This window comes from Cloeon dipterum, chromosome 1 (assembly GCF_949628265.1).
Source record: "Cloeon dipterum chromosome 1, ieCloDipt1.1, whole genome shotgun sequence".
Classification (NCBI taxonomy): domain Eukaryota; kingdom Metazoa; phylum Arthropoda; class Insecta; order Ephemeroptera; family Baetidae; genus Cloeon; species Cloeon dipterum.
The window spans coordinates 28,915,895-29,058,124 of record NC_088786.1 but is presented as its reverse complement, the minus strand read 5'-3'; the positions used below and the strand labels follow the sequence as shown (position 1 = coordinate 29,058,124).

General features: G+C 39.0%; 10 protein-coding genes and 2 long non-coding RNA genes across 24 annotated transcripts; 5 read left to right on the top strand and 7 right to left on the bottom strand.

The window, feature by feature from the left end:
• Positions 1–344: 344 nt before the first annotated feature.
• On the bottom strand, positions 345–27,283 carry LOC135944351 (homeotic protein distal-less-like). The gene is made up of 3 exons (XM_065491218.1): positions 26,386–27,283; positions 25,062–25,246; positions 345–1,274 (listed from the first exon to the last, which is right to left on the bottom strand). Exons 1-3 carry the CDS (start codon positions 26,789–26,791, stop codon positions 804–806), a joined length of 1,062 nt encoding a protein of 353 aa, XP_065347290.1. The 5' UTR covers positions 26,792–27,283; the 3' UTR covers positions 345–803.
• Positions 27,284–49,942: 22,659 nt separating this feature from the next.
• On the bottom strand, positions 49,943–55,858 carry LOC135936488 (uncharacterized). Its single transcript, XM_065479321.1, has 7 exons — positions 55,073–55,858; positions 54,661–54,878; positions 54,237–54,511; positions 53,931–54,079; positions 53,576–53,869; positions 53,014–53,136; positions 49,943–52,956 (listed from the first exon to the last, which is right to left on the bottom strand). The coding sequence occupies exons 1-7, from the start codon at positions 55,715–55,717 to the stop codon at positions 52,900–52,902; spliced, it is 1,761 nt and encodes a 586-aa protein (XP_065335393.1). The 5' UTR covers positions 55,718–55,858; the 3' UTR covers positions 49,943–52,899.
• Positions 55,859–56,577: 719 nt separating this feature from the next.
• On the bottom strand, positions 56,578–58,949 carry RabX1 (RAS oncogene family member RabX1). Its single transcript, XM_065479331.1, has 5 exons — positions 58,741–58,949; positions 58,520–58,647; positions 58,326–58,458; positions 57,434–57,589; positions 56,578–57,366 (listed from the first exon to the last, which is right to left on the bottom strand). Exons 1-5 carry the CDS (start codon positions 58,781–58,783, stop codon positions 57,179–57,181), a joined length of 648 nt encoding a protein of 215 aa, XP_065335403.1. The 5' UTR covers positions 58,784–58,949; the 3' UTR covers positions 56,578–57,178.
• Positions 58,950–63,574: 4,625 nt separating this feature from the next.
• Positions 63,575–90,562, top strand: atos (atossa). Of its 4 annotated transcripts, XM_065493969.1 has the most exons (13): positions 63,576–63,763; positions 66,649–66,876; positions 84,219–84,424; positions 84,944–85,137; positions 85,515–85,758; positions 85,922–86,070; positions 86,184–86,371; positions 86,426–86,574; positions 86,702–87,187; positions 87,356–87,537; positions 87,607–87,931; positions 88,141–88,379; positions 88,496–90,562. In XM_065493969.1, the coding sequence occupies exons 2-13, from the start codon at positions 66,783–66,785 to the stop codon at positions 88,674–88,676; spliced, it is 2,637 nt and encodes an 878-aa protein (XP_065350041.1). In that variant the 5' UTR covers positions 63,576–63,763; positions 66,649–66,782; the 3' UTR covers positions 88,677–90,562. The 4 variants fall into 4 exon arrangements, with proteins under 4 accessions (XP_065350212.1, XP_065350041.1, XP_065349962.1 ...); XM_065494140.1 differs by having other exon boundaries at positions 63,575–63,763; positions 86,184–86,574; XM_065493890.1 differs by lacking the exons at positions 63,576–63,763; positions 66,649–66,876 and adding an exon at positions 75,634–75,697 and having other exon boundaries at positions 86,184–86,574.
• A 980-nt stretch (positions 90,563–91,542) lies between these two features.
• On the top strand, positions 91,543–102,760 carry Pdk (pyruvate dehydrogenase kinase). The gene is made up of 7 exons (XM_065496293.1): positions 91,543–91,831; positions 99,957–100,164; positions 100,226–100,410; positions 100,593–100,763; positions 100,820–100,995; positions 101,135–101,359; positions 101,672–102,760. Exons 1-7 carry the CDS (start codon positions 91,732–91,734, stop codon positions 101,825–101,827), a joined length of 1,221 nt encoding a protein of 406 aa, XP_065352365.1. The 5' UTR covers positions 91,543–91,731; the 3' UTR covers positions 101,828–102,760.
• Positions 102,761–102,882: 122 nt separating this feature from the next.
• On the bottom strand, positions 102,883–103,988 carry LOC135948403 (biogenesis of lysosome-related organelles complex 1 subunit 6-like). Its single transcript, XM_065497632.1, has 5 exons — positions 103,829–103,988; positions 103,532–103,636; positions 103,377–103,464; positions 103,210–103,296; positions 102,883–103,137 (listed from the first exon to the last, which is right to left on the bottom strand). The coding sequence occupies exons 1-5, from the start codon at positions 103,882–103,884 to the stop codon at positions 103,024–103,026; spliced, it is 450 nt and encodes a 149-aa protein (XP_065353704.1). The 5' UTR covers positions 103,885–103,988; the 3' UTR covers positions 102,883–103,023.
• A 182-nt stretch (positions 103,989–104,170) lies between these two features.
• Positions 104,171–105,030, top strand: HemK2 (HemK methyltransferase 2). The gene is made up of 2 exons (XM_065497631.1): positions 104,171–104,195; positions 104,360–105,030. The coding sequence occupies exon 2, from the start codon at positions 104,362–104,364 to the stop codon at positions 104,983–104,985; it is 624 nt and encodes a 207-aa protein (XP_065353703.1). The 5' UTR covers positions 104,171–104,195; positions 104,360–104,361; the 3' UTR covers positions 104,986–105,030.
• A 133-nt stretch (positions 105,031–105,163) lies between these two features.
• LOC135948413 (uncharacterized) lies at positions 105,164–107,416 on the bottom strand. 3 transcript variants are annotated; one of them, XM_065497652.1, is made up of 3 exons: positions 107,317–107,416; positions 106,820–106,926; positions 105,164–106,473 (listed from the first exon to the last, which is right to left on the bottom strand). In XM_065497652.1, exon 3 carries the CDS (start codon positions 106,457–106,459, stop codon positions 105,515–105,517), a length of 945 nt encoding a protein of 314 aa, XP_065353724.1. In that variant the 5' UTR covers positions 106,460–106,473; positions 106,820–106,926; positions 107,317–107,416; the 3' UTR covers positions 105,164–105,514. The 3 variants fall into 3 exon arrangements, with proteins under 3 accessions (XP_065353724.1, XP_065353725.1, XP_065353723.1); XM_065497653.1 differs by having other exon boundaries at positions 106,820–106,913; XM_065497651.1 differs by lacking the exon at positions 106,820–106,926 and having other exon boundaries at positions 107,317–107,410.
• A 124-nt stretch (positions 107,417–107,540) lies between these two features.
• On the top strand, positions 107,541–114,049 carry LOC135948411 (uncharacterized). 7 transcript variants are annotated; one of them, XR_010575808.1, is made up of 11 exons: positions 107,542–107,895; positions 107,950–108,064; positions 108,127–108,297; positions 108,355–108,709; positions 108,764–108,975; positions 109,039–109,188; positions 109,757–110,700; positions 110,874–110,955; positions 111,087–112,657; positions 112,721–112,866; positions 113,144–114,049. It is a non-coding gene; the product is annotated as an uncharacterized LOC135948411 (long non-coding RNA). The 7 variants fall into 7 exon arrangements; XR_010575810.1 differs by having other exon boundaries at positions 107,543–107,895; positions 109,757–109,909; positions 110,612–110,700; positions 110,874–112,657; XR_010575807.1 differs by having other exon boundaries at positions 107,546–107,895; positions 110,874–111,234; positions 112,513–112,657.
• LOC135948412 (uncharacterized) lies at positions 113,918–115,833 on the bottom strand. Its single transcript, XR_010575813.1, has 3 exons — positions 115,528–115,833; positions 115,308–115,465; positions 113,918–115,211 (listed from the first exon to the last, which is right to left on the bottom strand). It is a non-coding gene; the product is annotated as an uncharacterized LOC135948412 (long non-coding RNA).
• Positions 115,834–115,985: 152 nt separating this feature from the next.
• On the top strand, positions 115,986–121,802 carry LOC135936895 (DDB1- and CUL4-associated factor 8-like). Of its 2 annotated transcripts, none has more exons than XM_065479904.1 (9): positions 115,986–116,110; positions 116,608–117,191; positions 118,180–118,438; positions 118,577–118,812; positions 118,865–119,030; positions 119,170–119,335; positions 119,449–119,579; positions 119,629–119,865; positions 120,588–121,802. In XM_065479904.1, the coding sequence occupies exons 2-9, from the start codon at positions 116,644–116,646 to the stop codon at positions 120,756–120,758; spliced, it is 1,914 nt and encodes a 637-aa protein (XP_065335976.1). In that variant the 5' UTR covers positions 115,986–116,110; positions 116,608–116,643; the 3' UTR covers positions 120,759–121,802. The 2 variants fall into 2 exon arrangements, with proteins under 2 accessions (XP_065335976.1, XP_065335984.1); XM_065479912.1 differs by lacking the exon at positions 120,588–121,802 and adding an exon at positions 120,429–120,458.
• Positions 121,796–123,178, bottom strand: LOC135936912 (BOS complex subunit TMEM147). Its single transcript, XM_065479923.1, has 4 exons — positions 122,984–123,178; positions 122,723–122,864; positions 122,307–122,528; positions 121,796–122,174 (listed from the first exon to the last, which is right to left on the bottom strand). Exons 1-4 carry the CDS (start codon positions 123,058–123,060, stop codon positions 121,923–121,925), a joined length of 693 nt encoding a protein of 230 aa, XP_065335995.1. The 5' UTR covers positions 123,061–123,178; the 3' UTR covers positions 121,796–121,922.
• Positions 123,179–142,230: the final 19,052 nt, after the last annotated feature.

Genomic DNA, 142,230 nt, shown 5'->3' with positions numbered 1-142,230 from the left:
AACGTTCGATGGAGCAGTCCAAAAAATTGTTTAGACCCTTTTTTGTTGGAAAATCTAAAGAAGCGTTATTTGAACCAATTTATACAATTTTTTGGCAACAATTAATATGATGTCACTACTTGGTAGATCATATAGCTTAAGAAAGTTTGATAGTTCATTATTTAATCTCCATAATTTTATTTACTCTGATACAGAGATAACTTTGATTACATCATCATTTGCCATCTGATGGAATCCATTAAAAATCTTCATCTTGCATAACAAATATTAATAAGATCCGTTTAAAACACAAGCCGTGGAAAAAATAATTACTACCTGGGTGAATTCAAAATAAAATTAAGTCGTTCTCTTATGAAATCCGATGAAGTTTATATATTATACTTTTTATACAGGAAAAACATATAGAACACCTCGATTTTAGACAGTATTTATACAATTACATTGGGACAAGTGTGTTGTTTTAAAATTACCAAAACTCTCTCGTCAATATAATTCATAGAATCAATTCAAAAATGCGTTCTCGCTGCTTTGCGTCTGCAACTGATAATAATATTAGTACGTAACAACTTTCGCGCGTAATTGTCGATATCTCTTTCATGCGCAGCTGCATTCACACACATACGTTTGCATTCGGGCAGTCGAACAGCAGTTTTTTACGTCTCGAAAATACACGTGCAACCACTCTCTCGCACGGTCTTTGCCCCGTCGCACACGAAAAATAAGTCCGGACGCATTTTCACGTGGTTGTACTGTACATCTACACACCGATGACACTGAAACACCGACTGTCTGTTCGCCGCCGCTTACGTCAGCAGGCCCTGGTTCATCGAGTTGGCGTCCGGGGTCTGGTACCACGAGTACTGCGGCATGTACGCGACGGCGGCCGCGGCCGCTGCGGCCGCCTGCGCGGCCGCCGACGAGGCGGGCGTGATGTGGTGGTGGTGGTGGTGCTTGTTCATGTCCCACGAGTTGGGCCCCGCCGGTGAGATGACGCTGTTGATGGGCGGCGACGACGACATCATTAATGGCGGCGGCTGCGGCGACATGTCGCTGCCCGGCGTCGACGACGGCGACGGCGGACTGCCGTGCCCGCCGATCTGCCCGCCGTAGCTGCCCACGCTGTTCGGCGCTCCGGGACTGATGCTGTCGTGGCCGCCGTGGTGGCCGCCCGGCCCAGGGCTCATCGACAACGGCGGCGCCCCGCCACCGCCCTGCTGCGCTGCCTTCATCATCTTCTTGTACTTGCTGCGTCGGTTTTGGAACCAAATTTTCACCTGGAATCACACCAAGGTATCTAATTTTAACGATTGCAATTTAAATTTTACATATAAATTTGTTATTTTAAGAGTCGGTGCAACAAAGCAGATGAGAATTAATAAAATTTTATAATTATTTAACTGCAGTTATTGGAAGCTGCCCCGTTTTTTTCACTCCCAATTAGTACAGTTTCAAATTTGACACCGACAATGAGATTGCACGCTTTGTGTTTTAATGTCAAGATGCATCACGCGAAATATTACAGGGTATAATGTAAAACGCGATTGCAACAACTGTTATTTGAAACAATTTTGCGCAAAGAGACTGCGTTGAAAGTTCAAACCAAACTTGAACTCATTTTATAAAAGAGTTGCTGGAATTTATTCATCTCTCAACCCATCTGTATGACCCTCTTTTTGATGAAGACTTGACTGAACGATGAATTTACTCAACACAGGACGATGAAATTAAAGAGAATCTTGAATTTACAACCTAATTTTGTAATAATAATATTTTTCAAACAATATATAATAAATAAATGGAAACTGCACCTGCCTAATTAACTGTCCTGCCAAAAAGAGTAGAGAGTAACGAGAAATCTGTATCACCCTAATCATCCTTTGTAACAACAATACTTCAGATCATTAGCTAGGTTAATTTTCCATAATCTGTTCTGGCTAGCGAAAGAAAATTTCCACTTGATCAAATGACAGTCTATAAATCGAGCCAAATCCCATCGATTTGTTTTCGCCGAATTGTGCCAACTGCAATAATTGAAATCGCTCGCAGACACAAAAGGCAAATTGAAGTAACAGAGTGCGATGCATGGATGGGAGGCAGGCGCAGATAGTCTGAAAGCGTCTCTTTAATCTCCACATGCGGTCCCCTAGCATAACACGATAATTACAGGAGCGCACACGGGGTTGCTGCTGCTGCATGGCCGCTGGCGGGGCCAAGTCACGTGGCGCTCCACAATGGACGTGTGTAATTTATTCCTTTGAGTTTCTGCGACTGTGTGTCTGTCTGCCGCCCGCCGATCGCGCAATTGATGCATTTGCACACTTGGCTGCCCGCGTGTGCACTCGAATTCTACGCTAACCGATGCAGCAACAATGTTTCAGATGGGCCGCAAATTGACGAATCGTGTGTTCAATTTGAGAAAATGAGTTGATGTTTTTTTTAAATTTATCATCACATGAGTTGGCCGCATTATCTTTTCTATAAAATGTTGGGATCTTTCTAAACTACGAATAATAAATAATCTACCATGCATAGCAAACTGCAGTTTTGTCAGATTAAAAAAAGTTTGAAAGAATGGCATAGTTGAACATGTCCCCCAACAATTGAAGTTTGTGTATGTTTGGTGCCGCAGGATACAACTTGACGTTTATGTTGGGGTACGTATAAGTGTACTTGCACACTGATAGCGTTAAAAGGCGCGTAATTACAAGCCATTTGTTAAAATGTAATTACTCAATTCTTAAAAGTGAATCACGAACCGGTGATTTATCAAAACATGCAGGTAATTATTCGGCAATTTTTCAACGCTGAAACGACGATCCCAACTGAATTCAGCACTTGCAGAACAAACAAGCGTGCCCTGTTTAACCTCGCGCCACAAAGATGATGTATTATGCCTTGTGCACTTTTCACAAACTTTCAATTATTGTTCAATCATGATGTGTGGTTCAAGCACTTTTTAAATTGGGCATTTGACTGCTAAACTTCTCTGTGGATTTTCAGGCTATTTTCAGCTTTTTCTTGCTTTTGAGATTTTGCATGATTTTCAACCACGTACCACTGACTGACAATTTGGGCCTTATATTGATGTGTTTTATAATTTATAATATGTCGCAACTTTCTGCAGTGTGCTGGTGTCGCAAACGCAGGCATAAAGTTTTTAATTGTTGGCCTAGAGTGAGACACACTGTCCCTCTCGCCGCATATAATAATTTTACAAGCGTCTTTACAACAACCACGCCGATGCAACTCGCTGCAGCAACCCCCGGAGGCAATTCCACAGAAACTCGTTGTTTTTATATCTATACACAGACAGGCAGACACTTGCATGCTGCATCGACCTGGATTTTTCCGTTTTTACTGCGCTCGGCATAAAAATATTTCCGTGCATTTTTTTCGAAATGCGTTCGTTCGTTCGTTCGCCGCACTTTTATCCCTGTTGCTGCTGCTGCTCTCTCTCTAAACCATAAACGCGAGAGTGTCAGCGCGGATTTCCACAACTTTTATAACTGTTCCCTGCACCGACCGACCACGCCGTAATATCGGCGAGTGTTGGTGTGAGAGCCGGTGAATATGCCATCATGCGCCTGTTTTGCTGCTCTTTTATGAACGCTAATGCGTTTTATTTCCATGTTTATTTTGATGACCAAACAGATTTGCTGCTGGACACACAGGCATTGTGCACCGCGGAACACGAAACTTTTGTGCTGAATGGCCGCGGCAGGACCATCAGCGCAGCCTCCGCTTAAAATCCCATTCGGAACGGGAAAACAGGTGATGTGCTCACAACAGCAAGACACAAATTTGTGTGCTTGTACACGTGGAGCAGAGTGAGTGATGATGACTATCTGACTTATATTAGGTGATAGTAATGGTATTTGGTTACTTTGTATCTGTGTGCTGCTCGTCCGCGTTTACATATGCACACATAATGCAAAGGGTTATCTGCAGAGTCATCTTGTCCGGCTCTCGCAACATAGAGAAAATATTTTTCTATAACAACGCCGCAGCCAGCGTCCATAATACACACACACGCGGTGGTTTTATATTCGTATTCAGACATGCCTGATGCCCTATACACACCGCGCGCGGTGTATGTCTTTATTGTGTTTTTATTTCATGCATGTACACACACTTTCCTGTTTTCATTATGCAACAAAGGTTGCGCGCGCGTTTGCTCAAACAATCGCCGCGCTGGAAAGTCAACTATGCATGTGGTTTGAAAAAAAAAACGCAAAAATTACTGAATTTATTGCCTGTTTATCAGGCTTGTAATATTGCTGATAACATTTTTCCCCCGCGATGCTTCTGAATAATTACTTTTTTGACGGTATTGCAATTAAAGAGTTCCTATTTGAGGAAGTGGCTTTTATTGCACCAAAAAACAAAGAATTCCCGGAATCTGCCGTGGCAGGAAACTAACTTTTCCAAAATGTTTTCTGAAAAAGACACGACGGGTATTAATCTCAGTGTCAGTATCCCGTAAATTCCTATTCCGAAACGAAAAAAATCCGAATTTCCATTTGACTGCCCACATATGCATGCGCGCATTCTCGGAATTTCACATGGCGTGCGGCAATAAAACGCATACATGCATAAACATGAGAGCAAGCAAAGCCAACCAAACGTTCTATAAAAATTATCACATATTTATTCATAATAAACAACCCAAAAGCTCAGTTTGTGAGGAAAAAACACGCGGAACAATTTGTCAGTCCAATTTTGATACCGCGTCGGCCGGTTGATCAATTAGCGGACAACAAGATAAGCGCGCTAATTAAAATTACAATATAATAGAGCAAAGCAGCGAGGTTGCCCGCCAGCAGCAGACCTGAAATGATACACGAAAAGCGCGAGGTGGGGGAGGCGCAATATACACCACACACACATCCCGCGCGGCGCTGGATTTGTGTGTTTTTCATTTGAACCTTGACACAGTTTTATGGCTCGGTGTAATCAAGAGTAAGTAGCTGAGAGGATTCCACCCAAGCTACTTGATAAACTCTTTGGGCTTTGGGTAGAACCAAAACAAAGGCGCGTGTTAAACGCCTCCGAAGAGTCAATTGATTTTGATTCCCTGTCAGACACTACCAGTCATTGTTGAAAATAACAACAAATTAACAGCTAATTTGAAAAGCACATTTTATGTCTATTCTCCCATGCTTATTTTTGGTAAAAAAATATGTACTTGATTGTAATAGCAAAAAAATTGTTAAATTAAGATAGCGATTAAAAAAACGGCCTGTAGGAAACTAGAAAAAAACTTTGAGCGAGTGGATGGCTATTTTTAAGGATCTTCCCTGATTATAGATTAGATATTTTAATTAACAAACTTTAATTAAGAGTTAATTTAACTTGCAATAGTGATTGTTGTTAATATATTTTTTTGCACAAAATATTTTTTAGTCCCCAGATCTATTTATTATCTGTATTCTGCTTTCATGATTTAATTACCAGCCCTCTTGCTATCATCATAAAATCAAATGTACCTTCTTTTTGCGAATTTATATTTAAAACACTTTTATTCTCTGGCAAAGGCTCGAGCACACACACACACGCGCAGTCGGCTGTGAGTCATGTGTATATATATAAAATATATTATTTTATAAACTGTAGTGCGCAAGAGAGAATGAGAGAGTATGCATGTGTATGATAAAGGGCATTGTGTTTTGTTTTGTCAAACCCCCGAAGCGGAGTTCCGGGGTACTACTCTTCACTCAGTTGCGAGGAGGCGAGTCAGTCAGCAGGAAGAAAGAGACACGACGCCAGACACCTTGTAAACACTTCGGGACCCAATTGCTTTTTATTATTCACGAAGCCTCTTTCGCTTCAAATTTAGGAAAAAGGTGAAATAAAATGCGCTGGTTTGTAGAAATTTTGAGTACCAAGCTTAGTGTCCTGCTTTTCATATAGCAACCGAAACTGATAAAAAACGTACGTCCGCTACGTAGCACCGCATGTTCCCAGAACTCGTTCGAAAACGAACATTTTATCAATTACAAAGTGGTGCAATAAAATTTAATCAAACGAGAACAAGAGAGTGAGGCCGTGAAACAAACAGCCAGAAAGGAAGTAGAAAAAATGAGAGAGGCAGGTATATATACATTGTAACTCCTGCACCGCCCGAAGGTCGAGCCGACTTTATAAAAATTTCGTGTGCTTTTCGTCTGGCTGCGAGGTTCATCAAGCGGGAGCTCGACACCCCCTTGAGACCCCACACTCGTTGGTCTCGGCACTGACCCAGGGGCATTCACCGAAAAACAAAACAACATCTCGCTCGCGTTTTTTGTGTTTCAACTAGCTGCTGGTACTGAAGAGAGAGAGGGAGGGAGAGAGAGAGAAAGAGAGGAGAGCAGCGCAGTAATTAAAATTATTGGTGTTACTAACAACTACAAAGCGCACCGACCAGTTATGACGCAACAGTGCAATAAAACGGGCCCAGAACACACACAGCCGCGTGAAGTAGGTTCTCAGAATATCAGGCCGGCCTGGGCTGCTGCTGCCGCCGAGTCCGCGACTCAGATAAAGGTGTTCTGCCGGACAGGTGTGTCTCGCTCGAGGACTGGCTCCGCCGGCGAGACACGCACGACGGCCGCTTTTTGCAAGGCAACCCCCTCCGCCGCCCCCAACTCCAAATAATTGTAGGCTGGACCGTGAAAAATAATTGTATTATATTAGAAAATTTTTATTTGATTGTTAGAAATCAATTCCTCTAATATTATTGTAAAAAAATGAGCCAAATGTAAATTTAACAATTCACAAGACATGAACTTTGCTTTTATTTTTTAACATACTATGCTTTTGAATCGTATTTAGTAATTAAAAACTTCAAAAATTAACCATAAAAATTTTGACTATTAAATCTGTTGTGGAAAATAGTCTGGCTGTAGAATTGTACTTCTTTAGAGTAATCCGCAAAGTGTTTTTATAATTAATCCATAAATACATTATTTATTTTCATTGTGCTACAATGATTACAATTCAGAATATATTCTATTACTTTTCTGTTTTTTTCCAAATACATATCTCATGTCAAACTCCACATCACCATATCTCTTGGGTATACACACACTTTATCCCTCCACATGCAGTAGTAATTGAGTTTTCTAATATTTCACTCTCACTCGACATCTCATATTCGATGCAAGTGCGTGTTATATTATGAACGAGAGTGTTAAGTGAATCCAGCCATTCACACTCTGCTTTTACGTTCCGCTAATGTTCATAAATCACTTGGTTAATGTTTCAAAATCAACGCGCACGCTGCCCATGATCGCGGGCCGCTATTTCCACTCTGCTATGCGGCTGGAAAGGCATTAAAATCACTATTAATCCCTCGCGTCTCATGTGTTTATGCGCGTTTGTTAAAATTCCACTCAGCACATCGGCCGCCAACAAGTTTGTGTCCGCGTATAAGAAAGTTTTTGCCGTTGCATGACTAAGCGTCTGAGTGAACGCCAGAATCTATAATAAATAATAAAATCACGCGCTGCATTAGGGCGAATATGACGCCTCGCCGCCGAGGTGTAATTTACAACCGCCGGCCGATTAAATAATTAATAATCGGCCAATAAATCACGCCGAGCACTTGCAGTTTTTACTGCCGACTGACCGACCGACCGACCGACACCAGCCATTCGAACGGTGCTGGGTGACCTCATGAGCTGCGCACGAACCGCCAGCAGATTTTAATTTGCCGTGTCAATGAACACGAAAACAACAAACTCACGATGAAATGGAAATTTCTCTTCAAAATATGCAACCTGCACAGCAATTACGCATTTTGATTGCATAAATTTCAAAAATTTCATTTCTAGTCATATTCATGTTTGCGAATTTTGCTAAACCTCTCTTGAAATCTCTGAAATATATTTAAACCCAATTTATCATATTTTTATGAGGAAATCATTATAATTATAATGTATGTTGATGAAATACATTTCTTCAATCTAATTGTAATGACTTTCTGGTTACGACCAATCTCAGAATTGATTTACTATCATCGAAGACCTCATATTTATATTTTATGAGCAGTTAACATTTGAAAAATATATAATTTAAAAGAAGAATGATAAAATAAGCTACAACGTTGAAAAAACTGCAATGCAGGTATGTAGAAGATTTTGTTAAGCCGTTATTTAATATAATAAAATAGCCTGATTATTTGTTTTTCATAACATTGTTTGAAATATCCAATCACATCATATAGGCAACAAAAAGTAAACAAACGAACATATCCCAACAATCAGATAATTTCTTTATTCTATCTCGGTTTTCGGCTATTCTTCTTATTTCTGCGCAATTTTTGCTGGGTTCGTTGAATTCTTCCAATTTTGTATTAATCTTAACTATATATCTACCAGAGAAAAATGGGGAGCTTCAGACAAGGGTTTTTTTCTAAATGGTCTTACTTGAAATAACAAACTTTTACACGCAAAAAGTCGGCAGCAATGAAATCTGAGCCAATAAATGCATATCCAAGTCGTTTGGCTTAACTTTATGCTTTTATTATAACCCTTTTTTGATCTTGAATTCAATAATATCACATCCTTCAACCGGCTTTCTGTGTCGGTTGTTTAAAATGTTCTATAGCAGGAAATAAACGTATTCACGTTTCGCGTGTGTCAGCGGGCCAAACAGATGCCTCCGTTTTGTCTCTGGATTTCCTCCCGAGCGAGGTGATTTGCATAAAACAAGACGACGCCGAGCGGGCAGGCAGGCCTGCTGGCTGGCTGACACGAGGGGCCGGTTCGTACACAGTAAAGTTCTTTTTCTCTGCTCCTTCGGTTCATAAAAGCGGCCCTCACACTCTTTCAGTGGGCGTGTTCAATTTTGACACATGACATTTTTCAAAGGCACATGTATGCAGCACAATGTCGATTGCGAACGCAGATGCTGGACTAAAAGCACCGCCTAATGTGTTTGCAATGCAAATTTCGCCACTTTCGAAAAGGCTGCGCCGCCGACCTTGTCGCGGAAATCAAAATAAAACAACATCCGCGCGCTGGGGTTTCTTTCTTAATTAGTTCTTATCGCAAAGCTGGTCGTTTTGATATGGATGGAATCCGAATTTCTGTTGCAGAGGCTGAATTTTTATCAGCGGAATGCAACCATCACACGCTTTACTTTTGGCAGAAAAAGTTCGACTGTGTTTTGTTTCATATAAAATAACTACCGAAGTTTGGAGTTTTTTTTTGCTAAGAAATTTTATAGAAGGGTAGAGATTATTGTTATATTTATAAACAAAAAAGACAAATGTCTAATTATTGAAGGACATTTTTGCTTGGCCATCTATAAGACTAATAAAATTAACTAATTAAATTAGCCGGTTTAAATCCTTCACCACTATATTGTTTTACTTGGTACCGTATCTGATGTTTCTGTCTTTTCCTTGATAGCAGTGTTGCTGTTGCTCGTGTTTCCAGTTTTCATCAATTCATATAATTATCCGAGCGAGATAGGGAAACTAATTCCGGCCAAGAAGCTCTCACTGTCGGTCGGGAACTTGCATGCGGTGGAGTCACGGAAAAAGAGGAAATGCTGCATGCATGCGTGGAGCCTTTTACCACGGCGCAATGTGTGTATTGCGGCGGCGTTGAGCTGCGTTCTAGGTAGGCGGTGATTAAAAGGAAAAGGCGAAATGCCGGGAATCCTGCGCCGCTTCGCAGCACCTCTCAAAATTCCTCCATATTTGGGAAAAGGAGGAAATTCTGAGAATTAGATCGCACGCAAATGACACACAGACAAGGTCTTTTCGAAATTTTCATACGTCAAAGTTTGGCAGAGATTTTCCAGACGAGTGAGTGCTTCTTCAGAAACGCGCCGGTTTTATGGCGGGTAATAATAATTGAGATCAAGGCCCTGATGATGACAATAGATGATGGAATACACACACACACACATATTCTGCGGCGCGGGCAGGATAATAAGGCAACATCCTGACGTGCATGCATTCAAAGTTTCTCTCTAAAGTCCCACCAGAGAGACCTTGCTCCTCGAGTACGGCTGCATTAAACAATGCAATAAAAATGTATAAACGTGCGTATATAATATACCTCTATGTGAGTGTGCTGTGCTTAAAAAACGAGCGATGACCAGATAAAACGTTCAAATGAGTGCTGCAGAAGCTTTTTGTCATTTTTGCTCTGCTAACTTTGTGTGTTCAGGAGTATATATATGTACTAAGTATAAGTAAATAGATTTTTATAAAATTTGATTATGTTCCTTGTTTCATTTTTAAAACAATTTTAGCACAAGTAGCTTATAATTTATTGAATAGAGATCAAGAAAGGTCTATATCTATTTGCTATTCAGTAATTTGCTGACTTTAAGAAACATCCTACTGGATTTGGTGTGGTTACTTGGCGTTAAAGTGAACGAGTACAGAAAAAAATTTTTTTACCTCTGCCCTTAAGAGTAAATTAGGAAAGAGAATTTTACTCGGGCTGCCTTTTAAATTTCTAAAAAAGTCAGCTCCAAAGATTGTGTGCTAATCAAGCGTATTTGAGCAGCACAGTCTCCCTATTGAAAATCAGGATTAATTTCATCAGAAGGGAAATTTTCCCCAATTCACACCTCGTTGGATAGATCGCAACGATAGGAATCGAAATCAAGCGAAAACGTCACTGACAAAGCGTTTATTTTTCGAGAAATTTAGGCAAATCTGAAAGTTAACTGTTTACTGGTCCCAATTTGATTGTTTTAGATTGTTGAGATAATTTTTTGACCAACAATTTGACCAAAATCTAATTGCAGTCAACAATACAAATTAATTTAATTTTTTGCCTGCTTCAATCCACTCGCAGTTGTAAACTATCAATAACATGAAAAATCAAACGGAGAAGGAGAAATGAAACAAGAAGCAGGTATGGCAGTATATTTCAGCACAGCTTGCACGTTTTTCTCTCACGTGTGTTACAAAGTTTGCGCTCGTGTAATTCATAGCAAGTAATGTGTAATTGCTTCTGATAGCCACACATTATCTCGCGGACTGTGTAAAATGTGACGTCACAACAGACGACATGTAATTACAGCTTAGTACATATACGCTTAAACTCCTCGGGAAAGAGGTTTTTCACAGGTGCATTCTAGAAACGGAAAATTGTATTCCCAAACGCTAGATGCAAAAGCGAAGGCGCCGGAAATCACTGGGAGCTTTAATGCTTATCTGCCGTCAAATTAATACGAATTTTACTACGCGCCGGCAGTAAAAGCAGTGTTAACACTTGCGAATTTTACAATGTGCATGAGTGTGTATGCTACGTGCTATTGTGTTTCGGTTCGCGCGGCCACAGAGAACTCTGCAACATTAGGTGGAATTATGTGCGGCCGGCGCGCGTACAACATTAATTTCATTCCGCCGACTCACTTAATGCTTTTTAACATAATATAAAAAGTGCTGAGCCTAAATCATCTTTTATTGCGTTTTGTTCGCCATAAAGTGGCTTTATGATTTGAAACTTGTCTTGCTAGGCACAGAAACGAAGGGAGTTTTATAGCTGAAACGATTCATAGGTGAAAATTTAAGCAAGTGCCGAATAGTTATTTTGTGTTTTCTATTAGCAAATCTAAATAAAACTCGCTTTAAAAACAACCTGCGCCATAAACTTCTTTTTCTCTAGTGAAAATTTCCGAATAATAATTTCCTCTTCATTTCATAAGGAAAGAGCAGGTATCTATCATTTAAAATCTCCTGCAAGCTCTTTCATGCTGCTGAGCTTTCCCAGGTTGAACGTGTTACAAAATCGATCAGTCTGCTTATGCAACCTGCCCGACGGTGAGCCCACAAAAGCTGATAAATCACAAATTCAGTTGCTGCAACGCGCAGACAGCATCTCCCAGACAGAACAAAGCAGACTACCTCTATACGCCGATAATTTTCCGAAACGCGAATACCGCGGCAGCCAATCACTCCGTCAGAAAGCACGAGAGCAAAGAGAGAGTCATGCATGTGCTCAATGATGGTATCAACCGGAGGCCATCTACGATCCCGAAGACCACACACCAAATTGCCGGATTTCTCCGTGGTGGAGGCTGGCTACCGTGTGCTCACTCGCTGCTGGTCCAATAAATCATGTATAGGTCACTCTTTTCGCCCGGTGCCAAAAATACAGAAAGCGCCCGCGGCCTAAACATGACACACAACGGTTTTCCTCGTGGCCGCGGGCGAAACTCATCTCAAAAGATATTTTTTCTCTCTCACTCACTCCGCGGCTCGCCAACATCCTGATATGATACTACTTTTTACTGCCGAATTAAAAGTGGTCCACCGGGCGCGCTCTGCTTGCAACAGGTGTTTAATATTCCTAAACACGCTGCGGTGCGTATGCGAAAAGATTTTTTGAACTGCTGCCGGCGAGCAAAAATTAGCACCTTTCCGAACCGATTTCGGTCGGTATGGAAATTACCGTCTTCTTGCTCAATGCGAGCCGCTGCTTTCCTCGCTCCGCTGATTAATTAGCATTAATGCGGCAAAAAAAATTGGGCAAACCAATAAATCCGAATGTTGTGACTATAGTTGTTCCAGTGCACGTGCAAATAGTCGTTTAAAGCCATACCTGTCGACTGCTTTAATGCCACTTTTGACAAGCATATTAATTGGCGGATGATTTGTTGCTCTCTATTTGCTTGAGTGTTAACTGGGTACAATTTTCTTTTGATAATTTATTACTATGCTATGTTGGTTATGTAAAAATCAATTCAATAATAAAACAATTATATCAACTGCGGCTCAGTGCGGCGTGATATTACATTGTAATGGACCGTTTTAGCTTTAATTTATGCTACAGTACTATTCTCCATTTCTTGCTTTTAAAATTTCGTATTTGATGTATTTATTGTATTGAGTATTGCAAGAATAAACAATAATAAAAAATATTAACGTTTATCAAACAACCAAAAGGAATTAATAATTAAATTTTCCATGATGGAATGGTATAACAGTTAAATAATTTGAAACTGTTCAATTATTTTACATTTTGGTTAATTTAAATAAAAACGTAATAAATACACAGCGTTCTCCGATTTGAGAATTAATTCAGTAAGCTACCTTATCCACTTTGAGGATCCTCTTTTTGCCGAGGTGGCGGAGCGAGCTAATATAAAAATGCTAATCGGCGCGCATGACGAATTATTCAAAAGAGAGCGCATTTGCCTCGCGCCGACTTGGGAGCTAGCTAGCTACTGTTCGAATCCGTCAGCGCGCGAGTGTGCATTTCATGACCATGAATACATATTTTTATTATTCCATACTCTTTATTACACGGCGCGGGTGACCTTGCGGCAGCGAGAGGAAGAAGCGGAGAAAACGAGTTTTCTGCCAAGAAATTAGAAGTACACATAAATCAAGAAAATGAGAGAAAATATCGTGGAACTCGTGGAAAAACTTAGAAGCAATCAAGAAACCTTTTTAATTATTTCCCTTCACTCAGTGTATTCCGTTAACTGCTCTGTATTTTTTTTGCAACTGAACAGCAGTAACATATTGATTGCTATTTTGCAACATGCAATGATTATTAGAATTTTATTCGATAAAAGTTTCAAGAGTTAAATTTTTAGAAGAGATAGATGGAATTTTTTCACATCCCCCGCTGCTGGCGCAGCAGCTTCTCGTGCATAAATAAATTTATATAGTGGCATGGCTGCACGGTCGGTTGAGCTTTTGACGGGCGGCAAAGGAACCCGGCTCCGACTGCCGCTCACCTATTTCCTGGCATACAATAAAATTTACAATTTTCCTACACATTCCCCTTATGTTTTATTAGCAACACCCTGCTGTTGTCCCCCTTGGCCAGCCGCCGCGATATGAAATATGACACTGCGCTTCATAAACAATTGTTGGCCGATCCACCCCCGACCAAACGAGGAGACAAGTGCATCCTCTTTTCGCGGTTGTTGCTCCTTTGTTGCCGTTTTGTATAAATCGTGGCGGTTGCGTTTTGTTTCGTTCACTCGTTCGTGCGCATGTGGATGGTAAAAAGGAACTGACTGCTGGCTGTTTCTTGATGGTGTTACACAATGTGCTGCTGCGTCGGCCAGACACAAAGGTGCGCATGAGAAAAGTCAGTCAGCTTGAAAGTTTGTTATCCCTATTGTGTGTGTGAGGTGGAAACGCGTACGAGAAATAGCCACGCACAACGGACGCGAATCGTCACCACTTGTATATTTATATTGTATCGATTAATGTTTGATAATGTCTGAAACCATTAAAACAATTCCAATGAACCACCATGAGTATTTTTTTAAATTATGTAATTTCTTAAAATTTGGCTCCTGGGCAAAATGGTTTGTTTAGACTTTGCTGTTGGTTTTAAGTTTCTAGTGATGCAAATTACACGAGATTCATATTAGCAATCTAACCTTTTGAAGCTAAAATAGGAGCGTGACTTATCATTCCCGATCTGAATATTTCTGCATTTTAAACGCTCTTGGCTTCCCAACTTTGAAAACTATATACGGAAAGCATTAAACACTAAATCAACATCATTCTGCAGCGAGTTGCATTGCCAGAGATAAAAACTCTTCGCACAAAGTGGAACAAATTAGCAGCATGTCGAGTGTCAAAAAAGTGATTTAGTGCCACGGCCGGATGGAATCCCATTTCAGTGCGTCGCATCTCGAAAATGAAACAAAAGGGCGCGTTAGTGCGAGTGTGAGTGTCCACATCCACATTCGAGCGAGTGCATAACAAAACGTGCGCGCTTATTATTTCCTGTCTGCCGGCCGCTTGTAAATCAGCTCTATTTGCCGATAATTAGCGTCTAATTACCGGTTGCCGCGCGCGGTCGAAGGGTGAAAGGCTACACTCGACGGATTATTTTTCAACCCTCTATCATGAGATCAAGTGCACGTGCGCGCAGATGCGAACGCCTATAAATAATAATAAGGGGTTGTTGCCGGGGCGCGAATCATTATTTCCATCCACGGCGTGCAATATGACTGTGCTGCGTTGAGTTTGCTCTCACTCTCACCCCCTGGGAAAGAGAAAGCATTATTTGCGACTATGAACGGCGCTAAACGAATTTGCTCCATTTCCCGTCCAACAAAAATAATTCCTTTCGCTGGGCATTCACTTCCTGTCAGCCCGAGACTTAGATTTTTTATCAATCACTATTTTTTTTAAATTTAACCGGGAAAACTGTATTTCAAATGTCAGCGTTTCAGACATATATCGATTAAAAGTATATTAGTAATTTATTCAGCCTAATTTATATGGAAGTTCAATTAGGGTCCAATCTAAAGTATTTAAAAAGGTGGTAATTGACAGATGAAAATATACTAAAAAAATAATCTAATTCTTACGCAGCCATCCTAAAAAAATATCAAATAAAAAATTTAAAACCAAAGTTCCCTATTTAATTTGTAATTAATCGAGTATGTATTCAAATTCATGTAAAATATTATCACTTAACTAAAACAACTTAATTTACAGCGACACATGTTCAATTGCATTAAGTCCCTCCTTTAAAAATTTATTTCTTAATTGTGCCATTTGCGAAGGAGTAAAATATAATGTGCATTGTTCTGCTCACTCGGCATCAACATGTCAAGGTGCACCACCGGAGCTAGTGAGAAAATGTGTTTAATTGTTGATTTTTTTCTTTGGCTGCAGCTGCAAATCCAGCTTTCCAAAGCACGTTAATTACACCAGAAATCAATTCTGCGTCTCTTTGTCGCACTGCAACCTCTCTCAATAACATTATTTGACCGCGTGGAAATTTCAACTCCAGTCTGTTTGATTATAAAAGCGGCTTGAGTGAAATTCACAAACACGAAACGCCCGCTTTGTCTGAACGCAGGGTTTTTATACTCTTAAACTAATTATTGTAAGACCAGTCTTTCTCCGCGTTTTTTACTCTCTCGCGTCGGCATGAAAGAGGCGGCGGCGTTGATTTCCTGTTACAAATACGTCCATCAAATCAAACACCTTTTCGAGCGTGATGCATTTTAATTTGCTTGGTTTTAATTGGCTAATTACGCTGGCGCAAATAGATTTTCACGAATTTCTTAGAAAATGATTGGTCTGCAGATTAAATGCTTTAAATGAATATATGCAAAAATTTTACAACTTGCTGTTTCATTTAATTAGTTTTTTTACGACCAACTTCTCTTGAAAAGTTCATCAACACTATATTTACTATCGGGAGGCGCTTCTGAGTAAACGGCGGCTTTTCTGCGGGCATCAACAAAACGTTCCATTGCTAATTGCGGCATTCTTCTACGAATCATTACCAGATTTCGAATAGCGCACGCCGAGAAATTGTCCCCTTTGAAAGATTTTGTCTAAAAAGTGAGGCACGATGAGCAGCAGGCGCGCTTTTCCAGCTCTTTTCGTCACTCCGTGAAGAATTACAACCTGTCTTAATGCATAATTTATAACGAGCGTCGCATAAATTCATATCCAAGCGCACAAAAAGGTTCGGAATGGAAGTGTAGCACAAGTCAATTATAATGGAAATGAGCGTATCTGCTGCATTGGCATTATGATTTTCTCGGAGCCGCGCAGCCGTGATCTCGAATTTCAAGGCGGCGACAGCTTACGGCTCAATCACCTGTCGAAACGTGCTAATTAGCGACAAATCGCTCGCGTTGCTTTAAATGAACCACACGAATTGGCCGCAAACGCTTGGGAAATCGCTCACAATAGCAAACGCGCGCGCGGCGCAGGCTGGGTGCAGCGAAAGGCCGAGAGTGAGATGACTCAAGGCTAGCCACTAACTTTTTACAATGCGCCGCGCATGCATGTTCTCTGCGGCTGAGAGCGAGAGAGCCGCTCGATCGCTTGGTACACAAATATATGAGAAATCAAACGATTGGTTCACCATTTCGCAGCGGCGGTCATAACTCATATCTTTGCGCTGACTATGAGAGTTTCAAGCGAACGCAACACACGCGGCCGCAGCGTTGCCCAAGCCGGACGCAATCGAAATAGTTCGCTCTCTCGGCAGCAGAAGCCATTTTCCTTAATTTTATTCAAGTGTTATGCAGTACAGTCTGTATATACTGACAATGAGGCACGTGGTTAAAGCAGTAGTAAATATTAACATTGTTTTAATCATATAGTGGCTAAATACATTACCTATGTATATTTTTCTTTTAATTTAAAAAAAAAAATCATATCATTTTTTGGAGATATGAACTTAATTTAAATAAAGATAATTAGCTCAGAGCATTTGTCTGTCTGTTCAGCCAGAGCCAACGGGCCAGTTGACAAATAAAACTATACCAACAATGACGACAGTCGATTGTGCCTGGTCAGTGTAAATGGTCCCCTTTTTTGTACAGCTCCCGTGTCAATAAAGGCCAATTTGAGCGAATAACATAATTTATCAAATTACCGTCTTTACTCGAGAGGGAGTGTCAGCGGCAGTCAGCTGTTGCCCATTTGGCGGGAAATTGAATAACCCTCTTTTGCTCTTGTAATAACAGTTGTTGTTGATCGAGGTGCAGAGCAGAGAAGCAGAGCAGAGCAAACAGCGCCCGCATATCGAGCGCAGCGCACACGCCACCCGTCCGTCAGTCAATCGTTGAGAGATCGTCCGCCGATAATTGCACATTTGTGCAGATTAGCGCCTCCGTTAACCATAAATAAGCAAGCGCCGGTGATACAATAAATATTATTCTGCTCCCTTGAACGCACTTGTTATTATCTTGTTAACAGCATACTCCAGATCCCATCAGCTCTTGAGAACAGATTTTTCACTTGCTAAGTAAGTGATGCATCATTTTTCACGTTGATTTACGAGAAATAGATTGAAAAATTTGTCGGCCGCGCGCGGAGAGGAAGCGTTCAGTATGCGCGCGCGGACTGGATAAACACATGTTATGGAATTAATACACGATAATTAAATTATAATTATAATAATCGCCACATTCTCTCGCGCCTCGTAATATCGTCATCACCCGGGCAGCAACAATCCAAACAGCACCCAACATATATCATGTGGAGAAATGAGTTTTGCCCCGCGAGACGAAGGCTGGCGGCGCGTCCGAGTGAAAAAGAAATACCAACTCGCCTCTCTCAAAGATTTTTCTTGCTCGTTTTTAATTTTTCATTATCTTAAACAACAATATATGAACGCCCTTAGAGCCTGCTTGTGTGTGTGTGTGTGTGTGTGTGTCTCGTCGTCTTCCTTGGTGCGCGTGATCAGACCCGCCTCTCTGAGCCCACAAGGCTAGCGCGGCTCCAAATCATTTTCTGGGAGATAAATTTCGCCCAAGACGCCGCTGCGACACGCGCATCCTTTTTACGCGGAAAGTGGTTATTCGCAGGAAATATCTTTTGCCGAGCCAAGAGCGAAATGGCCCTTGTGTGTATACCTTTTCTCAAGAGATAAATCTTATTTTGATTTGATGCTGATCAATGGCTCGCGGAATATTGCATTTCCATACTGGACAAAGCGCGCGCATGTAACAATGGGACGGCTATTTGCCATTGCAAGATGGATAACATTGTTCTCCAAATTAGTGCCAGCTCGTGACTTAACTGCATCATTTAATTTGTGTACGCGCGTATATTGTTTCTTTTGGCAGGCTGGCAAAATTATTGCGAAACGCCAAAATTACTCAATCAAAATATTTGCCGCTGATCTCTTTATTTGTGCGTTGGTGGTCAAATTTTCCCAATAAGAAGTTTCCTTTAAATGCAAATTTTGATTGGGGGTCCAGTTTCAGTACATGAATTTACAAAAGCCATTCAATAGCAATAATGCTCTTCTCTATACGAAAATTGAATGTAAAACATAATGTTCTAAAAATTTGAATTAAACGTTTTTGGTCAATTTATATTGCTTATTTTTGCGAATTATTAGCTATAATTAAAATTACGTCATCCCCGAAAAATTGTCAACATATATTTGGGTTATAAAAAGCATTTTCGCGACTTTATCGAGCGGCTGCTTCGCTGCCTTGCTCGTATATAATTAATTCTGACGAGACTACGACAGACACGCCTACGTCACAAGAGAACGGATATCATATGGCAACCCGCCCATGTGACATTGTTTTTTTGCCAGTGTTGCAAAAGTGCAGGGGAAGAACATAAAAGAGTGCGTGCATCCCAATTTTCGTGCACGCAGCAGTCGATTGCTTCAGCAGAGAAGGTTATTTTTCGAGAGAGGAGTGGCCTTGCGCATGCATTCGATTTCCAGCTGCATTTCAAAAAGCAAGCAAGCATGTCTCGCGTGAAATTTGGCCGAGCACTGCGAGCCGTGTGAGAAATTTCACTCTCTTCAACCTGCCTGTCGCAAACGCCAATCTTTCCACGATCACGATATTATTTTATACACATATATATACCGAGAATGTGTATAGCAGTCGCATTGAGATGTGTGCGTTGCGTTTCGTTCGCCTGCCTTTCAACGCTGGATTTTGTGAAGTGGCTCGCAAGGGGTGTTCTCGGAATATGCTGGGTATTTATCTCGCTGCGGGTTTCCAGTTCTCAAAGTATCAAAGTGAGAATGTTTTAGCTTTGTGATAATTTGTTTCGTTTACCTAAAAAATTAATTTTCTAGCTAAATTAAACGTAAAATTTGATTGCTATAAATATACACAATGTTAAGAATATTCGTTTGTCAAACAGCGCACAAGAAAGGTAGTTGGTTAATTAAAAGAGAAAAAATAATTTAAAATTATATTTTCAGCAAAAAAAGATACTGAAATACCCCTATTGTCGCATTGCATTATTGCGATTTTCACACATGAAAGAAAGCCCGTCAGCTGATTTCCGTTTGATAAATTCGCTTCAGGAGACAGTCAAGGACATTGATAGCGGGGCCGGCGCGACTTTTCGACTTTTATCAGCTATGTGTGCACTTGCAACATTGTTCACGGAATTCGCAAAAATCAGTGGGCCACGTGCATTTGCTTATTTTATTGTTGTGTGGGTATACCTGTGTCGCTAGAGCGACGACATCGCTGGAAACGATTTCCAGGAACCAGTCTATATATTGTTTTGTACCGAAAAACAGCACCAGCTTTTCTCTTTACAATCAATACAAAAGCCGGCTGGCAGATGCATGCTATTGATAACACCGCAGCTACTATTCTGGTGTTAGCCGGCCAATCAGCTGAAATTCATTCACCGTGTGCCTGATCCACATGTGGAAAATTGAATTCGCCCGGCGCGCTGGCTTTATTGCGCGCTTCAAGGCTGTGCCTGTTCTGCCTTATCGCAGCGAGAAACACGGGTTTTAACCCCAAATATCAAGATTGGGTATGCAACCTGCTTAGCAGAGGCGCACAGCGCGTTGCTCGTTTTAACCACTTGTTATTCTAAATGTTCAAAATATTCACCCACTTGAGAATCTGAAGTCTCGCTGAAATAAATAATAATAAATTAAATCCACATTATTCACGATTGCAATCAATAAATGCCAATTGATAATGCAAATAATTTCAAACTAAATTAATTTTGATGCCAGCAAAAAAAATATCTATATGACTTCCAAGTGATAAAAACCTTAATTTTGCTTTCCCTTGTTTCAAACCATCTGCTCAACGGCACTTTCAGTCCAACGGAAGGCAAAAATTCACATGAATCGCGACGGAAATTTTTCCCACCCCTTTTGGCATTGCCATACCATCGGGCCGGGGGACCCCTGCGAGTCGCGGCGCGTGCACGTCAGTGTGTAATTTGTAAGACAAAACATTTCGTAAAAAGGCTGTTTGCTCTGCGGTCTGGGGGTGCGATTTCGTGTCATTGCGTTTTCAATAACGCGTGTTTACGTGCCGAGAGGAGGAGTCGGCGGCATAAATTTCTTCTTTTCCACAGTGCAAACGGCGCCGGGCAAATGATGCAATAATTTTTCCCGGCCTTTTCTTGTGTGCCGCGCTGCTCCCCCATGCGAGAGAGAGCCAACACGCAGCACCCAGCCGACACTGGCCCTGCGTGCTGGTGTTTGTGTGTTTTCTGATGACACGCGAGGCCCGACTGAAGGGACCCGCGGGTCCCAACACAAAACACAGCAAATGTGTTTTAATATGCATGTACTACTCTATCATGTTGTTTGCTTTATCAACAATTGTATAATATTCTGCTGCGTACAATAAATTTTTATCATCTCGCGCGCTGCATGTACACACTCTTCGTGCATTAGAAAAGTGAATGACACACACACAAGTTTTATTGAATAATGAAGTGAACATGGGTGGTTCGCTCCTATAGTTTTTCGGCCGGAAACTCTGTGCGTTTTATCATTTTTTTATGTTTTACATTCGAGGAGGGTATTTTAGCCTCAAGGTGCACCAGTTGGAGTGTTGATAATGTGTTCGCGAGGTGCCGTGAAAGTTATTTTTTCCATTCCATTCAGGTGCCCTTAATAATTTATCGACATTTATTCTGGTTATTTTTAAACTGCAAGGCTAAAGGGTCACGGCCGAAATTTTTCTTGAATACTCCCCAGAACAAAAGTTGGCAGCTGCAGTGTAATTGCTATGCAATACTGCTGGTATCGCGTGCTGCCAAACACCGAAAATTAAGCTTCCTCTCTAGCGCAAAATTATCTGAAAGGTGAATGAATGAAGTACCTTCATCTCTCTCTCTTATGGCTCCGTAAATTATTTTCCAGCCCATATTGCACATTTTCAGTTTCATTCATTCATTCCGGTTAGGCCGTGTAGCGGGTTCATTTATGTAATTGTCGAGCAATTACGGCCAAATTATTCTTATCCGATTTTTCCACCGCGTCTTAATTAATGCTTGTCAAATTAATCAAGCATCATTGTGATGTTGCCGCCGGTAATTAGGAGCACAAGTGTGAACCAAAACGCTTCTTAATGCGAGCAGTGTTGTTCTGCCGTGAATCTGATGATTATAATTAGTATTTGTTTCAAATTAATTGTGTGTCGGGCCAATGTCCGGCGCGTGTTTTGTGTTCAGCTTCGTCTCGAGTGCATGTATAAATTATTCCTGGCGCGCGGCAATTAAGTGCGGACTGCGGAGCGTTTTACGTTTTTAGGCTGTGCGGTCGCTCGCATTTTAATTGTGCACTCGGGCAAGCGTGTCTTGCACAATTATGGCGCGCATTTGTTGCCACAGGTCAGGCATTTTCGGCGCATGTTTTCCAGACTTTGGTTTTCCGCGCCTATGAAAAAATTGACTTCTCAGGACTCTTCCAACATTTATCCAGTTCCAGAAATTGCCGTCAGCAGCCATTTTTGATCACACTCCGCTGTGTTTTCCTTTTGTCATAGCTGAGATATGACTAATATCAACTTCTAGGAAGACAGGAACAAAATTGTTAAGGCGGTGAGGCACTGCTTTTCGACGATTTCCCTTTTCTTCCTTTTTTAATAAGCGGTGCAGGCGGACGTACACCCCTTGTTTCTATAATTTCTCATTTCACTCCAAATAAGGTGGAGAATACTGCAGTGTGTAATATTGAATAATCGAACTTCCCAATCGAGAATAAGAAGGCGGCGGGCCATCATTTTTTCACCACCCAAATATTTCTTTATTGAAGACACATTATTCACCTCATAAATTACATAAATCTCTGAGCCCCGTCAAAACGGCGCGCCGGCGGATTATTTTCATGCGCACAGGCTTTTATTATTATCAATAACTCGAATCAAAATTGCTGTCGGACCTCCTTACGGCTTCCAATCCTTGCCTCAATGCGGCCCAGAGAATGAGATATGGCCGCTGCTTCGCCTCTCCGTGAGCCGGGTGTGTACGCTTTTTATATATAAAGAGAGACGCGCGGCTGAATGTGCTATATACAAATCTCGCTTCATCGAACCACGCTCAGCAGACTTTATAAAATTTAATAACAGTCATTGTGGCTTGAAAACTGTAATCAAACAGAAGTTCTAGTGGACACACTTAATTTACAAGGCTTTAACAGGTCTGATCTTGGCGTGATTTCAGCTTTGGAAATGTTCAGCGGAGAACTCTATCCCCTTTTGTTTAAATCTGAATTATAAAACGTAATTTTAAACAAGCAGGATTCTGAAACGAATAAAGTGAAAATTAAATGGGCTGTTGCAGCGCGGGATAGATATCGGAAGAGCAATTTTTATAGCTATACAAATGCACTCTGAATACCACGGATGCCCGGACAGATCGGTATAATATATATGTGCATATTGCGCGAACCTTGAAAAATTACAGATAACGAACACGGCAGTTAGCTAATTTCACAAAATGTTCGCACCCTCCCATTTCCTAATGAATAAACACAATGAAGAGTTATTTCCGAATAAGGTTTTGAATGATTTAATCATTTCTCATATTGGCTTTTTGTTGCTCTCGCATGCCTTATTGCTAGTATATCAAATATTTATTTTGAAACAATGGTTAGATTTTCCTCCAACCTTTTATCAATGAAATTTATCTTTAAAAACTATATTGATGTCAAATTTGTACCAAACAACAAAGCATTTAAAAAAATAGCAGCGATGTCTGCCTGTCCAAGCAACGTGCTTCAATAATAAAAGTCTCATCCCGTTCTTCTGCATCAGAGGAGTCCATTGTCAAACTCCAGTCTTTTTCAACCTCTCCTTTTCCACGGCGAATCCGTGATCTTTTTTGTGCGAGTGAGAGGAGCGCTCCCGAGAGAAAGATGGCAAGTTAGACGCGGGGCAGCTCTCTCGTTTTATTTTCTACACGAGCGTGCAGCAGCTCAGCGATATAGAAAAATGCTATCGGAGGCCAATTTTTGATTTCACGCGCAGTGGAGTGCAAGAGACTACAGTAGCTCAATCGGTTGCTATGGTTACTCGGCAGACTCCGCTCTAACAATGGGCCAAGAAAACACAGAGACCATCGACGGCAGGAAAGCAGCACCACCATCATTTCTTTCTCACGAACCACGTCACTTTTCAGCACTTTTTGTATCGCTCAATGCAATGGCGCTGGCTGGCTGGCTTGCCGACTCCAGCGCGCGGCTCCGCTCCACACACAATCCCACTATAAATATCTCGTCTCTTTTAGCTCCAGCAAAATATATCTCCACATTTCAACGTGAATGGACAAAAATCAATGCGAAAAAGACTGAAATTGCAACAGCTGAATTATTTTAATTTGTAATACTTGTGCTAAAATGACAACGTTTTTTCTAAATAACAAAAAAGGCGCTCGTGGCCCAACAGACGAATCTGTCTAAATTTGACCAAAATATTTTAAAATACGCATTCCACATGCTGTAACGCAGGCAGAATTTTTTGACCATCTCTGAGCTTTGGAATTTTTATCTTTTTTTTCAGCCGGCCGCCAAAGAAACAAATTTAAAAATCTTAAAGTATATCCAGCAAACCCAATTTTTTCGAATCAAAAAACTTGCTCGCTATAAAAATGCCAAGCATTTTTATTTTTACTATTGATTTTGCGAATAAAATCAATGAGGAAAATCGAGGCGCGCGTCTCACGTTTCTGTTCCAATTTTCATAACATGATAAATTGCTATTTGGACAAAGTGCAGCCGAGAGAGTCAATTATCAAACAAGCTGTTAATCGCGCGCGGTGGTAGTTCTATAGTTGCTCGCTTAATTGGGAAACAAACTAATTGGCTTTTCATACCCTCGCTGCACGGCAGAAACAGAACGCTTTTGCGCCGTCCAATATACCGTGTAACAAGCTCGTGCAAAGCGCAGGGGAGTTTTATGTGGAGCGCAGTATTATGTTCAAAGCCGCTCTTGCAAAGCGGATTTCCAGCATGGATGGGGTGCTAGTGACGATATTTGGTTGCAAAAGAGATTGCTCGGGTAACAGCAGCGCCAGCGAATTAATTAACCTTTGAATATCAGCTTTCAAAAATGGGAGCGCGCTAACTTGATTCGTCTGCTATTTACAGTTTGAGATGCTAATTCCCGTGCCATTAGGCGGGAGGTTCCGTATGCACTTTATGCTAAATCAATTCTAAACAAGCGGGCGAAAAATGTGGGTATTTACATCTGCCAAAAAGTGTTAACGAATAAATTAACAAATCAATCGTTCCGCGAAGAGACGGTTTTCACATCGAGTGAGTTCAATGCACGAGTGGACTCTCTTCTTTTTGTTTACTATTTTGCAAAAATTCGCGGATCGAAATGGGTATCGGAGCAAAAAGATGGAATGTGCAGCTTACCTGTGTTTGCGTTAGTCCAAGGGAAGCTGCGAGTTCGGCTCTTTCGGGGAGCGCAAGGTACTGGGTTCGCTGGAATCGTCTGTTCAGCTGCTGCAGTTGCAAGCTCGAGTAGATGGTGCGCGGCTTTCGCATTTTCTTTCCCTTGCCGTTCACCCTGATGCCGGTTGGATCATCTTGGCCTTTTTCTGGAAATATTGTCCTCATTTGAATGTGTTCTTCTTTTCTTTCTTGCTAATTGATGAACCATTTAAAGGAAACAAATACAAGCAGACTTATTGCAACAAGGAGCAAACAAGTTCATTTAAAAAAGTAAAAATCTATTAAAGGAAAAAAATTAATTTTATTTAGCTTATTTTCCGCGTTTGCTGCAATCTTTTTTGAAATTTTAAAGTTATTTTCTATTAACATTATTTTTTAAAATGGTTTGTGTCTTAGAATGACTTTCCCTATATATAGAAGATGCGAGTTTTAAAAATTATTGTTGTTACAATAAAAACTCACTGCACTAAATTTGGGTTCTTTATTAAAAAAATGAAAAAGAAAAACAATCTAGAGGTCAAGTTGATTAAAAAAATAGATACGGTTTTTATTTGAAAGCGGTTTGGGGAAGAGAGTTGAAATAATGAATACCGATAAATTGTAATGAAGAATTTTGCTAATGTAATGGTTTTACAGTTGAAATTCGATCAAACTCAAATCAAATACCAGAACTGAAATCGTTTTAAAATAATAAATAACAAATTCTTTCGCTAACACTGGCGGTTGGACTCACCCCATTGAATCTGGTTCTGCAAAATAATATTTTGGGCAAAACGTAATAAAATAATTTTTAAATTGCTTTTATAAAAAATTTAATAAATTAGCATTGTTTCACATACCCAAAAAGAAATTGTTAAATATATTCTTGCAATTTTAGCATAGATAAATTTTTAATTTTGTAATTAGATGAGCGCATAGGTATCACCATTATGCTGATTTTATGCAAATTATAATAACCACCAAGAATATCGTTTTAGTTTTTTATCTTTAAATTAAAAAATAAAATGTACTATAATTTGCAATAATATGATAACAGTTCCAATAAAAATTGTATATCATATAATTTTCAGTCTTCCGTGCAACTGAAATAGATTGAGTCATACCTCTGATAAATATTAATAATCATAATAATACTCCTTTAATACCCAAAAGCTATCAATGAATTAATTCTTTTACATTTATGGCAACTATATTATTTTCATCTTTTCCCGGAAGAGTAAATTTGTGCTGGAAAAATTAAAGCGCGCGCGTGTTGTGTGTGTGGAGAAAAATAATCGGGACTCACCATCCTTGGGCGGGGACGCACACTGGGGCGGGTAGGCGCCGAGGTGATGGTATCCGCCGTAGGAAGGGTGGTGGTGCGGCTGGTGAGCGCCACCGTGGTGCATGGCCGGCGAAAAGGTGTAGGCGCCCAACGCGCGGGGCTGACTAGCGGCCGACGCCTGCACGGCTGCCGCGAAGCCTGCTGCCGCGACCGCCGCGTGGTGGTGCTCGGCAGGGTGGTGGTGCTGCTGGCCCTGCAAGTGCGGGTGGTTGTACCTGAGTGAGGCCGGCGGGTAGCTGGACGCGTTCTGCTGCAGCTCGATGAAGGCCGACTTGTTGCTGCTGGCACTCGAGTTGGGGGTGGCGGTGCCGCCGTCCTGCGGGCCCGGGTGGTGCTCGCCACCCAGCTCGCCCGTCGCGTTGGTCATGGCGGAGGCCGGCGTCGAGCCGCCGCCCCCGCCCGCCCCGTAAGGGCTGCCCAGGTCCGTGAAGTTCAACGTTGTGCCGGCCGGGGACTGTCTCCACAGGCTGCACGCGCCCTGCGGCTGGCTCGTGATGACGCTGTTCGGGGTGCTCGCCTGCTGCGGGCTCGTCGACACAGGCTCCGGGTTGAAGTAGAGGCCCTCGCTGCCCGGCGACTCCGTCTTGAACGTGTAGCGCGCTATGGTGACCGCGGTGCACCCTGATGCACCGCCGACTCGCTGCGAACGCTGACCGACCGGTCAGGGCATGCCCTGCTCACCGTCCCACACGACACACTGCAAACACTTAAAGGGCACACACTTCGTCCACGGCAGCAGGTCGGTGCACGCAGTGCGCGGCGTGGCTCAGGGGCTCTGGAGGGCTGCTGCAGGGTCGACTGGCGAAACGCTTGGTACCTGCGTCTCGTGCTAGCACCGTAGACCGACTGAGTCCTCCACTATCCCTACTACTACGCGCCTCTCGCCCTCCCGCCCCACTCCTCCCATCCTTTTTTCTGCAGTTGACGGGAAAAAATTAAAAAACCGACTCGCGCTGCGATGCCAGCGCCGCCGGTCGACAACTAGCCCGCCGACTGGCGCCTCCTCCCGGGCCTGTGATGTCACCAGGCACCGGCCAATCGCGTTTAATTGCTGCTGCGATTACCGCCGACATTAACGTTTACCACTCCTATTTAGCCGGATTCCATTGGTCAGGCGTGCACCGTCACACAATAGGTTGTTGAACCACAGATTCGCCCGCCCTTGGCTCCACCTCACTGCTCTTTGTTGCTCGCCGACGTAAGAAGCACTCCTCATGCTTGCGGTGCCTTCGAAATGCTTGAGTGACCTTGCGACGTCACTCACGTGTCGAAGTGTGTGTCATCGAGGCCCTTAAATGACATACCAGGGACGTCTGACACTGAGGAAGGGAAATTACTTCCCATCTCCACGGCAGCGCTTTTCAATTTTTGCATTCTTTCCCCTTACAATTAAATAACTTAAACGATCTGCAGTTTTTATGCTCTTTTGTAATCTTGCCTCTGAAACTGTAATCCAACATGGAAAAGTCAAAAATATTAAATGAACATGTTAAATCCAAATTGTGTATAAATAGTAATATTTTTAAATATTTCGCAAAATTTTTGAAAACTTAAATTTAATATTTTAAAAATGAAACTTAAAACTTGGGAAACTACAAATTAGTGTAAATTTCATAAAATTTTTGTGGCTGTAAGTTATTGAAAGGTAATGAAAAAAAATAATGAAGTTTTTGCACAGATGTATATGGAGGAATCAAGAAGACGGAAAAAATTAAGATCACAAATTTTGCTAAGCCAAAATTCTAATAAATTTTAGAAACATTATTAATTTCTTGAATCGGTTTTGTTCACAATATTAATAAAACACGTCGCCACCATAGTTTTTGGAGTTAAAAATTAGTTCAAAATCTTTATAGCAGCTTACTTAAAATGATATTATATTATAAACGTTTTTAAACTCTAAAATATTAAATTAAATTTGTTGATTTCCTTTAACCTATAGGAGACAAATTGATTTTGCAGTCTCATTATTCCCCTTGAACTGTTATTACCCGCCACCTAACCTTTATATATTAGCGCGTGCGAGCATAAAAATACTCTTATTCACCCTCCATAACTCATAAGCCCGCACCATCCGTCCTTATGCTAATTTTGCGGGCGTAATAAAACTTTACAACAGGTCTTCCAGTCTAATTGCGCAGTTTTATTTCTTCCGTGAGATCTCGGCTCAAATATGCGGCGCGTTATGATGCTTGAACGTTTGCTCAATGGCTTTTGCCTCAAATCTGTCCATTCTTCTTCATGCTTCTTTTCAGAATTTTTGAATATTCATATGTGATTCCTGGAGGTCCATCCGTTGGAGCTGTGAGAGTTCCCAAACCATATAAAAATGTCCAGTAAAATAAGTGTGAGACCACTTCTATATTATAGCCTCGAGTGGTTGACACTAAAGGCCGAGTTCATGATGAAATAATGAAAAGAAAGAGCACGACTTATACCAACACATTATATATATCAAGAGGGCTTTGCAATGTCTTACTTTACTTGAGAACGCCTATAAATAGGGTACTGCTTAAAGGTCAGAAAAATAAATCTTCCTATAACTGTTAGAAAATTGTATTAATATCCACAAGCACCAAACATCCTGGAACTCGTAAAAAATATGACTCGCAGTTCAAGAAAGTGCGAAATCTTTATATGAGAATCTAACAAAAATTAAAATGCAACATGCTATAGAGGGGAAATAACCTTTATACCGTCCATAATAATTTTGATTGAATAAATATTATTTCTTTGGTAATACGAGGAGAAGCAATAAGTGACTCTCCAATTGATAAATATATATGAATGCTCTAGATGGTGGCCTTCAATAAAATTTTGAAACAATTTTCACTCAAGGTCAAAATCAAATCCCACTAAATGATTTATACGAGCCTTACATTTTTTGCCCCAATGAAATGGCCTCCATATACTATTTTGGGAATATCTCAAGCTGCCAAGAATAAAATGATAAAAAGTTACAATTCTTTCTATGGTAGTGATAAAATTGCGTATTCCTCAACGACCAAACGTGATTTTCCTTTTTGCCGGAAACGGGCAACATACAATCCGACAGTTAAAATTTGGGTTTTTGTTGAGCGATGCGCAATTTTACCGCTACCAGAGCGAATTGTAACATTTTAACCATTTAAAAAACTTTTCCTGTAATAATTGTGTCAATAAGTGTACTCTCTCCGTTCATATTCATTAAATTTCATTATACTGGAAAGAAGAGACCATGAAGCATCATATCGCACGTATTAACCAATTGTTGAAATCAATTATTGCCTATGTTTAAAAATGGTTCCATGATAAAGCGTTGGCAGCTATTTGAAACCAACAAAAGTAAACCCAACTATCCTGCGTGGGTCTAAATCCTATAGAGTCAGTCCTAGATCCAAATTCGTATCCTGGTCGCGCCGCATCTTGCGTCTCTACTATGGAAAGTAGATGATAACCTTTTCAGTTGGGTAACGAGCATTAATATGAATGCTTAAGAAACACTCATACATTTCGCATTATTCAAGAACTATCCAGAATTTTTGGTTTGGACAAAATTTTAAGGCAAAAAAATGCAGTGATAAAATCAATTTGGACACAGTATTTTGTTTTAGTTTTTAGGACTTTGTATGGCGCCCTAAGTAAAACTCCTAATTGTGGCTTTGAATACCAATCAATAGAAAAATAAATATCGAAATGAGTATAAAAAATCGTTTCCGAGGAATCATCAGAAAACTTGATATAATAGTTAAAATCTGCTGAGATCAAAGAAATAATGAAGTAAAAATACGCCATCAAACGATCAAACATGTCTAATGGTCATTTGATAAGGTATGCAACTTGCAGCATTTTGGTGTATTCTGGTTGCATATTTTTCACTTGAGGGGCCGCACTCCGTTAAAAATTTTCTCTAATGGATCTTTGCAGGATTAGTTTGTGATTCAAATTCCCTGTTTTTCAGCTTAGATTTCAACAGCAATGGGGCTGCAACTCTCCCGTTATCTCTTATTGCTATATAATCTAGTCTTCATCGCATCCCACTATAATTGTTAAAAAGGTTGTCAAGAGTGCGATGTCTGAAAAATAATTGAAATTTAAAATTTAATATTCATTTTGTTATGAAAATACTTAGCTAATATATATGTCGCGCGATTTTATATTTTGTCTATTAAACTGGACTGCTTCCGTCACAGTTTGCAAAATGGCCGATGCAACAGGTGACACAAATTGATGTGTGCCGTTTACAGGTTGTGGAAGAGGGCAGTTAAAAATATCGTCCGACGCACTCACGTGTGTTGAAATTGCAGTCAGCGAGCACAGTTGGAACATAAGTGCTAACTCAATTAGCTGTCTGCAATTACCCTCTCAATTATGCTAATTAAAATTATACCGGCGTCGCAATATTAAAGTTGAGCTAACATCAAATAAAATCAGTTGTATGCCAACGAGCACAAAGAGCAGATCGACAACTTGTTCGGTTCGATTTTCTGGTGCGTAGATTTCGTGTGAAAATGCTGTCTGCTGCGCGGTGATGTTTTAATTGCTTCTTGAGAAAGTGCTGCGGCTGCACGGATTTGTCGGCGGCGTTTAAACTGCGAAGGACTAGCCTTGGATTATTCTTGACGCGGACTGACTGATGTTTGCAAATTAGAAATCATTCAAGGAGGCAAGTTCCAATTGCGTGCAACAATTACGCGTGTTTTGCTTTGGTTTGAGTAAGTTTTCGATGTGCATGATGTTTGTTTAATTATTTTCGCTTTCTTCGTTGTTCATATATTGTTTTACATACTCAGGCGTTGAAGCAAGTGCACTGAATTGATTTGATTTTAAATAACTTTATAACGTTGTATTGGTTGATTTGGTTTTAGACTGGACTGACAAGTAAATTATTCGAACAGGAGGAAAATTTATAATTATATATTTTTGTAGTTCTAAAAACGCGCGAGCTGCAGTTCTTGATGGTGAGGAAATCAAAGTAGTAGATTTGGCCAACGACTTCGCGGAACTGAATACGAATGTGTCAAAATTAAAAACAGGGGAAAATTGGCTGCCTCTGCGAGAGCGTACGATCCAAATGAGAAGCGAAAGGTTCGCACTCGTATCCCAATTTTTACTTAAGATCAAAAAGACCAACATATTTTCACTCTCTCATTGGTGCGAGAATAAGAGAAATGTTTTGTTGGGGATTTTTATGCAAATAATTTGAAGAATCACCCTCCCAGGAATCGATTATCCAGGGAAATTTTGTGTTGTATTCACTCTGAAAAAATTAAGTCAAGGGAGAGGTGTTAACGTGTTGTATTGGTTGATTTGGCTTTGGAAACTTCACAATATTTCTACAAAAGAAATGCTTGTAATTGTACAACAGGATAATGGTATATTGGCAAAACTCGCATAGATAAGTTATGAGTATGACAATTAATTCTAATTTTTATAAATTTACGTCCTTCGTCTCTCACTTAATCGGTATTTTGAATTCAATTTTACTTACAAATGATCATTATAAAAGGAAAAGCCGTTAAAAACAAAATAAATAGATCATTTTATGCTCTTTCCCATGAACCATGCAGTCTTTGCGCTTTCACTATTCGCAAATTAACAATAATTTACTAATTCCATATTGCGATATCGTGATGGTATACTATCGGTCATTGAAATTTAATATAGGATTATCTGTAATGGTTGTTATATTTAAAAAAGTGTATTTACTTTTTTACTCTTGCAAAGTAAAAGTAATAGAGTATATATAAAATCAAAAGAAATAATGCAAGGAACGGCAAACATAGAGAGCAAAATATTGCAAAAACGATCAATTACAAATATTTTCCACGAAATTAAAAAAAAACCTAAACATAATACATATATAAAATAAGGTCGTCAAACCTACTCCTCGATCGCAAATAAACAAACGTTTCTTAAAACACTGCGCGTGACGTGCATCTCGCATATACGAAGAATGAGCGCGGAGAGCGAAAAAGGAAAAGACAGGCCGACTCGCAAGGAAGCACTTGGTCTCATAAATCACTGGTCAAAGGGTAGCAATTAAAGTGCAATCATGAGACGAAGCAAAACACATCAAGAGACACAGACTGTGCTCGGCCCGGCAGACTATATATAATCTAATTGTCACTTAGGCGCATTAGTGATGAGCACAAAAAAGACACCCGCGCCGCTGGCGGTTGTGCCTGGCGAGCGACCTGGCTTAGGGCGAGTGCTACCTGGACCTTTTCTCTGTAAATCGCTGCATGCATGGTCGAAAGGTAGAGCGTTGTTGGCGCCAGACACAAACGGCGGAACGGCACAAAAAACACAAAGGAAAAAAATCGCCCCCACCATAAGCGCGAGGCAAGGATTAAAATAGGGAGGTTGATCGCATTCAAAGAGAAGCCGCTTGGCTGACTTTTTGCAAAGACGCGATTTCATCCAAAGGAGCTCAGTTTCGTTGTGACACGAAAGTGAAAAATTGATCATTTCTAACATTACAAATCGTGAGAGTTAGGTTATTAATTAACACAAACCAATGAAGATTTGTTGGAAAGATTCTCGGTGTGTAAATCAACTGAAGAATTAATTTGCATTTCTCATTTTGATATTTATTATGGTGAATTAAGTAGTTTGAGTTGATTTTCTAAATCGTACTAAGTTCAAAGCCAATCCATTTTATTAAATGTTTACAACTTTGTTTATTTTTATTATGAGCAATAACTTTGCAACCTTGCCTCATATTTATTATGGTTTCCTCTTTGTGTTTGCTGGTCCGCACCACCTTCGAATTGCAAGGGGACCTGAGCAAATTGTGTGGACGTGACCCTCTGCTTCACTATTTTTCCCAGAATTTTTGTTGTCCGTTTTTGACCTCTTTTGAGTTATGTTTACCTTGTTTAAAGTACATATATCATGATGTATATTCTTTTCATTATATTTCGGCATACAAGAGTCCGCCGCCGCAGTCTCTTTTGTAAAGCGCGTCCGTGATTTTGATTTAATGCTTCATGTGGTACAGTGTTGAATTTTCCACTACACTAAATTTATGAGATTTATGAACTCTTGAAGCAACAACAATTTGTCAGTGTTTCCTGCTCTTTTTTATCCCTGTCCGTGGAGCGGGAAGGAATGCTGAAACCCGGGTCCCAATAACACTGCGAACGGATAACATGGGCGCACCAGGCCGCACAGGGACCCAGTCCACTCAAAGGCCACTTGCCTCCGCACCGAGGACTGCATTGAAACGCTAGAAATGGAAGCCAAATCACGCATGCTGTAAAGGTGCTAACCAGTAAGTAGCGAGTCAGCGCCGGTGCGCCTCCCAGCCCGTTGAGCAATTTGAGCATTTCGAGTTACTAAACTAACCACTTTTTGCCATCTCTGACATTGGGTAGCCAGTATTAGATCTCTGAACTGCTCAAATACCTCCCATTGCTTTGACACTCCTGAGAATGCCTTAACAATGCGAGCCAACGGGCTGGTATATATTTTAAATCTGTGAGCAGATAAAATGAAACAAACCTTTGCGACAAACTATTTTTTTCAATTCAGCAAATATCGAAAAATATAAAAAATCGAACCACTGCACAGTTACACCAATCCCGCAAAAACAATGCTGGAACTTATCAAGACAACGAATTGTCTCAACAAGCAAGGATTAGTTTGATTTAAAATCAATTTGAAATTTTTCAATCTATAGAGCTTTGAATGGATCTTACATGCATTAAAGCTCAATTTATCACGAGGGAGATCACGAAAAGAGTAAATATCATTTTTCAAAATTCTTGGTACGGTTTTGAAAAAAATTCGTCTGGATGAAATTTGTCAAACAACAATGAAACGAAATATACATATATGTGAATTCTAAATCGTAGCTTATTTGCTATTTTTCATATTATATTTACCTGCTTCCTAAACAGGATTTAGTTTGACTACTAGAATAACAAGTATCACAACAATGAACAATTGAACAATGAGATACGCACAAAAACTCTTTTCAGGTAAAAAAAAACCTCAGCATCGATAAACAAAATCAATTCAGATGTATCATTTCCCGTGCGGAACCATCACACAAGCCACAGACATGCCACGGAGAAGCGCAATATAAAAATTTACCTGGGTGGGTGAAGCGCGCGTTTTCGAAAACAGACGTCGGTCCGGTGCCCGCCTATTCTGGAGCCAAGGGGGCGGATTGTGCCGGCGGCAGTGATGCATAAATCTCGATTATGAGAGCAGAGAGTACATAAATATAACCGCGAGTGCCGAGTCTGAACCCCCGAAAAACATTGATATGAAAGAGCGGCTCTTTTTTGTAGTTTATATGGTGTTCGGCTTGCGCCTGTCAGCCCTTATGAATTTATTACCAAAAACAGCCGCCGCCGAAACACAACACTCTCGTCACCACACTGCACGTTCGCGTTTTGTGCTATTTCAATGCGTGCACTATATTATATCTTCGTTTTCCAGCTGAGCGCCTGTCAGCCTCTGCAAAGTGAAAAGTGATGAACGGCGTTAGTATGAAAGTGCCGACACCGAATGCGCTGACCCAACACACACGGAAATGGCAATAATTCTCTATTTGCGCCTCTTTAACCTCGGACCTTGGCGCCTGCTGCTCTCCAACGCTGCTATTTTAGCTGTAGTTTTTTATATGTGACATACTACGGTTTTCTAGCTTAATGAATCGTAGCAGAGAATTTCTGTTTAGGGGCCTTTGCAACAAATGAAGGAAGCTTTTATTTCTCAGAGAGAATTTAAACCAAGAATAGCAACCTCTATCATACTGAGTACGTCACCAAATCCAAAATACACCTTTTTCCAGGTAATTTAATTCAATTTTTGTATGAAAGACTAAATGAAAATACTACTAAGAAATTAAGCTCGTAAATTGTAGCGCTAAAGTATGTGACATACGATATAGACTATAATTATCTTTTTTTCATTCTTAACATATTTGCACTCTTTAACTTTAGTACGATATGACTATATAGCTGAAACACGAATGTTTTTATTTTCATTTCTTATCAAGAATCAAATTAAGATTCAAGAAAGCAAGTAGTGTTTTATTACCCTGTATATCATTATTCATTTATTAAGAAATCATCTATAAAGAAGGGGTACATCCTCAAACTACATTAAATTATTGGGAATAAACCCCCACGTCGCTCCGCCACTGCTGAAACCGGCAGAAATTAGCAGCAGCCTGACCGCTCACTCGCCGGCATCTGAAATTGATTCCTAAGTGGCGGCCCTCAACTTACTGCCAAAAATACTACCTTAAAGTCCTCGGCACTGCCCTGCGACGGAAGTCCTCGGCATTGCCCACGAGCCCTCCAAAATTGATCTCCTACCTTGCCAAAATACGCTGTCCGACCTTGGCCTGTCCTCACAAACACAAAATCAGTTACAGGAATTAACTCGGTTCCAGAGAACTTACTCGGTTTACTCGTGGACTTAGCTTCTCCTCGTTCCGTCCTCGTTCGGGTTTTTATATGGTCTTTTCTCCTCCTGCGTCTAGCTCCTCCTCGCTTTACACAACATCAACCCCTTCCTGTGCCTATCGTATTTTATAGGGTATAGTTTTGTCTCCCCTAAGAAAGAAGAAGGTTATCCCCTTATCACCCTCATCCCCACTTCCTTAAAGCGCCCCTGTCCTTGCATCACACCACTTTATTGAATGCTACTTTTATTTTTCCATATTTCTATAGAAATGTCTTGCCCTACAGGCTTTGGCTACACGGTTACACCCCTAATTCATGAGCTTATAGAATGGGGGACATCGAGTTACCATTGTTACAGACTTTTCAATCTACAATTTATATGTATTTATTTGATGCATATAAAAGCTAAAAATCACCAATCGTACGAGTAAATAATTTACTCAAAATTTTATGCAGTCATATGCTGCTAACAAGCACTAAATAAACCATTTCGTATCTGAGAATGAGTAATTTTATTTTTATCTACTAAGTACAAACACAGATTTACTGGCCAGATATTGTGCGTTATTAGTCTCATGCCTCGGTGGTAGCAGAGAGCGTTTACTCATATGTGCTGATACGGAAAATAAATTGTTATTATATAATTTTTGCCGGCGGCATTTTCATGTAATTTGCGCTGATTATACGAAAAACATTTGATTTCACCGCGGCGGCAGATCGATTGCCAGAAAATGGGAATAAGCGCGGCCTGATTGATTTGAAACGCTGATAGGCAGGCGCGGGCTGCGTTAATAACAGCTTAGGAACACATATACGCTCTCTGCGCATGTTTTTATTTTTATTTTTTGTGTCTAAATTGGCGTGCTGACAAACATTTTTGACAAAGGGAAATGGTGCCGTGAGTGCCACCGCGTCGATTCCTAAATCAGTTTACAGCCATTTTATGATTAGTGTGCGTTCTGGAAATCTGAAAGCTGATTTCTAATCTCTCTTTTTTGGAGTTTACTAAACAGAATAAATAGAAGGGAAAAGAGTAATGAAAATGCTTTATAACTTGATATAGCTTGAATAAAGCCTGCATTTTGCAGCCAGAGAATTCATATTTAATATTTTAAGTACACAACTAGGTGCTCCGAAAATAATTATAAATTTATAAATTAGCTAAAAAAGAGATTGAGAAAGTGCACTTTAAGGATTCGAAGCTTTTGAGAAATTTTTGATATTTTGATTTGATTTAATTTAAAATGTTTGTATTTTATTCACTTTTTATAAACTAGTGCAATATAATTTACACAACATTTCAAATTATACGCAGTAGGTGGAAGCAGGAGATTAATACATGTTATTAATTGAGTAGTTTTACGTTTAATACATGTTATCTATTGTTGAAGAGCCTTTGCTTAGCTGACGCTCATTCTGCATAAGCGACCACCCATAATATGATTTTTTGTACATTTGTATCAAGCTAAGAACCTTTCACATAACATATCAGCGGAAAACCCTCGCAAAAATTTTGCTCATTCATCTGCATTAATTCTTGAATGTATAGGTTCGACTATTTATTAATGACTCGACAAAATATGTATAGTCATTAACAATTTAGTTTCAACTTAGTTAATTGTTAAGGGCCAGTAGATACAAGTATATGATAGAGTCGACTTCATTCCTAGTTAATTTGCTAACCCCCTTGATACAGTTTTCGAATATATTCCATCTAGCTCCTGAAGTTCTGAGAATGATCTCATTTCAACAGTTCTATATACATCATATCATAATTGTAGTATATGTTTCTTTATTGTTTGAAAATCGGTAAACATCAATGGCATTGTTGCTGGTAAACGTGCATTGTATGTACGTACATGGAAGTTTTGCTTCGTGCAATTAAGAGGCTCCGATCAGGCAAATTTCGCGCGAACAGTCAATTATTTCAGAGAAAGGCAATTAATTTTCACCTTCAGACTTGGCATTTTTGTGTTGCATATACAAACAAATATGCTTCTTCTCAGGGCAAACATTTCAATGTCAGAATCCAAGTCAAAATAACACACACGCGGCTCCTTATTTGTATAAACATAAGCCGAGTTCACGTTTACTTCTTCCCAGAAGCCAATACATTGCCGATGCCGGGTTTTTTTGCTGAGCGCCAACCTTGAGTGTGCCAAACAACAAACAAATATTCGCCTTCATATGCATAGACAGACCAAACGTTCATTTTTTGTGTGTGCATATCTTCATTATAGATTACTTCTTGAACCATATATAGTAGCATTTAGAATTACAATTGGATGAAACTTTTAAACAAATGACAATCATCCAATTAAATTAAGCCATTTATCGGATTTTGTCAATATTAATATTTTCTCAGATTAAAATTGAAAATTAAAAAAAAATGCTTGCAAAGCTGTTATTATTTGCTTTATAGAATAAGCAAGGATCGAGATATCCAAACCAAAGTATAAATTAATTTCAGATTGCTATTGAACTGTTCACTGGAGAGAAAATTCTTAATAAATCTTTTAAAAAAAATGCTATTTAAATGCTCCTTCATGTTTTTTGCTAAAACCCATCTGATATTATTTACGTACGTATAGATTTGCTCTCCTGACCGAATGTTAATTTCAACAAACACCTTTTCTCCTGTGGCTGATTGCGAGAGTTGTAAAATCGTGCAGCGCGCAAATTATTCAGAGGCAGCAGGCGCGTTTAGCTTCCAATTTCCTACAATTAGAGAAAGAGAGCATCAGCTGTGAGTGCGCATGCAGCACTAACTAACTAATTAATTGCCTTATTAAATGGCCAATTCTACACAGAGCGGCTGTGTTTGATCAATGATAAAAGGTGATAAAAGTGTCGGTAAAGGAGTTTTCTTGGCGATAAATACATAATTCTTTCGTGCGACAATCACAATTGGAGAGCACTTAAATTAATACTAATTTGCGGCATTTATTTTGTCTGCGCATGGTGGGAATGCCGCTGTAGAGTATACAATCAAACGCTACGATCAAATGACGCAATGTCTGCTTATTGTTTTCTAATTTTCCTCTAATTATTGCACTGGTCCAATTTTCAAATAATTACACATTCAAAGAAAAAGTAAGTGGCTCAAGATAAAGTAGATGATAAGGAATCGGCGATAAAACAGCAAACCGCAATTTCAAACTGGTTTTAATTGCAGTAAGAGTCGTTCCATTTCTCAATAATTGCTTGCGTTTTATAGCCAAATAGCTAACGAATTTCTGTTGCAAATTAAAATAATTGTTCTGACCTTTCTATATACAACAAAAAGGCAATAAAAAGTCGAATCTACACTTTTTTAATAAAATTGTATTGATTCGCAGTCCCAAAAATTTTAGCTTAACGCCGCATCTCCTGTATGTGCTTGGTTTTGTAGATTTTAATTGGTAATAATTGCTCCTAGTGTAATTCATACAAAATAATACAATTTGCTAAACCATGAGAGTGGGATAAAAATTCATTTCATTAAATCAAACAATAGAGCAAAGTTAAAAATCCAATTGCTTTTATTTTTTATGGCACAAGTATTTATCATCTTTTTTACAATTTCACTACAATCTGAAGAGAATAGAAAACAATTATTTAGTGTTCCCACCTACGACTTTTGAAATATTGAACGACATTTTTCAACACTATATTTATATCAATACTCATAATATTTTAAAAATAATATGCAATATTAAATGGATCTTACAATTTCCAATACTATTGAAATTAAATTTTTATTTTTATTTTATAGCGCTTGTATTCGATAAGCATTCCTCTTTGGGTTTTGTGGCAGCTGCTTTGGCCAATTAAAAGGGTAGTTAGTTTTTATGCCTAATATTGAAGAATTAAACGCAACCCAAACATCATAAACTTGTCAAGTGCGCATCAGTTTTATATTTAGACACCTATCCGCTTAACAAGATTTCATGGGTATTTTACGTTAAAAATTCGTATTTCCAGCAGAGCGTACTGGCTAAAAATATAGCCGAAACACGTGTTGCGGCTGATTAGCATACTCTAACTCTCGATTTCAATCCAATTATCGCGCTATTTTGCCGCTTTTTCTTGGTCTGCGTGCACGAAACACAAAAGAATTCAAGAGAGCCCGGCAGCGTCGATGGCAAGTCACTTTTCTCTCTGGAGCAGCAGATCGAGAGCGAAAAGGACCCCAGTGCTCCAGTGGTAGCATCAGCTGTAATAATAATTCGAGTCAGTCGTCGATCGGCCCCGCGCGCGGCAATAAAGCAAAAGAAGAAGTCAGTGTTCATTCGAATGGCCCAAGGTGAAACCCAAGACCAGTAGCCGTCACGCAACGCATGCACATATTGAAAAGGCAAAAATTCTCCGACTACTGTGCTACCCGCTGGTCACGCTATCCGTTCAGGGATGTGAAAAACAGTTTGTTTGTTTTTAATTTGTGGATGCAATACCTCAGACAAACCTTGCTGCAAGATTTTAGGTTCACTCAACCTCGACAAATGTTTCCTAAATTGTGTTTAGTTTATTATTTCACCACATGATCAATTACTCGTGAAATTTTTATCGATATAAATTTTAGGTTTATTTCACTGTTTCTCACAGCCCCTGTTTGTGTATCCATTTTTCCTTTCCTGGTCCGCGCGCGGCGAGTGTTGCGAGCAAAGGGCCAGGGCGCGGCACTCGCGGTCCACACCTTTCTCCAACGCGCCAATCCACGCACCGCTTTGACGTGTGTTTTTCGATTAACTCGGCCGCTCATTACGCTCGCTAGCTGCTAATTAAAAAACGCACGACACCACTTTGGACGTCTGTCTGTGTTTCCATTCGCTCGACACGCCAATAACTGTGTCCTTGCTCCAACGCGTACACACAACGCAATGGCGGAGTGCACGGCAATTTTATCTTGCTGCATGCAATTATTTCCAAATGCACACAAACGGGTCGCAATCGCGATTTGCTGGAGATGCTGGAGATTTAAAAAAGATGTTTCCCTCCTCACGCTCTAAAAGTCGTTATTCCTAATACTTCATGCGAATAAGGTAGCTTTAAAGTATAAAGAATGCCTAATTCAGGAAAATCATGATAAGAATTACCTTTAGTTTAAATTTTCTTGAAAATTTTCATAGAAAATCGACCTTAAATTTGATTTTATCACCAGTCATTACTGTCTCCCGCTGATCGAAAAGAAAAATCGAAATAGACCACCTCCCTAAGCAGAACATCTCGCAAACGCCCACGGATAAACCTGAACAGAACAATTAAAATTTTTACAAAAAGTGTAAAATCTGGATAAACATGTCTCCACATGAGACCATTTTGGCTATAGTGCACAGTTTGAGAAGTCTTCATAGATGCTCAACAAATAGAAATTGAATAAATAATCAAATCCTTGTTGAAGCCAAAAACGCCAGAGAACCAGAGATCTCAGCCAGCCGCGCAGCGCAGCGCCAGCCAGCAAATTTTGGGTCAAGTGCTCGCAGCCGTCAGCCGGCGTAAATCTGGTCAAGCTGCTCCAGCCACAGCAACCTGGCTTATTGCGGGTGTCTCCAGTTGGTAAACGGTGCACAGCCCTACAAGAAAATCAAACAAATTTTTATGTCACTGTTCTAAAAAATTTGCAGTTCTGCCTGGGCTTTATCTCAATCCTTAAATTTTGGCAAGGGCGTGGATGTCTATTTCGTGACATACTATTTAATTCCAAATTCGCAGCTATGCTTTCGAAGACGCTTTCAAAAGAAATGCGAATTCTATATATAAAACGGTTCTTGATACGGGCGCCTAGTCGTGGCGCCTCTAAGGTTAGTGGCAGGACAGAGTGTAACGACAGTGGCGAAACACAATTGAATATTATTTATTTGGCTGCTTATTCTCACAATTATAGTTAAGTTGAAGCTTTAGCATAATTTACACAATTTTTGCCCCATCCCCACGCATGATTTGCTCTGTTTAACTATGAGTCGAGGAATTATCATAGGTTCTCCTACGCTAAAATGGCTTTATTACTTCATGACTTGAATATAGTGCAAAAGCTTTAATATTTTGATGTACGATTGAATTAAATTAGCAGTTTCCAACTGGATTTTGGAAGCTTCAGCTTACTTTTCTTTTACTTTTATTACGATAGTAGCATTGCAAAATTTTGAGAAGATGAGTCTTCCCATTTTCTCAGAAGGCAATAGTTAATATCCAAAATTTATAATTAGAAAGGCCTTTGTGTTTCGATTTTCACGGCAGATTTTATGACTTGAGTGCACCTCTGACGCGCGTTCCTGAATTATTCAAGTTGCATTGAGAGCCAAATGGAAATCTTTTATCAGGAAGCATAATAAAAATGCGTCGCTTCAAGGAAAAAGCATCTCGCTGTCGGTGTGATGCAAGACAGCCGTAAAGCAAATTGGTGCTGCTGTGATGCGATATATTAAAGTAAAATAAAATATTTATATGGATGTGCGGCCGGAGGGCTTGCATGCCGACTTCTTCATCGCGCGTAACTTGGTAGCTCATCTCTTTTATATTATGTTGATATCGGCTCGCATGACTATATACGAACACACAAGATAAATATATTTATGATTGCCAACAGCTTTTATACGTATTCGGCCGCTCAATCATAATCATCATCGCGCGGCAACCGCTCTCGATCCAGACCTGATTTTTTCTCCGTAGTATATTTTTATAATGGACGCAATCATAAATACAGTAGCTCTTTTTCGCACGCATGCAAATCCCTTTGTGAGCAAGATGGGAAAATCACTTTTCAGTAGCTATAGCAAATTTATTCCATTTTTTTGTGCTCAATCCACTTATACTTGTGTGTTTTATAGTATTTGGGAAGAAAGCTCGCGATTTCTTTCCACGGTCAGTGCATAAATTAAACCCGATCTTGATGTGGGCCCTCTGTGAACTTGGTTTGAAGCCTCTATGTGTAAAAAATAGAGCGTTTTTTTGCAATGCGGTTTTATTAGCGACGGGATTTTTAAATTGTGTCTCTCATTTCGTGATTTGATAGAAACTCTTTCAATAGTTCGTCTTATTTATATAACATTTAATCAGTCATTTAATAAGCTCTTATACGGAAGCAAGCATTAAAAAATAGATTGAAATTCATCGTTAATGATGTTAATTAACTGTGTGTATTCTGCATATCAACTAACAATGTTTTGAGCTGAACTGGAGATATATATTTTAAATTAAAAATAAGAAAACGCAAGGATTGACCAATCAATGACCGCCAAAAGTAGTTTTGGAAAGAATATATTCAGGAGAAACTTAAATTATATTTTTTAAGCCCTCTACTGCATAAATCGTAAATAGGAAAACATTGTAATCACAAGGATAGAACCTGAATTTTATGCTTACATAAATTAGGTTTTCCTTGAAACAGCGCATGGAAAGTAGCTGTGATAATTCATATATTCATTAATTCAATCGAATTTATTTGTCTCTTTTAATGCTGGAACAGCTGCCGGCAAGATCAGTGCATGTTTACAATGACTTCAAGTCATAAATATTAAACTTTGATTAGCAAAGCTCATTATCCCGTGGGCGCGGAGGGTGCGCATTGGAAGTCGAATTCGTTTTGCGTGCGGGTAATTGGGATTTTACTGCACCTCCTCTCAATGAATATTCCATTTAGGATTCTAAAATACGAGCACATTCTCTGAGCCGATCTGATTTTTTGATAGCACTTGCATTGATCAAAACTCATTTCGACGCCATAAAAACGCGCAATAAAACAAAACGCCGCCTCAGTCTGTATGTGATTAACAATGCGAAAGCCGAGATTTTGAATTCGGCCGTGTATCAGCATAAATTAATAACTCATCGATCGACGGCATCACGATTTAATATTATGCATAAAAAGCCGCGCATTATAATTTAATTTTGATTCATGAAATCGGTTTTATTCATGAGCGTAAAATAAAACCAGAGAACGCAACTTGACGCTTTTCAAGCTTTGTTTCTGCTGATGTTGCTGCTGCCACGGCCGCCTCTTTGCCTCACTCATTAATTACGTTCTCTGTAACACGTACACTCAACCTACCCTGAAGGTTATTCTTCGCGAAGCGATTATAGCACAAGAAAGAGTTTCAACTGTTGCAAAATTTTAACATGAATTAAGTAGTGGCGATTCACTGAAATAATCAGTGTTGAAAGAGCGAAATGGAAAAATATGTATTATTTGTCCCCTTCAAACATCAGACGGAAATAATGGCACCATTTTTAGTCCTCAGTTTTCGCAGAACGGAAACTGTCTATATAGCTGAAACATATTTTATGCTTGGTTATGCGGTGTGATACAGCAAACAAGCTATCATGTGTGTGAACCGTGATTGGTCGCAAACTCCCCGTTTCCGCCAAAGACACATCGATCTCTTTGTTTCAACATAAATATTGTGCTCTGTATGAACACATCATAATATAGACATCAATAACCAATAGTTTTAAGCACTGCACTATAATTTTTATATGATTTGAAAAATGGATAATATCATTTAAAATAAGCGTTTGAATTTTTAAAGCACATTAAAGAGTTGTAGGAAAAATTAATTGTCTCTATAGTTGGAGTGAGATATTTTCCCGAGATTCTATACGGCTAGGAAATTGTAATATTCTAAAATTCCCTTGCGAAAAATTATAATTTTAAAATCAAACCAACTTATCCAAAGAAATTTAGATAATGCGAGCTCTACACATCAAGATGTGAAGCAAAACACGTCAAATGGAATTATCTAACATGAGATATTGCATCCGCCACAAAGTATATTGTGCATATCAAAATACGATATGTCTTGCAATAAAGAGCGAACTCACACGTAGAACCTGACAAGCAGAGCCATAAATTTTCACACTGCGTGCACAGTAATGCGTTATTCTGTATTTTTCGCAAAATATAACAGTTTCCCATTATGCGCGTCAATCTTTAGACGCACAGCTGCCGGCATTCAACTCTCCACCAGGAAGTTCGCGATCATCAAAGGTGCTAAACCCAGCAGTTGAATATTGCGATTGCAATCACACCTTCAATTTTTTGTCAAGCAGATAAATTATAACATCCTCTTATCTGCTTTACATAATATTTAAGTACTTCGTCACTAAATCCAACAATGATGACTTCAAAAGACCTTCTGCCCGTGCAATTACGTTAAGGAGTATGTACTTAGTTTAATGAGCGCCACGTTCACAATCATTCTGCAAATTACTCAAGCAAATTGGATGGAGTGAGCTTTTCATGAGTTTAGTTATCAAACAAAACGTGATCAAAATCTTAATTTTTTACTGAAATTCCGGAAAAAATGCTGTTTTTATCGTATTTATAACAGTGTTTGCTAATTATCATTAATTACTTTATTACCGCCGTTTGTAATTTTTTTAGAAACCGGCAGGCGTCTTTATCGCATGCGCCGCTAATGAAATGTAGTCATTACCCGCATTTGGGCTACTCGCGAATCGTAATTGCGAGTCTAATTATACAATTTCAGACAAATACTTGTTTCCGCCCCAAGTTTGCAGCTTGAAATCTAGAAGTACCCAATGCAAGATAAGGATTAAGTTTAGAAGACCAAGACTATGTGAAAAAATACTGAACTATTCGTCAGGTAGCGACATAATCATATTTCCCAATTTATGTAATGTAATGATGATGATGAATAAATAATCGGACTGGTACTCGTTTTTTGAAGGGGTGATGTTTATTTTTCTCGGCATGATTTGGCCCCAACTGGTGCCATATCCTTGATAATGTATATTTCTAATAATAAGATTAAATATATAAAAATCGTTGTTTTAAAAAATTAATAAAAATTACCCTATGTGTTTCAACAAAAGGTTAACATTTTGTAATCACTTCACAAGAAAAATAATTTTCTAACCTAGTCATGGGCGGGAGGTTCTAACACGTAGGCTCTCAGCAGATTCAAATTGAGCCTTTTTTCACCAAAATACTGTTCCTTAATACCGTTAGCAAAACGTCATCGTGAATCAAATTTCGTTGCTGCGCAAAACACGAAATCAAGTCAATTTTAATCTCACATAGATCTTAAACAGAATGGTCAAAGTAAATTTTCTACCATTCTATCTAGCATCAATCGCTCTATTATGGGTAACATATTTTAGAACGGCCACAAGAGAAAGAAATGTTTGCCAACAAATAATTGACTTCGTGTTAAAAATAATTTTCCGTAATCAGCGCGCAATCGTTGCCGCCTCTAAAAAGAAACCAATTGCGCTAATTCCACCTTGTTAATTTTCGCCTTTGATACAAATCAGAAGCACCCATATCAATACATAACGATGCCTTCATCATGATCAACGCTGCTGGTGAAAATTAAATTGCAGCCCTCGGTTAAAGCTGTTTATTTAATTAGCCATTGCCTCGCCCTTTGACAGAGCCGAATTGGTATTTACACCTGTCACTCTGATGGCAGACGAAGCACGCCTCATTTTAATTTACAGCTTATCGCTTCTGTTCTACTCGTGGATGCGAGCAAGAGATTGGAAACCTCACACACATCAGTTTTTAATGAAAGATCCTGATGTAGGGAAACAACTCTTGTAAAGGCTGTGTATAATTTGTTTAACGTAGTTTTATTTAATAACACTGAAAATTGCGCGCGTTGTACAGTTTATTTCCATGTCATGTTCAAATTTTCAATAAAAACCTCTCCAAAGCAATTTTGTGATTCGATAATGAGATATTGCAAGCTGCATTGTGATTATTAAATAAGAATTTGCCAAAAAAAAAAGAGTCTAGAAAAATTAATGTATATAAAACAAAATAATATTGCCTTTATATGGTAATTCTATTAAATACACAGAGAACGTGGTATATAAAGAAATTGAGAAACCTGGATACCGACCGGAATTAAAAGCTTATTTTTTGCATGAGACGTGTAGACTTTCATGAAATTAGAGGGAAATGACCAATGAAAAGTTTATCTCTAGCACACCATATAGGAGACAAACCTTAGTAAAATTAAACATGACCCACCAATCGATTTGTCTCGTCAAGAAGAATCATCGTGATTGAATAAAAATTGGCTTTTGTATCTATTTTTTAAGTTTTTTTAATTATTGTCCAGTCCGTATTTTTAAAGCAATGCTAGGTAGCAATTTTTGGCTTGTGGTTCATAAATGTACACGTTTGATGCCAAAAAATATTTATATGTTAGAGGCAATCGGACCGAAGGGTTTCCTTATCTTTGTTAGTGGCTGACTGATGCAAACAAATTCCAACACACGTAAACCTTTTACAGAATATAAATATCAGTTATAAATAAACGTGTGATTAGTCTTATGCAGTGCAATTATTCCTTTCAGGATGTATATTAATTTTTGTTTTAAGTCAGCAGGTCACGCGTTGCAGAAATAAGCGGCGGGCGATTGAGGGCTGCTGCGCACCGCTGCTTGAAGTCAAGTTGCGTGATGCAGAGATGATGGAGGTCTCCTCGCCGCGAGTTGTAAATGCGCCTACAGCAATGCCAGTACCAAGAAATCTTCCCCAGTTGAGCCTCCACTTCGCCACTTTAAGAAGCTCGCACACGTAAAAAAAAGAAAAGAGTTGCCGCCTAAGACGCGACTGAGGCTTGGAATTAAAGATTAAGATGATTCTATTTCACTAAATATCCAAGGTCAAGGATTAAAAGTACGATGAACATGGACTTGAGCGATTTAAGTGTCAGCAGTTTTTTATTTTATTAATTAGTTTCACAAACCATTGATCTATTTGTCCTTTTTTTACTTTAAGGTGACACAATTTTTGCCGCCAAACTGGAAGCAGAGCTGGAAATAAAATTTAAATCACCAATAAACCAACAAAAACCAAGAGACTTTATATATACTGACAAGATTTTCTGAACAAATTTAAAAGAAACATTTTTGTTTAAAATGACTTTTGTCTGTCTTATCAAATTACAAATCTTAAAAAACTGTTTCGACACCGCCGCTATATTTATGATCAAACAAAATTTTGTAAAATTGGAATAGAAACCTGTTTGTTGACAGACAACATGTACACAATAAGACACGCTTTTCAGTGGTTGCTCTATTTAATTTGTAAAATAGCGACCCATCAATCCTGAAAATTCTGTGATTAGCGAATTAACTTCAACCATATCCTAGACTTTGATAAGAACAATCTAATCCTTGACTTAAGCCACCAAAGAAAAAACGAGCAGTGAACGTTGATCTCTGTATATTTCTTTGCTATATTTTATACATTTTGTGTCTAATGAAGCTTTCTTTTGTGCACTTAAAAATATTTTCAAACTATAATGTGCACGGCTGCGCTCTTCTTTTGGTAACAGTTTTGTTTCTTTTAAAGGTAGCGTTCGATTCCTATAATGAAACCGTTTCGGTTATTTTTCACGAAAACAGGTAAATTAAAAAATATTTAATTTATTATGTCTCAAGCCGCCAAAGAAAAGACGAGTAGTGAGCGTGATTTTTCTTGGTTATTGTACACATTTAGTGTCTAATGTAAAGCTTTCTTTCATTCATTAAAAACGTTTTAATGCAGTCTCATAATATAATGTGCGCAGCCGCGCTCTTCTTTTGATCAGATTTGCAATACAACTGGAGAGGCCCAATTAAATTTAAGCGGTAATTCATTGAAATGCTTGCGATTTTCTCAATGAACTTGCGAATTAAAAAAATCTCATTTAAAGGAGCATTAATTTTAACAACACTTCCGGCTTTTTCTTCGTATTCTTCCAAGGATTAGCGTGTAGTTGCTAATTTCCCCGTTCTTGCAGGTGAGGAAGCCAAACGCATATTAATTATTGAATATATCCTCTCATCAGCGGTCCGAGTTAATTGCCGCAGCCGACGCAGCTTACGTTCGCCAGCAGATTTATTGCATGCTGCACCAGTGCGGCGTAAAGCACAAAACGTGACTGCCGTGTGGTGTGTGTCATTACGTGGCAGCTCATTCGGCACGTTAATGGAGCCTTTTTCTGAGATTTAGTAGCCCACCTGTAAGCGGATGCTCTCCAAATTTGCATACATTACGCCACTTCTTCTTTTCGGTACAGACATTTTTTTTATTTTTGTGGATATACTGGATGTCATGGCTGAAAATTGAGCAGTTCAATCTGTAAGATCGAAAAGCGGTTTATTCTATACCCAGCAGCAGAGATGGCATAGAAAGACTTGTATATTTTGATTTAATTATTATGTTCAACTTTTTGTTTGTTGTTATAGGCCAGAAGAGTGAAAGAAGATCAATTGCGCCGTATACCTGCCCACATCTTAAACAAAAATATTGTGAATTGCTGGAAATGAAGCTAATTTAAAAAATGTAACTTCAGACTATATGGCCACCAAATAATGCCCGACCTATCAACTATGCTGATTATTTCTCAATTGGAAGAAATTTTAAAAAAAAAATAAATTAGCTGATAATAATTCAAATTTACAGATTTAATTGAGGGAAATAAATCTGAGATAAATTAATAGAGAATTTAGAATCAAGTTAGAGCACATTTGAAAAATACACAACTTTGCTCCCGCGTACTAAAATACTTTCATGGACCGGAATATTATCCTTGCTAAGGCGCCAGTATTAATCTCAAATGACACCATGTTGATTCCTCGCTGCTCTCTATCGAAGTAGCTCCGCTGACGTTGAAAGCTCGCCTACCCCAGCAAAGAATTATGTTTCTAGCTCTATATTGTAGGAATGGCAAAAAATAGTAAAACTAGAATAATTCCTGCTTATCCAAAGTTCCAGCCGTAGCATAACTTCTAAAATATGCTGCCTGTTATATAATAAGCTCCGCAAATTGAGTTGTTGGACCGCTTATCAAAACTTACTGAAACAAAACTATATCATTTCATATTTTGACCAATACTGAATTAATGACGGACTATGCAGATAAAATCCATAGCACAGTTCGCATTTTTCCGGAGTAAAATTGTTGCATTTTGGTGCAAGATGGCTCAAAAACTGTTAATTCGCATCACTTTGGATTTAGGCAGAACTCATTGCATGAATTAAGCACCAGTTGCATAGCATTTGTTCAGATGTGGTTCTACCAACGTTTAAAAAATTGCCCACGATTTTTTAAATCTCGTCGGGGCTAAATTTTAAAGTTTTTCTCTTGCGATATTTCAAAGAAAAAATAAACAAGTGGTTTGTGTGTTTAGAAACACTTTTATTCGCTTACATGCTGAGAATTACATACTGGTAGACTAACACATCATCAGTACTATATAGAGATAGTTAAACAGATTTTTTTCATGTTCAGTCATTACGCAGTTCTAAATGTTCCGGACATCAAAGAAAAATACAAATTACAAATAGTTGCATGTTTGTAATACAAAGTAGCAGTATAGCAGCAAAAATGTGTCAGAGGCAGCTCCATGGGCCACGTCTGTTCATGGAAAATTACAAATTACATTTTTATGGCAACAAACATGCTCTCTAAGTCTGTTTATTGCGGCAAACAACGAGTAGTTTTTGCTCCGTCTATTTGTAAACCAACTTTCAGTGAATAATTGGTGGTTCCTCAGTCGCGAGAACGATGATTATTTTGAATATAGCAGTCGATACAAGTAAAAATGAAGTCTATATTATTGTAGTTTAAACGGCGGACTGCACTTCCGCACAGCAGAGGCGCGGCTAACAAGATTGCGTCTGAACAGAATTTTCACGCAGTCCGCCAGCAGTCAATTAAGGTTTTTATGCAGGTAATCAATGTTTTATTTTACAAACGGTAATGGTGTTTCACGAACTTACAATCAGTTTTTTTATATCCTTTCAATAATTCGTTTCCGAAATTAAAAAAAAAAAAACTAAAATACAAAACATAGTGAGGAGTTAACTTATCGTTATAGTTAAACGTTACAAAACCTGAACAATTGATGGATTTGCGAAAGTTGGTGAAACCAGCGCGAGAGCATTTGATGCTTCGGCCAGCGCGTTTGGATTCAGCAGCAGTTCATTTTTCAGTTTCGCGCCCGACCGCTCAGTGAAATGTAAGGCCACTCAGGCAACGGGTCGGGCGACAGCACAAAGAGTGATTCGTACATACGTGTGAGTGAGTGAGTGAGTGTGTCTTGCACTTTTAGAGTGGCCCCTTCTGCAGAAAGCGGGGCCACACTGTGAGGTAAACAGAAACAAACAAAAATTTACGCCATTTAATTGTTATTTTCGATCCCGTCAGTTCTATGAAAAACATTTTGATGATTTGTTTGTTGCTTGTTTTTCAAAGTCTTGCAAGCCTCAGTCATATGTAATGCAATATTCTTTTCCTTGTAAGTCTTTTGAATTCAGTACAGAAATAAATTGAACTAGCTAAACAACAATTGGTAGTTTCTTTTCTCAGTTTGTTTACAAGTCTCTATATAGTGTATCTTAGTTCAATACAAATTGCGCCGCAAAGAATGAGAAAGTCATGTGTCTACTGCTCATTGCGAATGAACAAACGTTTTTACTCCAAAAATATTATTGGCAGAAAACCAAACAATCCGAACACGGTAGCATATTTTCCTAGTAAAGATATCTTGAAGTTAACTGATACATCAAATTAATATTTTAAATGAATCTTAAAAAATATTTTTCAATACTCGCAGCAGTTTTACTGTGTATAGAGGGACTTAAGAATCAGAAATCCAATCTCACAAATGGGATTAATTATAATTCTCTCTATACAGAGAAGTGGAATATGGATATTTCCAGAGTTTACGCTTGGTTTTTTTCCTAAAGTCCAAGAGCTACAACTTGCTTTCTCATTCATTTTGGCAACATCTGCAATGTTTGTTAACCATAGTGTTAACGCCATCTTTCCTATAGGGAGATGATTACTTTCTTTCTGTTTTATATATCATCAGAATCTATCTATTCGAATATGGAAAGAATAATCATAGGATTAAAATACTTGTGCCCGGTGCTGACCAGGGACACTTGATGTACTTGCAAAAGCGCTAACTTAGTTTAAAAGACTTAATAATTACCAATTACGCTCCTATGATTAAACTCTCTTTCTCTCTCTTTCTGCAGCTAGGCACAGGGACAGAAGCTGCAAGTCGGGATTTTTCAGTGCAGCAAATCAATAAATTTGTGTCAGTCCGCATTTTTCAGTTAGTGGTTGAGTGAATCAGTCGGTTGTGGTGTTGCAAACTCCCAAAAGTGGTCGAAAAAAATGGTTGCTTTTGAACTTCTGTAATTTGTTGAGTGCGGTAATTTGCAAATACGCCACAATATGAAATTTCATGAAAGCAGCGCTTTCTGTCCCTGTTTATTCTAAACTGACATATTATAAAGGGCCTACAATTAGAGTTAATTCAATAATTGTCAAATACTTAGAGTGTAAAAATGAATTATCTAAGCTAGAATTAGCTTATAACAAAACTCCGAAATGGTTTAACAGAAAAGGCTAAAATTGCAATCAAGCAATTTACGCGTGTGGGAGCATTGGCGCGCCACTTCTACCTTATTTGTAGATTTCAAGCCTCAGGCCATCATCGCATTTTTTAACTCGGATTTGTATATAATATCACATTCGTCAAAGTAATTTGATTACTTCTCTACTCGTTCCACATACCTTAGCAAACCAGTTATTGCAAACTTTGAACCTCTCACTACGAGTTAAAACAAGGAACAAATGATATCAGCTGTTTCACTATTAGCCTAGTTGTTGTTGTTGGTTCAAAAGCAATGCACGCGCATTCTCCAAACGTTCCGACGCGCCATGCTCCCTCAAAATAATGCTAAAAATTTAGCAAGATACTTTGTAAATAAACCAAATGAACAACATTAATGATCTACATTTAAAACGTTCAATCCTCAGGATTGCATTTTGTGTATAGAATATTAAAATTTATACGAAATGTTAATGAATTTAACCACTCTTTCAAGTTGCACATTTGAAACACACTCGATCATTTCAATCAGTCGACCTGCAAGTGGTTTTAGAAACCGAATCTTATGAAAAGCCTTCTCTTTTAACAAACCACATGAAAAGAGATTCCAAGAGACAAAACATTACCAATATTTTCAGATGTTCGACACCTAAAATCATCATCAGCCAAATTTCAATTGAACCTACAAAGTCTCACCATCCTAGTTAATTTTCCCCATCAAATTCCTTCAAAACAATGGGTCACTTCGCAGACCAGCCAGCTTGAAACCTTGAATGACCATTTCCTTCATGAGAAAAAGATAATTAGGAGTCTTGTAGATTGAAAAAAATAACCAGCCAACCTGTTGTTGCGGATTCTTCGAAAGTGTGTACAGCTCAGCAGCCCATTCAATCAGCTGTTGTGGGTTGGGCACAGAAAGCTTGTCCAGCACAGTTGTGTTCAGCCAACGCTCTCTAATTCCATTCTGCGGAACAAGTTTCAATGATGAGTTTAAAAATTTTCACGGAGTCAAGGATGACTTGATAGTTCAAGCCCAAGCTTAATGAATGGTAAAATATCAGAAATATTTAATTTAAAACTCAAATTTAAATAGTTGTTGGTGCTAAAGTGTTTAAAATTTATTGCATTTTTTGTATTCTATTTTCCGCTGATGCATCATGGATAATGAAAGATATGTCAAAACTTTGAAGTCATTAGCTTGCAGAAAATAGAAGAAGAAGACCACAAGAAAAAAAGCACCTCCAACAACTGTTGCAAGCAATTAGTGATTAGAAATCTGATATTTTTAATTTAAAATCTGTCTGTTTTGCAGCCACAGAGCTAGTTGGAATTCCCTTTCCTTGACAAGTAATTCCTTAAAACGTTGGTGCGACTTTTAGATTGAACAATTTTGTTATAATTACCATGAACCAGTCAGTGAATCCTCCTCTCTGCAGTGGCTGCAAGATGTTGGCGCATCCGTTGGGCATGATGGCGAGGTGACACGACACTTTGGCCATAGCTGTGATCACAAACTCATCATTGTGGGTGTCAAGGCAGTCAACGACCAGGGCGTTAGGTACTGTGATGTGACTAAACCAGATTTCCTCAATCCACTGCCTGAAGCTTTCGATCTCCATCACCATGGTGGTTTGTGATTTGATGTGCACAAGATTCGACTTGACCTCTGGGCAGTCTTTGTAAGAGTCAATTGGCCCCTGAAATAAAACAATGAGATTGTAAAGCAATGTGATGGTATTTTTAAGGGGGTAATCTTACAGGGAATAATAGGCATGGTGGTAGAACTTGACCGTCTTCCAGAGCAGAGAGAACCAAAAGAGCAAAAGTGCATTTGGACGTTGATTTTGGCAGCAGTTCCAGTTTCTTTACGTTGATTCCGTAAGAGCTGAGGTCTACGTCACTTTCTCCTGAGGATCATTAGAAGTGGTTGTTATTAAAATAAATGATAACCTGCAGTGTTGGGAAACTTAACCCAAAACAGATAAAACTATTTTTTCCAGTCTATTCTAGAATTACACTTGTTGCTGTTAGTGCTCCAAATTCGATGAAAATTTGACTAATTACCTGACATAGGGTAGGAGAAACTGATAGGCAACTCGTCCATGCATCCAATAAAGAACATTTTCTCTAGCGACCTGCGGAAGTCAGCCACAGCATCAACCATGAACTCTGGATAGATGTTTTCACAGAGGTTGCGTTGCGGTTGTAGAAGTGAGGAATAGCGATGTAGGAATCGGAAAAGCCACGAACTAGACACTTTGAAGTTCTCATTGCAAGTAGTCAGTTTGCCCAGTTTGATTGCTTGGTCCCTAAGCAGTACATTAGACATGGGCTGCCATCTGAAAAAAAATATCATATAAGAATGATTTTGCCTAAAAAATAACAGAGTAGACATTTCAGGGGACCAGTTAATTTTTTATGTTATGTTTAACTGAGCAAATGATAAAATTTTAATTTCTTGCTGAGGGTTGGGAAAGGGACAGCTTACCTCTCTGTTTCAGTCAAAATCCAGTGCACAAGTTTGTGCTCAACTTTAGAATCCAAAGCCAATTTTTTCTTGGTGTTGACCATGTGTCTTCGGCACCAACGAATGTACCAGCCGTTGGAGCAGGCTATTTGATAACCAGCTGCTGAGTACATCTCTTGAGCCTTCTTTCGAACTTCCAGTTTCTTGATTTCTCCCTCCCCAAAGGTACTATGCACCCACTGAAACGAAAGTACATATTGAATTAAGAAACCAAATTTTGTGCAAGTTTATGATCAAGGAGATCATTGAATCATCTCTACAGAGAGACAGAAAAAACGGAAAAAACTTGAAAACATCCTTAAAGATCCAAAGAGAGCTTTTTGATAGTTGAATCTCTCAAATAAAGAGAAAAATCGCTAAGTAGGTCAAGAACCTTGACGAGCTGCTTGTCAATGTTGGTGTCGGTGACAGCTCTTCCCTCGCCTCCGCGCTTCTTCTTGGTCTCCTGGCCATCAGGCTTGGGCTTGATCCAGACGCAGACGGTTCGGCGGGAGAGCCCGAAGGCCGAGGCCGCCTGCGACGCGTTGGTGCGCTCTGTGTGGTGGCGCACGGCAGTCTTGAACCACGGTGGGTATTGCAGGTGGGAGCAGTTGCGCTCCCTCTTGGTCTGCTCCTTCAGTCTGCAGAGCCACGTGGTGAACCAGTCTGAGGCGGTGTCCGTCGTGGACACCGCCTCCTCAGCCTTTTGCACCAAAGAGTCTCTGGTGATCGAGTCGACGGCGTCGTCGTCGGCGACGCAGGCCAGCAGCCACTCGCGAAACTTGTCGTCCGCGCTGCGGCCCGCCGTGTCCATCAGTTCCGGCGCGTCCTGCGGCTCCTCAGTCGGCTTGTGTTTGTTGTCGTAGTCGCGCACCCAGTCGGACACGGTCGTGTTGTGGACGTTGAACTTCCTGGCCGTTTCCAGGAAGGTGTGAGTCTTGGCGAAAATCACCACGCGCTCCTTGAACTGGGGCAGGTATCGGTCGCCCCTACGCGGTCCCCCGGCCGTCATCTTGGCCCCGCCGCCGGCCTCCTTCATCTCGCGGCGCCAGCGGCCGCTCCGTCCGTCCGAAACGCTCTTCTCGACGACGCCTTCACTATTTTTCTATCACATTATTCGTCTTGCTGCGTACGGACTCACTTTCGAGGCGGCGCCATCTTTGTGATTGTCGAGTCGACTGTGTTTTTCAGGCAGAGTTGCAGAAATAGCAAGTACTAAAAGGGAAAGGTATTTTAAAGGGTTTGATAAAATATTTTTTACACAATACTGAAATAAATTTAATTCTTTTATTGAAATGGGGTAGTTTTATTATGAAATTAAAAAATAAACACTTTATCTTTGATTAATATTCTAAGCTCCATAAGCAAATCCCTACTCAACAGCTGGAAGGAAGTTCATCGACCTCCCTGCCACCTGCGGTACCCCTTTTGAAATAATGCGTGCACGTCCAATGGGTTGCACTATTTTCACTCCTTACTCCTACTGCCGCTACGGAAAAGTCCAGCGTTGCAATCGCATTAATCGCTGTCCCATCCATAAATGTTCCATTAAAATAATATTCTTTTTTATCGTCTAGTATATTATACTGTGCTTTTTAAAATGTTTATTAATTAATAAAAAGGAGTTTAAAAGAAAAAACACTGCTTTTATAATAATACTACTATACATAATTTACTTAGATATATTATACTCCTTTGAATAAATATACATTTCTCAATTCACAATTTTTAAGATCATCAACCCGCCCGCCATTGCCTTCACTGTCAATTAAATTGTCCTCTGCATTTTTTTTTGCAAATAATCCCAGTTAATAGAAATTATAAAGAAATTGTCTATAATGTTATTATTGATATTATAAATAATGAGTATTAAGGGAATTGGCATTGATACACAGCAAATATATTCACACATAGATTAATTGATTTATGCTTCAACAAATTCTTACAAAATTTAGGGGGATTTGTTTTCAATGTTACTGTTACACATAATAATGTTAGGCATAATCGAAAAATCTCCAAAATATCACAGTTCTTAACTTCTTGTATATTTCTTGTTTGGAATGTTGCAAGCTCCATAAATTGTAAAAATTGTTCATGTTTTTAAGTCCAAAATTCATTAAGACTATTTTTATTTCTCAATCCTTTAAGTTTTAAAAAGTAGCACAGACTTTTAAGGTTTCCAAAATCCGAACCCTGAAAATCCTTTTGGGTTTTCGGAGGATGGAAGAGCAAGTAGTGAAGATATCCGAGTATTAAAACGGTATAAATCTATAAACACATTTCTCTGGCATTGCAGCTAGTTTATCTTTTAGTTCACAGGGCGATTGTAAACTTAAATTCAATATTTCAGCAAGCTCTAGTACATTCTGTTATTTTAGACCTTTTAAAGGCAACAAGTGAGGGAGTAAATCTCAAGAAATGAGGTCATGCAGGAAATTTGGGAATTTCCTGGTCAGCAAACAACCTCATGAATTTTGCGTCCTAGATTAAATTAAAAGCGTCAAAAGCAGCAAATTGTTTTAGCTGGTTCACCGAGGGCAACCGATTCGAGACTGACATTGCCCACCTCCTCTTCTGTGGGGGGAGTGGTGGTGATCGCGTCGGAATCGTAGATCTTCAGAGTGGTTCCTCCCTGTTTACTTAATTCAACCATTTGCATTGCTGTCGACAGGAAAATTTCCTCGATACCTGCAGCAGAAACGGTGCAATACACATATTTTTGTTAAAGAGAAGCAGAGTATATTTAATAAATTACCTTGATCTTGAAGTGCGGATGACTCAAAGTAAGTTGCGTTGATTGTCTGTGCAAACTGCACTGCCTCATCTCTGGACACCAATCGTTGGCTTGCTAAATCAGTCTTATTTCCAACCAGACTTAAAACCATGGGTTCTGGTACATTTCTTTGCAGCTCTGAAATGGCCGGGATTCAATTTTTTAGGTATTTTTCTCGCCATAGGATTTTAAACATTCAACCTTCAGATTGCACATATAATAATTTGAAACTTGACAATATCTAGCAGTTTGATTCATAAACAATAATTGCGAGAGAACAAAGAGAAGATAAAGGATATTGAATATTTTCACAGCACCCGCACAGAAATATTTTATCCAGGAAAATATTCCTGGACTGATCCAATTTCCTGCAGAAATATTCCTTAGTTAGGAATGTTTTTAGAATTTACCATGACACACGGTTTTATTTAAGCGGCCTGGATCATTCCGCCGAATATTTTTTTGAGAAAAACATTCTGGTAAATAAGAAAATTTTAGATGGTGTTTAAAAAACTTTAATCAATACCCCTGGGATTATCCAGGTTCCATCTACGATTTACATTTTTGATTAGAACTTAATTCTTAGAATGTTTTCAGAACAATTTTAGAATATTTTTAAATCCTTTTTGTAGTTGTTGGGCAGGTATTTTGATGGGACATTATTTGCGTTTTTTTATCTATGTCTTCGCAATAGGGACGCTAAAAAAAAAGGATGAACAAAAAACTTATTTTGTTAAAAATTATAAATTTGTATGATAAAAGATCAATGAGGTAACCCATGATAGCATAATTTTTACAAAGGATTTAGTTTCTATTAAAATTTACTAAATAGAATGAATCTCCTTGCGAGTGAAACATTTAGGGGGTGTTTTACCTTTGACCCAGGTTTTGACAGCTTCAAAAGATTGCTCCTGAGTGATGTCAAATACGAGTAAGGCGGCGTTTGCGTTTCTGTAGTACATGGGTGCCATCGCCCTGAACCTCTCCTGGCCCGCCGTGTCCCACACCTTAGAAACCAATCATATCATTGTATTATGCAGCCGAAGCAGAAGTAATTTAGCGACGCACTTGCAGCTTGATCTTGGTGCTGTCCAAGTTAATTTTGCAGGTGAAGAATGATGCGCCGATCGTTGGGCTAATGTGATGGCTGAACATCTTGCCTATATAGCGGACAACCAAACTGGTCTTCCCGACGCCTGTAGCAAAAAACAGAGTGACAACCACGGCAAAACCATGTGGACCCTTTTTAATGAATCACGTGATTTCAACTAGTTTTTTTTATCGCTTACCTTGCGCGCCGAGCACCACGATTTTGCCCTCAATCACTTTCATGATAATCGTATATTCGGGAGGTCCTTATCAGACTCGTTCTTGATTGAGCATTTCAACAGACTGCGGAAATTAACTCACTGATTTTGAATTAAAAGTAACGCGAAGACAACAAGGTTAACCGTGAGTGTTTACGCGGAGAACTGGTCTGTTAGTTCGCAGCAGAACCAAGAGATACCTCTCGAAACCCTTCGTCTGCGCGTCAATCGTCTCGTATATTATGTGACGTAACTTTTCTCCTCTATAGCCCATTAGTATACCTATATTATTTATAGCATTAAAACCATTAGCGTACAAATCTATAATAGTGGTTTGCGTCAAGGGAGCCAATGAAAGGGCTATTTTTGTTTCACTTTTTATTACTATACCAGATTGACTGGCAAGAGCATTGTTCTCACAACCAACCCACCTGTGGTAATAATAATTAGTTTCTGTTACGTTTGATAGAAATTATAATACATTTTCACGCCTACTCAAGGAGTACAATGGTTTTGATGGCCTTACCAACTGTTTTAGCATTTCCTTCAATTTAATTTTCAGCAATATAATATCATGGTTTTTATTATTAAAAATGAGATGTTTTGGAAGTTGGGAGGTATCCATTTTTCAGCAGCAATGAGGCGCGCTCTTATAAAGAGCGATGAACGTAACGAAATCACTGTCGCTGCTTGAAGACTATTTTATTGACTACTAATTAGGACATGACGTCTCATTTATGACCTCTGCCTTTATCTGTTTGAAAAAAGGAAACAAATGATTTTTCAGATTAACATTTTTCTTCGCAGTGAATCTTTAATCATGTTCGTAGATTTAATAAGATTTCCTTTCCTTACCTTTTCATTCGAGCTTAATAGTTGGATGAAACAAAAATAGTTCCAAACTTAAATGTCGTTTTTGATTATGATCAAGTTGATTTTCTTTGGTGCGTATTATTTACACTCATTCAATAAGAACTGATGCGTATTTAACACGTGCATGAAGCTCTGCGTCTAGGAAGCCTTTTGAAAATACCACTGTAGTCACTACTTCGTCCTTTATGAATGTCATGCAAAAGGCGCTCAGTTAATGTTCACAGCAATGGCACATCTGCAGCTTGGAGTCACAGAAAATGTCGTGTTTCCTTGAACTCTCTGAAAACACAGTCAAGTGAAAGAAACCGTTTTTTCATGATGTTGAAACGCAATTTCAAAATATACAGGGTGTCACATATTAATTAAATGCTCGTGAAGTATCTACTCACTCTCACTTTTAATATTTGCCAATATGTACTCCGCAAGTTGTTTAAGGGTGATTTAAAAGGACTAAAGTTCCGAAACAAATTTAAAATGAGACATTCCTATTATACAATTCCAAGCCGCGCAGTCATTTAAATTATTGCAAAAATTCAATTGTTATTTATCTCCTAAATCTGCAATGTAAAGTTTTTAACTGTTGTTTAATTTTAATTCTTTTATGGGAATGGTATATCAATTAATCTTTCTTTGTTTGATATAATACAAACCAGTTAAGGGTTGATTATTTGCAAAATAACTTTTTTCCACGAGAAATTTCATATTTTTCCAGCAAAACAAAACCCGATTCATTTACAGAGTGAACTATGCAAATATAGAATTGTACTTAGGAAGTAGGAAGCAGAACAGTTTTCAACCTTTTCGCATGAAAATGCAGCGCGAGAATTGATTATATTCTCTTCTAAAATTAGAACGCAGGCGGAACATCTGCTGCGTGCAACGATAAATAACTCGGCGACTCAACATGCAGGGCACTTAGCAAGCACACGGTATTAGCATGTTGTGATATTGCAGATTTCGCTACCCATCTATTTCTTTCAAGACGGTGAAACAAACGGCTTCGCACTTGCTTTGGAAAAAAGTAAAGTGACTTCTTCATTTATATGATACCAAACTCTTGGACGAGTTAAATGAAAAAATAAGTTTAAAAATATTCAATTATTGCGCACTGGATGATAAATAGGATTTTTTGTTGTAAAAATTGGAACACTCAATTTAGAGATATATATATAGTTATTAATATCTGAATTAATTGTTTCTTTTCAATTATTTCAATGAATGCCTCCCCAGCCCCTTCACAAATTTTCCTTAAAATCGTAAATATTCTAATGAGCTAGCGCCGCTCAATGATCTGCAACAATTTTTTATTTATCATCTCTATTTAACCCAGTTTTTAAACTTGATCAGAAAAAAATCAATAAATAATACTCGTGCAGACATTCCAGGATGGTAAATCTGGACAATGTGGGACACAGAGTAAATGCCTTTATAAATTTAGACCACGCAGTCCCGGACGGCCTTCTTATGCGCGGTCCGGGGGCATAATATCTCGCCTCTGCACCAACGAAATGTGCCACGAGCCGCTCGTGTTGCAATTATATTCCTCGCTCGAACACGACGCAGATTTAGGTCAGCGTGCAGCAGCTCTGATGTGATCAGCTGAGAATTAGATGCATACAAGGCAAGGCAGACTGCATTATTTCTCACTCTTTGTGCGCCTCTTGCCAGGTGCTGTTAACACATGCACTTCACGCACTTCGTCTTTTCTTGTTCTCTTTAATGCACATTAGCTGAACTTCATACAAAAGGTTTCAACGAACAGCCTTGGTTCATGCAGGAGAGTAATTTATTGAAATTTGTTAATTGAGTGAATTGCACCAGTGAATAAATTTTATGACTGTGCGCACGTGCCATATAAAATAAAATTACAAATTTGTTACTTGACTTGTGCCAACATTTTCCAGTGAACAATTTTCAGATGGGTAGCACGCTTGCAGCTTTGACTGACGATTTTTTTGATAGCCCATGATTGGAACAAATAGAAAGAAGTTCCCCTTTTTAAATTGCAACGCATCAATTACTTAAATCAGCAGCTATAACGTCTATTTTTTGTCTAAATCTCTGCTCCTTCTAAAATATTGCGTGGCAAAGAAAAAATACTGCTGCAATAGAAATAAAATATAAAAATCAATAAGAGGAAACAATTTATAATTTTTATCTTTCTCTTTATAATGAGGTTCATTTTTAATGCTTTTAGTTTATATTATAGGAACTAACTTTTACTCGTGTACATTAATCATTAAAACACGAAACTCGTTCTACAATATTGTATAATTATGTTAAGCAGAAACTCCTAAAATATTAATCTAACGAAGTAGAAATCGGATATATTAGCTTTGCTCATAGTTTTCCCATAGGGTTTACTATTGGGCCAAGGTGATTATAAATATTCTGATGCAGTTCTGCACTCTATGCCCTTGGCCACGAAAACACAAAATTAACACACATGGGAGCTTTTGTTTGTTTATAATTTCGTAGCTGACCTTGTAAATTGTATTCACTTATTAATGCACCGATTTCAATAGCAATTTTTGTGACCTGAAGGTTTCTATTTTTCTGCAATCTAAATTTTTACTAGGTTTTCAAGTAAGTATTGGCCATATTACATATGATTTCACTCAGCTTGAAATAATTCTTTAGCGGCGACAGAATTTAAAAACATGAGCTCCGCTAAACCAGTTAAACCTCTCTTTAAAAAAGCAGCATATAAGCGAGTGCACCGCACTCTAAATTGTACTGTAAAGCGTCTCACTGCTGTCTGGGGGCCTGTTACTAAGTGAGGAACACCGTAACTGTGAGGGGGAGTGCATGGCTCATCATCAGGAGATTGCGTAGCAACATAAATTGCTGAATTCGATTTGGCTGCGTTCCTTTCAGGAAAATATTTCTCAGAAATTTCCATGGTCAGAATGGATAGGGTTACACTAAATACCTGATTATAAATTCACGAATACTGAAATTTCTTACACAAAAATCCCTGGTGGTCATTAGCGAAGATGGGACTGTTTCTACTTAAGCCAATAGAAAGCTTGAAAAAAGTATGATAAACTTACAATTTCACTTGCAACTTAATTTTTCAAGCACAATATTTAGCGTGATTTATAACATTTAAAATCAATATCTATTGCATAAATGATGCAATACATGAAAATTCTCATATTAAGGTTCTTTTTATAAATTGTGTAAAAATTTTAACCAATCAAAAAGTAATTTCTTGCAAAAAATTAAATAAATTATTATTAATATGAATTTTTAAACAACTTCTTTTCATAATTCTTATTAAAACAGACATATGACGAGTTCCAGCTGGCAGCTGATACATAAGCAGAATATGTGCTGAAACTGGAGCCAAGTGGAAAATATCGCGTTACTACCTCGTAGGGAAGGACAACCAGAAGGAAAACAGCAAACGTTCGCATCGCGATCTTCAGAAAAGAAGACAGACTCATTGTCAATAATAATTTCTGAGGAAAAAGCGACCGAGTGAGACTAATTAGCAGTCTGGCGACTCAGTAACCCTCTTTGTAGTGCGATTCAGAAAAGGGTTAATCCGGAGCTAGGTGTCATTGAACGGCGCTCCTTCCCCTGGCCCGCTCCAGCGGGACGGTTTTTTCTCCCTCAAGCTGAGTGCGAGCGAGCAAGGCTTGGACTGTTGCTAGGCAGAGAGCTAGCGATTACGGGCAGGAAAAGGAAGGGGAACGCACAGACGACGGGCTCCGCGGCCGCCCCGAACAGGCCCACGAGGGCTGCCCAGCGGCCCACGGCTGACAGACCCCGAGAACGGGCGAATTCCAAAAAGTCTAGGCCCCTTAGGACTGGCGCAAATAGTGAATTATAAGGAAAGAGACAAAAACATATGATTGCGTTTCCCCTCCGAGTAAGACCAATGGAGAGCACGCCCGGAGACCACGTGACAGACCTGCCTGGGTGCCAGCTGATGCGAAAAGGGGGACCTTGCTCGCGAGAACCAACAGAGCCAACACAGTGCCCGAGCCACTCTCGGACCGATTTCTCGTGCGTCCGCGGTCCGCCGTGAAAATCGAGCTGCACCACCTCTTTTGCCTGTTCGTCCGTAGTACTTTGAATTTCTTTAATTTCCTCGTAGTGTTTCGCCGCTACCACGACCTCCGAGGTGAGTGTTCATTCAGTTTATTTTTGCACTCGTCGCGCGAGTGACACGCAACCTCCTTGACGAATTTTGTGTCGAGTTACGCATTTAATTGACGGCTGCCAAGCGAATTTGCATGAAAGCGCAGCGACGGGGAAGGGTCCGATAGCAGCTATGCGAAACGGAAGAAATGTCACTACCATAACGTCACGCAGGCTGAATGACATTCCAGGAGCAAATTTAGCCCTTTTGTTTGACCCACATTCCAACCTAATTTGCATTTTCTGCTGGAGTGGTTAAAATTACGAAAATTTAAAACGCGGCCGTTTTTAAATGTGGGAGAAATTTTGAAATTCTTTTTCGTGATTGAGCAAATGATTATTAGATTGCTAGAATTAGGAATTTTTAAATTAAGATATACATTTCTGATATTGATTATTCTAATCTTTTTAAGTAGCAATTTTTCCACATATCGTTATCTGATGTGGTATTTTGCAAAAATGTCAAAAGAAAACTAAATTTTTTAGAAGAATAGAATATATTTTAACAGTGGTCGTAAAATATGTGAAGAATTATGTACATCTATGAATATTGGAAAATAGGATTTCCATTTCCCTGGTAAATAATACTAAATTCACCACTGGTAAAATGGTTACTCTCGGCAGCCCCTCTTTTCTATAGAAAACGTCCCCTGTTATTTTCGGTCGCACGCTATATATCTCCAGTCTCCTGAACACCTTCATCAATTTATATTTTGATAACCTTGTGTTTCCAGAACAACAAGCTAGTCGTGTTAAATTCCCTTAAAAATCTTGTCGTCGCACTTAAGAGCAAATTTAAAAGTTGTTGCAGAAAATCGGCCGCATTGTTCACATCCCTAACGACTCTTTTGATCCGTCAATCAATCATTTCTTCATTGGCTTGCTTTGCATTGACATTCGTAATTTGCCCATTACGACCAACCGTCCCTTGTCTCATGATATTGACAATAAGGTTTCAGAATGCCGTTTAAAAGAAATAGCCCGCTAAAAGAGTAACAGTTAGGTGGCCGTTTTTGTAGAAAATTGCATTTTCCTCGGCAAATATTAAGGCTGGCGTGAGTCATGAAATGTTGAGCAATAATTTGCAATACTAAAAATATCTGCTACATACTGACAATGAGAACAAAATTTTCGTCTGCAAGGAGGAGAGTCAAATCCGTTATAATAAATTAAAAATAGACCAAAATCTTTCGCCCTTTTGTTTAGCAGTGTGTGCATAAGTCGCTCATTGACTGAGTGAATCAGTGGGAACTGGATCCTGCAGTGTGTGTCTTCCCTTTTGCCACCCAGTATTGATTTTGCTTTAACCGGTATGACACATGGGGGAATTCGTGGAACGAGCTCCCGCAGCTGTACTCGCTGCCAAGTCCAAAGATTTGCGTTTTCCCGATGCTTGCACTCAGCCTGGACCACTCGTGGATGAGCAGAACTGCTCATTCGAGCAACCCTTTCACGACCACGGCTGCTGCTCCATTGTGTACTGCTGAATGCGTGTACATAATTTAGACCAATTTTGTCGCGGTGATTATTACTTCTTCCCCCTGCTTTTACTGCGTTTTGACACAAAAATCCCATTCCAACGACCACTCACTCCGACACGAGAGGAGAGAAAAAGAAAAAAGAAAAATCCTGCAGGGAAGCGACTGGTTATGATTTTGTTCATGCCCCATTTATGGCTGTGATTTGAAAGAAAAAATAAGTGTTAGTTCAGTTTTTCTCAATTGTGAAATAAAGTTTTGGTGAATATGACGCTACAACTTTTGAATCTTGATCTCAAATTGTTTAACAATAAAATATTTGACCCTACAGAAATATTTGAGTAAACTGTTGATAATATGTATATATTTTTCTATTCATTTGCAATCTAACAAACAGAGAGAAGCAGTAAACAGAAAAATTAAAGCTATTCAAGTTTCCAACATTATATTTTTTTACTCTTTCCAACTTTCAAACTTTTTAAACTACGCAACGACAAAATTGGCATTTTTATATTATGCGTTTTGAGCTCAACTTCGATATGATTGTGTTTTCTGGAGTGTTTGCGGGGAGGTTTAAATCTCGAATCTCGCCCGGCCAGCCACAGTCAGTATGCGAGTGTTTTTTATTAAAGAACAAGGCCACAAGATCGCCTATCGTGAGTGTCATTAAATGACACCACGGACCTGCCACGTGATTTCTGAAATTTCTGCGAGCTTTAAAGTAGTAGTGAGTCTGTTTGTCAGATGGATTTTCAGCTTTCAAAGTCTCGTGTGTCGCGCTCGCTTGTGTTTCAACTGGCCAGAGTAAGCGAGAATTTATTTTGGAACGTGGCGGCAGCGGTTTTTGCCGAGTTTCGTGAAAAGTGGGCCACGACATGCAGCGCATCCGCACGTGCAAATAGGTCAATCGAGCGTTTTTGGGACGGAAGTTCTTCCCAACGAAATTAACGTCTTGAGGTGCATTAATAATTTTATAGCACTTTCACTTTATCTATATATCAAGACTCGAAAAGTAATTATTATCAAATAAATAAATTCTATAGAGATTTTTTACCCAATTTTCAAATTATCCCAACTATGTAAGGATAGTAGAAACAGGATCTCCTCCTTCCATGCAACAATGTAAACAATTTTCAATTGATTCTTGCCATGCATCGCCCAATTTTAATTTAAATATCTTTTTTAAGATCAGGCTCATTTGCCTTGGCAAAGATCGGAACGTGTCAATCATCTAAACTTATTTTTAAACAACGTCCAACAAGATTATGTGCGTAAATTTTTATCACTTGAAAGGACGGAAACACCCGAATTTTCCGTGCCTGCATTCACATCCTTACGCGAGTGATGCGTGACTACGTATATTATATTGAGGGCCCGTGTTTGTTTGCAGCCCCCCGCGAGTGTAGCAGCAGCGTGAGCGAGCCAGAAAGGATTCGTACCGCCAGCGCGCCCTCGCCATGCCCCCCGCCCCGCGGCTCGCCCATCCGCCCGCCCAAGTGCACCAGCTGCAGTCCAAGGGTCACCATGTCCGTGGTGCAGACCAGGGTCCGTGACCAGAACTGCGCCGGCAACAGCAACTCTGCGTCCACGTCTTTGCCCACGCAAGCTGCCGTGAAAAGTGAGTAATCTCTCAGTTCGTATTGTTTAGTTATGCTGCGTAATTGCATATATATTCTCTGTTTGGTGAGTGTAGTGGCGCAACTTGCCACTATATCATAAAATTGATGGGAATTTTACATCACATCTAAAAGGAACGTTGTCCCTTTCTAAGCGATGATTGCTTAGTTTGTTTTTAATGGAGAACACACATGAAAACCATAATCCTACATCAGGGATTCCATATTATCAATTAACTAATTTTCGTGATGGTTTCCACGAGATTTTTTTTAGTATAAATAAAATTTGGTCCTATAATTTAATGAGCTTTCCGATTTTCCGAGGAAGTTGTGCCACTGGTCGGAGTAATATGTTCTCCTTGACCCACCCACGGGCCGGTTTACTGCCCGCACCGCGTGATTGCTCGAAATTTATAACGCCAGTCTCAAGAGAGGCTGATTGAATCTATAATTATTGCAAGCGGAATGGGGGCGAAAAAATAGCATTAATTTTAAACGCTGTAGGATACAAGTAATTATTTTTATTTGTTATTGCCACTGGTGCAAAACCTTCAAACGTATATTTTTAATCGGAAATCTTGACAAAAATTCGTTTAACATTACTTACGTGCGTAACAATTTGAAAATTCAACTGCTCCTATTAGACTTCGCAACTATTATTGTTCGAAACGATTAACCACTTTGAGATTTTCGTCGCATTTAAGTTGCACATCGTGGAGTTTGGAAATTCATTTTAAAACTATCTATTTTTTGTTATCTAACAAACTCGGCGTAAACGCCTAAAATTACCCATGAAAGGAAAGCATAGTAAAATTTGATATGAGTTTATCATAAACGGTAAAGCTTTCAATGAACTTCAATGAAAATATATTGTTTTAATTTATCAAAAACTGCAACGGATACGAAAGAAAAAGTTTATTTTCTACATTATGGTTGCCGATGTTAACTTTCTGTGATCATGATCTAGCGCCAAATGACGAAAGAAACCATCTGGTTGCAGCAGCTATCTATCTAGAGAGCAACAGGAGCGCGACTCTGTGGTCTGTTGTCCGCTTCACAGCCTCTGAGAAACGGTTTCTCTCGCTTGGTATTCGCAACTGGCGTCAATTACCTAGTTTCGGCATAATTGGTCAGCAGCTGCTCAGATGCGAAATTCAGTCACGTGATTTGTAACGTTACATACAAATACAAAAACCCCTTTTTGAAAATTGAAAATGCATTAATTGATAAAATAAAAACAATTTTTATTTGCGAGAGGTAGCATTATTAGTCACTAGATATTATGAACTCTAAAATACAAAAATATTAATTTTATGATTTTTGAACTGGTTCACTCTGTTTCGAGCACAAAAATATTTTTTCCTGTTTAATTTTTCCAGGATGTTGCTTACCGCAAGCGAAGTCCTGTTTTGTAAGCCCTTAAAATATTAACAAGCCGTATTTTAGCCGGTAATAATGAGATCCGATTTCTCCCTTGCAGTAAAATACCACAAGTTCAATTTGAATGACAACTATCTCTCATAGTCAATGTGCGTTATCTGGTAACAGCAATTCGCAACCGGTCGATTACAAGGTGGAACTGAAGCGAAAGGGAAAATGCATTACACCAAGCGAGCGAGAAGAGAAAGCGCTGCAGCTACTTTTTGTGTGTTGCGCTAGGCATGAGCGAGAGATAAGTAAGCGCCACAGATACCTGCAGCGAAAGTTAAATGGCGTAAAATGTCTAATTTCAATTACTCGGTTCGCGTATACGAGTATACTCCACATTCAACAGCACTGACCGCGGAGAACTGTGAAAAACTGCCAAAGTGAAATTGAAAGATGAATCAAAAGTGCACAATAAGTGGGACGGCGGGCATTAATTAGCGGTGTTGCTGCCCTCAATTAGCTAGCACGTGACGCAAGAATGGGTCGGGTTGCTGAATACGTTCAGTTAGTGATAAGATTTGTATTATGCCACGCGACGCTTGAAATAGTGGTATTCACAACAAACAAAAGGGGAGCAGAAATGAGTTCCAAGATCATTGACTCACGTTGATCGGCCACAGTGAGAAAGGTCAAGGCGCAATAATTCAGCTTGCCTACAAACACATGCACTATTTCATGGGATTGATTAAGCAAGCTTTTTTACCTAAAATTTAAGGAAGTTCAAATAACTTGTTTACCATGATCTACTTGCTTAAAACCCAATATTATTTTATGAAACCTTTAGATTATATCGCAGTGTCTACAACACTGTTAGTACTGTTGATTCTTTTCCGCCTCAAAGAATGGGGCAATGGAATTTCTTGAACTTGAACGATGCAGAAATAGGTTTTCGGGGTCGAGTGGTTGCAAAACTTTGGCGCTTAGCGCAAAAAGTTAATCTTCTTCCCTTTATATTTGATGTACTCGAATTGATGGTGCGTCTTGCGGAATGTCAGCTGGGCAGGCCCAAAGAGTTATTTCGGGATTGGATCATCTGCATCTCACATTGACGTCAGCCTGGCATTCTTGGTGCTCGTCCTTTCTGCCGCTGCTGTCTATCAGGGTCAAGCGTGACTTTTCCGTTGTAAGCCACTTAGGAGCGGGAAGAAAATCAACCATCCCGGGAGGGATATATTTTCTCTCTTATACCCACCATTTCACTGGGAAAGATTAGTCGGATCTCTCATGCCTCATCACGTGTACAATTAATTATCAGATTAGACCAAGTATAAGAGAGAGACAGCGCACTCCGAGATAATATGGCCGTCCGTGAGGCACAAGAGATAGACTATTTGGCGCTGAGAATGTTTTCGCAGTGTTTATTTTGACTGCAGGGCACACAGATCTGTTTTGCTCGCGAAACAAACACAACACGTTCACAGACGTGCCAACCAAATCTCGCAAAAGCTTTCATCTGATGCAAATTGGCAAGCTGGCCTGTGAAGTCGCATGTTTTTAATTATATCCTGATCCTCGCACTATAACATTAATAATCAATTCAACGTGTGTCAGCAAGTCGCACTGAGCTTACGCTAACTCCTTGTTGTTCAATGTAGAAATAAAATGATTTTTTGATCGATTATTTGTTCCGTTTTCAATATTGTGTTCGTTGTTGATCTCTACTCTGGTGATCCATGTCAACAACACTCTAAATTTAATGTCTGGTTTCGCAATTGCGAATTATCACATTTGAATAATGCCAGTCTCGTATTATGATCAAAACTCTCTCCCTCTCTCTGGCAGTGGCCATTGCTCAACAATTTTAATTCCAGTTGCTCTTGAATGGGAGACCAACGTGAATCCGACAGGCAAATTGGCTGCGGGTAAAATTAGCATGAAAGCTGCGGCGTTCATTTTTCGCGGGTGGGCAGAAAGTACGGCCAATTTAAGGCCCGTTGAACTAGCAGCTAGGGGAGTGGCTTTACCTCAGAACAATATTTTGTTGTTTTGAGGAATACTGTGCTGCGTTTAAAAATATAGATTTAATATTGTGATGTTATCACGTTAAGCAACAGCTTGGTTAACAACATTAAAAGGCCAATACAAAAACCTATTGTGCTCTTCTTGAAGATAACACTTGTATCTTTTTAACCTCTATCTGACGGGGAGGTTAAAAATAAATGCAGTTGATTTTCAATCCAGTGGAGTAGAGATAATACAAACATAATACGTCTGATGCTAAATTAAAATCTACGGCTGCATGCAAATAATTTAAATAAAATCAATTTCTTTAAAAAAATAATATAATTAATTAGCGACATACTCTTAGGTTTCTTGTTCGTTTCTCTTAGACCATTGAAATCAGACGAGTAGAATATGCGCAGGAAGTAGCGCAAACGGAGAAAGTGAAATTTAAGTTGCCATGCCAAAAGCAATACCATTTATCCTTTGCTAATATCAATGGAATTGTGACCCGCGCATAACTATTCGTCCTGACTGCGGCGAAATCCAATATCAAATTGGGCTCGTTCTCTATCCGCCCCTGCACAGAGACTAAAATTGTTCCCGTCAGCGTATAAGAAGGAGGGATTCCAATGGCGAACCTATTGATGCTTGTGCGTATTCATAATTTGCAAAAGCCATGCATTTATAGGTATTGCACGTATCAAGCCCTGTTATAAGGACTTGGAGATAAAGTACAAAACAAAGACCAGATATAGCTTGTGGTTGCTATCAGAGTACTTTTTTAAATGCATTCAAAAAAGTGAAAACGTTCTGATCAAGATCCCTCTTGTGTTTCGTTATCCAGCACGAAGAAGTGTGTGTCAATGTGCAAGTTTTTCCACGCTTGAGAGCCGAAGCCGTATAGCAGAATTTCAAACACATTCGCGAGTGACGCAATGAAAGCGAATCCTTTAGTGTCGTAAGAGAGTGTTCTGGCCGAAATAATCCTCTTTCCAGGCATGCAAAGCCGAATCGTCTCCCACATTTTAAATGGTCGTGCACACTTTTGCGGACACGAAGAATCAGCAACGGCCCTTGGTTCTATTTTTACTTCGCGGACAGCACCGAGAGACCGACCAACCACATGTCTAACTTTAGGATTTCGTGCACTCTGGGTAATGACACTCACTCGTCAGTTGCGATGGCTGGATTTGTTTCACCGAACATTTAACACGCGGTTGTCTGTTTATTTCGTGTCAGCAATAAAATAGGATTGATATTTATTTGTGGCAATCGATTGCGGCACGCAAGCAAATAGAAATGCAAAAGAAATTCTAGTAAAACGCATTTCCTTAATGTGAGGCTTTATTAATAATCCGCGTATCTTCGTGTGGCTCTCGTCCCTTGTCTTTTATATCCCTGACCATTTTATTTTCGGCTTTTTATTGTGCCGGTTGAAATATCGATAAGAGTGACCGCTCACTAATTGCTAGAAGAGGAAAAAATATTTTTTTTTCTTTTGTAAAAAAGAAATTGTGGTATCAAGACAAAAACATCATAAATGTGTGTATAAATGTTTTAGTTTTTTTGTTTACTTTTCTTAAAGTTAAACTCTAATTTTGGTTTTTATTTAATTTTTAATGCCTGGAACCGTTACATATTAATGGGTTTAACAAATAAAACCAATATGAGCTTTCTCTGGGCCAAATAAAAACTACAATGGAAAAGCAAAAATAAAACAGTCCACATAAACTTTCTGGTGTGGCTTGCGTCACCTATGGGTATTTTTCGCGTACTCATCAGAAATACCGAAACTGCATGCATATGGCCTGGTGGCGTGGCCTAAAACGCTCGCACGCAGCTTCTGGGTCTGGGCAGTTGGGTCGCACATTTTCGTGTTGCACAGTTGGAGGCAATATTGTGCGAAAGGCACCAGGAAATTTGTTGGCCCATCTGCCACAGACAGCGGCAACAATGGCACAAGGTCATCGACTTGCTTCCTGCCTGGCTGAGTCGTTGAACCTCCTCCCTCAGCCGACTCTCGCAGCCAGAGCAACCAGTCTCGCTCTCCTTGATTCTTTCGCCACTTGACAGGTAAATAATACTTAGTATATCTTATAACAGGGCGTTTAAAATGTGTTTTTGGAAAGCAAGATAATATTTCGTTTGAAGACATTTTTTTCTTTCAATTTTTTCCCTGACAAAGTACTAGTTTTTACCAAAGTAATTTACCAAACATTTAGCTTTATTGTACGATTCAGTGTTTATTTTGGGAGCAAAGATAATTGCGGAGTTGGTAAAAGTGACAAATTTGCTCCTTCTTCTGCGACCATTTTCTGTTTAACGAGAGGGTTTGGACTGCTTTTGTGTTCTTCTAATGCGGGTGAGCACGCACGTGACTCACGGGCAAAATGCTTTCGGAAATCCTGCTGCCAGGGCAGCTGACTTGCGATCAATGCTTGATCGTGGCCTCCTTTTGGATATGTCTCGGAGCGAAATCGTCAAGAGCTGGTTCATTTCACCACACCTGAAATAAAATAAGCAGCTGAAAACACGTATCGGAAATCGGAAAACGCCCATAATAGAAACGGTGAATTTTTCATATTATATGGTTAAAGTTGCGTGAAAGAAAATAGGTTTTGTTTTTTAAGAATGTCTTTTATTTTATTTAAAGACAAAAGTAATTTAAATTTGTAAAATAAATTTTGTATTAGATAATGCGTTTTATTTATTAATTATCATTTCAGTCTAGCTTAACGTCACTTAAAATGATAATTATCAGTGGGGTGGAGCTGTTACGTGGTTCTATGATCAAATGCAATCAAATTTATAATTAACACATATTGTTGAACATTTTTCAACATCGTCTATTGATATTGAGGAGGAATATTATGACAATTTTCCACCTTGATAATTGATGGAGTTATAAACTCTATTATGGCTGGATGATTTCACTTGTTAATTGCTTTTCACTTGGTGGGCGCATCATTAATCTTAAAGAACAGAGGGGAAAACGTCGATTTTGCCAGCTAACCAATTGGAAAAAGCATGCGCTTAATAGAATGCGGTTAACATAGTAATCCGAGGTCTCGTCTTCTAATTTGGCTGCACTTGAGAAGCGGTCTCATTGACACAACGATTTTACACCGAACCGTTAATCCAAATGCACCTCTTTTTGCCGTTCAGCTGCGGCTTGCCTGACCGAACAGGCAGTTGGTGAAAAGCTGGAAGTGTCACGCCCTCGAGGCTCGTGCATGTCTAATTTGAAAAGTTATCTGTCCGTGCGCCTCCTTCGATTTTTCTTTGCAGGAAAGAGGACAGTGGAATAATATAATCGCGGCACATTAAAATCCTAATTGGTTTAACGCGCAACTTGCGTTTTGCTATGAAAGTCAAGATGTTTTTACTATATTTATATTTTCACGAATTTTGCTTTCACCTTGCACGCAGGCAAAGCATTATTTTTATTACATAGGCGAGCGAATGAGGTAACGCTTGTTTGCAGAAAGACGCAAAGAAAGCTCGAGCCGGAATAATTGGCTTTCCTTTCACCAAGCGTGAATTATTAAAAAGAGTTGTGTAATTGCAATAAAGGCTTCAAAAACTTGAGCGCTGGAGTCTGTAACGCTCAACATCCTTACAATTTTGGTTTTATAGTCAATTAAAACCAACCAGTCAAGTGGTCCATTATATCGAAAGAATTGGAGGATTCTTCTGGACATGACATCATCTCAAGGGGAACGCGAAGCAGCTTGCACAATCTCTTATGTATGAAAAGAGGTCCCTCTTACCTCTGGAATTACATTAGGTACATGCCCCAATTTCCACTTTCAAAGCGAGCGGTTGGCTCTATTGATTCATGCCGAGCTTTAGCTGATGCTGGTCAATAATTACCGCGGGAACATGCGCCATGCAAATTGTGGTTTTATAGGTTCACTGACCTGCTCGCCAATTATTTTTTTCCGAGAAATCAAAGTGCTAACATTTTCTTTGAAGCTGGTGTGAACAAAAACACGAAACACCTCTTAACTAGATGGTACAATACCGGCGCCGTGGCACAATTTCCTGCACGTTTCGGTCTCTAATTTTTCTCAAAAGAAGCTACAACTTTTTATTAATATCACGCTATTGTATGATCGTTTTAAAAATTTCTAGATTCGAGCGTTTTATTGGTGTTAACTTAAGGTTGCTAGTTTATTTTTATTTCAATTTCGCTCTTAAAATTGATCTTGACTTCAATTAAATACGAATTTTTTTTTCGTACATTCGGGTCACGTGGAGGATATCTTGACCGGTAGTGGTGAATATATTTTTGGCGGCACGTGCCAGCTCAGCAGCTTTAACACGTGGCATTCCCGACCATAGTTTACGTGTATACGTATTTGGTATGGTGGCCGCCGCGCGAGTGCCACTAGAAATAAACTTGGCATGCACAAAACATACGCGCGCGAATCTAGAATGCCCTCCGAATAAACACCCTTCTAATTATCGCTCAACTGTCCTCTTCTGCCTTTTTGTTGAGCGCTGCTAGAAATGCAAAACTCTTCATAGAAAATTGATGTAATATTTCAATGGGGAGAGAAAAGCTATCATGTCAAAAATAATAAACGAATCAGGGGAGCATTTCTTGACAAATTAGAAAATATTATCCTTTGGTATGAATTTATTTGAGAATTTTTGTACTTAAAAATTTTTCTGAACTTGATATTTGAGTCTTAAATTGGTCATGACTAAAAAACTTTTACTTCTGGTCTTAAGTAACGACACTAACCTTGAGGGAAAAAAGTGAAATTCAGAGCTACTCAAATTTAATGGTACATAAACGATATTTTTATCTCTTGAGTTATATTATCATGCGTCTAATCGTGATAAAAATCTTTTCGTCTGATCAAATAAAATCAAAGGTCGATTTGTACACTTGATTAAATACCCGTGAGAAATGTTTCTCTCAATAAAAACGCTTCTATACTTTGAAATTTTCGTTATTCACAATACCTAAAAATAGCTCTGTCGTTGCGAATTAATAATTTTCATAAAACGGCCCTGACTCAAGCATCCTGTGATACGGAAAAAATTAATGGCAATTTACCATCACGTTGAAATTTAAAATTTCGAAACTCACTTTTCTGATAGTGAGAGATAAGAGCCGTGCCGGCCGTGCCTCTCAAAATATATTCATTGTGTTATTATCGATGCAATTCAATGAAAAATAGTAATTATAGTTCGTGGCTCAATTTAATGGATTGCTGTTGCCTGTTGTGGTGTGCGGTGTCGGTTCGCCGATCCACAATCACCGCGTTTGCTTTGCTTGCTCGCTCAGTGCACGTGCGAAGGACGATCACCGCGATTTGTTACAAAACTCGTGCAATCACAAATCCTTGAGTCGCGAACAGCAGCGTCGCTCTGCATTTCTTCTCTTATGAATGCGATCGGGAACGGTGTGCAGGTGGCTGCTAGTGCACTCGCAAAGTAGTAAGTCTTTTGTGTGCTTTTCGGGCCGTCGCATTATTTATTATTCGTTTGTGTGCGTTTGTATGCCACCGTGACGCATTCCCGTCATATCTCTGCGTCTTATTGCTCACTTCCTCTCACGCATCATTAACACATTTAGATGCACTGCGAAATTTCAAAATCATACAATGGTAATTTTATTTTTTGGGTCGGAAATTTTGATCAGCGTCTCATGATTCAACCCCCTGTGAGCTATTTTTAATCATTACCCTCAGTTCTTCCAATTACATCTGCGTGGAACGGTTAATGCTTATTTTATCAAATGCTCATTTGCTTCAATTCGGACTTGTTGCAAATTGTCTGAATTTTCATTTTCAGGAAACTCGATGAGATTTTTTATCGGTCTTGACAGGTTTTTCATTTATCACAGTTGATTGGCTTCCAAAGCTATGGTCGGGAATTCCAACAAAAAAGGGGCATGCATCTTGCTTAACTGATAAATTCACAGTCAACTGAAACAAAAAAATCGCACAGTGCAAGTTCGGCGCAGATGTGCGAGTGTCACTCTTGAATATTTTTGCGCCAGAGCAATCAGCTCGGTCTAGAATAATTGAGGAAAGTGGTGTCCTTGCCGCTTCTGATTGGCGAAAAAGCGAAAGGAAATCCCAGAGCTATTTTTACGGTTCGCACTCATAATTCCGCAGCGGAGTTGAGGTGAAGCTTAATTTCAAGTGGCTGGCGCGAGCACAAGTGACGCAGTTTCGACTTTTAAATCAACCCCAACAAGAGCACACTTCTTCAACTGCCAACGACCTTGTGCGCTGCACACATCTGACCTCTGAAACAGTTGTGAAACGTGCGTCCCTGAAATTAATTCGCAATTATGTGTGAAACTGAGTCGCAATTAATGCGTAATCAAAGTCATGAGAGCAGGTTGTATATCGCAAAGACATTTTTCCTCCGTGCATCGTGACGAGCGCCGACATAGTCGCAGCTGCACAATTATTTATTTATGAATCCGATAATATTCTAGACCAATATGGCGCCTGCAGGATAAGGTGAAGCAATGTCACAAAGAAAATGATTATACGGGCAAAGTGGCTTTTAAAAATGACAAGAATATTTAACAAGTGCGTTTTAAAATTAAAACTTTAACCGCTTCGTCAAAGCTATGCCTGTGAGGGAAATTTATGAAATTTATCAGAGTTCTAGCTGAAACCTGAAAGCTCAATCAAACTAATTCACACAGCCAGCCATCGAGAAAGGGAAGACTAAAAGTGTAGCAAAATTCGAATTTTCAGTTCTCTCTCACATCAGCCTTTTTTGTAATTTCGGGGGAGAAATATTTTCAAGATCAAGAAGCGTCTTGTTAAAATAAATAGCTTTCATCAATCAACAAACAACTTCAATAATCAACAGGAATATTGTAGTTTTATCTTGTTGGAAGGAGGTGAATCAAAAAACATTTTAGTTTCTGTTTCCTGATCACACTAGCAGCAAAACACGTTTTCCAATAGCAACGTGACTGTTTCTTAACCGGTTGCATTCGAAATTCAATGATATTCAAACTCTAGTTCCTGGCTGCTTGAGATTTATTGATTGATAAATGCTTACCTGCAGCTATTTTTTCGGCTCTATCAGATCCATTCATGTGGCATCATCGCATGATAATTTTTTTTTTAAATTTTAACAAGAAAAATAACATATCTTTTAAATGTGAGTTAAACGAGTTTAACTCACCCCTTCTAATGCTATTAAACTGTACTATAATACATCAGGAACAAGGATGCTCTTTTCTAGTGAATTACGCTTGTGGAGGGGAAGCTTTATTTTCGGAGCCTGAAATGACATGTGTGTATCTGTGCCGGTGTGTGCATAGCGTACGCGTTCCGAGCAATTTCCCAATCTAATAGTCAAACCCATGTGGGTTGTTGACCTAATCTATGTGCCATTTACACCGGACCACGCCTGCTTCCCATTTACACCATGCTGTATGTGCAGAATTGTATTTTTGCATGTGCGTACGCCTTGGCAAGCTTCCCAGCCGTTGAAATGTACCGTGTGCCTGGTGATTTATATATCGCTGCTTTAAGCAGCCAACATTCTCTTTTCAGGCTGTGAGGAATTGTTTGAACAAAAATCAGATCATTACGCCGGAAACTGGCTTCAAAACGACTTTTTATTTGTGATAGTTAGCTAAATGTCACAATGAGACAAACGCAAACCTTCAAAACAATGCCTATAACATTAACTCACTTGGAAATATTACCTACATTGTTTTCGTTAAAAGGTTTTTCGCGCAAAAAATATCAGTCACGTGCTGCAGCCGTGATCAGCCATCAAACTATGCTGTTTGCTCCGAATGAAATCTTATATTTAAGTTAAAGTGTTAAAGCCGACAGTATAATTAACAAGTAGTATTAATCAAACGGTATAGTTTTAAATTCCTTGTGCACAAATGAACTCTCTTTTTGAGGTGTACCATAATTTCTAGTTGACGAGAAAACAGGCATGTGTATGAAACAAGAACTTGTTTTTTTAACCTCAATTCTTACAAAAAATCGTAGTAAAAAACTGTGTTTCACGCCTCTTGACACTCTCTTTTAAACTAAAATATGCAAAGAGCACTTTCGGTGTGAAATCTGTTACAATAAGAGCAATAAAACTCTGCCCAAAGAAATAAAAGGCAGCAAGAACAACAGTTTTATTGTAAATGTGAACGGAGAAAATTAGAAACCGTGAGACTCTCCTTTGGATAATGACGCAATCTTGTATTTAATGAAGATAATGAATGTAAGACTGAAGATTCTGTGGAACTAATCTTTTTTGAAGAACAGTTGTTCACATGAATTTTTGGAATTTCGGCTAGGAAACAATCGGACAGTAGTTGACGAGAACGCAGCTTTGCAGCGCTTTTACGCACTTCTCGTGCGGCCAACTACGCACTAAAATTAACTCTCCGGACCTCTCGCAACTTTCAAGGCGACACATGGAGTTATTCCGGTTTGAAGAGCGGAGAGCGGAGAATGGAGAAATGGATGCGATTAGGTCAAAAGCGTGATGATTGCATGCCCAATTTTATTGTTTGACTCTCTCCTAATATCAGTCGTGTTTCAGCCTCACGGGAGAAGATTCCAAAGTTTGCACAATCCAATAAATAAACAATCTTTGATCTAATTTCACTTTCAAATGGAGAAAGGAGACGAATGTTAGTTTTTGCTAAGTATTGGTCCTCAAATATTCTGCCGATCGAATTACAGGCAATAAAGTATATATTATACAATTTGGTGAGCTCATCAAATCCTCTAGACACTTTTTTCGATTTGCTGTACCACCTCGTTTATATAAAAAATGGCTATTTTAAATTTAATGACGTTACTGACGCTATGGGAAGGGTATATTCTACTATTTTAAAAGTTTTTATTCACATTTTTTTAGATAAAATGCATTATTTATTTTCTGCAACGCAAAGAAAAATCAGTTAAAAGGAATCGGTATTAAATCAATCCTTTTTTGCTGACCTCTTAAAACGCGTTTTTATGCGTATCAGTTTACAGCATCTATATCCAGAGCAAAATTGACAAGTGTATAAACGTGCAGCAAATAACCGGCAACATTACAAATAGACACATGAATAACAATAGCCTTGAAAACTGAGCTATATATGAGGAAAAAAGAGGAGGCAATATTATTACAAAACGTCAAATTCCAATGAACATATCGGGAAAGAGGATATATAACGCCGCGGCAATAACTTTAGCACAATTATTGTCGTCTCACTACAATGATTGATGGAGAGAAACGCTGTACGAGATACGAAAAGCAATGTACAAATTTAAAATCTGGACTTTTTGCACCTCTCACGACCAGATGAGGTATTGCCAAAATGGGAATGCAATTTCTTTGATCGCGAGTGTAGCAGAAGAATGACGTGTGAATTAGTGATCGATAACGAATTTCATGCACACACGCGGGAGCAGCGGCTAGTGCTTCTTGCAGAGCGCAAAATACGTCAAACGAGTACAATGTGAAAATGAACTGGCTCGAATTTGCACACAAACGAACCAGTCGTAGGCTGGAGGGACGTGAAAAACAGTAAGATGGAAATTAAATTAATTAATAAATATTAATGTAAGCTAGCACAAAGGCTCATTAATATTCATGATGACCGAAAAAGAAGAAAACTTTGTGTGCTATATTGAAAACCAATTCCAGATTGGAAAATCTTAAGGATTATAAAGTTGTCCCTATATACCGTTTAAAAATATTAAATTTATATCTTTGAGAACATTCCATTTAAAATCCTGTTCATCTAACTGTTATTTTTCAATTTAAATCGTCGTTTTCATGCAAATGGTAAATCCTCGTTCTCTTAGGCTTTTCACTACCCCAGAATATTTCTTGAAGTCTTGTTCCGCATTTGTATGGGGCCCCGCCAATGTAGGTGTGCGTGGGCCGGCGCGGAACCAGAGCCCGACCGACACTCAGTCAGCCGACAGCTTAGCACGTGCAGCAAAAAGCTGAATCATCACCGCATTCACCTCGTCTTCCTAATTGGCCGCGACTTGCAGATCAGCATTCATTCGCAGGTGCAATAACACATGGATTTCTTTGCGCTCGCATTTGAAATACCAAGAACTGCTTAACTGATAAAAAAACACTGGGTTTAAAAACCTGTAAATAATATGTCTGATTGCAGTCTACTGAATTAAGATCGAGCTGTCAGCGATTATGAGCTAACCACATGTAAAAATGTTGGGATTGCGTCACTCGCCAAATTTTCGGGCGTGCAATCGAAAAGGCAACCACAGCCGAAATGAGTTTATAACTTGCTGTGCATTATCCGTGTAGTATGCACAAAAGTGGGTTAATGTTAGTTCAAGGATTTGCCACAGTTTGTGGTTAATTTGAAACTTACTAGGTTTTCAGTTACCCAACGTACTTGCACTTGGGCTGACTCAATAGAAATGGAAATCATTAAGTGAAATCCCTTGACCGATTCTGGTTCTGTTTAGCCACGAATTGCAATTCAATTTGATTCGCAAGACAGCGGATGCTTGCAAAATGGCTTACTATCTCAACAATTGTTACCCAGTCTGATTTACCGTTCGGTCTTTTTGTGGTCGTGCTTCTGCGATTTCTCAGATTCATCAATTCTGGAGAAATCTATCGAATCATGCAGTGTGATTTACCTTCTAAAACAATTAGAAGCCTCTAATGTTTAGAGTAAAAGTGAGCATCACTATATGAAGAGTTAGAAAGCAGCAGATTGTGCTGCAAGTCGAGCCGCGCGCACACTTTGTTTATACGCCAACTTACTGATTCATTACTTCCCTCGGCGTATATATAATGAGATGGATGATGACTTTCAATTATGCACTTTGCGTGAATGCTAACCTCAATTCTTTGTTTTACGAATGGGCGCACAGCGGTAAATTGTGTCAATTGTCTCTGATAAAAAGTGCGTTTGCAGCTTGATTAGCAGTGTGTTTAATACCATTTAAATTGCAGGTGAGGAGCGTCTAAGGCGCTGCTTGTATTTCTTTTGTGCTATTGTCGTCATCTTCCAAATGCTGGTTCTCTCTTTATTATCATTTTCCTTTGTTCGACGTGTTGCTTGTTATCTGTACACGTGCTGGTGTTTAACGATTTTGAGTGCAATATTAGGAAAGTGTGCCATTGTTGCAGCGTCTTGAATCGATGGATCGATGGTAAAAATTATCAGTAACAGAAAACTATGCAATATGATTTCAAAATAGATGATAAAAAAGGGGCGAGTTAAAACATTCATTTAAAATTTGAACTATTTTATCGCAACTTCGCAAATAAAAAAACGTCAATGATGTTCACCAGGATATTTTTAGCGTAATCAAGGAGGTAACTTTCAATAATTATATTCAGAAAAAAAGAGATCAATTCTGAATTCCTTTTTACGTGAATTATGAAAGGTTCATCGAGTGTCGTGACAATTTTGCTCCTTTATGGGTCAACGGAAGTCAGAAGCAGTGTCGCATGCAAAACAAATAGTCACTCTCCGCATAAATGCAATCAAACTTCTCTTTTTAGAACACAATATATAGGTCACGTTTTCTGAATCTCTAGAACGAATAGATTCAGGCATAATTAACATCTCGGGCGTGAGAGTCGAATAGATCAATTTTGCGTGACGTCACTGTTCCATTGCAAACGCGAAATCTAGTCAAAGTAATAATTGACATTTCGACGGTGCGGAAAGTGGGTCGCATGCAATCTGCTCTGCTCGCCCCGGCTATTAGAGACACAAAAAGTGTCGCTGAATTAAGCCTGCTGATCAGCTCACTCACACACACACACAAACTTCCTGCTGGGTACTTTTAACATCAGAAAGGTTGGCTTGGTCGCGGTGCGGCTGTGCTGGCTGGATATTGATGCATGCGATCCGCGGGCCAACCAGCCCAGCGAGCGAACACGATCCCAGCAGCTGGCTATCCACGTGTTGCACTCCGAAAGCGATGTGTTCGGTAGTAATTTTTAAATCTTTTTCTTCGGAAGATATAAGTTAAAATATAAAACGATTCTTCTTGGTAAGGCTTAAAGATTCTCAAGGCTGTTGGACTTGATTCTGAATTATTTCTCTGTCCGTCCATACAATGATTTTGCACTTCTTTGCGTGGGGTTCCTTTTCAATATTCGTGTACATCTAGCATATTTATTTTGCTACCTTATGGGAACGATTATAAAATTTACCACAGCTTTATACACGGGACAGGAGTTCTTATATAAATTATAGAAACATTATATTATTTTAAAAGTTTGTCGCCTTAAAATTAAAATTAAATAATGCTGCTACAACCAGTCGTGAAAAAATTAGCAATTATATCAAATGAAGTGACACTGTTTAAGGAGAATATAGGTACTCTCCTTAACACTGTTGATCTCAAAACGGCACAGAAGAGAGAACACTTGACTGCGCGTCAGGTTAACAACAGGCACATTCTGTTGCTAGGTGGACCGGGACTTGTGAGGTGTAGGGATGGACTCTTTATTCTGTAGCCTTGGCTCGTCGGGCCGCGACTCTGTGTGTATTTAATGAGCATATTATTTGCCGCACATCCAAGGTCTTTCCTTATCTGACAGCCGCGTGCATCATGAACGGAAAACGGACTATAATTGCTGTCAAAATGCATAATTTGGGATCCGCTGCCATTAGCAAAATATGGGAAGTTGGAAATTCCGCTTAAAAATTGAGTTTTTTTGTATGTAGCTTACAAAATGTCTGTATTTTAACACATAAAATGATATTAAATTTATTTTTGTTTCGTATTTTTTATTAATAAATATATATATTTCTGGCTGTTTCTATTTGGACCGATTTCTTGGAACAATACAAGAAAAAGGAAAAAAAATAAAGCAGAAAAAAATGACAGTGCGGTGTTTCTATTGGCAAATGGGTAAGTTCTATTTTTAATTGGGCCAGGAAGGAAATCTGGCACAAGCGGCTAAAAAATAATCAATGTGCGGCAAAGTGCGCATAAAGCGCTGTTCGGCGGCGTAGAGGGGGCCAGCTGCAAGCTCGAGCTTCACAAGCGCCTCAGTCGTCCTCAGTCTGCGCCAACCAGCTGATGGCTGAGCTTGAATCGGTTCTCACGGCCAACGGGACTCCAATGTCCTGGCCTGAAGTGCTGTCCGAAACGTTCGGCGCCGAGGGTGCTTCGAAAACGTGATTCATTCAGTAAGCGCCCAATTTTTAAAGGACAGTCGATGTTGACAGCTATTATCCCTGGATCCTGGAAAATAGTGTTTTTTTGAGGGGGCGTGACCCGATTCCTTTTCTGAGCCTGTCAAAATTACCACCACCACTCCTTACAAGTTACAAGCAATTGTGACACTACTTCAAATGAGACCGTATTCGCCCTGACTTCTCTTTAAATTTTAAAGCTCCAGCAGTCGTCTTGAACTTTGCTTTTATACAGAAAACAATTCTTACGATGTTATGTTATTGTATTATTTCTTATAAAATAATATTTGAACTTGTAAAAGATGAAAGGCATATAATTCAATACGTTCTGCTTTATTGTATAATTATTTTTTTTTTTGAAAAATATTTAGATTCATAATGTGTTCATTATTTACAGAGGATTTTCTTTGTAAAATTTGTCTCAACTCTTTTTGTGTGAATCGAAATTTTATTACAATAACACGCGTTTAATGAGTAGAAAAGAAGTTAATAAATTCTGGCTATCTATCTTTTGATGCCATTTAAAAGGGCACGTCAAATCTTTTCAGTTTCCAGTAACCGCTGATTGTTTTAAATTACGGTTTAGCCAGCCAAGTATGGAAGCACGCAGGGTATCAGTGGCGTAACCTGATCTATTGCCATTGGACCCACATTGCCTTTTGACCCTTAGCGCAGGGCCACGTGATTTTCAATTGTGTTCCACCCTTCCTTTGGAAAGTAACGACACAACATGCTCTCGAAATGGGCGGACGGTGACCCCGTTCCGACCCAGACCAGTCGATACTTTGCATGGTGACTGACCGGTGTTTTGTATTGGTGTTTCAGGAGGAGGGATGCATTGCGCCGTGCTCGAGGGCGACGATGCAGAGCCGCACGAGGTGTTTGCAGCCCTCGGCGTGCTGGTGCTCGAAGGCCGCGTGCCCGGCGCCACCGACCGGGGCTACGGCGAGGGACCCCACTGCCCACCCCTCGGGGCCAAGCCTCGCCCCGCTGGTCTCCCGCACCAGTGCGACCCCAACACCAATATTCTGGTGAGTGTATATATTGAAGGTCTTGAAATATTCATTAAACTGCTCTCAGGAGTATTGATACAAATGAATTGATGTATGTATTTCAAATCAGCATTTTTTGTGGTATTTTTCCTGCCTCTGTTAAAAATTCGAAAAATTTTAGTATTAAGTTTGAGCTTGAAAGTATTGGGCAATTAATTATTAAACTTTTAAAAAGTGGCATGCAAGTGCAATAACGTTGATAAATATAATCAGCTAAAGGCAATTTACAGCAAATTATCGTGCAATAGTCTGGTAAGGTTTAACTGCTATAGTAGTTCCTGAATTCTCCCTGAGGCACTCAATTCTCACGCTTACTGACAATCAACCTTCTCATACTTTTCACCTGTTATAATGCAATTTACGCAACACCTGGCTGGTTACATAAAGCCACTGCTGGTACAATATCACTTTCCAAGGACTTTCGCATTGTTTCTCATCCTCTCTACTCTAATAACACAATACCACTGTACGATCTGATTTTTGTGCTCCTTTTTGCAGTGCCGTCGAGAGTTAGAATTCCGCAAAAGAATATCCTTGCTGTGGCAGTCGGGAATACCCATGAAATTGGAGGTGCTCGTGTGTCCCGACTGTGCCTGCGGAGCTCAAAGAGCCTCTTGTTCAGAACCATCGGTGAAGCCGTCACCGTCAGACTTGCTTCTCGAACAGTGGACAATCTCAGCTCAGCCCGACATGTAAGACATGCATTATTTCAAATTTATTGAAAGCAGTTGGTTTTGATCCTGTAGATACCTTGACCCAACTGATATGCCCCTCATTTTAAATGTCCCAATGACATGTCTCTTAACATTCAATGAAAAGTGGTTTAGCAAAAAAAAATCTTTAGTAATTCTTCCCTGATCTGTATTCAAATAATATTCTGCCTCAAATTGGAAACTATAAAGCCTAAATTGTTTTTGCTATTTCCAACTTCATTATTTGGTTAAATTTGTGTTCCTTTCTTGAATATCTTTACTATTTTTGGCTCAAAATTGAACAATAAGTAACAATTTTCCTTCTCCATTAATTATTGATTGTTATGACCAGATATTTAATTATTTCACGTTTTCAGAAGTGGAGATGAAGTTGGATGTGGCATGGGCGTGAGGGCGTTGCTGCAGGCTGTTCGTTCGCAACTGTTCTTCTCCCAGCTGGGCGCTTGGTTGTCCAGCTCAGAAGGACGGTTTCCGAGACACATCTGCTACAGGCTGACCGTCCCTGGAGAACCTTTTACCTCGCATTTCCAACGCCAGCCAGTGGAACACAGCTTTCCAGAAGTCAAGATTGGAAGACCAAACAATAGAGTCACATTTCAGGTAAAATGGCCATGCATTGACTGAAATACACTTGCTTCAAATTTGATTATTTGTATTAATTTATCTGATGAATCTAAAAATAATTTACATATATACAAATTCCTTTTTTACACCACACCTGTGCAAAAATTAAGTAGTTGCTCTAAAACTCATTTTGTTTCAGGTTTCTTTGAGGAGTTTGCCAAGGGGTGAGAGTGGAGTACTGCCTAGTTTGCTGTGCGTCCACAAACAGGACGAAATCTGCTCATCTGCAGCCCCGACCATCAATAGTACAACAACCAACACTGCCAATGATCTCAAAAATAACGAATTGTAAGCAAAAGCAAATATTTGACTTTAAAGTAATTTATCAAAGAATTGTTATTAGTTTCATGATGTTAAATCATATAAAACAACTTAATTATAATCCAAATTTTTCTTCTCAGATTATTCCCAATTAATAATTCTGGAGTAAAGAGAAAAAACAGCGTAGAAGAGAAGGGAGCTGGACCACTTCTTGGAGCTAGTTTGCTTGACCCGCCTCGGGAGAGAAGAAGGGGAGCGGTGGGGCAGTTCCAGACTCCTAGCCTGGAGACGCCGGACCATCTTCTGTTCAGACCAACTCCTGTTGAAAGTACGGCGCTGATTTTGGATTTAGAGCCTGTTGCTAATGGCGTTCAAACTGCAGCGCCAAAGGAGAAAGATCGGTCGCACCACAGGACCAGCAGGCACAACAGAGTAAGAAGGAGGGATTCTCTCAAGACTAGCGTGCTGGATGATAGAATGCACGTTGGCTGCAACAAGGCTGGAAAACACCATTGCTGCACCGAGGATGAGGTAATTTCAACCTATTCACTTATCATTTTTTTTTACAGAAGGAATGCCAGTTGAATTTATATTGCAATGCATTTTTTATTTACTGAACTGCACCATTATTTACACAAAAACCTTTATTGCATATCAGGGAACCACAAGAAAAGATGAAAGTGCATCAAAAGTACAAGAAACAGAGAAACTGTCGAAAGAGCAGTTGACTGAGGGCCAGAAAGCGGAGACGAAGGTTGGAAGCAAGCTGAATTTGAGTCCGCAAGAAGTAGGGGAAGTTCTGGCCGTGATGCAGTATTGGGTGCGGCCAGTCACTCAGCCGCACAAGGACCAGCTCAAGGACCACCTCGGGGAGAAGACCCTTGCTGCCAACATGGTGGCGCTGGTAACGCCACCCTCACTGCCCAAGTCTTTCCTGGAAAAGGGTGCGAAAACCAAGCAACCGCTCGAGAATGGAAGGATGGTGGATAAGGCGGACAAACTTATGGCGGCCATACTGCGGTCGAGCCAGGAGAATGTTATTGCGTTCCAAGCCCAGGCAAAGCCCACAGGACTGGAGAGGATTAAACACATGTTTAATAAAACTGTGACAATCTCTGGAAAGGAGACTGGAGTTGCAGCAGAGGTAATCTTCTTTTTCCACCTTGACCATTGTTTCAATTTCAAGTTAAATCTTCTTTGAATCAATGCTATCTAAGCTCTATGTCACTAAAGCCAGTATTAAAACTTTCCTCGTTTTAGTATCAAAAGTCTTCTCACATTACATAAAACTTAATCAAAATATCCTTTGAAGATTCCAAGTGGGGTGAAAATTCCATCAGCCATGGACAAAGCCAGGTTCAGGCAGTCTCTCGACTCCGCTGCCTCCATGGTGTTCCGCTCAGGCCTGCCTCTTACCTCAAGTCCTGCCCCTGTCCGAAGAGGCACTTGCTTTGACTTTGACAGCTCACTCAACTCAGTTCAAGCCATCAAGGGGTGAGGAATCTCTTCCCACGTCAAATTTAACCGGTCATGAGTAACTCATCTCACTCTTTCGATTTTCAGTGCCCTGTTTGATAGTCAATCGCTGTCAAGTCCTGCGTGCACCGACGAGGACAGCTGCACTGCCTCCCCTGACGTAGAAACACCACCGTCGCCGTTCACCACATGCCAACACCCTAAACTTTCGTGGTCGCCCACCTCTGGTTCCCTACTTGGCTCGTTTGAAGAGTCGGTTTTAAACGGGCGGCTCGAGCCAGTCAGCACCGTCCATGGCTTCACTGCGGAACTCGGAGCATCAGGCTCCTTTTGTCCCAAACACCTCAACCTGCCTGTCACTGTCTTCTTTTACACCCTTGGCGACAATGACAAGGTTTCTACTCCGTACCTGGTAAGTTGGAAATTGTCTCTATTCATTTATTATGTGATCCGAGGTTTAGTTTTAACCTTTTTAAAAAATCTTATATTAATGTTGATATTTCAATAGAGATCTTTTGTATTTTTTCTTATTTCACAGCAATTCCTCTATTTTTTTTATTCAATTTAATACTATTTAAAACTAGAGAATATGTTAAAGTATCTTTCCAATTATGCTTTCAGGGTCACATAAATTTGGGAAAGAAAGGTTATAGCGTGCCAAGAAGTGGTACCATCCAAGTGACCTTGTTCAATCCCTTGGGCACCGTGGTGAAGATGTTTGTGGTGGCTTACGACCTCTCAGACATGCCGCCCTGCTCACAAACGTTCCTCAGACAGCGCACACTGTACCTGCCCAGCCAGGAGAACAACGCTGACGGACAGATGCAGCCCTCTAATCTCCGCTACCTCATTCATCTCAGGTTCGCATTGGAAACTCTTTACTTACAATATTGCAATACCTTAATTACGAAATCAAAATTAAATTTTTGTCTGAACTAGTTGAAAATTTTAAATTCAACTAATTTATTTCGCGTAGGTTCTCAAGCTCCAAGTCGGGCCGTGTTTTCCTGCACTCGGACATCCGGATGATCATTTTCCGAAAGTCGGACCAAGACACGGCAACTGCCCACTGCGAGGAGGAAGGAGAATCCGCAGCGCACGAGCTGCGCTCTTTCATCAGTGGACCAACCAACCCGAAATTCTCTCCCCGCAAGTAGCTGCTGAGAATTCTTATTAACGTTTATAATATCTGTGATACCAGCAAGTTGGAACTTTCTAATTGAGCCCTCTCTCAGAAAGCAAGCGATCTATCAGAAAAAAAATGTAGCAAGAAAGCACACACCTGCAACTCCTCAATTGGAATACTTCTCTTGTTTGTCTCAAATTTCTTTAACTCAATTTACTGTTGAGTTTCCTGCTGGGGCTTGATGTGGTTGTCAAATTCAGTTTGCGCTTCAATCGTCTGGAAAATTGCAGTAAATGGTTGGTTAAGTTCAAAATCTATTGTGAAGTGACAAGGATAGCCAATTTGACACCATGTCAAACTCCATTATTCGCTGAGTGTACAGAGTGTAGAAATGTTTTTGAATTTTGCTAACTGAACTTATAATTTGTAAATCAACCGATCAATCTGTGTAGAAATGTACTGTCTAAATACTACACTGATGCAGTTTGTCCGCTTAGGCGTAAAAATGGATGTAAAGATCATGTAATAATTACTTGTGATGTGAGGTTCAATTTATCTCTCGTGATACAAGCCAGCTGTTGTCTGGCCTCGTTATAACCTATGGATATGTGTTGATTATCATTAAACACTAGTGATGATTTTGCCTCGGAGGTCGGCGCACATTGTGCCTGCCTCCGCTGGATAATAGGCAGCCGTGATAACTGATTTTCCCCGCCGACAGCAGCCACTGTCACCTTTCTGATCGGACACTGCAACTATTGTAGAGGAGAAATTTGGATTCGGGCTCGTTTCTGTCTTGTCTTGCAAGCTTTAAATATTGTGTACATACACACTTACTATATGGCTGCTTCGGAGACGGGGTTCGCACGGGGAAATCTTTGTAGGAAAGTTAAAACATTTACATTGTAAGGATGATCACTTTTTCGAACCCATAGTTCTTCCACAAACTGGTAGAGAGACACATGTACACAATACATGAAGATTCTAGCAAAACTGCAGGCGTGAGTGTTTCTAATTGTACTTTGCAAATCAACCAATCTTTCAGTATAGGCACTCATTATTATGCTAATTATGATTGTAGTAATTAAGTCTGCTTCCCGGGGAGCTTTTTGGTCATTATATAATATTTTGATGCCAATTTGAAGCGTTTTGTGTGTTCTTACTTTATCCACAGTGTACTCGATTATCCGACTTCATTTAACCACAGAAGAGTATGTTGTATATTCTATATTTTACTATGAATTATTCACCATGTGACATATTATGATAATCGCATTAATCAGTTCTCAGTTTACACACTAGCTGTGCCTGTCGATTAATTTCTCACTCTCGTAATTGAGTTTTTCGTTCATTTCAAGCGAAGCGACTTGGAATGATTTCATATTCTGATATGTGTTTGGTGTTTGCATTCGATTGGAAACTATGCTTTTGGTTGATTCGATTTTGGTATAGCCTGTACAATTTGATGTAAAAAGCAAATATTTTGAATTTGAGTGCCGGAATCTTCTAATGTCTAAGTACGAATTTGCGTTCATTCAATATCTCTCTGCTTTTTTTATAATTTCGACAAACGAAAACTGTGCAGGTATAGATTACATTTTAGGAAAATCAGATCACAAGAAAAACAAGAAAACGTGCTTCAACTTTCACAGATTGGAAAGCATCTTATTTATTATATAAATGATACAAAATTATACAATTAAAGAGATCACAAAATATATATTATGGATTGTATTAATAACAAATTAAGGAACAATAGCATGCATTAGCAGAAAAGTGAAATTAAATACCTATGTTTCAAACAATACTGCTATGTTTTATGACATAGCTTTATTTAGATAATGACGATAATGGTGTATTGAAGTTTTCTTGATGTTCCTTTAATAAATGAAAAATGCATAATACTGTCAACAATAAGTATTTGATTCGTCAATAAATCCCAATAATTTCATCCAACAATGTATAAATATTTTCTGGCGCACATCGGAAAAATAAAAATCCATTTCTTTGTCGGAGGTTACTGGGGAAAAGCGTTATCTACTTATTGCGACATGGGTTTTTTCTGCAAGAAAAGCGTCGGTAAAGTTTAGTGTTGATTCGTATTACATTTAATTACTCAATATATGAACATTAATGAAGAGTGAAATGTACCTCTTTTAAATTTCTGCTTTAATTTAAATCATTTCTATTTTTGCCGATATTTATGGCTGCAAATAATTTTTGGCCTTGGGCCATATTTACACAAATTTACTATTTACTGTAGGTCAGATGAAGGTTGTTAGCTTTTATGATAAGAAATAAAGGAGGGGTGAAAATGTATTTGTTTTGAACATTCTAGCCGGTTTTAGCTCTTGCCGCGCTTCCAAATATTGATAGCACATCAAAATAGATGGCTCTTGCTTTCGCTGTTCAAAGAGAGCTGACAATGAATTGGATGATTTTGCCAACATAACTTCTTTTAACACACTGAGTTCCACTGATTAGGCGACGGAAATAAAAGAAACTAATTACAGACTATCATGTAATAATAATATCATGAGAAATAAAAAATCCTTCATACAAAGTAAACAATGAAAGAACATGCCTAATTTCATTCATTGACCAATTTAAATTTCATGTTGGTTAGCCAGTCAAATTAATAAAAGTGTACATACCGGTTTAATCAATATGAAACTGTACGAATGATTCCGAGTATGCCTCAGATTTTTGAGCTGAGCTTCACTTTAATTTCTTCATCTACGTAAATTTTGGCGTGAAACTCATTCAAATTTATTTTTTCTTATCTATGTGTTTTCGACTAAGTGCTGAGACAGGAATAAACCGGTAAAGTAGATTGACAGCGGTAAGTCTCATCAGCTGCCCTTGTGTTTCCCCCATATCCCCTCTCTCTCACGGTCTGGGAGGTTGCACGTCGAGCCAAGCAAGAAAAGCAAGCGAGAACGGTTGCGATTGTTATTGTCGCATGGGCGCGAGTGTTTGACGTTGATCTGGACCTGGCAGACCAGCAGCAGCGGTGGACTATGAGAAAGGAGTGTCACAACAACCAGCACCTTTTCGTTTAGTAAACTTTGGAAATCAGAGGCGAGATGAGGACGACCGTAGCCGTGCGGAATATCAGCAAAATGCTGGACCACTTCTCCCAGTACAACCCGTCGCCCTTGTCCATCAAGCAGTTCATCGACTTCGGTGAGTACCGCACGTACGCACACGCGCCCAAGGGTGCTGCAGAGGGTGTGAGGACGGGGATGACCTATTCGGGCGTGTGGTGTGCACGGGTCGTTCCGCTTTCAGTCAAAATCAGGCTTGTCCGCAACCCCCAACAGGAATAGGAAGTTAAGAGAAAATGAAAGTTGTTTGTATACATGACTATGTTGTTATCTCCAGATCGTAAAACTAAAATTTTGATAAAAAAAATTTACGATGATACTTTTGCAATTTTGAAATATTACTCTATTTTATCGGAATTGTAACACGTGAATTACTACTTGCGTTTATTACACCCCTTTATTAAATAAGTTTCGAAATGGCCATAATATGAAAGCTTTGCCAAAGCAACCGAAATTTTCACTTGCAAAATACCTTTGAGGTGGAGCCAACCAGAAAACGCAACGGGGAGATCTAATTTTAAGATGATGAGTATTCATTATTTCAACTGATCTTTGAAACAATAATAAAATGCGCTCAGAAAGATTAGCATTCTTGGCAGCGTTTGCATTAGCAGTGAGACGAATTTTATGCGCTTGCCTTGAGCTTACAATTTTTACTTTTGCATCTGCTGTGTTGCTCTATCGTCCTATTCTTGGAGCAAATTAGGAGCAAGCTTTTTCTATTCAAATTAACGTAATAATAAACTGCAGAACAAAGATGGGCTATTTTTAAGTGAAGCTCGCTCAAGGAACTTAATGTTGGTTGATAAACTAATTTTCTTATGGAGTTTCATGTTTTTCTCAATAGACCCAAAGGTCAGTTCGGATTGAATCCAGATAAATGCTTTGTTGATATTGATATTTATGTTTGAATTAACCAAATAAGCTGGAGTTTTTTTAAATTTAAAATAGTAATATCCTGGAGTCTGTTGGGATATCAAAATCCATTTGATTTACAAAAAAAAATCAATATCTTTCAATTTGAATTTTGTATGCTATTTTATATCAAGCTTGAATTAAATTTAGAGAAGACATCTCACGAAGGAGTTTTTTTTATTTTCCCTGAGACTGCATAAATTACGATTGGAAAAAAATTAAATCTCTGAAAAGCGTTTGAAATAATGCACATCGCTTTCGCTTTCAAAACAAACGGCAAACAATTAGCCGAGGAGTGCTATATACGCGAAGCCGCACGGGTCCGCTAATTGGGCTCCCCTCTAAGGCAGCTTTCAGTGCGCCGAAATGAAAAGTTCTAGCAGCCTGCTGTCGACCGATTCAGGCCCATTTGCTGTGGCTGATGAAATTTCGATCGGCAGCAGGTGCTTGCCGACAAATCGATAAGACACAACATGGGACGCGCTTCGTGCTTCCTCACAAAAAAGGGCAAGGTCGGCTGAAGGGCGTTGATCTGGAGGAAAGTCTTCTTCTTGATGCCAGCTACAATTTAATTATAGAACATACCGTTTCTTTTCTTCCGCTTTTATTAAGCAACCGAAAGGGTGGTAGGAAATTAAAAAAAAAATAATTTTCATAGAGACTATCTTAGCAAGTTCAAAATAGTCAAGAAGAGATTTAGATGCCTCTATCTTTCGTTTCGTGCCAAATCTCCTGCTTTTGTTCGCTAGCCGGTAACAATAATTGTCACGAGTGGTGTGGCTGGCAGAACAATTCTCGGCACTTGGGTGAGGAAGAAGTAAAAGCAAGATCGAGTGTGTGTGTGCGTGCTGTTGAAAAAATCCCTTGTGTACCCTCCTCACTAGAGCCAAGAAAGTGGCGCTCGAGTGACGCACGAGGCCGCTTCAAATTAATTCCGCACTCGTTAATTCGACCATACTTTGCTGACGCATACAAAATCCACCGCAGTTAGTTTTACTAAAAATAGCTGTTATTGATGAAGACTGAAAATTTGCATCTACCTCAGTCCATGACCAGATTTTAACTGAAGTTGGGAATTCTAAAGATGTCAAGAGTCACTCAGAAGGCAATATAAATTTAACAGGGGGCTAGTTCCTTCTTTGGATGTTACTGCTTTTCAACGGCCCTTCTCCATAATGTTAGTATCTCTCAAGTCTTGATCCCTGAATGTAACCTACTTAAATTGACTTTTGATTTAAATTCACACTTTCTTAAACCTTGGATGAAGTTGACAGAATTATTTAGTTTAAAAATTTAGTTAAAATCTTCTTAAAACCGTTATTTTTATATATAATAATAAAAATGCTCTGCTTCGCCAAGAAAAGAAAGACTATTGTAGATGAGACCCAAATAAACTTATAAATAACAAGTCAGAGCTATAAATAGCCTCAATATTAAAAAGCTTTTTGACCTTTGCTAAATAAACTATAAGTTCTAAATTCCTTAAAAAAATACGTCATACATAAATTATGGTTGCTTCTGGTTTGTAATTTTCCAAGTTTTTTTTAATTATGGGGAAAGTCATGAATACGTCACATCTAGTGACGCGATTTTATGACTGTTCTTCTATTCTTCACGACTGGTAGCGTGTTCTCCACGTACAGGAAGTGTTTTGAGGTCAGTGTAAGGTCGCGAAAATACGTTTTGCCTCCGCGCTTGTGCGCTCTCATTGGTTGGTTGGAGGCTGGCGAGAGGTGTGTCGTTTACCTCTTTGAAAGGATGCAGACTGTTAATTATTTGAAACAATATATTCTTCTAAATTTAGCGCACTGCATGTTTTTCACATGAACCATGGCTTTTAGCGTTCAGCTGATAATCTGTTGGCACAACAAGCCGCGTCTCTAATTATCTAATAATTGCGAGCAGTGCTGCTTTATCAGCAGCATCCACTATTTGCAATGAGTGGCCCACTTCTGTATCTCTTCAGGTACTTTGTACTTTCAAGACCGTTCAGTTAACAATGCAAGTGCGAGCTATACAATCATAGGCGTGGGAGTTCGTTGCATCATCTGGTTGTTTACTCTACTATCAGATGATGCAATCTTTCCGATTATTGACAGTAATAGGCTTAGCGTTAATTAAAATTGAGTTTTGTATTTTGTTCTAACATTCCTTTCCGCGCAAATCTTAAAACAAAGCAATTTTTTTCTTTGAAATATTATTGTGTGGTTATATATATTTGAGAAACAGATATTGGTTTTATTGCAGTATCATAGTATATCGCACTGCTATGAAGCCATGTTTTGAAAGTGAAAGTTAAAATTGCTCGCTACGCAGATAAACGCTAACAGCTGGAGGCCGGGTAGCCACATTTTGTCAAAACAATTTTCCCAAGTTCTTCTCCTAGTACAGTTGAAAAGGTTTTCATATTTTGTGACTTCAAGACCGTTTAAATTAAAAACCGCATTCAAGCAAGCTATGAAATAAAATGCTGCATGGCCCACCTCTTGAATCTTGAATTAGACTTGGAGACTAATAATATAAAATTTCCTCTCATTTTTGTAGTGGATTTTTTATGGTCAGACTAAGTCTTGCCGGCTTGTACCCAGACACTTCCCAAAAATGTTTTATTAGGTTTTAATTAAAGTCTTTATGAATATAAATCATTTATCATTTTCATCTTCGTCGCGATGATTCAGGTGGTTGAATATCCGTCGAATAGGGGTTTGGGATAGAACTGTGAAGGAAAGGGAGAGGCGTAACATGACATGAAGCAAAAGATAGAGATTGTTATCTTTTTCTTTTTTGTGTTATCAGTGCTAGGGCAAATGTTTCTTTATTTTCTAAACGTGGAATTATCTTACGTTCAATAAAATTGTTATTAAATTATTTTGTAATAAAAAATTGTTTTATAAAATATAATTTATTTTTATTTTTTATAAAGAATAAAAAAGAATTTTTATAAAAAATAACATTTTAAAAACTAAAAAAATTAAATATTAATTAAATCTGACTATTCAATGTTGTCTGTAGCATAAGAATAAAGTATATCATCAGTTCTCTGCACCCTCGTCTATATATAATTGATGTTAATGATGTTGCATTTTGAAGCTATTTTTCTCTTGGTCTAATTTTTCCATTTAAGTGTGGAAACCAATTTTGACTTTCAAGGATATTGTGAAGGTATAAGCAATGAAAATACGCCAATTACAAAGAAGTTCTTAAATTCTATTGAAGTTTAAAGAAATTGCTGCTCTCACATTTTAAACTGCAGACGAGCTGGTCTACACAGTTAAGAGCTGTGCATTTTCCAATTAGATTTGTGCTCTCAGATAAACAATCAGATCAATCAACGTTTCATACAATTCAACAGAAGATGATAGGCTCCATTTCCCCGGAGAAATTGTGGCTTCGTAGTCGGATCCAGACTCCTTTAAAAAAGTTGCTTGTTCTTCAACGTAATTCGCCCATTCTGACAGAGCATTCTGAATTGAAGAGCGTCATCTACACTGATAACGACGCTGGAAGGTTTATTCGTTACAGGGGCATCAGTGATTTGGATGTCCTTCTCCAGCAGCATTTCCATGCTTTTCACGTTTATTGGCAGCAGCTCAGCCCAACATTTGATAAAAAATAGTCTCTATCAAGTAATTAAAATAGTCAAAGAAGCGCCGAAGAGTTACAACGGGGGAGGTAAACGATCATTTGAAATAATGAAATGACTATAATTCTACTAACTATATATCAACCAAGAATTAAGTGTAGCGTTTTTAATAAGTGCGCATCTGACGAAATATAGTGAGATGACCCAATTACATTTTGCTGATTGTGTCAAACTGCCTTGTATTAAAATATGGTGAAAGATAAAGTACCTGAGTCAGACTGATGAGCAAGAAGACGATGAGCTCAGTTCGCATGATGCTTACTGCGTTAAGTCCAGACAAAGTACAACATCGTCAAGCAGTTCGTTTCAATTTTATTTTAAAATAACACTATTAGACAAAAATTTGGAATTATAATTAGTTTTTAAATTTGTACTGATAAAATCACGTCCACAGTTTCCACGTTATTGGATGCAAATGTTAAGATAAAATAGTGGAAAAACAATCTCGCACGTTCTCGCACTAGATAGCAGCTGTTTCGACTCATCTGAGTCTTCGTTGCGTTGCAAAAACTATTTTCCGTGGTAATCAATACATTTCCATATTAAAATTGCATTGAGAGACCGGTTTCCTTGAACAGAGCGAGAGAAATGAGTATATACGTATGTAAACCAGTTAGAACCGCCTTTCAGAACTGCGTAGTAATGACGAATTAAAAATGTCCATTAAGTAATTGAATAGTAGTGCACTCTAGAAATTGCTGGACGCAGGTTTGTGCGCAATTTGCCTATCGAATTATTTCCCCAGAGAGTCGCTTGTTTTTGTCGGGGGCGTGTGTTTGGTTGAACGCACCTCACGGCAGAAGTAGGTCACGCCATAAGTGCATCAGCAGCCATTCATTCAGGGCCTCAATATCAAAGCTCGTGTTTTGTGTTTCGAACTGGCCCGTATATCTGAGTGATGTATATCTTTTTTATTGTCACTATGACCATTCACTTAACATTATATAATTTTTTCTGTCGTTAGATACACACGTGTTTTTAAGTGAAATAGTTTTTGCTATTTTTCTGATTTAGGAAACAAATTAAAGTCTCCATTTAAGGGTCAACTTCCTTAAAAGCTCAAATAAAAATGAAAAAATTAATTATAACGTGAGTTTCACGTCTAGAAATTTTGATTCATTCCTTATTCCTTAACATGATACATTTTAGTATTCTTGCTGCGATGAGAACGAAAACAAACAAAAATTGGCAGACCACCAAGCAGAAATCAAGTCCATGTGCAAAAGTCACAGACTGGTGCTTTTTCTGGCTCGCAAAATACCTGCAAAAATAGACATCGGGTCTAATTTTGCTCCGCATTAAAAACACCCACCAAGAATCATCGTCTCGACGTCTCAAGCCTTGCGGAAATTGCGCTTTATCTCAAAATGTGTCGCGAGTCAAGTGTAAAATGAGCAATAGCGAGGACAACGTCGCTTAGAAATAAACAGAGTCAATGAACTAGCCGAACTAGCAGACGCGCGTGCTCTCTGCGAGATAGTCGGCATGAGCAATGAGCTGAACCGAACTGCCGCCTTGCCAATAATTGATAAGACCTTCAGATGATATCAGGGTAGTAAATCTTTTGAATTGACAATTGAACAACCGATGTTCACACCTCCGTAAATCAGAGTTCACGCAGAAATTCCTTTCCCTGTCCAGACCAAGATAAAAATTTTCTGGTTATTTCCAATCCACTCTCAATCCATGTTGATGAAGGTTGCGTTACTCTTAAGGATGCATTCATAAAAGAATTATTAAAAATAATATGTGACTTATTCCTCATTGAAAGCCAACTTTTTATTTTGCCTACTAGTTTCGGCTGTCTAGTTCACTGTAACTCCATTTCATGCAAGCTCTACAGGAATACAATAAATTCATTCAGTCGTCATTTTAGCATGTTTAAATCATAATTGTTTTAAGTTTCGATAAATTAAAAACCTTTTACGAGAGCAACATGAAAAATTATCTTATTCATACCACAAACTAACTCTCCGCCCTTAGATATATTGGTCTAACTGTCAGTCACTTTTAAATGTTGCTTTGGCATTCCAATTTTTCTCACGGATCTAACAATAAATATTACGTTCTCGTTTTTTATTTGGAAATTATTAATAAAAAAAGAAGAATTTTCGTCTTAGGAGAGAAAAACTGAATGATGTGCGCCGTGTATAAATTTGCCTCAAAGTTTGTTGATGGAAAATAAACAAATTGTTTTGTTATTCATGAAAGAACGATCATGTCTGATGTCATTCCATTCTATTCTAACGTATCTGACGTCGGAATGCTCTTTAACTATCAATGCTGACAACGGAAATTGTGTCGCTATTTTGGAGCGAGCGAGATAATGTACGTCACAACTGGCCTTTCACATAAGCCATTGATCATGTAATTTGAGCAAGGTACGCACTCACTCCAAGGGCTTCTTTTGCGTCTTCTAATCTGTTATCACAGAGTGAGATGTAGTAAAGCACGAGAAGGCAAGCATTTCTTCTCACCAAATAATGTTAGTGCTACGCTGCGCTTGATGTGCTCTAACTAACAATAAGTTATAACCTTTGGAGAGCCAAGCAGGGTAAAAAAGGAGGGATTTTAAGTTCGATTTAACGTATCTTTCGCTCAATACTTAAAAGGAGATTTAAAGAGAAGCCATTAAATCAATGTAATAAAATTGACGCCCATTTTTTGTTATCTATACTCGCACCCATTTTTTTATTTATTCCATGTTCTGAACAAATTATGTGTGAAGAAACGATGTCTTACTGGTACAATTGAAATTATTGACTGTGTTTAATATTTAATTATAAATTGCGTTGAGGCTTAATCGAAACAACCTTTGTATCGTTTTAATCGTCGGCAAGCTCTCTTCTGTCCGCCCATAGTTTGCTCTGCGCGGCCTTGTCGTCTGTGTGCTGGTGATCAAATTTGCGTGCTGTATGTTGATTATTATTCGCGCTCAAAGTAGAGAGCGAGGAAGCGAAATGAGCCAAGGCCGTAGACGGCACGGGGGCACTGGGGGACAAGTGGATGGGCAATAACAGACTTGATCGAGGCAAAGAACCCAACGACACAGACACGCGGCTGTGAGAGCGACTTGCATGGAAAACGCAAAAGTGTATAATTTTTGCTGGTGCATGGTTATATTACGCGTTTTCTTGCATGCACGCGGAAGTTGAAGATGTGTTTGAATATTCAATGGCTCAGTTAAAATCTTTTGAGGGGTGCACTCGCAACTTTTTTTTAACCTGAACTAGAATTTTGCAAGTTTTAACCAAGAATCTTCCTCTTAGAGCTTTAATCATGAAGCTTAATGATTATCAATGAGAAATAAACACAGAATAATTTTAAATTTATAATGACATCGAGTAAAAAAATTAAAGCACCGCAGGACACTCAGGACAGAGAAACTTTGAAAAAAATCAATGAAAGAGAAATTATCAACTTGAAGTAGAGCAAAGCGGCTTGTTTTCACTAGTACACAAAATTATTGATTTGATTTCCCATTTAAATCCGGTTGCGGATTAAAATTTAAGCCTGTAAATGGTCGTAAATTTGATTCGTTGTGTAATTCATAAAAAAGTTTCCTTTAAGACATAATTTGTCTTAAACAATTTTCAAAGAAAGTTAAATTTAGTATTAAAATTTTTGTTATTTTGCCTATTTTCAGGACGGAATCCATGCGAGCGCACCTCGTTCACCTTCCTGCGCAAGGAGCTGCCTGTGCGGCTGGCCAACATCATGAAGGAAATCCACCTGCTGCCGGAGAACCTGCTGCGGACGCCATCGGCCAATCTTGTCAACCAGTGGTATGCGCAGAGCTTCAAGGACCTCCTCAAATTTAAGGATTTGGAAGTTTCAGACAAGATTCTGACACAGTAAGATACTCACTCTTTGTTTCCAATTCGAGTTTCACAATATAGCTGTGGCTTTTTCCAGGTTTTGCGAGTCCCTCATCATGATCCGCAATCGGCACTCAGATACGGTGCAGACCATGGCACAGGGAGTGCTCGAGCTCAAGGAGAATTACCCCGTGGATCAGCAGACAGAAAACAGCATTCAATACTTCTTGGACCGACTCTATATGTCACGCATCAGCATTCGAATGCTTATCAACCAACACAGTAAGAAACATTGAACATATTTTATTTGTGAATTAAGAAATACAGTAGTAATTCCTGCACAGATATATCGATAATTACTTTTTACATCAGGTTATCAGGTCTACTTGATTTATTATTGTTGCCTGTCATTTATATCCCTGAAATTCTCACAGTGAAATTTAGATAAATTTGTTTGATTGTAGCTTTGCTATTTGGGACTGATTTGAACGTGACAAGCAACAGCCGACATGTGGGCAGCATAGATCCAAACTGCGACGTGGTCTCTATTGTGAGGGACGCATACGAAAATGCGCGATTTCTGTGCGACCAGTACTACCTGGCGTCCCCTGAGCTGCAACTCTTTGAGCACAACAGTAAGTGCTCCTCCAGAGACCTGTTAATTGTGGTAATGTGGTATTTTTTGTTGCAGGAAATATGCCCAATGCGCCGATACAGGTCGTGTATGTGCCATCTCACCTTTACCACATGTTGTTTGAGCTGTTCAAGAACTCGATGCGAGCTGTCATGGAGTTCCATGGCGACAAAGAAACCGTTCCTCCTGTCGTAGCCAACATTTCTCTCGGAAACGAGGACGTCTGCATCAAGGTGAGAGCAACCACGACTATTTTACTTTATAAATAGTGTCATTTTGAACTAAATGAATTTGTTAATCTGGAGCAAAAGAGTCTGTTAATATTACCCTTTTAATAAACCCTTGTATGATTTTAATAATATGTCTTTGTAGGTGTCGGACATTGGTGGAGGCATAGCGCGGAGTCAAATAGAGCTACTGTTCAACTACATGTACTCGACCGCCCCTCAGCCCTCTAAGAGCGCATCACCCACTGTTCCTTTGGCTGGCTATGGCTACGGGCTGCCCCTGTCTCGTCTTTATGCCCGTTATCTTCAGGGAGACCTCGTACTCCAGTCCTGTGAAGGTTTTGGCACAGACGCTGTTGTTTATCTCAAGGTAAGTTGTGCGTGGATACATTTGCCTTGGTTTTAAAATGATTTGCGAATTAAAAGTTAAAAATAACGCCAGTAAAAATAAGAACTCTGGTAAAATATTTTTTAATTTTAATAATGCTTTAGGTTCAGGAGCATTTCAGACTCATAAAATACATAATTTTGCTTTTCTGGCAATTCCACTCCATGCTTTATGTAAATTAATCTCCAAATTTGGAGAAGTACCACTATCTCTTTTTTCATGTTTGCAATCTGTGGGTTCATGTTGGACCGCCAAAACTGAAATTACCCAGTTTAATTTGAATCGGTATTGCAGGCTCTTTCAAGCGAGGCTAACGAACTGCTGCCCGTGTTCAACAAGACGTCAAGCCGCTTCTACAAAACGACTATTCCGGCAGGCGACTGGAGCAACAATGTACGCCACATGACCACTGGCACTCATCACAGGTTACGCCAGCCGCAGCTGAGTTGACCACGCAATGCAAATAATCTTTGGTGTATCCTTTTTTCAACCCCATAGCCTTCCAAAATTGGTGTTAATTGTCTACAATATTGGACGTGTTGGGGGGTTTTCGCCAATTTTATCGCTGCTCGCTTTTTATTCTGTACATTTCACTCTCTGTTTAAGTTGTGATCTAGCCAGTTAACTTTTCCTCAGACTAGAAATCCAAAAAAGTCCGAGTTTCTTTATGGACACAGTATATTTCTGACTGCAATGATTTTGGTTTTATTTTCTTTTTATCAAGTCAGACCTCAAAGAAAAAAGCTGAAATTTTTGCATGAGTGAAAAAAGGACACAATTACGAGAGGAAACTTAATTGCATACCAGGCTGTGATGTAAAAATTAACTAATTCTTTGGGATTTCTTCAATATGACAAACTCTTAGCTCAAATCATTGTAACCATCAGTGGAACAAACAACTATGGCACCGAGAAAGAGGTGATTTTGTATTAAATTTTAAACTATTTAGTTTATTATTGTTGTTGGTAATTTTCTAGTTTATGTGAGTTTTGTTCTTTGCACTGCCATAATAGGGATTGTTAGAGGTCATGATTTTAATATTGATTTTAAATAATTTTTAACGACGTATTATATTATGAGCTGAGATATATTATTCTCTGTGGGAGATCAAACCTGTTAAAATAAAATATCGTGTGTTTCTGAAACAAAGAAGACTAGAGATTGCAAGAAGTTGTATATTTCTGTTAGCAATCGATGGCATCTGGTTGGAATTTTGGTTTCATGGATAACGCTGCTAAATTCAAATTATCACCATTCAACCTCTGAATAACTTTTGTGTGTAGACTGCTCACTTTTACAAGTAAGGGTAATGAGAGTAAATTTCCTTTATATTGCATGTCATGTCAAAACTCAAACCAATAAAATTTCTCATCGAGAATAAAACTGCGTTTGAATTTTCAACAATTACCTGCAACACTACAATAGTCAACACAGTTGCAATTCTTTAGTTCCAATATAAATGTGAACCTAATTCTTCAGTTTTTAAAAGAAAAATTTCAAAGAAGTCAGCTTAGAGACTAGTTTATTTCAATGCGGTTTAATAAAATTCGTAACGTTTGTAACAAAAGCACTCTTATCAGCACTGAGGTGTGTTTCAGACTTGCATAATTTCACAGGAATGTTAGGTTAAAATATTGTTGCACCTGCTACTTGGTCGTGTCCTCGACTAATTTGAGCTCGCGTTGCAACTGCCGCTCTTTGTCAAGTTCCTTTTGAAGGGCTTGTTTCTGGCAGTGTTCCTGAAGGCGCATCGCTCTTTTCTGCACACAGAAAATTTTTAGTATCATAGCTGCCAAATTGCACACACCTGTGGTGCGAATTTAGCTTGAGACCTTCAGCTTGGTCGACTTTTCATGCAGCATCGTCATGTCTTTTTTAATGTTTACTAGCTTGGCATGATACACCTTCATTTTTGTAAACTGAAAATTAATATTGTGAACAGTTAGGACAATTTTTTATGGAAAAATTTAGCAAAAAAAAATTAAATTCATATACATACCGCTTCTTGCAAATTGTACTCTTTTTGGCTCAGTTCTATTCTTTCGTTTTCGCACTGCATTTGTTCTATCAACAGCTGTTGCTTTGAGCTGTAACCATGGATTATATTATGTGCTATCATACATTTCGCAGAAATCCCAAAATTTTTATACCAACCTGGCTTCAGAAAGCTGCTGCCTGACCTTTGTCAGAGGTGGCTCGAAAATATTAATAAGAGATTCCCCAAGGGCTGATGCTTCTTGTTCAGATAATAATCCATAGCTAGAAGACAATGCAAATTAACAATATATTTTCTAAGTACATACATAGCTCTTCTGCAAATATATAAAACACATTATCTAAATACATAACTTTGTTAATTTCAAGATGAGGTATCTACAAAATGTATTATGTATTATATTTTCTCTCCGGAATATTATCATACGAATTTTGAAACTGTAGACAAACACTAACCTTTTCGTAGGTTCAACGTGTGCTGGTTCCTCAACGTTTTCCGGGCATGCAGCCATATTAAATACGTAAACAAAATTTATGAAAATATTGAAAGGACACCATGAGAGCTGGCACTTTTTTCTTTGTTTAGGTTAAATGCCATGCATTGCATGCAATCATGTGATCATTTAATCATCCTTCCTGATTGGCTCCCGAGTGGGCGTGACAAGCTGCAGATTCAAAACAAAAATATTTACACGTGATGCATGTGATCTGGGAGGTAAGTTAAGTCGCATACAAGTTTTTGAGTTAAAAGATAAAAGTAATTTTTTATTTTTATGTTCAGTTGTAAATGAACGATGAATTCCTCCTTCGTCTCCTGCGATAGGTTCGAAAAATGATCAAATTCGCGTTACGTTGTCAAATTTTCGATCAAAATCAGAATGAAAAATACATACATCGTATCAAATTCATAATTAGATATTTCTGTATTATAGAATACACCATGCATTTTGGTCACCAGCTTAAATTTATTTGTTATTTTTATTCTAGGAATGGAGACGCCTTTCACTAATCACCTGTCTTTTGAGCATATCTACGAGCCAGCTGAAGACTCCTTCCTTCTGATGGATGCCATCGAGGCGGATGACTGTTGGTTAAGAGAGACAGTGAAGCCAACAATTTGCCTGGAAATTGGCAGTGGTTCCGGAATAGTTTGCAGTGCTGTCGCCAAGTTCCTGAAGGTGTTTTGCCTGGCCACAGACATCAATAGCCTTGCGTGTCGAGCCACTCGTGAGACGGCTCAGCGGGCTGAAGTTATTGTTGAGTGTGTGAACGCGGACCTGGTGAAGCCCGTGGTGACTGGAAAAATTGACATGCTCATTTTCAACCCTCCGTACGTGCCAACTGAAAACTACGAAGTCGCCAGCAGCAACATCGCGCACACGTGGGCTGGAGGGTTGAATGGGCGGCAGGTGATGGACCGACTGTTTCCCTTGTTGCCTGAGCTGCTGTCTGAAAGGGGAGTGCTTTACTTGGTATTGCTAGAGCAAAATCGACCGCAAGAAGTGGAGCGAATCCTCCAGATGCAAGGACTTAAGTGCCAAATTGTGATGAAGCGTAGAGCCGGAATTGAGAAACTGTGTGTGCTCCGAGCCAGCAAAGCAAAGATTATTTAACAAGTGTCCAAAACGTGGTAAAATTAAATAGAATTCCAATCAAAATTCTGCAAAGGCTGGTGACTCATATATACTTAAACCTAATCTAACATCAAAATATTTCACCTCATAGAAAAATATAATTTTCTTCTCTGTTTCTGACCCTGTAAATTGGACTAGAGTATGGATGCAACATAGATAAATTTAAATCATTAGGTTATTTTAATCATAATAACCATTGTAACAGAGAGGAACAATTTCAAATTTTCATTCAGATGAAATGAAATGAATGAATTATCAGTTGAAAATTACATTATTTTAACATGTTTGTAATTAAAAGTGCACTGATTTGTGCTATTGCAGATGGTCCCAGGCAACATCAAAAGTAAATTAACATATCTTAATTACATCACAGAAAATTTTCATAGCCCAGGATTTGGCCTGCGTATTGTTAGTATTAGATTCAACTAACACTCGATTGCATTGGTACACACTTAATTTCCCTAATTTCCACTTCCTTGTCTTGGTGATCTAAATATTACTTATATTTTCAGAGCTTGCCGACTCTTTGCTTCCTCACCCTGGACAGTCCAATCCTCACTGTAGACTTTTTCTTCTGCCTCGCCTTAGCCTGCTGAATCTGTTGGTTACTTTTGACCACGCTTGGTTTTTGACTGAGCTGACTGTCCCTGCTGTGACTTTTGTTACTCTTCAACAGCCTCTCAATGTCTTCCATGGTGAGCACGGTCTGAGTGCCGACTGTCGTTTTGCCCTCCAAATTTGGCATGTCCAAAGATACCTTCTCGGCAGTTAGGGAGCCCTCTGGCATGTCAGGACTGATTGGTTTGGGGACCTCGTCAAAGTCCATGAGCTCCTCCTCCGAGCTAGAAATATCCAAATCATGTGTGATGTCCAGTTGGGTGAGTCCTGATTTGCCTCGTAGGAGGACTGGATGAGCTTCCTCCTCCAAGGACTCATCTGACTCCTCTTCACCATCACTTTGGCTGGATTCTGAGGAGGAAAATTCTCCGTCTTCCAAAAGGGGACACTTTCTGAGGAAGGTCTTTAGAAACGGCTCTGCAGTGAGAGGCGCCAACAGCCCAATCCGCAAGGTCCTCTTCATATCTACTTTGGAATTTTCAAACGTGTAGATCAGATCCTGCAGAATGGCGTCCTTGTGCGGAAGCTGCTGCAGAGCAACCCAGGCCAACTCCGACAGTTCCCGAGGACTTTTTGGCTCAGGTGGGGGTTTGTAAGGGTCAGGCATTTTGAAAACTTTGTCATCATCGGCCACCAGTTGTGTAAATGAAGGAAAGTCGATTTGGGTAAAGGTTTGATGTTGTAGAGCAGGTACATGTGAGACTGCAGCGCCGCTTGAATCTACGTCATCAAGGTGACTATTTGGTAGGAAATCGTCCTCCTGAGTCGTAAGCCATCGGAATTGCGTGGCTTGTCTAGTTGCCAAACTATGAGTTTTTGTGCAGAATTGAGACATTTTGAAGCTTCTCTCTGAAAATTAAAGTTAAACATTTATCAACCTTATTTATTTTACTTTTTAAACTTCCAAAAATAGTATATTTTGCCATACTGTATTCCTCTGTTGCACAGGAAGTGTCTAACGCATTGTTCAGATAAGGGCAAATAATGTAAAGGAGCATGAACTCCTATTCCAATTTAAAAAATGCAACAGCGAACACAGCGCGTGTGAAGCTATCGAAATTATTTTTGTCTGGAATTTACGTCTTTGTTTATTTTGGCAGAAAGGAAAATTCTTAGGCAACATAAATTTGTCTGGATTTTAAAATTATGGAAACTCAATCGCGACCGAATTAAACTCGTGTAAAATGTGGCAAACCTTTTTGTTAATTTAGTTGAGCAGGTCCCAACTAAGGAGTCTTTCAATCTTTCGCGTGGGCCCTACGCGGACTCAGCAGTCATCACCGAGTGGCCTACGGGCGAAAACTGAATTCTTATTATAAAATCGTCCTGGTAGCGGCAAAATTGCGCAACTTTCAACAACCAAACGCGAATTTCTTTGTTGCATGAAAAGGGCAACAATCCATTCGACAATGAAAATTTGGGTATTTGTTGAGCGATGCGCAAATTTACCGCGACCAGGACGAAATCATCTTTCTGCTGATAAACGATAATGCAAAATTACGATAATTCAAACCGCAGACAATAGTTGGCTCCCAACAAAAAGCAGGACCTACCCTACACACTACATACATATCTATGCATGTACAGTATGTCTAAGCATTTTACAGAAAATAATAAAATTTTCAAAAAGCAAAATAGATGGCTATAGCCTATAGCCTATAATACGTAATTTAAATTACATACATACATTACCTAAATGGGTCAATCGGATATATTTCGAAAATACCAAAGCATTAACATCTACACGCAGCTTATTTATGTGCATGGGCAGTAGTTCATTGCTTGCAAAAAGCAAGCTATCATACAGAAGGCAAATCTTTTCGCGCGCAGAGGTCTCGTCGGCGGCGCCTAGCGGCCATCTTCGCAAGTTCATTTGGAGTCCTCTATAGGTCGATTTTGGTTTTGAGTCGATTTTATTGGCTGTTTTGATTTAAAATTTTACTTTGGCGGTTACAAAGTCGTATCCTCACGACTTTAGAAGTTAAAAGAGCCACAATAACCTGTGGTCGCGAGTGATTTAGGCGTAACCACCAATCTGCAGCTGGTCAACGCCTCCATACAGTTTGTAAACAATCGCATTTTGGATCTTTTTCTTCAAGTTACGGTTCTTTCACGGCTCTCTGAAGGCGAATTAATGTATTTTAACTTAATTAGCGTAAGCATTTTCGACGTCAACAGCCATAATGGTTACTCCTGGCCTCAAAACTGATCTCGGAGTGGCTCCTGGAGCTGTCAATGACGAGAGCGAAATCAAACACTACATATATTTCGGTTCGTTCTGCTAATAATTTATTTTGACCACACAATATTGACTGGATGCCACAGGCTGCAAGGTTGCCATCAACGCATCATGAATTTATCGAATTTATATCAATTCCTGATTGCCGTACGTTCGCTCCGAAGGCGCTCAACTCACTTTGGCTGACGGAGAGACCACAAGGTACATACGAAACATAATTAATTGTCCATTAATATATTCACTAATCACTATTGAAAATTTAGCCACGTCGTGGGAACTTTCTACCGCACAATCTAGCTGGTTGCGAATGGCATCAAGCTTGTGTATCTTCGTTTTTGGTGGGAAGCATCCGGAGCTCAAGTCAGGAGAGCTGTGAAAAAGACCAGAGCGAAGGCAGGAGGCACAGAGAACCCTTGGAAAGGCTGAAGAAGCGGGTAACTTGCTTAAAGACTGACAACCAAGCACAGAAACTGACAGTATAATGGTCGCAGATGACGCCGAGCAGGTGGACAAGTTCAACAGCGATTAGTCAAGGCGACCAGAAGCCACCCTTAGAGGAGTGCAAGAAAATGCTGTCACTCATGGGGACACTCTTTGTTGATGCAAACCTGCTGTCACTCTTGCGCTTGCGAATTGTAAACCCTGAGTTCATGCACAAGCAGGCCCCTTGCGAAGCGAAAGCATTGGTAAAATGAGGGAAGGTTTTTGCCACTGAAGACATTGACGCTTTGAACTTTTGCAAACATTTCGCTCGGGCACATGACCTTGAGTGAGGCCAGGAAGATGCCCAATCATGAGTTCCACCTGGACAAAGTTTGATCTGGACTAGAGCTTATCAAGGAACAGGTGAATTTTGAAAAAAAAAACCACTTGCAGTAACTTAATCAAATTAAATTCTAGTTCATCGCCCTGTGCATTCTCCTCGAATGCGACTCGATTAAAGGCGTTGGATCGAAAAGGGCCATTGAACTGATCAGGAGCAACGGCAGCTAGCATTGAACAGATTGTCAACAACCTGGACAAGCCGTACAAAGTGTCCGAGAAAAGAAAAAAAAACTACTCGAGGAAAGTTTTCGTGGAACCCGAGATGAGATCCAGGGAAAATAATTAAGGTTTTCATTTATTAAACTTATTAAACTGTGCGTATTAAAAACTATTTTATTATGTGCGTTCAGCTGAAGGGGACAGACTTCAATATCTGTGTGTCGAAAAGAGGGAGAAGCTGAAACTGGTGCTCATGTTCAAGAAAGAAATGAATGGAGCAGTGAAATCAGGCGAGATCAGGACTTCCTGCCTAAAGTGCAGCTTAAGGAGACGCTTAAGAGGTTATTAGCAGTTTTAAAATACTTTTTGGGTGCTTAATCTAGTCTTGTAAAACGATGGAAATTTTCAAAATTTTATTCTTAAAAGTAACATTATTTACAAAAAAGTTCCAAACTGATGACTTATTGTTAGCACTCAGCGTCTGAGGGAAATACAATACAAGTCAAAATTAATAAATTTTTAAAACTAATTGGAAAAAAGCTTTTTTATACCTGTATGACGTCCTATGCAGTTTACTTCTCTTGGCTGCTCTGGACTGAGGTATTGCATATGAAGGTCTCTGCACCTCTCTTGACTTTCTTGACCTGCGGCTCCATAGCTCAATATTAAGCGTCTTGCATCTGATATTTCTCCTCTTGGCAAAAAATAGTCTTGAGACTGCGTTGGGGATCTTCTTGTCGTAATGCTGCTGGTGTAAGGCATCTACGTGTCTTTTTAATTCGTTTTTCTATCATATTTAAATTAATTTAAATTTATTGCTCACCTCTTGATGTAGTTTGGCTTCTTGCAGATGTTGCCTTTGTTGATTTCCCTGAATAATTCATCCATTACCAATACGCTTTGTTTCAGAAAGCAGGACGCTGGAGCACCTCCAGGAACCAGCTGGCTCGTCTTCAACCAAGAAGGCCTTTCACCAGGTTCTGCGATTGTCCCTCTAAGCTCTGGGAAAGTGGAGCCTAGCTTTCCCGCAATTTGTTCGGCTACAAAACGCAATCCAGCATGGTAAGCCGGGTCAGCTTCCGAGTCTGGAGGCATCCAACAAATTGGGACCTGTTTCACTGTATCTTCTTCTTCGTCCCCCTCAAACGTAATGACTAGCTCTTCATCATCTTCCTCGTCTTCCTCATTTTCTTCCTCTACCACTTCACTCCAGTCGTCTTCACCTTGCTCTTCCTCAGGGCTTGCTTGGTTTTCAATTGATTCAATGTTTTCTTTCCCTGCTTGTCCATCCTTACTCAAAGCGCTTACTTCTCTCAGGCTCTGTGAGGAAGTTTAAAATTAAGGTTAAATGATGGTATTTTTCATGGCCTACTCGAGAAAGTTTCCAGATAAAAATATTTAATTTACGGCAGTTAAATTGAATAGGTCTAATTCTTTGACTCCTAAAGAGGATTGATGCCATGAAAAAGCCTGGAAAATCCTTATTACCAATACATGAACTCGTCTCTTATTTAGGATTCAATTAAAGCTAAAATTGATTTAAATAAGAGCAGTGTAAATTTGAGACTACTGTTGAGATTTTTTATGTTAAAAACTGTACGCCATGATTGATTTGATAAATATAATTTTTGAAATTTAAACTCACGATTAAAGACAGGAAATTAATGCCTTCTTTTTCCAGTGCCTCCTGCATTGCAACATTAGATTTTTTTGAGCCCATGCTAAAGTTGTTGCACAGGAGCAACTTCTTAATTCTGCTTTCAGCCTCAACTGCATCTGGGCGTGTGTTCGGGCCAAAGTGTGTCCTGAAAAGCCCGAAGAAACGTTCCAAAACATCTTGGCTAATTCTGGAAGTGAGTAGCTCAACTTCTTCGTCAGGGTACTGCGCTTTGAGATAAGAATATATTTGCGGAAGAGCTGTACAGCCAATAATAATTGCAAGCTGGAATTCCATCATATCGTTTTTGGGCCTGCCGGTGGGAGTAATTTTTCTCCAGTTTTTGATTGTCTGTTTGATCTGTTCCAGCAACTTGGTTTGTTCCTCCAGCTCTCTTCCAAATGGCAGCATCTCTGGCGGAATTTGTTCTGTAGGCGCGTTTGAATTTCTGGTGAGATCTTTAGTCACGCCATAGAGATGCTGATATGTGGCTCCTGTGCGACAAACTACTGCTGTTGCCTATAACAAAGCTAATTTTTTATAAAATTCAAACGTTATTAATGAAACTTGCATTGAATATAGCCCTGTCTCCTGGTCTTCTCTCAGCCATAGCTTCTAATGCATCAGCCACTGGATGAGATAGGGTCTCAAACGCCAGCTGGCACCTTTGTTTCTCACACCCTTGCACATTCAAATGTTGCTGCTTCAATGGATGTCCAGCCATCTCGAGGTGAGCTGTCTCGTCGACTAGCTCTTGTAAAGCAAATTTTGATGCCACACACTCTTTGCGTGTCTTTTCTAGTGCAAGCCCGCCCTCCAGCAGATGGTTTCGAATAAGTTTGGTGCAGTGTGGTGGGTCTGGGACGACAAAAATTTTCCCCTCTCCACTTGGGCTTTGAAAGAAGGGCTTGTCCTCGTCCACGCTCAAAGTTTTGAGGAGACTCATGTTTTCTCGGCCAAGGTCGCAAGCGAGAGTCAAGACTGTGAAACCTGCATCTGCGAGCGTGGTGATGATTTCAAACAGTAGCTTTTTCGTCATGGGGCATCCTCCTTTAAAAAAAACAGTCTGTGTCCACTTTGCGAACAAGCCGCTTGCCTGCACGACTTGTAGGTTGCGGTAGGGTCCGACCATTTGGTCCCTGCCCCTGTGGTAATTGACCTTGTAGTCAAGAGCCACTTCATCGAAGCATAGGCAGCAAATTCGCTCCTTCTCTTCCATCGCTTTCCCTGCACACTCCATGAGCCGAATGATGTCTAAGAGAATTCCTGGCTTAATATCCAGCTTGGAAAGTAACTTCTGCAGAGTGGACTCGCACGCAAGCGGGATCTTCAGGGTCCTTGCAATTTTGTAAGCCCTTGGACTGGCGGTGTAAAGTGACAGGTGCTCCGTCAGGCTTTTGTCCGTCCACTTCGTGTTCCTGTTGTACAGTATTCTGTCAATTTGTGGCGTTGAAAATTGTTTATTCAACATCTCCATAATTTTATGGCGATTTTGCTGCTCAGTCTTCAATTTGTTGTTTGCAGTCACTGCATTTGCTTCTGTATTTTTTATTTTTTTGGTTAAGTTGACGACCTCTTTTTTCAACGCCTCCTTCTCCTTGTCAGCTTTATTCAAGGCCTCACTGACATCACTCAAGAACCTCCTAAAATATTTTGACTCTCTGTTATTCATCTTATATTATTGGTAAACGCATTCGTGGGCATATTTCCATTTTTTAATTTATTGTTCTTTTCCTTTTAATGGAGTTCCTTTTCAGGATTTGAATTTAGTTTAAAATTGAATATGCAATCTTTGTTAATTTCATTTTTGATTTTTTAACTTTTAATTCAGTTTTGAAATTACCTGCTCACTACCTCGCAAGGATATTTTTCATGCCAGTTGGGGCCTTTGGCAGCGTGATCAGGGATTTCCAGCTGATACAGGCGTTCAATTAGCCTGTTAAACATTAATTACCGCCCATTAAAATATCTTTCAATTATCATTTTAACTAATATTGACTTTTCATAGCTCGCTGAAGTTTGGAACCCAACAGAGGTGATCAGATTAAAGATAGACGACGACGACGACGCCGAGCTGTTGAGATGCTCATCTGTTGATTCTGACTGACGACCATCAATTGATGTCTCTAGTGAGATATTTTCTTGGGTATCAAGTGAGTCGCTACAAATTCTTCACTGTTATACGTGCTGAGATTAATTTTTTAAATTATTTACAGGTTGTTTGCTGAGCTACTTAAGCTACTTTCGTCTAGACCTGCCTCAACGAATAAGCCATGCTCATGGTCATTGTCATCACTACCAGGCAAATCAGTTCTCTTCCCTTTCCTGCTAAATAGTCATACTATTGAAATGTACAACAATGGTAAATAAACACAGCGTTTATTAGCCACTTCAAATCAATTACTATATAAGTGCAAATTCCCAATGTTTAGGCAATTGAAAGAGAAAGGCGTGAAAATTTAATTATTTAGAAAGAAATTTAGTTTCAATTAACGCCTAAAAATATTTTTTTGTACTTATAGCCAGTGAAGTTTTCGAAATTTTGATTTGTGTCTCCTTTTCAAATACCTTTTAAGCTTTTTCAACTTGTTCTCCTCTGAGGCTTTTTTATACTCATTATACACTTCCTTGTTGAAAAGGACGTTGGATTGAGAACCGTTGCTGGCTTGTCCCGGCAAGCATTGGTCTGGCACGGCTGCGGGCAGAAGAATCTTGCCATTGTTGAGAGCTTCACCCGTCTTCAAGAGCCGCTCTAATTTTGCAGTGTATAGCTGTGCTGGACTAAAATGCCGAGAACAGACCCTTGTGGTATTCCAATTTGTGGTCGTGACATCGATTTTCAAGCTTTTGCTCCATGGTTCTCTCAATTTGCTAGGTACTCGAAACAGGCGAACGCCAACCACTGGATGAACCTATATGATGTGTTATTTTAATTCCAATCTGTAGTTAACAGTTCATTTAATGCTAAAAGTGTACAAAAGATGACAAATTTTCCAAATTTTGGAAGCTTCTCATTGTTCACTGCTTTTTTACGCCTCTTGAGAAAATTCAGTTTAATTCAATCCTTTGCAAAAATGAACTTAAAACATTTATATCTCAATAATTTATATTTTCACCTTCAAATTTTTATTGATAGTTTATATTCTCAATAATTCATTTTATTAGCTTATTATGCTTATTTATTTGTACTATCTATCTAGCGTGTGGTGGAATTATTTTTGTTTTAAAAAATGTGAATTCAAAATTGGATGAATTTAATTATTAATTTAACCATGCTGTCAACTATGTATTATCTGTTTCAATTTACCAATTCAAACTGTGTCCTGCTGTACGTAGTCCTGTTTCTAGTACGGCAACCATTCACTGCACACTGCATAGCTTTATAGGGATTCCTTAATGAAATATCATTAGTGTCTTAAAAATTAATTTTTATTTTCAGTACATTGCCTATTTGCTACAATTTGTTAAAGGTACAAACACATATTTCATATTTCTAAATCAGTACAATTTTAGTGACACAAATAAAGTTTTTCTGCACTTACTTACTCGTGGCAGTTGTTGATACAGGATTAATCACTAGGGGAATCGCTGAATTTTGATTTATTTTCATCATTTATTCTAAATAAGTTAACTAACCAGCATAATTAAAACAACATCAATTTATTTTTTATTTTCCTTATTTTCATTTCAGATATAGTTTTTAACCTAACTTGTATGATAATCTCAATTGAAAAATATACACGAACTATACTAAGGGATGCTACTCAATTCAACGCAGACCACTCGAGAAATAATCAAAAACCAAACGATAAGCGAATTTTCAAAAACACTTGTATGATAATATTCTATTGTCTATAGTCAACATTAGCAATATTGCTGATACATCCCAACATACAAAATTCAAAATTTAATTGTGGTCACTATTGCCAAAGAAATTAAGGTCCCAAAAGGGTTAATATAAATTTTGAACTTTGGGAGTCACTTAAAATGTAACTTAATCTTACAGTCACACAGCATAATATTATTATCCCTCTTGATATCAGATGATTGTCATTGCTTTTCCATGTAAATGTTTTCTAGTCTTGCTTATTTTATTTTGAGATTTTTCTACACATGCGATTATTTTAACGGATTTTAGAATCTAACATGCAACATTGATTATTTTTTTTGTAAATAATTTTTTATGAACAAACAAAAAGTTAAATACCTATAGCACATGCAGGGGAACTAAATCATGCAAATTTTCCAAATTTTCATGCAAGACCATATCATTAGCAAAAGCCGTAAAAGCCATTTTATACACAGATTTTGCCTCTTTAGGTTTTTAGTTTCAAATGTGCTTTCAAGAGCAGCCAAACCCAGCACAAAGGAGAGCACCTCTTTTTTATTATTTTGGGAGCTTTTTTTAAGATATAAAACTATTTCTAATACAAACATTTCAAAAACTTGTATTTATCTGGTAACCAAAATAAAAATATTTAACTTTTAAATAATTAATGAATAACAACTATAAGAATTCATCAAATATAGCAAGAATAGCATCGATAAATGTTTATAAAATCCGTAAAATCTTATTCGATGGTCAACCCTCGTAACAATTTTGCGTTTTTAACATAAAATAACCTAGATAATATCGCAAAATTGCGCTAATAAAGACCTGGAGTTTTAGGAGCAATCTCACTCACGTTGTATTTTGGCAATCAACACCTGGGAACAATAAGGAAAAATATAAATAAGTATTTGGTTCATTTCATCAAAGCATATTTATGATTGTGCCAATAACAAATTACGAAAATTACTCACCCTCGGGGTTTATTCATCAAACTAACAACAGTATTTTCGGTATTTTCCGTATTTTCACACAACTATAGCTGTCACGCGCGGTTGGATCATTCTGGCCCTCTTTAACTCTACGCACTGGATTATTTACATACTGTCCGAATATGCTTGATTTTGGGTAGCTGCAATAATGAAATATCTTTTTTCAGAGCAGTATTAATTAAATAATAGAGCTTTTGTTTACCTCAACGTGCCACGCAGAGAACTCTTCAAGGGTTGAGGCCTGGTTGTTGTGAGTTGTGATACACTTGAAGTCTGTCTTTGCCACTGTTTACGTTCCCGCTCGAAGTATTTCATCTGTTTATAGCTTCATTAAACTCCTAAAGTCATGAGGATACGACTTTGTGGCCGCCAAAGTACAATTTTAAATCAAAACAGCCAATAAAATCGACTCAAAACAAAAATCGACCTATAGAGGACTCCAAATGAACTTGCGAAGATGGCCGCTAGGCGCCGCCGACGAGACCTCTGCGCGCGAAAAGATTTGCCTTCTGTATGATAGCTTGGCAAAAAGAGCACCACTGTGACTTGTGACCACACTGCTTTTTTTGCCCGATTCAATTTCCCGCTATTTTTGAGAAAAAAAATAAACCAATCATCATGCCGCGAAAGTGCTGCCACCAAATGAAAACAAACTGGCACCTTCACACACTACGTAGTACGTACGTCCGATGTGTGAATGAAAAAATAATAACAAAATGTTGATCGCTTAGAACTTAGAATAGCAGCAGAAGACCAAGTTGAAGCGAAGTTATTCGAATTCTAAGGTGGGTTGACATTTTGATGGAACGCAAAATGCAATTAATATGTTAGAATTTATTCTATGGATGTGGTTGTCAGACCGAAAAATAGTTCCAAACGCTAAACCATCGTTGAAAACTTGGCTTGCGATTTTTCCGATCTGTTATGGCGCCGTAAAATAAATAAAATTCATACATAAGAATCTAAAGTGCCGTTTTAAGTTTTAATCATATCAACCAATCTGTGAGAAGATCAAATCTCTAGATAACTATGTTTGATCCATTTATCAAGAATTGAATCAAATTCACTCAATATTTCCTAATAAATTGGTTTTATGTATGTATCTGGTATATGTACGTAATATAATGTAATGAGTCTTGCTGCAGAATCCCGTTCTCATTTTAATCTTTAACTCTGCATCGTGTACTGCATTCGTGGACAGCATTTTGTTTTTGCTTTTATCCCTTTTATCTATGTATCTGGTATCAATACTAAACACTATCTTAACTGGTCTTTGGTATAGAAATCAACTACGACCTCATGGTCAACTGTTAATAACATGGATGACAAGATGGAGTGCTCGTCCGAGGAAAAGAAACCAGATACCGACGGGGGCGAAGAAGGCAGTGGAGAGGGTTCTACCAAAAGTCCCTCAAGGACACCGGCTGACCTTGTCGAAGGGCCTGAAAGCAAAAGGGGGAAAATAGAGAGCGAAGGCGGCTCCTCTTCCTCCAGCAAGTTCAAGAAGAGATCCTCTTCAGGCAGGAGGAATTACAGGAAGACGTCCAAGGATGATTCATCCAGTTCAGAGGAAAGTGCCCCACACAACGAAAGTAAGGGCAGACAGCAGCTGTCAGAAGATTCAAGCAGTGACCTTGATGCTCTCAACATTTGCCTTGGCAATGATAGACTGAGCAGCAGCACTAGTAGCAGTAGCAGCAGCAGCTCAACTTCTGGCCCAGACAGTCCAAGTGGACTTGATCGACTTAAATTGTCTAAGTCTGAGATCAGTGATGGCCACCATGACGATGAAGAGGAGCAGCCAGTTGTGCTCTTGAAAAATAAGCCATCACACAAATGGCACATGGCGCAGGAAATAACTGCAAGGTTTGTGCTTCATTCATTTTTGGCTTCTTGTTTTCATAGTAACGGCTATTATGTCCTTTACATCATTCACGAGGAGTTCCTTTCTAAATTTTCGTGATCATGTCATTTTCTTAATAAAAAAAATCGGTCTTTGAGCCATCAAGAGATTCTAATATTTTTAGTGTTCTAATCTTTATGTTCTTTTAACATTTAAATAAAATTTTGTGGTTATATAAGCTTTTAAAAATTACATTAAATATAATTTTTATTTTCACACAATAAAGAAAAATGTACCATAATTATTCACCACAGTCATATAAATGACTCAAATACAAAATTAAGCTATTTTGTCCATACTGTATTTTTACATATGGTTTTAAGATTTAATTGTTGTTGGTTTCCAAAAAACTTTCATGAATTCTTATTTCTTTTCAGACTCACAGTTCTGTTTACAAAATTTGCAAAATTTTTAAGCAGGGTTGTTGGGACTAATGAACTGGAATTATTATTAATGAACTGGACAAATTAGATCGTTAATTTAATATTACGACATCAAAAAATAGTAGAAATAGTTAAAAAATTTAAATGAATCATCTGCATGATGGGATCCATTCTTCGGCCATTTGAAAATTATTTTAAACAATTTAATGACCATCTATTTTGTCTGGAACTTAAATAAAAAAGGCACTTACAAAGTAAGTTATTTATCAAGAAAGGAGACGATAGTACATAATAAAGAATGCATTGCCTTATTGGATTAAAGATTTTAATTACTGTCCTAGTTCATACAATATTTATAAGTTATGATGGGCCTATTTCACCTATCGAGATCGATCAAATGACCATCTCTTCAGAAGGAGGAAAACATTTTTCCGTCAGTTTTACGATTGACAATTTAAAAAAAACGTTCTCAATAATTAGCTTATAGATCACGAATACTAAAGTTGACATACAATTTACTTAACCATTTTTAAATAAAATAAAGTGTTTTTTGTTTTAATTTTCACAGGCAGTACGGGACAAGCTCAAAATCGCAGGTTCCAAAACTGTTTACAGACCGCTTCTATGGCTCACGCCACGCGGTCGAAAGGCTTGAACTAATGTACAAGCTGGAAGATCACAATGGCTGCGTCAACGCTCTCCATTTTAACGAAAGTGGAACCAGACTAGTCAGCGGCTCTGACGATCTACGGGTCATTGTGTGGGACTGGGCCATCGGCAAGAAATATCTTGCCTTTGAAAGCGGCCACCGCAGTAATGTCTTTCAGGTATCGAAAATTTAGTTTGCTCCTTCATTACACTCCGCTGCGGGAAACATTATATTTTTCAACATGCAATTATTATTGTTTATCAGTAAAACACTTTACTTTTTATTTGACTATTTACACTCTGATTACGCATTTCAGACCAAATTCATGCCTGGCAGTAACGATACTCTAATCGCCACCTGCGCTAGAGATGGCCAAGTGCGTCTTGCAACGCTTTCCTCAACAGGTGCTTGCCGTGGAACCAGGAAGCTCGCAGAACACAACCAGTCTGTCCACAAGCTCTCTGTCCACCCAGAGTGCCCAGAGGAAATCCTAAGTGCTGGCGAAGATGGCATGGTGTACAACATCGACCTTCGGCAATCAACTGCTAAAAAGTGCTGCTTCTTACTCGCACTCTGGACTTTTTCAACCACAATTTTGTTTAAGGATGGTGGTGGTCCGAGAGAACACCCGAAAGGTGCCTCTTTACAGCATCAGCTCGCACCCTCTAGACCAGAATGAGTTCTGTGTTGGTGGGCGAGATCAGTTCATCAGATTCTATGACAAGAGGTTTCCTAAGCAGATTGTCAAAAAGTTCAAGCCTCAACACATGGCAAGTGTTTTCTTTTTTTAATTCCATTTGTATGTTACCTTTCAGCTGTAAAAAACCAAAGAGGCTAAATTAATTGTATTTTAAAAAGGGGGAAGTTGATGAAAATTGATGAAATATCTTAATAGTTAACATTTTATAGAATGAGCCCAAAGCATCCTGTCAAGTCACGTGTGCAACATATAGCTACAATGGAGCTGAAATTTTAGCATCATACAATGATGATGACATCTTTCTCTTTGATACTCGCCACTCAGATGGAGCTGATTATGTTCACCGCTATGAGGGGCACCGAAATAGCGCCACAGGTTGGTAGACACGCTTTTTGTCTTTCAGAACTGCTTACTTGTAAAGTAAATTTTTATTAATTAATACCTGACAAACATAAAAACCTTTAATTGAATGCTAATGTCTTGTCTAGTCAAGGGCGTCAACTTTTTTGGTCCAAGGAGCGAGTATGTGGTTTCTGGTTCTGACTGTGGACATATTTACTTCTGGGACAAAGAAACTGAAGCCATTTTGCAGTTCATGCACGGAGATGAGAATGGAGTGGTAAGCTGCACAACTGCATTTACATTTGAGAAAATGATCCAATCCCTAGGTCAACTGCTTGGAGCCGCACCCTCATGTTCCTATTCTGGCTACTAGTGGTCTGGATGAAGATGTGAAGATCTGGATTCCCTCATACGAAGAGGCTCCAGCCCTCGCTGAACTGAAACAAACTGTGATAAGCAACACTAAGTGTCGACTTGACGAGAGGAGTGGCAACGCAGAATCATTTGATGGTCAAATGCTTTGGTTCTTGTGGAGGCAAATTCGCAGGAGTAACGCAACCAGGGTAAGTTGAATATTTTTTATGATTTGTATGCAGCCTAGACATAGTAGACATGAATTTTTTATCAAATTTAAAAAAAAGTAGGAATGAACAAAGTGAAATCATATATTGGTGGAGGAACATAAATGAGCGCACTTAGTTAGGATTTGTGATTAAGGTTATCAAAGATATCCTAATGGTAGAGACTGGGAATCATTTGAGGACCAGGCTATGGAAAGTATGTTATGGTTTAGGCTATACTAGTAATCTGAAAATACCTTCTCTCTGATATCCTTTTTAGATAGTATATTAATTAGCATGATTATTCAGGTTTTCAAAATCAAGTCTGAATGCAGGTTTCATCTTATTGTTAGTTAGCCATCAACACAAATAATTATAATCCGCTTTTCTCTTGTTTTTATGTTAATTGTTGAATGTAAATACATAAAATGGAATAATTAAAATAAAATACTACAAGAAAAGGTATACAATACCAGCAAAATATTGCAAAAACGATGAACTACAAACGTAATCTCTCGCCATGCTGAGCCGCACTTTTTTAAACTTCACTTTATCCTCATTTGTAGGACCTCCACCTTTAGATGTTACTGATTCTGATGATTGCCAAAATGAGGTCTAGCCAGCTTGACACTATAACAGTTAGGATTTTGCATTAGAGAAGTTTCTTTATTATTCTTCGTGCGTTGCAATGCTGTTCAAAATGTGCAAATTGCCATTTTCAACAGCGAGATCGCCTCCGAGCTCAGATGGCAACAGAAAACTCTGAAGGCGAAGGAGAAGGAGAGGTTGGAAACATGATCAGTTCTTCTAGTGACGATGGAGACGACGCAGACTCTGATGGCGATGATGACGATGACGAGCCTAGGGCTGCTCGCGTCCAGTGTTCTCCCTCTTAATATCAAGGGAATAGACTTGGCACATTTTAATCTTTCACTCCAACACGTCAATCCATTTTCTACTCGTCAGATAATATTTATTCAATATTATTCAGATCAGTTATCGCGGCGGTTGTGAAGTAGTGTTCCGTGCCCTGTTCATCTGAATAAATGTTAAACAAGTATTTTTCGCCTGTCGAATTGGGTGGGCTTTAGAGACCCCAATTCATAAGGTATAAAGTGGTGTTTTAGCAGTCCAATAATCTGAATTCGTATGGCTGAATGGTTAAATGGTCCCACCTTTGCAGAAGGCTGAGTTTTTTTTAATAAGATTTTGCACAAGACCAAATGGCAATCTTGACTGTTTAACTGTAATTTTGTCGGTTTCTTAGTAAATCGTGCAGGTAACTGACGAAAGGAAATAATGCAGAGACATAACCCTACTTTCCAATAAAATTGACTAATAGATGTGGTTCCGTCTTTGTGAAACTAATTTTTGACTTTTCTGTGTGCTAGTCTTCCTCCAAGGAAAGCCAATAGCGAGGCAGCGTTTTTTGGTTTTGTCATTCGGTCCTATGCAAATTTTTAATGTCTTTTGAACTCGGTTACTCAAAAATGAGTTGGACTTCTGCATAGAAACCTTTCGCCCTTATCAATTCAGCTCCCTGAAACTCTCCCGTCAACTCACTCCCACGCGCAAGTAATTAGAAACATACTGCACATCCGCATATTTATTGCAGCTGTAGGATTTGAATATCTCTGGCGAAATGAAGTGCCTGTGTCAGAGATATTGTTTATCAACACTGCTCAAACCAAATCTAATGTGCAGGAATGAGCATAAGATACGAAACCAAGTCCAGTTTAAAGTGGTGTCATCATTTATCTTCTCTTGTCTTGGCTTTCAAACAGATGATGATTTGTTTTGAAAGCCAGAATATAATAATACTTAGAAATATTCATTTGCCCTTCTAGTTTTCCAAGTTATGTTAAAGTTGATTCAGTTTGTTACTAGTTGTCGTTTGTACAGAGGATTTATATCAGCAAATAAAACAAAGATATAATAGATACACGCATTCATTCTCAACAATAAACAAAACTTGCAAATCTTCTGGTGAAGTTGGTCTTCTCAATACTTCTTGAGTAGTTTGGCATGAAAAAGTATCAAATAGAGGAGAGGGTTGCATGCTAGTAGACACCTATGGCCTTTGCCAGGCCGCTGTAGATGTAGAGGGTGACCAGGCCGAGGGCGCCAGTGGTCAGTGCCTTCAGAGCAAGCCGCAGCCACGGTCCGTAGCCCATGGACACCAGCAGAGTGTTGAAAAGTACTGGCTTGAAAATGGCGGCCAGCAGGAGGAAGTAGACGATTGGCATCAGGGTCTTCTTCAAGTCATGCCGCGACCACAACCACACCAGGGCGGCCGTCGAGATATGCTGGACCTAGAGGTAAAGAAAAATATTTACATCTAATTTTTTTTATGTGATGCTTATAAATAATAGTATTTATTGCCAACATTTAACTTAACGTATTTTCGAAATTCGGATATCACAAACTGGATTTTATTTGCTTACCAGACTGATGTTGGAGTCAAGGCATCCCTGGATGTACTTCCAGTCGAATTCAGCTCCTCTAGCGCCAAACCACAGCGAGTAGACATGCGAGAGAATCATCTCTGCGCCACCCCATCCCACGGCAGCAGTCAAGATCTTGTTGTGCCCTTTGCCAGGGATTTTTGCCAGGACTAGATATAGACCCGCCAGGTCAGCCAGGTCCACGGAAGCCTTCAACCACTCCTGTTGTGGCAAGTTGACATAAATAATATGTTGTTTATTGATTTAATTTGGAGACAAAAATAGTCTTAACGGAAACCTCACAAGTGCTTAGGGGAGTCTAAAATTCATTACATGAGTTAGTTTTGTGCGAAGCCTACACATCCATTTCATTTCAAATCATTTAGATATAGTATTGAAAACGTGACAGAACTCACCGAAAAAGCATCATTGCCGTCTCCTTTGACTTCCAGTTCAGATTCAGGGAAAAATGTGGCCACCACTATCATTTTGACCAGCTGCGTGAAAACGTAATGCTGTGCTGCTTGGAAGCATTTCCAAAAGGCTCCATACTCTGATCTAGAACCATGAAAACGAAATTAAATATTCACCCAACGAACAGTTCAATTCAAAGCCGGTCGGCTTCAAAAATTTGGCTCTCGGCACTTCGATGTTCAACGCAATATTTTGATACTCACAGTCCAGAAAGTTTGTATGTGAAGTGGTAGGGCACATAGACCAGTGCTACGCAATTAACAAAGTGGTAAAACGTCATATTTTGAGATCGAAATCCGGGAAATCGTTGAGAAAAATATCAAAGTCTGACGAGACTACCAAGTTTTGCTGCTCATGCTCTTGTGGAGGAATTACAATAACATTTGCACCACTGCTGGCTAGTTGGAAGGGGGCGTGACAGCAGCCCCAGTACCGAGTTGAGTTTACTGTCAAAAGAGGCCAGCAGATGTATTGAAAGTTGTGCTTGCTTTATCACCTCCCTTCTCTTCGCCGCAATCCGCGAGTTATAATTATAGTGGAATGAAGTTTCTCAGGAAAGAATTTTTCAATATTTATATTATTTATAATTCAAAGTTATAAAGTCTAAAAAACACAATCAAACCCAATTAATATATTATTCACTCTATTCAAACTAGTTTGGATTTTTTTTTATTATTATTATTTTTTAGTCTTGCTTTTGCCATACACATCACTACACAAAACATAAATATGTAATCGTTTTATTCAGCGTGGACTTAAAAATATTTGAAAATTAATTTTATTTTACTCAAAATGTAATAACTTATTATCAATTCATACTATCGTTTCCTCTAACCAATGAGACTCTAAGGTTACAACAACTATAACATTGCTATATTTCACAGTCGACTTCTTAAATATCTTGTTCAATTTGAAATTCACGAGGGGTGGTTTCAATTGTGTGAAATTGATAGTGTTTTGTCGCGCGGTTGACCGCAGAAACCATCAATCGGGTGGCGGGCGCCTAGGGGTAGTTTGGGGGTGCGCGCAGCGCCCCATGCAAACGGCCGCATGACTTTGCGCAAATCACCGCCTGAAAGAAATCACGCCTCCAAGCGCGAATATGGATGTCAAGCGGGTCGCCTGGGCCGATAAGCAGGCGGGGCGCGGGCATTGTTGCGCGGCCAGAATGGAAAATAAGAAAGAAAAGACTTGGGAAGAAAGAGAGAAAGTGCCGCCTCACCCTGGAGGGGTATGCTTGTCAACCGATAGCAGACCGTTGCTGCATAGAGGATTTTAGTTTTTTCAATTAAAAAAATGGAATATCCTCAATAGGGTCGATTTCATGTAAAGATTTGTGTTATAAAAGAAGTTTTTATTTAACGGTTAAAATTTTTCAGATAACTTAATGTACATTTTAGCCTCTACTTTGTGAATTATTTTAGCAACTATATCTCGGATTTTCATTCTTTTTGCGTTGATTTTATCACCTTGCTATTTAACGGCAAAATTGACATTTTTAAAAGTTTCAACCCTTCTTTCCTCCGGCAGCTTAGTACAGAACTTCCTACCCCCTGTAATGTGTGTTGCTTTGGTTGCTGAACGTTTCTACCAAGACACACGTGAGAGAATGAAAGAAAAGCGTCGTAATGTATAATTGACAGGCAGGCGCAGTAAGAGGCTTTCCTCTCATTACCGCGCTGCAAGAGACGCGCGGATCAATTTTCTCTTAATGAGTGGCAACATCTTTTATAATGGATTCCCTTTGTTGCGCGGCGCACAAAGAGGGCAGCTCGATTAATTCGCCAGTGGCAGAAAGCTTTTTCCGCCGCCTGGCGGCCAATCAAGTGCTTTTTGTCGCCTAACTAATGGAAATTCATAGAACGGCCTTTCCCGATGAATATCACGACAAGCGAGATGCCGATAATTGCACAAGGACGCCCACAAAGCAAATCGAATTACGCCGAATCTGCACCGCTGGCTCTCATTTGCTCCGCACAAAGAGCCCAGAAATTGATTCGGAAGGACCGTTGCCTTTTATTTCTGGCAGTGGCGTGTTCTTTCGGTAATTTACTCTGCCAAGTGCACCGCGGACACTGCATTTTGTAATTGGGTTGCACAGCTTGCACACATAGTAAAGCTATAAATTACGGCATTTTATAATTAAATATTAAGTTAAGCGTGACAATATACATTATTACTCCGAGCAGTTTCTTGCGAATTTAGAGGTCAATTGGCCACAAATGCTAAGATTCACCAGGTTAATGCAAAATTTTAATTTCAAGGCAGATATTTAAAATATTTTTTTTATAACTTGTGGACAGTTTGAGTTAGGTGAACTGAAAATCTTAGTCATCTCTCGTTAATATAATAAGGATGATTTTGAAGGTATCATCATTAATTTTCTCCAAACTATAAAGTAAAATACATTATAAAAAACATCACTAGTCAGATCTGAATATTTCATAATGAGTTATTATAATTTATAATTTATTTATCTGTTCTTTCTGTTATTCCTCTAAACACCTTAAAGTTTGCTTGCGCCAGTTTCTTATGTTCAAAACTATTTTTATCATCCTATCCCAGCTCACGTGTCTCATAAAAGGAAGCACGCTCAGCAAATACGCTCCGATTAAGCGCCAAAAATCGTGTGCGCCGCCTGTTTAGTGCCGAAGATCACAATCGACGTCTCACGATAACTTCTCAATTTACCAAATTTATGGAAAAGATGAAAGCACGACGCGGCCTTAACGAACAATAATAATATTCTATTGAACGAGCGCAGCTGCCGCTTAACACGTTCGGTTCCGCGTGGAAGCTTCTTTTTTGCTCCTTTTTTGCCAGACACGCTCATTTCCAATACAAACCAAAATTATTCCTGCGTGAATGAGAGAACAAAAAATTGGAAGTAAGGGATTTACGACGCGGAGAAAAATGCAATAATTGGCTAGGTTTCGGCCGAAAAGAAGAGTGGGTTGAGGGCGCAATAATTCACGAGCGAATGCTTTTGATTGCAACAACAAGCTGGTGATGATCTGTTGTCGACCCATAATGTTGATGATCATTCAAGCAGACCTTCTAAGTTGCAGGCCCTAACAAATTATAACAATGTTCTAAACGAAATCACAAAGGGCATCAATGAAAAATATTTTGCCTTACATGCGGAAACGTTTAATGAGGTAAACTACTAATTAAATATTTGACCCGTATTTTAAGCTGAATTGTTAATGAGCAGTTGCGATAAAAAACCCACATTAATTTCTAACGGGCAGATAACATATAATAGCATTTTTCTTAATGATATTACTAACGTTTTCAAGGTAAAAAGCCCTCAATTCAAATTTAGAGCAAGAAGTGGAAAAAATTTAATTAACTTTGAATTCCTTCTTATCAAAATTTGATCTCTCCAACTGGGGAGTGGCCCATATTTTAGGGAGTCTTGGCGAGGAAGCAATAACAATAACGGGTTGGGGTCACATGATGCGTGTCTGGATGACAGGGGTCTCTATTCTCTATTCTTTCTCTCTATATCATTCCTTCTCGGACTGAAAGTCAAAATTGCGACTCGCCATAAATCAGCATTGGCGGCTCATCCGTGGGTGACGTTTTCGCTCCAATCAGCATGTGTGCTGCTGCTTGGTTGCGCGCCAACGTCATTTCTGCCCGGCGCCGTAATGAGGCCGATAATTCCAACAGGGGTGAAGGAAGCGAAGAAAGAGAAAGAAAGGAATCGCGGCGGCTCCCAATCAGCTCGGCAAACAGGAGACAAAAGTAAAAATAACAGAAATAAAAGCGAGGCAGAGCAGAAAAGAGTCGATTCTGTGGTGCAGATCAAGCATTATTCCGCAGGGGTGGGCCTACTACAATTTTCGTGCGTTCAATCATACAAAACGCTGCTGAATTAACTGTCTGATGGTATAGCAGGGGACAGGGGTGAAATGTGAGACAGCCTCGTCGATTAATCTGAAATTTTGCTTGAACTTCAATTTAACAACCTTCGAACCAAAATTAATACCTGTAATGTAATAGTCAAATTAAATTTACTCGCTTATACTGGTGATTTTTATTTGAATGCATGTTTAAAATTTGTATTTTTATTGTCACATTGCTAACTTGATGTTTAGATGTCTCACCATTATCTAATAACAATATAAAAAATATTGTATCTTTGTTTATTGTTCACGGTACAGCATTTTAGTCAAAATGAAATCAGGCTATTGAAAATTTAAAATAAGCATATTTGCCTGAAAATGCAGGTACACTGCATTGTTTTCCCGAGGAATAATTATTATTGCAATGCCTGAAAAATGTTTGCCTGCAAGCGTGTAATTCCCAAAAATATTTCGGCCAGTCCAATGTCGTGTGAAATCCAGTTCAGACTTTTAATTAGCTACTTGAACTGTGCTCATTAAATCGTATTACGCATTAGACAATAATTTTTAAAATTTGAGAAGCAAAATTATTGTTGAAATCGCTTTGCCAGGCGATGAAAGTGGATCGTGAGGCAATAAACGCCGCGATCAAACAAACCCTTAACACGTGTGCGTGAGCAAATCAGATTTTAATTAAAATTCTGCGCGCGTTGGAGAACGACGAGCGCGCAATTAATATCTGAACAATCAGTAAGCATCTCCTGCGAGTTGACCTTTGGTGACCCCGCCACCGCGGCCGATCAGTTTCTCCTAATCGCGTATTCTGTAAAAATAACAATAATAATGCCTTTTGATTGGAGAACGCCAAGTTTGACCATTTTTGGCCACAGGGAAAAAGCGGCAGGAGATTAAAAGAAAGATTTTCTTGTTCTGTTGTGCTGTCTCTTTTGCGTGCTGTTTCTTCAAGGAAACTTGTCATACAATCTTGACTGAATGTTTACCAAGCAGCAGTTTGATTAAAAATTAGTGTGGCATTATTTGATTTTTCGTAATTTGAAAGTCGGTAGTGAGATTTGAAATAAACATCGTTAAAAATTTTTCCAATCAACTCATTTTTTCATCAAGTCCCTGGAAATATTTTTTGTTGAGTCGGAGAGAAAAGTATCCAGCTCTGATCACTTCTTATGCCACCGCCTATTTTTGTCCTCTTGCGAGTGCCCAGCTGAGGAAAACGCTATTTTTCACTGTGCGAGTTAAATTTATGGGCATTGTTCCACGGCAAATTTGCGTCCTGCTTGTGTGCCTAGCTTGAAAATGAGCTTGGAAGAGCGAATTTATTTTTGACGCTGCTGGATTATCAATCACTGGAACACCTGTGCGCGAGGAAAGAGGAAGACAGCCACACTCGAGGGAATCTTTTTGCTGGTGAAAATGATTAAACAGCACAGCATCTAAAAGTGATATTCGGGCACACGATAAATCAAACTCGCGCTCAATACCAAGTGACGCTTTTTAGCCGGGAGAGTGAGTGAGTGAGCGGCTGAGAAACAATGGCCGATTCTTATCTGCTTTGAATTAGACGCAAAAGTGCAGGAAAACCATCCATTTGACTGTTTTAATTGTTCAGCGCGGCCTTATCAGAAATGGAATTAATGAATTTTTATTAGTGCGTCGTTTGCATTCCAAATGAAATGTAAATCGGTTTTATTCATATGTCATTATAATTATTCCACTCGTCCAGATAATAATACTTTTCTTCATTCCATACTAATTTCTCTTTGTTATTTCAGATAAGGGGCGTTCTCAGCGGTCTGCACGTACCAGCAGCAAGCACATTGAACTACCAAACAAGAGCGCTTAACCGACGATGTTTCATAGGAGGAAAAACGGAAGAATTCTGCGAAAGAGCAAAAAATGTAAAGCAGCTGAGATTTTTATTAAATAGTAAATATTGTAGCCGTTCACCCCTTTTCATTTGTACCCTCCATTTGAGAAATCTCAGCTGCTGTGACATAAGGGTTGAAAAAGGGGGAGGGGCTGCGACTCCCCTCGCACATTGCGCAACACAACTGCTACCTGTTTCCCCTCGCAGCAAAGGGGTTAAAGTGAAGCTGCTTCATTATTTTACCAGCAAAAACCTTTTTTTAATATTATCTCTCTGCTTAGATCCTATGTAAAAATATAAATTTTACCATGGGGGAAATACAGATTTTATTCATAAAGCTAAATTTTAATATTTAGCATTAATTTATGCAAATTTCAAGAATAATTAATAATTTACAATTTAAAAGTGCTTTTCCTAAATCAATACAGTTCATATTGCAACTAAAATAGCATTGACAGTGTAATAATTATGTTATACTTATATTTCTAAGCCAGAATTCATATTTTGTAACTCTCAACCACCCTATTTTTGCAAGAAATGAAGGGGTTGGCAAAGGGGTGGCTGTGTTTGTGTATGTGCACACGACAGTGATGAAAACTACAGTGAAAAGTGCATTTGAACCCCTTTTGGCTTCTGTTTTTTAACTTTGGGGTGTGGTCCATTGTGCCTGTAAAGGGGTAACCACCCCACAAAGGGGTTGTGAAAGGATTAAAAAGAGTTTGCATTGTACTACTTGATAGAAGGGTTGCTGCAGCAGTGCCGTTCAAGCTAAAAAAATTGCAGCCAGCTTTTTAAATGGGGAAGCGAAGGGTCCGGAGCGTTCGATATTATGGTTTGCTCTCTCCGAGAGCAGCCGAAGGCCTCCATACGCGAACCAACCCCTGCTTTGGCCAAAGACTCGATCCTATTGGTCCTTCTGGGGCTTTGCATGCGATTCAACTCTGTTTAAGGGCCTGTGCCTGTATATTCACAGTCGGAGCAGTCCGAGGGATGGCTCCTCCCTTGCTCTTAGACTATCGAATACACTTTGAATTTTCAACCCAGTCAGTGTTGCACTGGTTACCAGCCAGCAAACACCTCTCTGTTGAATCTCCAGTAGATAAGTGCTCTTTGTGAACCAGTTTACACGTTCAAGTGGCCAATTTGAAGAGTGAAAGGGGTGACAATCAGTATTTCTAAACTTATTGCAGAGCTTTTTAGTGCTTTTGAGCTCTTGGTGGTTTTTGATGGTACTTCCCATGGTTAAATATTAGTTGAGACCTTTGTTTATTGTGATACGGACATATATTTTTGGGAAATGAAACCCAACAGACATTATATCACCTGGATAACCATTTTAAGAGCAGAATGGAAATTTCTGTGGTTCCTGAATATTTTTGGATGGACCTGTTTTAGTTCACAACTGCAATTGTCTAAAACATTAACTATATTAGTGGTGAAATGGAAAATATGGTGGAACTGTATGAAGGTGAGCCCTTTAACACTTCTAATTAATGCACTTACTTAAACATAAATCAGTTGTAGTTTGATGATTTGTTTGTAATGTTTGTGGCATGATGTTTTTGTAATAAATCAAATGAATTTACTTTGGGCTCTCAGAGCGAAACTTTGAAATAATTTCATATAATCTTAATGGCAAATACAAAAAAAAATTAAATAGCATGTTCTTGGGATTAATGTTTATTAAAAAATGCACAAATTTTGTGTTTGAGATCGCAGTTAAAATAACACTTCGGTCATTGATTAAAGTATTGCGAATTGATTAAATAAAACGAAATATGTATTTCATTTGCTCATTCCATTCTGAAGTATGAAATTACCATGCAACATACGACACTCAATTAAAAATCACAGCAAACGTATAATGAGATCGGCAACACCAGGAAATACAACATTTTGTTGAGTTGCATGAATATACTTAAATCAGCAATGAATTGCTAAATTTGAAACCGTTAAAAATCTAGAAAATGTGATGCAAACCCGGCAATAAATTATAAAAGAGAACATAAAATGGCTTTTCAATTAAAACGATTTAAAAGTATAATTTGAGCCATTACTTTTAATGATCCCATTACGTTTTGATTCTCATAGTTTTGTGCTGGTAAAAAAGCCATAAGAATACAAAATTTGAGAGCCGACAGATTCGTAATTTACTTAATTACCTGCTTTTTCTATCCGTTTGTTAAAAATAATAAATACAAACAAACATGAAAAAATACGGAGCACATATTCTGTGAAAATGCCTAGCTAATTCGAATTGAATAATATAACAATTTTGATTCACACATTTTAACGTGCTATCTTGAGTCCGGAGGAAGTAAAAAAAAGGTATTTTGTAGATTTCCGGGCGCACATGCGAGAGAGCGCCATACCGTTAGCTAATTGTATGTACCTGCTGTTGAGCACGGCAATAATAAATGATATGAATTAATCATATCACTGTGGAAATGAGCGAGCAGGTAGGCTGGCTCTCATCGTGCCCTTGTTTCCATACATTAAACAACAGAGCACGCAAGCCAATGAATATTTAGCAGTCGTTTAGATAAGCATCAGAATGCTTGTGCAGAAGAAGAATCGAATGTGTCATTTCTATTCCTCCCTGTAATTTGCCGCATCAGCATGCACAAAATTTTCCCATCTAAACAAATTAATTTGTACGTTGATAGCCACCTTTTGGTATGCTATCCAGTTTGGAGGAAAATTCGCGCACCACTATTTTTGTGCTTCTACCATAACTAAATTCAACATTTCGTCAGATTCTTATTTAAATAATAAAAACAATTTTGCGTGATGGAAATGGCTTTTATTCCTCTAGATTTAGATATCTAATCATATTGATGATATTAAAAGATTATAAAAATTTTAAAATTCCGTTTTATTATTACTTCACAGCCGGTATATAGAGAAGTCAACTATTTCCTCGTTAATTTTACCCCTAAAGTTAAAAGTACTTCGGAGAATCAGGTTTATGGATAAAATTTGTTAGTTTAAGCGAGTAGTGGATAACGAAGAGGTATAAAAACAAATAAATATTTTCCACTCGTGCTGAAATTTGTTTGAAAAGTTTATTGTTATATGTCATTACTGACAGTGAAACACTTAAACTGTAATCTCTGCAGCACCTATATAGCCTTAAAAAAATCAGTTAAATCCATTTTTAGACAGCTCCAACTCTGTGGTATTAAACATAACTGCATGAGAGTTGTTTATAACAAACCTGCCAACCTATTTCTTGGACTTTCAAGTCTCGTACTAAAAGAGAGGGAAATCTGGAGCTTCTGTCGGTTGGAAGGGGCGAAGGGGTGCGAACATCTTAAAAAAGTTAAGTGCGGGCAAATTTTTTTGCTGCCAGCTAGCAGAAAGGCGGCAGGCGAGCGTGCGTTTTCCCTGCTCTTGAGCCGATAAGAAGAAGGATGGCCGGCGCTCAAGCAAACCCTATAAGAGATCATGTTTATTCAGTTTTTTCTCCAGAAACAGCATCGACAAAAATGTTCCCTCGCGAGTGGAGCAAAGCTGCTGGGGGTTTACTCGCCCTCATCTTTCACCGCAGCTTTGCAAGCAAGATTTTCTCTTTGCACGCAAAAATCCAGCAAATCTCTAGGGCAAACTCGTGCGTTATAAGTGCGGCGGCCACTTTATACTGCTGAAAGCAGCGTTTTTTGCATGGGAGAATTTATTATTCCTGGTGCTGGACGCTCCTTATCGCTTTTTGGGGGAATGATGCACGGAAAATTCCACCACTTTCTTTGAAAATTTACAGTTCTACAATTTTTTCACAATTTGATCCAAAAGAGAAATTCAAATGTTGTTTGATTTGATTTTTGCTATTTTTAGAGAGCGATTAAAAATAAAAATTGGCAAGATTTATCAGCAGCAAATAAAAGCAGCTTCCTGGGTGTGTAGTGAGCTGTTTATATTTTCCGTATTTCTACAGAAATATCCTGCTTTACCAGTTTCAGCTACTGGGTGCAGCCCTTATTCATGAGCTTCCTGTTCCGTCTGCGGGGGCTGCGGATAGTTAACTAAGGAAGTTGATTTTAATTTGCTCTAACAATTATTACAACCTCGCGTTCTTCTGTCTTCATTGGCATCTTACCAAGAAGTAAGATTTCAATACTAAGCATTTTATTAAAAATCGTTCTTTGCTTGGTGGATTTTAAATTACTTCACACGATTTAGCTTGCTCTTATTAACTTTATATTCAAAGCTTGCAACGCGGAGAACTTTTAAGTTTTAAGTGTTTCAGAGTTAGTAATGAATTTAATTTTATGCATCTAGTTAAGGACAAAGTCCTTGTTTTTTCCAAAATCGATTACTCCTGTTAATATATGATGAGACGACAGTGAGTAAAACTCTATGCGCACACCCTTTTTAGCTTTTTTCATTGGGCATGCGGACGCTGCCGGGCATCCCCTTTCTCCATCCCTCATCTAATGCAGGGTACGAGGCGTATGGGGATTACATTTACAAAGAAATGGAAGTCAGATGTATGTACACGTCGCTGCAGCCTTTTTATCCGCGCGTATACATTATTTGGTCTCATCGAGTATTCAGGACGCGCGGCACCTCGTAAGAGCGTGTGTCTTGCCCTTCTGAGGAGAAATAATGTGGCAGCAGGGAGTTAAAAGAATTGTGTATCATCCGCTCATATCTCACTTGCTGTTTCCCTGGCCACGCAATGCTATACATAGCTGCTCCAGATATATGAATTTGGCTCGTGCCGAGAAAAATTATACCGTTACCAATGCCAGAGTTTTAATCAGGATTAAATTTAGAAAGCTAAAGCAGCACTGGTATTTTTACCCCTGGAGGGATTGCGACTTTTTTCAAATAATAATTATTTGCGAAGTGACACGCTCATTAAATTTGCCCCAAAAACACCAAATTTACAATATTAAAAATGCATACCTGTTTTTCGCAATTATTTCCAAGTTTTCTGAATTTGGTTGCAAAAATGACATCTATAAGGGTGGAAATTTAAGAGTGAAGATTTTATTTGGAACAAACTGTAGTTTTCTGAATGCAATAGAATTTGTCATCTATCACATTTTTTGCTATTTAAATGCACGCGTTTTCCTAGAAAATGCAACAAGCTATTTGTAATGGAGTGTTTTTCCGGGATATGTGGGTTATTAAGATGTCTGTCTATCACATCCATATAATTTAAATTTAAACTATAAGTCAATATAGTCAAATGCAATATAAATTAACTCGCAAACAATAAAACTGATCGTATTTTGAACTCCATTGTTTGCAAATATTTGCTTTTTAAGGTGTTTTTTTCCCAAACTCAATTTGTTGTCTTTTTGCATATCATATTCTGTCTGTGTATTACTTCGTACAAGGTAAGGAGAATTCACCGTTACACACATTTTATTCAAAGCAGCTATAAACAATTAATCCTTGAGTCATTGACACAGTAAAACGTCGGCATAATATGCAAACGTGGCTTGGGAGCTGGCAGACCCAACTTGTGTGTGAGATGCATTCCGCGTGCGCAGTTAATGTACTTCCCATAAAATCCAAGCATTTCTTCCAAAAATCTGCTCCTTCTGCGGAAAGTTGGGCATAGCGCGTCGATTTCACGGAATAATTAAACATCCGTGGCGGTGTGGTCTGAGCGGCTGGAATTTTTAGTGGGCACAAATTTCATCGCGATTTGTCGCTGATTTGGTATTCCGGCGCGGCGTGGGAGCAGCAGATCACAGCCCGAGCGAGCGAGCGCGCGGCTACTTAATTCTCATCGGCCCCTTTGTCTTTGAAGTGGCCGCCGCGCGTCAGCTTTTTACTGTTCAATGCTCTCTGCGCGCGGCCGTGTTTGCGCCATAATTCCACCACGTCCGACGCAAACGGAGAAAGAGAGACGTAATGAAGCCTAATGAGACATTAACATGGGCACGCAACGCCCGCCAAAAGTAACGAAGCCCGGCCCTGCTGTGTGGTATATAATATATTAATAATCGGATGGTTAACAAAACGGCGCAAAGCACCACCCAGCCCTTCAGACACTCGAGCGGCGCGTCTCGTGCGCGGCTCTCGCGATCCGGCTGAAGACGGGTTATTTATTTACATGACGAATTAATTGGCCGACCGCAGAGAGCGAATTTCAGCCTTTTGCCTTCTGCGCAGACGATGTCGTGACATGCACAAGAGCATAATATGCCTGTGGTTAATTGCAGTTTTAAAATGCGCGCTTCATGCTTTCATATTGTTATCAATTTTAAAGAGCTTAAAGCATCAAAGTTGTCTTCTCAAGGCAGAATCAAATAAACAATATAAATGGAAAGAACGTACATTTCAATTTTCTGTCGGTTTTTTAAAATAGATTGAATAATAATTGAATGTGCAACCATAGATTTCAAAGTTAAATTGATTTAATATTGTTAATTTTCAAGAGTATTAAAGCAGTCGTTTTCAACTTAAAATGGTCCTTATAATAGTGCAATATATGTATAATTCGAAACATTATTATAATGTGAAAAATCTGACCACTCGAGGTTGTTTTCATTTTCAATATAGTTAAAACCAGGCTTCATCCTCGTTGTTAAAAAATTTGTCGTTTTTATTCATCGACCAGTTTCGACGTCATCACATACGTCCTATTCATGAGTTACAATTACAATCATATACAACATTACAATAATGTCAAATCTTTAATCACAAAAATCCCATACAATTCTTAACAAATATAACCCACCTGTTCATGAGGCACTTGAGGCAAGCTCCATAGACCAAATGTGAAAATTCTAAGGTCCCTTTGTTAAAACTACGATCACAGGTGCTAGGGAACTTTTTGTTCCGTGAGCTTAAACTTCCCTTTTCAGCGCGTTAAATATTCTTTCAAACATCAAAAAGCAGGTGTCTTGGGGTTCTGAGCATTCCATTGCCAATGCCTCCAAAACTACCCTCTTCCACAAATTTGTTTCTTGCTTCATAATCTCCACATTCTTCCGATCAAACGTATGTCCTTTTTCCTGTGCATGCCGCGCTAACTGGAGACCGCGTTGTTCGTCGAGCTTCCAGTGCTTTTTCCTACCGCTCGCCTATGCTCATCTAATCTGTGCTGCACTTGCCTCTTTATTGTTTGACCAATATATATAACGACGTGCAATCTACACATGGCACTAAATAAATACAGTTTTTAAGCACTGGTTCCGATGGAGGTTTCACACGCATCAACCGGTCTCTTAGGGAAAGCCCACTTGAAAAAACCACCCTCACATTTGCGATTTTCTTGCTGAAGTTTTTAAAATTTTCAGAAAACCCCTTCTCAAATGGAACAACCACCGATGTTGCATGCACCTGCTCCTCCTTGTCCTCTCTTTTTCTCTCGCACTTCCGGTATGACTAGTATTTTTAATACAACTAAGTTAACCTTTTGGGAAGCAACTTTCAACACACATCAAAACCAGCAGACATGCATGAATTACGCTATATTCTGTTTGTAAACGGTTTTGGTAGTTTCATCTTGTGGTTTTAGTTTAGTTCATAGCTTGAAATTGAAAGAAATCGTGTTCATTTAAATACCAACGTAAATTTAAATTAATGCAAATTGGCTGGTAGATTTTAAGTTCATTACAATTTGTGATTTAAAAGTTAAATTGACTGTAAAATCTTGTTGAGGATTGAGCCAAAACAATTGGAAACTCTCAGAAATAAAGTAAATGTTCTAAAATTCCCGGCCCTATTGATATTCCTCATTATAATTTCGCACTGGTGCATCAAATCTTCTTTGAGAATCGATTTTCGGATGCATTAATGCAGCGTTGCTCTGTTTCTGAGAATTGGCTGCCCAAGATCAGGGGTTGATGGTGATTGCAGGAGTGCAGGTGGAAACAGAGAGTTAGTGTCATCAACGATAAATGAGGTTCACGCGTTGATTTATCGCCGCGCACACGCAGGCTTAAAGGATAAGGCAGGCGCGCGCAATTTTCCATACACAACGAGCCCAGCGAGTGCGGCAGAAAAAAAAGCGAGCGCTCGGGATGGAAAAGTTTTTGCCGGCCGGCGGCAGCTTTATTATTCCGCCCAGCAGCATTGTCGGAAGTGTGAAAGTAGCATTAGCTATGGGGAAAGAAAGTACATAGACACGAGGGTGCTGGACGGACAGGAGACACGAGCCGGGGCCGCGTCTCCGAGGTCACCTCCTGCAGCTTCTGTATATTCAATAAGCCACAAGCCAGCAGCGCCCCGACGAATAGGAAAAAGTTCCAACTTTGTGTGTGACACGCAAGCGGCTGTTGTGCGATGAATAAGAAATTATGCCGCCTCTGCGAGTAAGAAATCTCTGCATTGCGTAGCATTTATTTTGCCAGAAGTTTTAAAGACGTACTATTTATTACTGAAAAGTGTCCTTTGCTTTAATGTGGTGATCACTTATTCAGTTTAATATTTGAGCAACACAAAATTGTTGTTTAATTTTCGGAAATGAACTTAAATTTTAGTCATAAAAAGTAGATATTGCATTCCTAACATGATTGAGAAGATAATACAAGTCTTCTAATTGAAAGTGGGCGATTTGAGTAAAAATTATTTAAATCGACAATATAATATAAAAATCTGATTTTTAATCTTCAAGGATTAATCAGTGCTTATGAGTATAATTTAAAAAAAATCATACCAGTTCTTGGATTGTGCAGTTTTTTGCTCTACAATTTGAACTTATTAAAGAGCCCAGAACCCTCTAAGGAAAATTGATTTTTCTATTTTTTTTTAATTAGCTACCAATTGCTAAGTCTCAATAAAAATCAAGTACAATCTACAAACCGTAATTCGCCAAAACTTAACAAAAAGTATTTCATTTCAAATCAATTTTGGAATTTTGGTCATTTTTCAAACCTTTGAATCGTTAATCACTAAAACTGTTGAATAAATAATTCCCCTAACTAAAGCGTAGAATACTTAAAATTTCCTCCGACTAATTTTTCCGGACGAAATTTAATCTAAACTGATTAATTGTCTAATGTTTCACAATCTTATTCAATTCCTCCAAACGAGCTTCGTGAGTATAATATATCTTCTCACTGTCATCCCTTAAAAAACCGAACTTACGTCATTCGTGAAAGAGGCTGAAGCAGAATGATAAATAAATGCCATTATTTCCGTTGCATTCGGATTGTGCTGCTGCCGGCGCCGCACGAGAGCAAACTCGTATTCTGTCTGACGCTTGCCATTATGCAGCTCGCACGCACAAAATCTCTGCTCTTCCATCAAGGGGCTGCAGCGAGAGAAAGAGAAGCACGCGCGCGAGGGTGTCAAAATGGCACAATTTCCTTTTCTGTCCGAGCGACAGTTGCGATTGCATGCGTGCGAGAGAGCGTCTGGTCATTTTTAAGTCTCTCGCTGTATAGTGTTGTTGTCATACCAGCCTGCATATTCATCACGGTAATGTGTGCGTGGGGGAGTCACTCTCACTCTTGTTTTCTGTTTCGTCTGCTTTCGCAGAAACCGAACGAGGGGCAAGCCAACATAGATTTGGATTCTGACAAAATTAAATCTTTTGTTTCATAGTCATATAAAATAATTTAAGATTTTTTAAAAACCCATGGGGCTGTAAAACATAACATTGTTTATTTCCCCGCTTGTTTCTCAAAACAATAATTTGACAACGATAGCGAGTTTTTGAGGTCAGAAGGAAAAACTAGCATTGTAGATATACATATAACTTGAAAAATAATTAATAATCGAATTTCAACGCCAATTTCTCGTTAATAATGATGAGTTTTAATAAGGAGGCAAAATTCATCGATGTTTAATTTATCTACTTTCTTGAAAAGTTTAAATCCCTTTTGAACTTTTGGCCGACAAAAGGGGGCGAAAAGCTCCTGAATAATGACTCCAAATTTTGTGAGTTTTAATTAATTAATAATTAAGTTTAAATTCTGTCAATTGTAAAACATTTAAATTGTTTGACAAAATAGAAAAAGTCTTTTAAATAATAATATAAGAAAATTGCCAGAAAGTTTTGATCGATAAAAATAAATAGAAAACTTTATTCAAAGAATTTCTAGAAATATGTAAATATGAACCTGATTTGTGTATACATTCACTACTTCGCTCCAGGCGCCACATGTATAATATTATATTAACCTTATTATTTGAAATTAAAATTGGGAAAACACCCCATTTTTTCACTGCCCTGCCATGATTATCAGAAGTGAGAAAAATGCAAAGAGGGACGAAATTCTGAGAGATGAGCCGGTATACGCATTTTCGTCTTTTTATATTGGCTGAACAAGCCGTTGGTGTGATTGTGCCATTTATTATCTCTGGTTTCGCAGCGCAGTAACATCCAAACGGCCGACACGACTGAGTGTGTTTATCTGATGTGATTTATCAGCTAAATTTACAATAATGCCGAGTTCGCGGCACGGAATACCGAATTAAACAATCTGGTCGCGCTGCACTTGGGATGTGGCTCACACGCTGCCCATTTTTCGCTGCCGCCTGTGCCGCTTGACGTGCATTTATCTTGGCCGCAGCTCGGACGCCAAAGCCGCGAAATTGATTTCTCATGATGTTAAGTGGCCATAAAGCAGCCACCGTCAATGCAGTTATTACAACTTCGTGCTGCCGTCTTTCCGCAAAATAGAGTTGTTAACCAATTTTCGGGGTCAAAAAACCAACAATCGCGTTCTCTGTGATTTATTCGTCTGATCTGAATCGTGATCTCATGCACAATTGAATTCCAGCTTTCCTCAAATAAAATTTTCCGTCTTCTCCACGTCCATATCCTTATTATACTCTACAACGTTTCGTTCAAGATGTTAATTGTTTCAACCATCCTCTGTACCTCAAAACATCTCAAATATAAAATTTTTTACTACTACCTAAAAATTTCAAAGTGTTCGTTTCGTTCACTTTGCTTATACGTATATAGTTAAAATTATTAAATCAGTTTTACTATACTCTCATATTCTCTAAGATCTTTTCATCCAGCACAGATTAAATGCAATAATGTGTTCATTCATTCCGGTTTAGAATTAAAAGCATAGAATAACATCAGCCACTGCCTTCAGCACCTGTTTCCGAAAGTTGGACGCGTCCCAGCTCATCAATGGGTGGAAAGGATCAGGAATTTCATTAGGTCTGTGCGTGCGGCTCGGAAAGAGAAAAAGCGAAGCGCAGCAAATTAAAACAAAACACGCTGAGAGCAGAAGCGAAAAAATCCACGCAGAAAGAAGAACGACAGACCCTTCTTTTGGCTAATGGAAGATTTTGATGTGGGGAATGTTATTCCGTTTGAAATGAGAAAATTTCTTTACTATGGCAGACGTTCTCTCTGTGCTGCCAGCAGAGCACACATATCAGCCGAAAGAGGAAGAACTCGTGTCTATTTGGAAGGAGACCTCTGAATGACAGGCCTGGATTGTGTGTCTGGTCTTGCCCAACCGCTTGCATTGCACTGCCAGTCTGATCCAAAAATCTTCTCGCTCTGTCAGGGTTATTTACTGTAGCTTGTACAAGGCCGACGTTGGCTCATTACGTCAATATTATATGTATTTTAGCCTTAAATAATTCATCCTAGATATCAAGGGCTAATTGCAGCAAGAGACTTTCTCTTAAACCACCCGGTCTATTTGTCTTTTTAATTATTTGACTTCAAACATGGATAGTTAGTTTATTACTTGATTAATTTATTTGCTTTTATTGATCTAAAATATTTGAGGAATTGAAATACCAGATAATTTCAATTCATAATGAATAAAGAACCATGTTAGGGTTCTCCGAGAAAAACTAAAATATTGAATTCTCCGCTCAGTGAAAAATAACAATTAAATATTTACAATGTTTATCCAAGAAAACATTTTGCATTTGTTCAACAGATTGATAAGTAATATCAATTAAACATGCAAAAGCACCAATCCCAAAATAAATTCAGTTTTAGACATTGAGGAGCTACAAAATTATTCTTATTGAGATCTCATTTAATATACCAGTGTGAGTGAAAAAACGAAAAAAGACCGTCTACGATCAACTCTCCCCGATTCCCCTCTCTTCCTCCCTCCAGCAGGGTTGTTTCATTTGTGTGTGTTGAGGGTTGCGTGTGTACCAGTGAAGGAGAGACAGCGAGAAGATGCTACGGATGAAAAAATACGCACGGGTGATTTTCATTCTGGGCCGGCCACCCTCTCTCCGGCGCATTATTTGATGATTGCTGCGAGAATTCAGCCTCTTTGATCTCTCCTCGCCCAGAGTCCGCTTTTTATTGGTTTCAAATATTTATCATCCTCTCTAAGTCCCCGGAGTTTGTGGAAAGTTGCGGAGAATGCGAGAAAAGAATGAGAAAGATTCAAACGAGATTTGCAAGATCACAGCCGCTTTGCAGCTTGACACAGTATAACTTCTGATCCCTCCGCAATTTTCCCTACAGGAGTATTTTAGCGTTGTGGAAAATAAGATAAAAAAACTCATTGAAATATCAACATAACACTTGACCATTAAGAGCATAGGTGGCTGGAAAAAAGAGTAGCGAGTACTCGAGTTTCAAACATCGAGCAGTTTGAGTAATTAAGGCATAACATCTTATAAATCTAAATCGTACACCTTTCACGCAAAATTCGATTCATTGACTCTAAATTTACAGGCTCGTAGTGCCATTTCTACAGACTATAAATTTTGCATCTTTCTATTGGCTGGAAATTAATATTTTACTTGCCTTTAATTGATATTTAGAGCCTAAACTTTATTATTAGGCTTGAAATTGAATTAATTTCTCACCTCTCAGGATCAAGTATCCAGGCTCAGTTTATTTTGAGCTCGAATTGCAATGCAGCCCCCAGATTTCGTTTTTCTTTTATCTCAAAATTTGGGGCTTGGCATTGAGTCTGTGCAGATGAAAACCTTTCCAGACCTATATAGAGTGTGCAAGTACATGCTCTCTCTCACTCTCGTCAGCCATATGTACATACACATAGGTATGTAATAAGGGCGCATTATACGACAGGCGCGGTCACTCTCATCTAAAATGGACACGGCATTTGACGAGGGTGGCTGCTGCGCGCAAAATACGAATACTCCCTCGCACCGGCCATGTTTAATGCATAAACCCCTCCGCAAGCGGTCGGACGCACATTTCCTGCGCGAACACCGCACACGATTTTATATTTATACATAAAAACATCAAAACACAGCGGCGAAAAAGCGAATCATAAAGTTTAGATAAAAATGTTTTATTTCGCCGTATCCATCATCATAATATATAAAATCTAAAGAGCCGGCGCAACTTTATTTCCCTTCTGCGTCTGCCGCTGCTGAAAAATTCATACGGGGAGGGTGGCGTCGCGGAGGGCTGCTGATGCGCGTTTTATTGGCACCGGCCTGCAAGTGGCTGATATTGAAATTTAATCGGTTTACGCCCGACTGTAAAAACTGCCGAGCTGCAGATTCGAGAAGACGGAATGATTTATACATAAGCCTGCTAATAGGAATCGATTTAGGAATAAAGGCAAATAAAAATTTTCATAACCTGTGTGTCCCACAAACATTTGTAGAACTAATGCAGCCTTGTGAGAGGCTGTGTTTAAATTTGGCAAACTTTGAAACTATCAGATAATTAAAACAAAATCCAATAACAACTTATTTAATTTGTTGAATAAATTCTACAAATTGTTTCAAATACGCAATGAATCTTGTTAAACGAACAAGATCTGCAGGAGCAACCAACTAGAAGGTTAAATTCTCTCATTTCTGCTTCTCCCCGCTTTAAGCTCTC

Coding starts and splice junctions, on each gene's coding strand:
- Pdk (XM_065496293.1), top strand. CDS start 91,732: ATGAGGACGACCGTAGCCGTGCGGAATATCAGCAAAATGCTGGACCAC. Junction 100,411..100,592: donor AATGCTTATCAACCAACACA/GTAAGAAACATT, acceptor GTTTGATTGTAG/CTTTGCTATTTGGGACTGAT. Junction 100,764..100,819: donor GCAACTCTTTGAGCACAACA/GTAAGTGCTCCT, acceptor TTTTTGTTGCAG/GAAATATGCCCAATGCGCCG.
- HemK2 (XM_065497631.1), top strand. CDS start 104,362: ATGGAGACGCCTTTCACTAATCACCTGTCTTTTGAGCATATCTACGAG.
- LOC135944351 (XM_065491218.1), bottom strand. CDS start 26,791: ATGACCAACGCGACGGGCGAGCTGGGTGGCGAGCACCACCCGGGCCCG. Junction 25,247..26,385: donor TGCGTCCCCGCCCAAGGATG/GTGAGTCCCGAT, acceptor CAATATTTCCAG/AAAAAGGCCAAGATGATCCA. Junction 1,275..25,061: donor TTGGACTAACGCAAACACAG/GTAAGCTGCACA, acceptor GTGTGATTCCAG/GTGAAAATTTGGTTCCAAAA.
- LOC135936912 (XM_065479923.1), bottom strand. CDS start 123,060: ATGACGTTTTACCACTTTGTTAATTGCGTAGCACTGGTCTATGTGCCC. Junction 122,865..122,983: donor ACATACAAACTTTCTGGACT/GTGAGTATCAAA, acceptor TCATGGTTCTAG/ATCAGAGTATGGAGCCTTTT. Junction 122,175..122,306: donor TTGACTCCAACATCAGTCTG/GTAAGCAAATAA, acceptor CTTTACCTCTAG/GTCCAGCATATCTCGACGGC.
- atos (XM_065494140.1), top strand. CDS start 66,783: ATGTCCGTGGTGCAGACCAGGGTCCGTGACCAGAACTGCGCCGGCAAC. Junction 86,575..86,701: donor ATTGCTGCACCGAGGATGAG/GTAATTTCAACC, acceptor ATTGCATATCAG/GGAACCACAAGAAAAGATGA. Junction 87,538..87,606: donor TCAGTTCAAGCCATCAAGGG/GTGAGGAATCTC, acceptor TTCGATTTTCAG/TGCCCTGTTTGATAGTCAAT.
- LOC135936488 (XM_065479321.1), bottom strand. CDS start 55,717: ATGAAGGAGGCCGGCGGCGGGGCCAAGATGACGGCCGGGGGACCGCGT. Junction 54,879..55,072: donor TTGACAAGCAGCTCGTCAAG/GTTCTTGACCTA, acceptor CTTTCGTTTCAG/TGGGTGCATAGTACCTTTGG. Junction 53,137..53,575: donor GATTCACTGACTGGTTCATG/GTAATTATAACA, acceptor CTTGTTCCGCAG/AATGGAATTAGAGAGCGTTG.
- RabX1 (XM_065479331.1), bottom strand. CDS start 58,783: ATGAAAGTGATTGAGGGCAAAATCGTGGTGCTCGGCGCGCAAG. Junction 58,459..58,519: donor GCACCAAGATCAAGCTGCAA/GTGCGTCGCTAA, acceptor TTGGTTTCTAAG/GTGTGGGACACGGCGGGCCA. Junction 57,367..57,433: donor ATCCGCACTTCAAGATCAAG/GTAATTTATTAA, acceptor TTTCTGCTGCAG/GTATCGAGGAAATTTTCCTG.
- LOC135936895 (XM_065479904.1), top strand. CDS start 116,644: ATGGATGACAAGATGGAGTGCTCGTCCGAGGAAAAGAAACCAGATACC. Junction 118,813..118,864: donor CGGCAATCAACTGCTAAAAA/GTGCTGCTTCTT, acceptor ATTTTGTTTAAG/GATGGTGGTGGTCCGAGAGA. Junction 119,580..119,628: donor ACGGAGATGAGAATGGAGTG/GTAAGCTGCACA, acceptor TCCAATCCCTAG/GTCAACTGCTTGGAGCCGCA.
- LOC135948403 (XM_065497632.1), bottom strand. CDS start 103,884: ATGGCTGCATGCCCGGAAAACGTTGAGGAACCAGCACACGTTGAACCT. Junction 103,637..103,828: donor CACGTTGAACCTACGAAAAG/GTTAGTGTTTGT, acceptor ATTGTCTTCTAG/CTATGGATTATTATCTGAAC. Junction 103,297..103,376: donor AGTACAATTTGCAAGAAGCG/GTATGTATATGA, acceptor ATTAATTTTCAG/TTTACAAAAATGAAGGTGTA.
- LOC135948413 (XM_065497651.1), bottom strand. CDS start 107,389: ATGCACATAAATAAGCTGCGTGTAGATGTTAATGCTTTGGTATTTTCG. Junction 106,474..107,316: donor TATCCGATTGACCCATTTAG/GTAATGTATGTA, acceptor TTTAATTTTCAG/AGAGAAGCTTCAAAATGTCT.